Source organism: Stegostoma tigrinum, chromosome 18 (genome assembly GCF_030684315.1).
Source record: "Stegostoma tigrinum isolate sSteTig4 chromosome 18, sSteTig4.hap1, whole genome shotgun sequence".
Lineage (NCBI taxonomy): Eukaryota > Metazoa > Chordata > Chondrichthyes > Orectolobiformes > Stegostomatidae > Stegostoma > Stegostoma tigrinum.
Genome location: NC_081371.1, coordinates 51,327,645 through 51,471,823, shown reverse-complemented (window position 1 = coordinate 51,471,823; position 144,179 = coordinate 51,327,645). Strand labels below are relative to the sequence as shown.

General features: G+C 43.7%; 3 protein-coding genes across 7 annotated transcripts in view; all 3 read right to left on the bottom strand.

Moving 5' to 3' along the window:
- The window catches only part of chst11 (carbohydrate (chondroitin 4) sulfotransferase 11), a 189,757-nt gene extending 174,685 nt beyond the window's left edge, over positions 1 to 15,072 (bottom strand). For 2 of the 3 annotated variants that reach the window (XR_009446898.1, XM_048548293.2), the window contains exon 1: positions 14,818 to 15,072. Coding sequence is in view for 2 of the 3 variants with exons in the window: in XM_048548293.2 (XP_048404250.1) it covers positions 14,818 to 14,935 (118 nt within the window). In the remaining variant the exon portion in view is untranslated. The remainder of the gene's footprint in view (positions 1 to 14,817) is intronic. The other variant, XM_048548294.2, reaches the window with a different exon arrangement.
- Positions 15,073 to 51,207: 36,135 nt separating this feature from the next.
- On the bottom strand, positions 51,208 to 94,359 carry LOC125460762 (thioredoxin reductase 1, cytoplasmic-like). Of its 2 annotated transcripts, none has more exons than XM_048548643.2 (14): positions 94,246 to 94,359; positions 76,979 to 77,102; positions 72,653 to 72,725; positions 71,277 to 71,396; positions 69,280 to 69,422; positions 67,653 to 67,768; positions 64,939 to 65,164; positions 62,629 to 62,721; positions 62,295 to 62,371; positions 59,529 to 59,685; positions 58,008 to 58,115; positions 57,833 to 57,928; positions 56,711 to 56,845; positions 51,208 to 53,102 (listed from the first exon to the last, which is right to left on the bottom strand). In XM_048548643.2, the coding sequence occupies exons 2-14, from the start codon at positions 77,066 to 77,068 to the stop codon at positions 53,040 to 53,042; spliced, it is 1,497 nt and encodes a 498-aa protein (XP_048404600.1). In that variant the 5' UTR covers positions 77,069 to 77,102; positions 94,246 to 94,359; the 3' UTR covers positions 51,208 to 53,039. The 2 variants fall into 2 exon arrangements, with proteins under 2 accessions (XP_048404600.1, XP_048404599.1); XM_048548642.2 differs by lacking the exon at positions 94,246 to 94,359 and adding an exon at positions 80,279 to 80,526.
- An 11,524-nt stretch (positions 94,360 to 105,883) lies between these two features.
- Positions 105,884 to 135,441, bottom strand: LOC125461157 (nuclear transcription factor Y subunit beta-like). 2 transcript variants are annotated; one of them, XM_048549624.2, is made up of 7 exons: positions 135,301 to 135,441; positions 121,294 to 121,387; positions 119,824 to 119,957; positions 111,629 to 111,826; positions 110,784 to 110,868; positions 108,945 to 109,024; positions 105,884 to 106,418 (listed from the first exon to the last, which is right to left on the bottom strand). In XM_048549624.2, the coding sequence occupies exons 2-7, from the start codon at positions 121,385 to 121,387 to the stop codon at positions 106,386 to 106,388; spliced, it is 624 nt and encodes a 207-aa protein (XP_048405581.1). In that variant the 5' UTR covers positions 135,301 to 135,441; the 3' UTR covers positions 105,884 to 106,385. The 2 variants fall into 2 exon arrangements, with proteins under 2 accessions (XP_048405581.1, XP_048405582.1); XM_048549625.2 differs by lacking the exon at positions 135,301 to 135,441 and adding an exon at positions 134,168 to 134,485.
- Between the last annotated feature and the right edge of the window lie 8,738 nt (positions 135,442 to 144,179).

Sequence of the window (144,179 nt, the reverse complement as noted above, 5' to 3'; positions counted from 1 at the left end):
GGATGAGGGCGTCGCTGGCCAGGACAGCATTTACTGCCCATCCCTAATTGCCCAGAGGGTAGATAAGAGTCAACCACATTGCTGTGGGTCTGGAGTTACATGTCGACCAGACCAAGTAAGGATGGCAGTTTCATTCCCTAAAGGACATTAGTGAACCAGATGAGTTTTTCTGACAATCGACAACGGATTTATGGTCAGCATTAGAACGTTAACTCCAGATTTATATTGAATTCAAATTCCACCATCTGCCATGGCAGGATATAAAACCAAGTCCCCAGAACATTACCTGGGTCTCTGAATTAACAGTCTAGTGATGATACCACTAGGCCATGGCCTACCCCTCACTAAATGGCCCCCTGTGGTACCATTTCTATGGTACCGATGCGTGATCTACCTCATCTTCTCTTAAAACTTGTTCCATCCTCGATGATCACCTGGAGGACGGGTGCCTTGACCATTCAAAAGAAAAGCTCAAAAAGCTTGAAAAAGGTGGCAATTTCCAGAGATTGGGAATCCCAGTCTCCTAACTGTGATGCTCTTTGGGGATGTGAAAATGGCCAAGTTGAGTGTATACTTTTGGTAGTCCCCTCCGCTCTTGTGAGGATGTGTTTGCATGACAACAGCTTAGTTTTAACAAAAGCCCCACATCCAGTGACTGAGCAGAACAGTTTCCAAGAATAGATATTGCATCAGTCCCCACCAACGAAAACCCAGAACATGACCTCAAACACAAAGTGAACTCATTTAATGGCTCAGTCATGGGGGCCTGACTCATTGAAATGATTACTCGGTGGTTTGTAACCAAGAGGGTGGTGTGTTTATTGTAGAATTTGCTGTATCACTTTGATGAATCTGCATTTGTACTCTTGCCCAAGATGTTGGATAAGGCAGACATGACATGGGAACTCCGGGATTAACCATATGAGAAAGAAAATAAATGTAGCCTTCAGATACAAATGAAAACTCAAATGGAGGGGAGTGTAATTTTTGGAAGCTCGCTGCGGTGAATGTATACCCACTCCGATTTTCATTCAGTGTACGTAGAACAGATTTTGTTTCATGTTTTTTGCACCATATTTCAACTACAAAACAGAGCAGAATGTAGTTAGTTATAGATGAGAGCACACTTTCAGATGAGTGCTTCTCTCTCTCTCTCTCTTCGTCCTTGACCTCAGAGGTCTGCCCATGGAGATGGCCGTTCCAACCTGGACTGCTGATTAGCTCGGTAAACCCTGCGAAGTTCCTGAGAAATCTTTTGTCGCAACAAGATGACCTCTTGACCTGAGCGAGAAGGGAAAAGAGAATGCCAGCTGCCACTTCCAGTGATTTGTGCCTGTGATCCAGAGTTGGAGACAGGTCAAAGACTCCAACCAGCTTCCAGCAATTCAGTCAGAATTAAGCCCTATAATTTCCTCAATCTGCAGCCTCAGACGTGTTTCTTCAGAGATTCTCTACAATTTCCACTGGAAATCAAAGAGCTCTTGCTTCCTGATTCATCTGGTTAGTTTTAGCTCAATCACCGTTTAACATAAAACCAACATGTTCGTCTAAAAATGGCAACAGAATGTCAGCACCACTAAGGACTGCCTTTATTTCAGCATTGAGGGGAGGCCATTCGGCCTCTCTGAAGGAGTTCTCTGATTAGTTCAGTTCTCCTGTACATTCCCACACCCCCTCCCCAAAGCCCCGCAAATTTCTTCCCTTCAAGTGTTTTTCCACTTGTCTTTTGACAGTTATTATTGAACCTGCTTCCATCATCTTTTCAAAACAGCACATTCTACATCAGTACATCTCACTGTTAACAAAAAAACAACCACTCTTCAGTGGCTCGTTAGCTCAATGGTTAGCACTGCCGCCTCACAGTGCTAGAGACCTGGGTTCACTTCCAGCCTCAGGTGCCCATCTGTGTGGAGTTTGCACATTCTCCCCCTGTCTGTGTGGGTTTACTCCGGCTGCCCTGGTTTCCTCCCACAGTCCAAAGATGTGCAGGTTAGGGGGGATTGGCCATGGGAAATTGCCCATATTGTGTAGGCCAGGTAGATTAGCCACAGGGAAATACAGGATAATAAGGTAGTGGAGTGGATCTTCAGATGTCCTGTTAGGACTTCATGGGCTGAGTGGCCTGCTTTCATACTGTTAGGATTCTATGAAATGCCTTTTGAATACGTTGCCAAATACCTCAAGTTGGTATCTTCTGGTTATTCAACATGGTCCTCTCGCCCCTTACTCACGTTATTGCAACCTTTCATAATTTTTATTTGGTGCTCCACACTTCAGTTGCTCACCTTATACACAGTGAACAATCCAGAAATTGTCAGTTTTTCTCGTGCTGATAATCACTTAGCATAGCAAGAACTCCTTTTTTTTGTGCCTTATAGAGGGGGTTTGAATTCACCCCACCAGTCAGGGGACATGTAGCATCGGGTTCAACACTGATTTTACATCCACCCAACTCCTGATTTACGTCTCCATTTGTGCTGGGAGTTCCACCCAATCTCATGGGCTACCCACCCAGTGATTTAGACTAAAATTACTCCCAATTAAGTAAGATGTGAAAATGTTGTGTTTGTGCAGAAGATTATGTTTAATCCGTGGTCTGCACTACATTATGTAAACTCAGCCAATGCAGAAGTGGAAGGAATGCTAAAGCTGGGTTTAGTGCCTTTGGAGAGGAAATAAAGTGCTCCTGAGTGACCCACCGATCCAGGCTGGCAGTGTAAGCGTTACATAAGGCCTGGATATCTCGCCAGCGAATAATCTTCAATTTGTGGCCCCTCCCCACCCAAACCCAGCCCACTCTCCCCCCTGGGGCTTTGCTTTCAGAGGTGAGGAGATAAAATACCAGGGATGCTTGTCCCACTAGGTTTCTCCACAATGTGAGCCATCCCCCACAATATAGCAATTGCCAAAACTGGTAGTCCACCTTTCAATAAGTAAGTATTGGCCAATTGGGTTTGTGGCCAAGACTATTGACTGGTTAAAAACCCAAGCAACTGCGGATGCTGTAAACCAGGTGACCCTTCCACTGAGGAAGTTCTGAGGAAGGGTCACCGGACCCGAAACGTTAACTCTGTTTTCTCCTCCACAGACGCTGCCAGACCTGCTGAGCTTTTCCAGCAACTTCCTGACTTACAACAGCTGCAGTTCTTTTGGTTTTTATTTAGGAAATCGACCATTCTGACCCAATGCAACATACATGTTACTCCAGACTCACAACAATGTTTGTGGTGCTTTTCTATCCTCTGGCCAGGTAGGGGCAGGCAATAAATGTTGGTCCAGTCTGTGACACGTTAACATCCAATGAAAAAATTAACAAAACATTTATCCAGTGCCCCCTTTTAGTGCATCTACATTACTCTATTCTTATGCTACTGAGCTCCAAATTCTAACCAAAATAGAAACCGAAAGAACTGCGGACGCTGTAAATCAGAAACAAAAACCAAACACTGAGGAAGGATCACTGGATCCAAAACATTAACTCTGATTTCCCTCCACAGATGCTGCCAAACCTGCTGAGATTTACCAGCAACTTCTGCTTTTGTTTCCAAATTCTAACCATTCACTGCGTGAAGAGGTATATCTGGAGGAGTTTTATCAATACTGGCCTCATACTTACGCTCCCTTGTTTTTGAATTGTTCACAAGTGGCAACATCTCATTAGTACATCGAGTCCCTTCATAATTTTATGCCTCTATGTGGTTACCTCTCAGTTTTCTCTTTTCTGGAGTTATTCCATCATCTCAGAGTTTAGTTTGATCAATCCTGCTGATCCCTTGCTACATAACTTTATTTTCTTTTGGCTCACACTGTGTCTCTAATCGCTGCTTTGGGTGGGATGTCTGCCCACGAGTTCTATCTTGTTTTCCGTTCAGAGCACAGCACCAATTGCATACCTCAAGTTATTAAACTTTCTCCTTCCAGCGTGTGTAATTAGAACAAAAAAAAGCGTCTGGCATTTGTATAGTGCTTTTAATGGCCTCCAGGCACCCCACAGCACTTTACATTCACTAAAGGGTTTTTGAAGTGTAGTCACCATTGTAACGTAGGAAATGTGGCAGCCAATATGTACACAATTATCCCAACAAACAGCAATTCAATAAATGACTAGATCACCTGTCTAAAGTCTACTTTGAAGGATCAATGTTGGCTGGAACATTGGGGCACAAATCATCTCCCCGCCTTCAAAATGCTGCTAGGGATCTCAACATTATCAGAGACAGCAGAGAGCTGCAGGGTTTAACATCTCATCTAACAAGCCTCTCCATGAGCGCAGCTTTTCCACTTATACATATGCTGCTGTGTAAGTCCTTGAAGACAAGCATTGCAAGCACATATGTGCAGCAGGCAGTGAAAAAGACAAATGGTATGCTGGCCTTCATAGCCAGAGGATTCGTGAACAGGAGCACGGCTGTCTTGCTGCGGGGCCTTGGTGAGACCACATGGAGCGCACTGTGTACAGTTTTGGTCTCGTGGTTTGACTATGGAGGGAGCACAACAACAATTTACCAGACTGATTCCTGGGACGGCAGGACTGACACATGAAGAGAGACTTGATTGATTAGGACTATATTCATTGAAGTTTCGAAGGATGAGTGGGGGTTCTCACAGAAACCTATAAAATTCCAACAGGACTAGACAGGATAAAAATGCAGGAAGGATGTTCCTGATGGCCGGGAGTCTAGGGGTCACAAGTTAAGGGTGCAGGATAAAAAGAGAAATTGTTTCTGATTTACAGCATCTGCTGTTCTTTCGTTTTTTTATTAATGATGCAGAATTGGTCATTTTGGACTGAGATGAGGAGAAATGTCTTCATCCAGACAGCGGCGAGCCTGTAAAATTCTCTGCCACAGAATACAGTTGAGGCAAAAATATTAAATGTTTTCAAGGAGGCATTAGATATAGTTCTTAAGGCTAATGGGATCAAAGAGTACAGCAACAAAGTGGGGACAGGGTATTGAGTTGGATAACCAGTCTTGATCACATTGAGTGTTGGAGCAAGCTCAAAGGATCAAATGGCATGTTTCTATTTTCTACATTTCTTTTATTTTACAGCATCATTACCACACAGAACTGCCTGTCATCTCAGGAAACCAATCAGATTCAAGTGGTTGTAAAATGTTGTCCAATATTGCACCAAATTGTTAGATCTGTAGTCACTTCTCAACCTCATCCAGAGAGGCCTCATGATGTCATATGCACGGTACAAAACCAAACTACTATGTTACCCTCTGCTTCTTCAGTGATGGTGCATGCAGGTACAGCCAGCAAAAATAACGTCACCCTCATTTCAGCAGCATCACAGATCCCAGGACATTCCAAAAAACCATTTCCCTCCAACACCCAACACCCCCAATACTTAACAGCGCGCGGTGTTGTCACCAAGTCAGTTTTATACAGATAAAAAATAAACATAATTTTATACAGTACCATAGCAGCTTTGGTGTAGCTCATCTCATATTACTCTCCCTGTGAATCCGAAGGCCGTGGGTTCAAGCCTCACTCCAGGACTTGTAAATAAAAACCAGCGCTGACAAAGTAATACAGTGTCAGAGGATCACTGCACTATCAGAGCTTTTCAACTGTGTGTCAAACTGAGTTCTTTCCTGCCCTCACAGATGGACAATTAGGGGTGAGCAATAAACGGCTGTGGGATTCGCATCATCTGAAAGAATAGACAAAATTTCCAGGGCACCACTTTGAAGACAAGCAAACTGTGATGCCCTTTCCAATGCTATCGATCTTACAAGAGCAGATCAGCTTCTACTTATCACATTGCTGCGTGTGGGAGTTCTTTGTGTGCTGTGTTTCCTACGATACAATGTCGACTGTTGTACAATATGAAACATTGGTGGTCATGGAAGACGCCTACATAATTGTAAGAGTTTTTCCCTTTCAACATGACTTAGCTCATGGCACTTTCCTGTGCTGCTCAAGGTGAATGTGCTGATGCCAATATGAAATGCACCCTAATTATGACAGCGCAAACCAGGCTCTTTTCTCTACAAAAGTGAAGGCTGTGTGGTAATCAGATAAAGGTCTTTAAAGGTAAGTGGCTACTACATAAAGTGAAGCCCAATAAACATTTGAAGGAATTACACATCAAGGTTCATTGTGCCTGAACAAGCTCTCCAAATCAGCAAATCACTTAGCAGCATTCTCTGTAACACTGCATATTGTTCCGCTTCAGATAGAATCTAATTCTCTTCTGAATGTTTCAGTTAAACCTGCCTCCACCACACTCTTAAACAGAGCATTCCAGATCCTAACAATGCACTAAGTGAAAAAGCTTTCCCTAATATCAATAGAACATAGAACATAGAAAAGTACAGCACAGTACAGGCCCTTCGGCCCACGATGTTGTGCCGTGGAATAATGCTAATCCAAATATAAAATAACCTAAACATATCACTTTGGCTTCTTTTATCAATTATTTTTCATTTCTGCTCCCTTGCTTGTGATCACCCCTTCTGATGTGGAAATAGCTTCTCCCCGTCTCCCCTGCCCTGACCCCTCAGGATTCTAAACACCTCAATCAAATCTTCTCTGAGCCTTCTTTTCTCCGAGGAAAACAGTGTCCCAACCTGTTTTCTGAACTGAACTATCTACCCCCCGAACGGTTCTCATGAAAGACCTGAACTCCAGAGGTAAGATAAGAGAGACTGCCCCCAATATCAGGGTATCATTTGACTGAGGGTGGCATCAAGGAACCCTAGCCAAACTAGTGTCAACAAAAGTACCGATGGAAAATTCAACAGGTCAGAGCGAAAAGAATGATGGTCGTGATTGCTGGAGCTCAGTCATCTCAGCGTCAGAATGTCCTATTCCCGAACTAGGTTGAGCTGTTTCATCGATGGCCTTACCCTCGCTTCATAAGGTCAGAAGTGGGGATGTTCGTTGATGATTGCACAATGTTCAGCAACATTCACGACTCCTCGTACATTGAAGCAGACCATGCCTATATGCAGTAAGACCTGGGCAACATCCAATCTTGGGCTAATAAGTGGCAAGTAACATTTGCATCACATTAGAGAGGTGCTAAACTGGGGTGTGAAAGATCCCATGGTACCATTGAAAGAAAAGGTGGGACTTTATGATTAGCGTATTGAGTGACATTTTATCCTCAGCCAACCTCAATACTGATTATTTAATCATCATCATATTTGTGGACATGGGATCTTGCTGTGTGCAATTGCCCTAGCCTGTTTCCTAAATTGCAACAGCAAGTAAACTTCAAAACTATTTCACTGGCCGTAAAGTGTTTTGGGATGTGCAGAAGCGATGAATTGTTCTTTTAAAGGCAATGCTTTTTATTTTGCAATGGAGTGCACAGGCCAGTGGATACAGCCTGAACACAAATCATTTTGTATTCAGATGCCAAAGCGGCTCCAGAAAATGTGCAATGACCTCTACTGTAGGTCAGAGAGACAGAGAGCCATATCCCCACACATACCTGGAATGCAAAGAATTGAAGAGAAAACAGATTGCCTTATTGCAGATTGTGGGGGAGCATGCCACATATGTAGCTCACTGACTGCATCCTTTCCATTGTTTGTCCTGCTGTCTGGACACTGGCGGTGGAGCTAAATCTGTATTTCTGAGAACTGTTCAGCTCACAACACAATGAGAAATTCTGCCCTGGCGAGCTGTTTGAATTATTCCCTTTTTCCAGTAGCTCAGTGCTAGGACTCTGCAGACAAGTGTGAAGCAGCCGCATGTCTGTGATTAATGATCAAACGACCTGAAGGTGTTGGATTCATTGCTCAGCTCTCTCCTGGATTTCTAGAGATGCGAGCAATACTAACAAGAAACAAATATGTCGGTACCCAAGCCGTTTAAAAGGTTAACTCCTTCTGGTGCTGTTGTATAGTTAAAGCGCAGTAGATTTACGTTTGATTCCCGTTGTTGCTGTCCAGAAATCAAATGCCAGATTTTCAGAAACGACTTTGACTGCAACAACTTGATTTTCAAAAACTAATTTCATTATTAATGAGATAGTAGGAACTGCAGATGTTGGAGAATCTGGGATAACAAGGTGTGACCTATCTCCTCCCTAGCTCCCCACCTACACTCACCTTTACTGGCTCCATCCCCGCCTCTTTGACCTGTCTGTGTCCTCTCCACCTATCTTCTCCCCTATCCATCTTCTATCTGCCTTCCCCTCTCTCCCTATTTATTTCAGAATCCCCTTCCCCTCTCTCATTTCTGAAGAAGGGTCAAGGCCCGAAACGTCAGCCTCCCTGCTCCTCTGATGCTGCTTGGCCTGCTGTGTTCATCAATCTACACCTTGTTATCTTCATTATTAATGACACTGACCATCGTTTAGTTAATTCAAACCAGCTGGCTCTTGGACCTCAGTTTAATCTCCTGTTGCAAAGCTCAATTTCTAACACCTCATCAATATTAGATGCAAGAACAATACAAACTGAATGTGGCTTTGTTTTCTGTCTGCTTACACTCCTCGAGTTTCAGCAATATTCAAGCAGGTTGTTCCTACAATAACATTTACTGGGATTTAACTCCCCAGCACTGCCAGAGAGAAGACATTTCAATGATAACGTCCAGAAAGAAATGGGATACAAACTTCCAAAAGTCACAGTGTTACCAGGTAGGAACAGGAGGGTGAGCAGAACTGGATAAATCTACTTTCTAAAATTCTGGAACGTCAGGAAATTGCTGCACTGCTAATCCAAAGACCCAGACAATGTTCCTGGGACCCACCATGGCAGTTAGCGAACTTGGAAATCAATTTAAAAAAACTGGAATTAACGTGGCCAGGAAACCATTGTTGATTGTCAGGAAAAAACCCACTTAATTCACAAATGCCCTAAATGGAAGGAAACTGCTGTCTTTATCTATGTGTGACTCCAGACGCACAGCAATGTGGTTGACTCTTAACTGCCCAGAGAGATGCACTTGATACACAGAGAGATCTGGGTGTTCAGGTCCATTGTTCCCTGAAGGTGACAACGCAGGTGGATAGAGTGGTCAATAAGGCATACGGCATGCTTTCATTCATCGGACGGGGTATTGAGTACAAGAGTTGGCAGGTCATGTTACAGTTGTATAGGACTTTGGTTCGATCACATTTGGAATACTGCGTACAGTTCTGGTTGCCACATTACCAAAAAGATGTAGATGCTTTGGAGAGGGTGCAGAGGAGGTTCACCAGGATGTTGCCTAGTGTAGAGGGCATTAGCTATGAAGAGAAGTTGAGTAGATTAGGGTTATTTACATAAGAAAGATAGAGGTTGAGGGGGGCCCTCATTGAGGTCTACAATGTCATGAGAGATATAGACAGGGTGGATAGTAAGAAGCTTTTTCCCAGAGTGGGGGACTCTGGATGTGAGTTTGCTTGCTGAGCTGGAAGGTTAGTTTTCAGACATTTTGTCACCATTCTAGGTAACATCATCAGTGAGCCTCTGACGAAGCGCTGGTGTTATGTCCCGCTTTCTATTCATCTGTTTAGGTTTCCTTGGGTTGGTGATGTCATTTCCTGCATTGGTGATGTCATTTCCTGTTCTTTTTCTCAGGGAATGGTAGATGGGCTCCAAATCAATGTGTTTGTTGATGGAGTTCCGGTTGGAATGCCATGCTTCTAGGAATTCTCGTGCGTGTCTCTGTTTGGCTTGTCCTAGGATGGATGTGTTGTCCCAATCAAAGTGGTGTCCTTCCTTATCTGTATGTAAGGATACGAGTGATAGTGTTTCATGTCGTTTTGTGGCTAGTTGATGTTCATGTATCCTGGTGGCTAGCTTTCTGCCAGTTTGTCCAATGTAGTGTTTGTCACAGTTCTTGCAAGGTATTTTGTAGATGACATTTGTTTTGCTTGTTGTCTGTATAGGGTCTTTTAAGTTCATTAACTGCTGTTTTAGTGTGTTGGTGGGTTTGTGGGCTACCCTGATGCCAAGAGGTCCGAGTAGTCTGGCAGTCATTTCGGAAATGTCTTTGATGTAGGGGAGAGTGGTTATGGTTTCTGAGCCTGTTTTGTCTGTTTGTTTGGGTTTGTTGCTGAGAAATCGGCGGACTGTGTTCATAGGGTACCCATACAGATAAGGAAGGACACCACTTTGATTGGGACAACACTTCCATCCTAGGACAAGTCAAACAGAGACACGCACGAGAATTCCTAGGAGCATGGCATTCCAACCGGAACTCCATCAACAAACACATTGACTTGGAGCCAATCTACCATCCCGTGAGAAAAAGAACAGGAAATGACATCACCAACGCAGGAAATGACATCACCAACCCAAGGAAACCTAAACAGATAAATAGAAAGCGGGACATAACACCAGCGCTTCGTCGGAGGCTCACTGATGATGTTACCTAGAATGGTGACGAAATGTCTGAAAACTAACCTTCCAGCTCAGCGAGCAAACTCACATCCAGAACCTCAACCTGAGCTACAAATCTTCTCAAAACTTGCTAGTGGAGGACTCAATTAGTAAGGGTCAAGCTTTCAAGGTGAGAGGGGAATAGTTTAAGGGAGATATGTGTGGAAAGTTCTTTACACAGAGGGTGGTAGGTGCCTGGAATGCGTTGCCAGTGGAGGTGGTAGAGGCAGGCACGATTGTGTAATTTAAGATGTACCTAGACAGATACATGAATGGGCAGGGAGCAGTGGGATACAGATCCTTGGAAAATAGGTGATAGGTTTAGATAGAGGATCTGGATCAGCGCAGGCTTGGAGGGCCGAAGGGCCTGTTTCTGTGCTGTAAATTTCTTTGTTCTTTGTTCTTTGTTCTTTGCCCACTGGGCAATGAGTGATGGACACTAAATGCTGGCCTAGCCAGTGACGCCCCCATCCCATGAACAGATATAAAAAAAGTCAGTAGATATATATGATGGGCTGAATGGTCTCCTTCTATTGTGTGAAAAGGCCTTTCTTATATTGCAGCCTGAGAAGGAGCTTCACACACACACACACACACACACACACACACACACACACACACACACACACACACACACACACACACACACACACACACACAATCATACAGATCCTCTCTCACATATACCCTCTCTCTCTCTATGTGTGCGCTGGAAACTCCCATCTACAGCACATTTGTGGCAGAAAAGTGGGCAGTTGAACTGGTTCCAGTGGTGAAACTGTTCCAGTCCAGCCTTGGATTTCCCATAATATCATAATTAAGAAATGTCCCAACTTACCCTCTTCTGACCCATCGGAAAAGGTAAGATGACTAATTTCTGAAAGGGGAAACACTCAAACCATAATGGGAAGTTTTTCCATACAAATAACTCTCTCATTGTTCACCAATCAGGCTACATATTCAACATTCTTTATCAACACTAAATAGACCAATGTAAACAGCTTCCAGCAATAGCAGGATAAAAGTTAAACTAATAGTGTTGTACAGGATTACAAGTTCATTAAAGTTGATGCTTATGAAAACACACATGTTTCCATCTGCTCTCAAAACTATGAGGTCAGTCTGATTGCAATCCATGTACAGATCAGAAACCAACTAAGCAGAAACACAATTAGAATTTCTCTTGTCATGTAAGATCATATTGCAAGAGTGCACTTTTTAACAGACTGCTTATTACAACAAGTTTAACAAAATTGACACTTATGAAAACACAGCTTGTCCATATGTGTCTTTGGTAGAGCTTTACAGCTTTAAATTGAAGATCTCCCGAGCACAATGTAAACTTCAGCAGCTGCACATTTCTAGACAAGTAATTAAGATGGAAATTGTCACGGTACAGCCTCTTGACCTCCCTGTTACTCTCATTCTGCTCGCATGTGGATTAAACCCATCCCTCATTCCCATCGTGAGCGTTGACCCCAATGCAAAGGAAGCCCCTCTGCATCTCTACATCTTGTTCCACCTTTAAGACTGATCTCTTAAACAAGTATTTCTTTATTTCATTCAATGTCCATTTTCTCCCCTTGTCACTGGGTAACAGTTTAGGGTTTTTAAATTCCAGTATGATATGAATTCGGGGTATTACTCCTGCTCAGGAGCCTTGTTAATTCTGTAGCATCCGGTCCTCAAAGGATACACCCAGATGCAGAACTGAGGGAGTAATCCACTGGTGGAGGAGTAGTCTTTCAGAATGGACATTAAAGGAAACCCATCTGCAATCTCAGGTGGATTTATGGCATGATTTTGAGGAACAGTGGACAATGTCTTGCCCAGTGTCCCATCACCGAAAATTAATGAAAACAAACAATATGGTCACTGTCAGATCACTGCTTGTCTGAAAATGCCATATTCAAAGTACTGCAATTCCATGACAACATTTGGAAATATATTTTGTTGGCTGGATGGGAACTACCTGAGGTTGTGAAAGGTGCTACCAAAATGCAGCTCCTTCTTTAATTTTGTTCTACCTTTGAAAAGCATTAATTAAGCTGACTATTGCACCAGATCTGAGCAGTGCTGTTAGGTTTCTTAACATCTCAGTGCCTTTAATGTTTGAGTGGACCTCCAGCTCTCACCTCTCACACATAACTCCGCACAAACTAATTTTGACTGAATAAAGAGAGAAACAGAGTTAATACCTTGAGTATGAGGTGACTTCTTCAAAAGAGTTCCTTAGGTCTGAAGAAGAGTTATTTCAGATTCACAGGATTAACCCTGATTCCATCTCCACTGGGGCTGTCAGACCTACTGAGTTTCTCCAGCTCTTCTTGTTTTTATTTCAGAGCTCCGGCATCTGCAGTATTTTGCTTTTATCAGAAAATTATGGTCCTGAAATATGTCTCGGCACAAATTTATCACAATGAAATCCTTTAACATGGCTTGTAATTCAGGGAGGAACTGTGGTAGCTCTTATGATACTATGGTTTCAGCCTAAATTGAGCTATTATGGGAATCACCTAACCTCCTGTAAGAAAAGAAGAATTGCTTGTAATTATCTCTCCGTGTCATCACTCCCAAGTGTCTAACCCCTTTCGCATGGAACATGTCACCACAGATAATTAGCCACTGCTGAGGAATATGTAACGCCTGCAACTTCCATTCACTCCCATGTCAAAACCTAAAGGAGTCAAATCTTCTGTTCCCTGTTTAAATCCCGCTGTAGTCCTTATCTCATCTCTGTAACCTTGCTCACACTGCAGCCTCACAGCGCCAAGGACCCAGGTTCGATTCCACCCTCGGGTGACTGTTTGTGCACAGTTTGCACATTCTCCCTGTGTCTGTGTGGAGTTTGCTCCGGGTGCTCCGGTTTCCTCCCGCAGTCCAAAGATGTGCAGGTTAGGCAGGTTGGCCATGCCAAATTGCCCGTACTGTCCAGAAATGTGCAGGCTAGGTGGATTAGCCATGCGGAATGCAGGGGTACAGGCATGGGGTTCGGGTGTGGTTCTGGGTGGGATGGTCTTCAGAGAGGTTGGTGTGGATTTGATGGGCTGAACGGCCCGCTTTCATGCTGTAGGGATTCTATGTAAAGCTGTGACATCTCTCTATGCCCTCTTGCAAAATCCCACTCGCCAACCCTACCACAGTCAGGTGTGCCTTACTCATCTAGACCCTGAGCAGTAAAATCCAACCCCTCCACCTATCAGTCTCTCATCTCTCCTTGAAGACACACATTATAGCGACCTCTATACAGTTGATTAGGATTGGCCACCTCACTCGGTTGGCTATCAGTTTCAAAACATGTCCAAGGACACAAGGGGTTAAGACCAACGCTTTTAAACTAAAAGTTTCTTAAAATTTCTTGTTAATGGGAAAACAGAGTAAGTATAAAGTACCAGCTAACTACACTAAAAGTTTCTGTACATTTTGACAGTCTTGCTTTTTGCTTGGCTCATATAAAATCCACCCTGGTGTAAGACAAGGAAATCTCAGCAGCCTTACAAAGCCAGTTCTCCACATCTCCTTGTTAATGAATAGGCAGAACTCCCAATCACTCGTAGCCAGGTCTGTACAGGGTCCGAGAAAATGCCAGCTCTGGCAAGCAGTTGATGAACAGAAACTGTTAACGCTGCCTCTCTCTCCACAGACGCTGTCAGACCTACTTCAGCATTTCCAGCATTTTCTGCTCATAGATCAGACGGTAGGTATTTCGCAGTGACCCCAAACAAGCTTTTATTTTCTGTGCCCTATTGTAGGTGTCTTGTGGACGCTTCTCCTGCCTATTCTCAGACACTTCACTCATTTTCATAGGAGAAGAAGGGAACTCCACATTAAAATAAACTACTGCCTCTGGAGGAAATGAAACATTCATTCACCAAGGGGAAAAAGTGACTGGACTTCCAGCTAGACAGGCATTCTCTGAAAACTTTGGAAAACAGTTGACACACACAATTTTGTACAAAGAAACAGATTGCAGTGTTCTGGCTACATTCGCGACTGTATGAAAAGGTGTTGCTTTTATTTTTGGAAGAATTTACAACAGAGGGGACAATTATTGCCAGGCAGCCAACTCATCCTAAACGCCTATCGACTCAGACACAGAGTGACCTCTCTGTTAGTTAGAGATAAAAGCATTTCTACAGACAATCACCAAGAAGGGTCAATGCCTCTCAGGCGTGCTTGGTCTGCGATCACCTCCACTGTATTCACATTGTAAATCAGGAAGGGGTCTCAGGGCAAAGCTTTCTCCTTCCTTGTTAGAATACAGCCCACAGCACACTCCCCAAAACCCTCCACCACCTCAAGGGGATTTGCCTGGGAGAGAGGCATACCCACACTCTGCAAAAATACATTATCAGTGGAGAAACCCCTTTTGTTTCAGACAGACAAGACAGTAAAAGACATACAGATGATGGAAGTGGGGAAAGGACTGGGGCAACAGTAAAATATATATTTTTTTTAAAAATGGAGTAACAATATGACCTACCTGGATGCAACATACTTTGGAAATAAAACAGGACCAGGACAAATGAACCGAGACAAGTCACCAGCACCATGCGGCATTTCCTGCTCATCCTCAGGATATCCAGGAGACCCTGTTTCATGGCTGGGTAGTGTCCTGTGGATGGGGATGCTGATGCTGAACGTCCGCTGTTTCCCTGCCCGTTTCTCTCTCTCTCTCTCTCTCAGTCAGTCCAGAGGCAGCTGCAGACACCGGCAGCCCTTTACCATCCTCCCTTCCCCTCCCCTCCGCTACACAACCCAGCCCCGGGCAGTGCCAATCTCCTCAGCGCAGGGGCGGTCCCTCTGCCGGCTTCGCCGACAGTACAACACACAGCTCGGTCCTAGCGCTCACTGCTGAGCACTCCACAGCACTGGGGCATGGCCAAAGCTATTTGGCAGGGGCACGGGGAAACCTCACTTCTAAACCTTCCAATCTCAGCTTTTCAATTGCAAAAGTTTTAACTTTAGGGCGACTGCTCCCGTTCCTGTTTATTTTTTTGTTTGTTGTTGAAGTCTGTTCCCTCACTCAACATTAAATCAACACTCTCATTTTATTGTGGGAGCTTGCTACGGGGCTCGTTTCCTACATCACCTGCGCTTCGACAGGGACCCGATCAGCTTCGGGGACGCCTGGGCGTCGCGAAAGGCGCCACGTAAATGCAACAAATGGCTGGAAAAGCTCGGCAGGTCTGGCAGCATCTGTCGGGAGAAATCGGACTTAACGTCTGGGATCCGATGAACTGAGGAAGGGTCACCGGAGCCGAAACGTTAACTCTGATTTCTCCTCCACAGATGCTGCCGGACCTGCTGAGCTTTTCCAGCAACTTCTGTTTTCGTTCCTGATTTTACAAGCGTTCGGTTTTCGCATGAATGCAACTTTTTGACTTTTACTCGATGTTAGGCGCGAAGGCGCTGTTTCATTTTGGTCACCAATATTAGCAGGCACTTCCCAAATTAATTCCCCCACGTTAATATTGCACATTTGGTGCTGCCCTAGAGCGATGATCTGGGGGGACAGCAGTGTTGTTGTGCGCGGGTGGGAGGGGAGGGATGACTTTGTCATAGAGAACAAAAGTTCCAAATTTCAGAATTCTGTAGAAACAACAATTCCGTTAACAAAGTGTGAGGCTGGATGAACACAGCAGGTCAAGCAGCATCTCAGGAGCACAAAGGCTGACGTTTCAGGCCTAGACCCTTCATCAGAGAGGGGTCTAGGCCCGAAACGTCAGCTTTTGTGCTCCTGAGATGCTGCTTGACCTGCTGTGTTCATCCAGCTCCACACTATGTTATCTTGGATTCTCCAGCATCTGCAGTTCCCATTATCTCGAATTCCATTAACAAGCGAGACGTCGGAACAGACTCAACTGACATGACCTACTATCACTCGTATCCTTACATACAGATAAGGAAGGACACCACTTTGATTGGGACAACACCTCCATCCTAGGACAAGCCAAACAGAGACACGCACGAGAATTCCTAGAAGCATGGCATTCCAACCGGAACTCCATCAACAAACACATTGACTTGGAGCCAACCTACCGTCCCGTGAGAAAAAGAACAGGAAATGACATCACCAACCCAAGGAAACCTAACCAGATAAACAGAAAGCGGGACATAATACCAGCGCTTCGTCGGAGGCTCACTGATGATGTTACCTAGAATGGTGACGAAACATCTGAAAACTAACCTTCCAGCTCAGCGAGCAAACTCACATCCAGAACCTCAACCTGAGCTACAAATCTTCTCAAAACTCGCTAGACTCAACTGAGTGACGGTGCAAACAGTTATTCTTGACACCAATACCTTCAAAGTTCACCAGCCGCCTCCCCAACACTGACCCTCAGTAGCAGCACTGTGGACTATCTACAAGGTGCACTGCTCCAGAGCTCCTCAGACAGCACCTTCCCTACCCACGACTTGAACTAAATTGCCACCTGGAAAGGACAAAGAGGTCATGGGTTTGGAAAAGTGCTGCCTCCGGTGCCTTGTGCATTGGTGCTGGAAGCTTTGAAGTCTCCAGGTGATCGTATTTTCTGAGGTAAGGTTGGAGAGGCCTGCTTTATATCCGCTGGAGTTCAGAACAGCAAGAGGCAATGTGATTTGACAATCCTGAGGGGTCTTGAGAAGGTCAGTGTGGAAAGGATGTTGCCGCTTGTAAAGAATCTAAAACTAGGGGTAATGCTTGTTGAAAAGGTGGATAAATTCTTGACGGTCAAGGACGTGAAAGGTAATTGGGGGGAGGTGGGAATGAGGCGACACAAGATCAGCCATAATCTCATTTAACAGCACAGCAGCTTCACGGGGCCAAATAGCCTATTCTTACACTTCAAGCCATACTCAGCATCAGACATGGAAATGGATCACCATTTTGTCATGGTCACTGGGTCAAAATCCTGGGACGTCCTTGCTCAAAGTACTGAGGGTGTCCCTACAACATGTGGATCGCAGCGACTCAAGAAAACAGCTCACCAGTATCTTCTCAAGGGCATTACAGATAGACAATAACCATTGAACTAACGAGCGATGCCCACATTCCATAAAACAATGAACAACAATAAAATTCAAGTGCAATGTAGATAAGATATATATCAGAAAATAACATTTTTGGACTTTGCATGTGAATCATTCGAGATGTGCCATGTAGTGAGCCCAGCAGTGGGAGGAACAAGTCACTTTGGGAGTTGTGATTTCCGAAAGCTCTGCGCTTCTGTCACATCCTGTTATTTTTGTAGTGACTAATTGTTAGAGATTGACAGTTCTCATAAGTCACCAACCCTCTCTGATTATGTGCCCGCATGACAGAGGGGCTAACTGGAACCTTAGAACCATTTCCTCTTAAAATCTAGGGGTTCCTAAATTTACACTGCCACCTCATAATATTGCAGAATAGATTGGAAGTAGGACCACTACAGTATTGCCACAATCCAATCCATCCTTGTAGCTCATTTGGCACTAGCAACAGAGCCATAGCCTTCAGTGATTAACATTTAGGAATCTCAATTATACATGGGACGCCTCAGCAAAGACTACAAATTCTATCCTGGAGGCAGCTCTCCTATTGCAACACAGAACTCAATCTCCAGTGTCCAGTTCTGGTCACCCTGTTATAGGAAGGATATTATTAAACTGGAGAGGGTTCAGAAGAGATTTACCAGGATTTTGCTGGAAATTGAGGGTTTGACTTATAAAGAGAGGCTTGATAGACTGGGACTTTTAACACTGGAGCATTAGAGGTAGAGGGGTGACATTATGGAAGTTTATAAAATAGAGCACATAGATATTGAGGGTGAATGGCAGGTGCTTTTTCCCCAGGGTTGAGGATTTCAAGCCAAGGGTGTGGGATGGCGAGAGGAGGAAGGTTTAAAAAAGACATGACAGGCAGCATTTTTACACAGAGACTTGTTCATGTGTGGAAGGAACTTCCGGAGGATGTGGTGGTGGTGGGTACAATTACATCATTTAAAAGGCATCTGGATGGGTACATCAACAGGAAGGGTTTAGAGTGTTATGGGCCAAATGCTACTAGTTTAGCTTGGGATTATGGCCATCATGATCTGGTTAAATCAAAGGGTCTGTTTCCATGCTGTATGACTCTATGACCCTATGTGAACAGATTTTTAAAATGTGGCATTTACCAAAACTTTTAATCCATAATCTATCTCCTATCCCGTTCTATTGTCCATAAATTTCCTGTCTGCTTGTGTGTTTGGGTGAAGCAGCAAAGCAATTCCCCTGCATTTTGAATGTTGGTGTTAATAAATCCCATCACCTTAAAGGATTTTGCTGCAACTTTACGTCATAATTTGGGTTCTGAAAATCAGAATTTGAGGAACTCCCTTTGCTTATCTCAGGAAGGGATGGCAATTACACAGGGAAGGAGGAAAACAAATGATACCTCACTGTCGCAGACACAATAGGGGAAAAGCAATCCTGATTTAAACCCATTTCCATTCCCCTTTGGTCCAGGACAGGGATATGGCTGCACAGTTAATGAATATACTCAAGACAGAGATTAATAGAATTCTGGACTCTGACGGAACCGAAGGACAGAGGGATCAGGCTGGAAAGTGAAGTCGAGATTGAGAATCAGATCGGCCATGAACTTATTGAATGGGTCAAAGGAATGATGGTGCTGATCTTCCTGCAACTGTTGCTGCTCCTCCTGTAGAGGATTAGAAGTAGGCAGAGCTCCACAATCTTCTCACATGCTGCATTAAACATCTCATCTGAAAAATGCACCAGTAATGTGCAGCACTGCTTCAGTACCACACTGAAGCGTCAGCCTGCACCTTATATACTCAAGCTCTGGAAAGAACTTGAACGCATTACCTAGTAAATGGAAGAGCGCTACCAAATGAAATACAGCTACTACAAAGCTTTGGCTTAGGCACAGAAGAAGCTGTCCTATCTTATCAAATTCTACACCTCTTGGACATGTCAACTTCTCAATCAGGCAAACCCCACAGTCGTCTCACTTTGTTTAATCTGGCGAGTTCCTGGAAACCTGTGTTCTCACAATTAAAGACAAGATGCAGGGTTAAAGCTTCATCAGATTCACCTGTCCCTTGGCAGTTTTCTGCACTCTAACAAATGGGCTTAAAGTAAATGTTGGCATTAGCGAAGTCCAGTCAGTTTTCCAACATTGGTAATTTAAAATTCCTCCCATAGCTTTCCATCTCTGTATACCAATTGTAGAGGCATAGAGGTTTTGCACACAGAAAGAGGCCCTTCACCCATCATGTCCTTGCAAGTCACCAAATATCCATTTATTCTTGTGCTATTTTCCAGCAGTTGCCCTGTATGCTGTTATTTCAAGTGCTCATCTAAATAGTTCCTGAATGCCTAGAGGGTTCTTGCCTCTACCATCATGTCAAGCAGTGAGTTACAGATACCCACTACTCTCTAGGTGAAAAAAAAATTTCAAATCCCCTCTAAACCTACTGCACTATACCTTAAAACTCTACCACCTGGTTACTGACCCATTAAGTTTCTGCCTGTCTACCCTATCTATGCCCCTTGGAACTTTGTATACCTCATTCAGGGCCCCCTCAGCTTTCTGCATTGACTGGTTAAAAATTAGATTGCACTCATTCTCAAATCTACAGGGAATAGAGCAGAACATTTAACCATACTGGAGCAGATTATGCTCAGTATCCTGGGGCCCTTGCATCTGGCATCACTGAGACCCATTGTTATTTTTATCCATTTATTGAAAGTGAACATCACTAGCTCAGCCAGAATTAATTATCAATCTGTAACGGCCCTTGAGAATTTGGTGGCAAACTGCCTCCCTGAACAGCGACAGTGCACATAATGTCGGTACATCCACAGTGCTGTTGGGGAGTGAGTTCCAGGCTTTTGGCCTGACTACATTGAGAAAATTGTGATACATTTCCAAATCAGGATAGTGAGTGGCTAGGAGGGCAACTGTATCTGCTGGTGTTGCCTTTCTAGGTGATAGAAGCTATGGGTTTGGAAGATGCTGTTGAAGGAGCCTTGGTGAGTTGTCACTGTAAACCTTACAGACAGCAAACAATGCTGTTTCTGAAAGTCAGTGGTGCAGGGAGTGACTGTTCATGGATGCATTGCTTTGCTCTGCATTGTGCCAAGTTTCCTGAATGCTGTTGGAACTGCACCCATGCAGACAAGTGGGGGAGTATTCTATCGCACTCGTGAGTTGTGCCTTGTAGATGGTGGACAGGCTTTGAGGAGTCAGGAGGTGAGATGTCGACCTCAAAATTCACCTCCTAGCCTTTTGTAGCTATTGCATTGATATGGCTAGTCCAGTTCAGTTTCAGGTCAATTATAACCCGAGGATGTGATGGTGGAAGCTTCAGCAATGGTAATGCCACTCAGAACCAAGACCGTTAGATTCTTTCTCATTGAAGAAATGTCATTGCTTCCTACTTGGGAAGGCAAATTTGCCACATGCCAGCTCCAGCTTGAATATTATTCAAGTCTTGCCACATTTGAACTACTTCAATCCAAGGAAGAGTCAAGAATAGTGCTGAACATTGTGCAATCAAAAGTGAACATTTCCACTTCTGACATAGTGTTGAGCAGAAGGTCATTGATGTAGCAGCTGGAGATGTTTTGGCCTGGGGATTACTCTGAGGAGCTCTTGCAGTGGTGTCTGGGACTGAGATGAACGACCTCAAAGAAAACCGTTCATTCCTCATTCACATCCTGGTACACCTGACTCCAACCGATGGAGCGCTTCCCTCAATTCTTCATACTTCAAGTTCTACCAGGGGCCCTTGATGCCACACTCAGTCAAATGCTGCCTTAATATCGAGTGTGTGCAAACTTCAGATGAATGCGTGGCTAAAGAATTAGTGCAGGGGACAGGGATTCAGATTCCTGGATCATTGTGTTCTTTTCTGGGGCAGAGGTGATCTTTTCAAGAGGGACAGGTTGCATCTGAACTGGAGGGAGACCGCTATCCTGGGGAGCAGATTTCCTGTTGCTACAAGGGAAGGTTTAAACTAGATCGGCAGGAGAGAGGCAAGTGTGAGGCTGGAAGGAGATACAGTAATCAGAAATAACAAGTTTAAGAGCAAGGTCAGGCTGGAATAGGACAGGGTGCAAGGAATGCCTATTGGATTAAATTATATCTATTTCAATGCAAGAGAGCTGACAGGCATGGCTGATGAATTCAGGGCGTGGATAGCTACATGGGGCTGGGATATTGTAGTCATGACAGACACAGAGCTAAGGGAGGGACAGAACTGGCAGCCTAATGTTTAGGCAGGTCAGAGATGGAGGAAAGAGGGAAGGGGCGGTTGCATTTTTGATTGAGGTGAGTATCACAGCAGTATCAGAAAGGAAATAACTGAGGGATCAACCAATGAAGCTTTGTGGATGGAGTTAAGAAATAAGAAGGGCATAGTGACGTTATTGGGGTTTTACTGTACGTCTCCAAATAGTCAACAGGAATTAGAGGAACAATTATGCAGGGAAATTGCGGAGACTTGCAGGAGAAATAGGGTTGTCATAGTGGGGGGTTTTAATTTTCCTAACAGAAACTGGAACTGGGCTTAGATGGGGTGGAATTTGTTAAATGCGTTCAGGAAAGTTTCTTCAAGCAATATAAAGAGGGTCCGACTCGGGAAGGGGCAAAGCTCAACCTACTCTTGGGAAATAGAGCAGGACGGGTGACTGAGGTGTCAGTGGGGGAGCATATTATTTCAGCATAGTTATGGAGAAGGACAAAAGGGCCACAGGTTCAAGATCTAAAGTGGGGCAAGGAGAAGTTTGGTGGAATTGGACAGGAACTTGCAGGGGTTGTTTGGAGCAGTTTGTTTGCAGGCAAAGGAACCTCTGGCAAGCGGGAGGCTTAGAAAAGTGTTTGATAGCCAGAGTTCAAGATCTGTATGTTCCTGCGAGGGTGAAGGGCAAGGTTAGCAGGAGTAGGGAACCCTGGATGACAAGAGATATTTGTGCTTTGACCAGAGAAAAGGAGGCTTGGCTCAGGAACAGGCAGCTGGAATCAGGGTACTCACTGGAGGTATATAGGGGATACAGGAGTTTACTGAAGAAGGAAACCAGGAGGGAGAAAAAGGGGCACGCGATAGCTTTAACGGTGATTCCAAAGAGATTCTTTAAGTATGTTAAGGGAAAAAGAATAACTAGAGAGAGAATAGCACCAAAGTGGACATCTAAGTGTGGAACTACAGGAGATGGGCAAGGTCCTCAATGAATATTTCTGCTCTGTGTTTACCGTGGAGAAAGACATGAGGACTTGGGAACGAGGCATGTTAGTGGCGATATCACAGGGATATCATGGTAGAGGAGGTGTTGGAAGTATTAAAATGTATGAAGGCAGATAAATCTCCTTGTTCTGATCAAATATATCCAAGAATCCTGCAAGAGGCTAGAGAAGAAATTACAGGTGCTCTAGCTGATATATTTGCATAATCCCTAGCCACAAGTGAGGTCCCGGGAGACTGAAGGGGAGCAAATATTGTGCCCTTATTCAAAGAGGGCTGCAAGGAAAAGCCTAGGAATTATAGACCAATAAATTTAACATCTGCGGCAAGTAAGTTACATGGGAACATTCTGAGGAATAAGAAATACATGCATTTAGAAAGACAGGGTTTGATTAGGAGTAGTCACATGGTTTCATGCAGGGGAGATCATGCCTCACAAATTTATTAGAGTTTGATGAAGTGGCCAGGAAGGTTGATGAGGGCAAAGTGGTAGACGGACTCCATTTTGGGGATTACAATAAGGCCTTTGATAAGGTTCCACATGGTAGCTGCTCTAGAAGGTTCGATTGCAAGGAATCAGGGAGAACTGGATAATTGGCTTGATGGTAGGAAGCAGAGAGTAATAGTGGAAGGATGCTTGTCGGACTGGAGGCCTGTGACTAGTGGTGTGCCTCGGGGGTCGGTGCTGGGCCCACTGCTGTTTGTTATCCATATCAATGATTTGGATGACAAAGTACAGGCATGATTGGTAAGTTTGAGGATGACACTAAAATAGGCAGCATCATGGACAGTGAGGAAGGTTATCAAAAATTGTATCAGGATCTTATTCAGCTGGGGAAGTGGGCTGAGAAATGGCAAATGGAGTTTGATACAGATAAATGTGAGGTGTTGCAATTTGGAAAGTCAAATCAAGGCAGGGGCTTCATGGTGAATGGTAGGGCATTAAGGGGTGTAGTGGAACAGGGGGACCTTGGAGTTGAGGTGCACAGGTCCCTGAAAGTGAAGTCCCAAGTAGACAGGTCAGTGAAGAAGGCTTTTGGCACACTGACCTTCATCAGTCAGGGCACTGAATATAGAAGTTGGGAAGTTATGTTGCAGTTGTACAAGGCATTGGTGAGGCCGCACTTGGAGTATTGTGTTCAGCTTTGGTCACCTTGCTGTAGAAAGGATGTTATTGAACTGAAAAGAGTGCAGGAGAAATTTACGAGGATGTTGCCGGGAATCAAGGGAACTGAGTTATAGGGAGAGTTTGGATAAGCTAGGACATTTTTCTTCAGAGTGTTGGAAACTGAGGAGGGATCTTATAGAAGTGTATAAGATCGTGAGAGGCATGGTTAGGGTGAATGCACTCAGTCTTTTTCCCAGGGTTGGGGAATCAAGGACTAGAGGGTATCGGTTTAAGGTAAGAGGGGAAAGAATACATGGGAGCCTGAGGGGCAACTATTTTACATTGAGTATAAGGTGCATATTGAATGAGCTGCCAGCGGAAGTGGTTGAGGCGGGTACATTAACAACATTTAAAAGGTATTTGGATGAAAACAAGGTTTAGAAGGATATGGGCCAAGTGCAGGGAAATGGGGTTGGTGTGGATGGATATTTTGGTTGGCAATGGACCAGTTTGAGCCAAAGGGCCTGTCTCTGTGCTGTAGGACTCCATGGCTCTAAATGTGAGGAGATAGCTCCCTCTTCCGAAACAACTGGACTTAGGGACACAGTTTAAAAATAAAGGCTCTGCCATTTAAGATGGAGGTGATGATGCTTTTGTCCTCCTGGCTGATAATTTGTCTGTGAAATTCTCTTTCCCACACAGTAGTAGGGCCAGGATCGTTGAATATCTTTAACAAATAGATTTTTGACATGGAGGGAAGTCTAGGGCTAAGGAGGTTGGACGGGAAAGTGGGGTTGAGACCGCAGTCAGAACAGCATGAGTTAATGAGGGGCAGAGCTCGCTTGAAAGGCCGAATGGCCTACACTTCCTTTTCTACTTTCCTACACTTTCTGTGCACTATGAGTGCCTCTATATGTGAGTGCTGTGTGTGTGTGTGGCACACAGGTGCTGGGATGCGTAAATTATATGTAAATTGTTTGTCCGTCTGTGAATCTGCACATCTTATGTCTGCTATGTATGTGTCTGTCTGTATTGTATATGTTATTTGCATTGTGTACCTTAAATGTGTGTTTATACTGTGTGAGCAGCAATCGTTAAATGGTGCTAAACAGACCTACACATATGCACTGTCTGTTTCACCAGACCCCACCTGTCGCCTTTATATACTCATCAAATTGCATCTAAAGCATTGAAAAAAATTAGAAATGCCTCAAGCTCAAAAATTGCATGTCAGAATTGCATTAAAATTTAACTAGATTCCTTGTGTTTCAAATCCATGAAATATTAAATCTCCTGACTATCTGCTTCCCACCATTGCATTGACAGAAGATGATCTGGCCAAAACAGATGAACTAGTTATACAAACAAACTAATTTAAAAAGACCTAAGCAACTGCCTACTTTGTATTTTTTTTCATTCGCTGTCAAGCTATTGGTGTTGCCATTGTATCAAAATTAAATGATTTTATTTGGCAAAATCTGATTACAATTCTTGAGTTTAGATGGGCTTTCAAGGGCAGCTTGTTTACAATGGATAAATTGCCAGATTAGTTATATCATAGCAGACAAATGTAATGTTAGTTTTTGCTTTTAATAAGGGGCAGAGTACTGGTAGGGTTGTCAGTGTGGTGCTGGGGGAGGGGTAGCATTATCAGAAGTGTTGTCTATTAAATGAGACATTATATTGAGGCCCCCTCTGTAGGGTGTGATGTGTGTAAAAGATGGCATGGCATTGTTTGGCAGAAGACTAAGAGACTTCTCCCCAGGAGTGTTCTGGTCAATATTTACCCTGAAATCAGCATCACTGAAACAAATGAACTGGTCATTATCACATCCCTGCATGTGCAAGCTTGCTGAATGCACATTGGCTGCTGTATTAAGGTATCTACACTCGCAAAGCACTTCATTGTCTGTAAAGCACTTAAAAGCATCATGAAGATCACTATGTAAATGCAAGCCCTTGTTTTTGACGTAAGGAGCCATGGAATGATGACGATGTTGTAAATTTTTTTCAATATTAAATGAAACAATTAGTTTGCTTTTTAATTGCCAGATTAGCAATGCAGAGAGTGCGTGTCCATAATCCCAGCAGGACAGTTTGAGAAATCGAATTCTGTTTCAAAGCTCTGGAAATTAGCAAGAAAGCGTTATGTTGATAAATGTAGCTCTGGCAGACTGAAGCAAAAACACACCTGGTTCATTAATGTCCTTTAGGGAAGGCAACCTGCCTTCCTTACCCAGTGTGGCCTAGCTGTGACTCCAGTCCCAAACCAATGAGATTGATGATTTTTTTTACCCGACGAAATAGCCAGGCCCCAGTTGTGTCAAACCACTACAGGAGTGAGGGGACAGTTTGGGATGGACAACAAAGGCCAGTCATGCTAGTGATGCCCACATCTCACAAAGAATTAATTTTGAAAGTATATAACACATGGCACAGTAAGCTGTGAATGGGCACATTACAGGAACAGTGAGGGCGAGTAAATTCCACTTATATGATATAACCCCATCCTTTGGGTAGAATTGTTGGAGAAACAATAGTGTTGCATCCATTTCAGGTTACCTGCTGCCTCCTGTGCTATTCTGGCAAGCCAGCCGCAAGACTTCCCAATGACAGCGAAGACCCCAGAGAGGAAACACTTTCTGCTGAGAATCAATCACAGGCCAACAGTCCTTGCTCAGCAATGCCACCAAGAAGCAGTGGCCACTGCTGGTACTATACTCACCTCAGGCTTCGGAGAAAGAGCGACAAAGGCATCAGTGAGTAATGGTGGGGAAAGGGGATGTTGGGGCTCATGGTGGGGTGGAATGGCAAGGGTATGTTGGTGACACTCTCTTTCTACCTTTCCAAGGCTCCTTTGATTGCATTTAGAGAGTGTTTAAGCCAAGAGCCCCAAACCTAGTGAGCTGCAAACACACTAGGAATTTAATGTAATTTTGCCCACATTTCATGCTCTGTACCCACCATGTCCCCCCCTCCACCCCCCACATTGTTGGGCTAATACCAGCAGTGGCGAAATGAGCTCCTGAAAGGGCATTAACCACCTCAATTGCCCTCTTAATGGACTCCAATAAGAAAAGGGGCAAGAGGTAAGATTCTTGGTAGTGTGGATGAGCAGAGAGATATCAGTGTCCATGTGCATAGATCCCTGAAAGTAGCCACCCAGGTTGATAGGGTTGTTAAGAAGGCATACAGTGTGTCAGGTTTTATTGGTGGAGGGATTGAGTTTTGGAGCTATAAGGTCATGTTGCAGCTGTACAAACCTCTGGTGCGGCCACACTTGGAGTATTGTATACAGTTCTGGTCGCCGCATTATAGGAAGCATGTAGAAGCATTGGAATGGGTGCAGAGGAGAATTACCAGGATGTTGCCTGGTATGAAGGGAAGGTCTAATGTGGAAAGGCTGAGGGACTTGAGGCTGTTTTCATTAGGGAGAAGATGGTTAAGCGGCAACTTAATACAGACTTGCACGATGATGAGAGGATTTGATAGGGTGGACAGTGAGAGCCTTTTTTCTGGGATGGTGATGGCTGGCACGAGGGGACATACGTTTAAATTGAAGGGTGATAGATATAGGACAGATGCCAGAGATAGGTTCTCTACTCAGAGAGTAGTAAGGGCGTAGAATGCCCTGCCTGTGACAGGAGTAGACTCGCAACTTTAAGGACATTTAAGTGGTCATTGGATAAACTTATGGATGATAATGGAATAGTGTAGGTTAGATGGGCTTCAGATTGGTTTCACAGGTCGGCGCAACATCGAGGGCTAAAGCGCCTGTACTGAGCTGTAATGTTCTATGTTCTATGTTCTAAGATAGTCCATGATCTTTATGCCAAGATGAATATGGGTGGAGACAGGAGACCATTGGTTACCCCACCTACCACACTCCCACCTGATTATAGCATTCCCTCTTCAGCATCTCGACACTCCACACCAGCCATTAAACTACCATTAAACCCAGTATTTTGTTTGTCCATCTTCTCCCTTCCAAAAATAATCAGCAACCCATTTACAACAGAGACGAAGAAAAACTTTCTCAGTTTTTGGAACTTATTTCCTCAAAAGGCAGTGGAAGCAGACCTTTTATATATTTTTAAGGCCGAGGTAGATAGATTCTTAGTAAGCAGGTGGATGAAATGTTATGGGGGTAGGTGGGAGTGTGGAGTAATCTGATCATAATGGTGAGCAGTTTTGGTCTCCTTATTTGAGGGAGAATGTAAATGCATTGGAGGCAGGTTGGTTGAGGAAACTAGATTGATACCTGGAATAGAGCATATAGTCTCCTGAGAAGAGGTGAAACACCCCGGACTTGCTTTTTTACTGAATTTCAGAATAGCGAGGGGTGACTTGATTGACATGTATAAGATCCTGAATGGTCATGGCAAGATGGAGAGTAGGAAAGCTCTTTTCGTTGTGAGAAGTCCAGAAGCCAGGGCACTTTCAGGGCAGAGATGAGGAAAATTTATTTAATCTTAGAGGCTTGCAAGACTTTGGAACACTGAATCAGCAGGTGGTGAAGGCGAGATCATCGATTATGTTTAAGACACAGAAAGATAGATTCCTCTTAAGCTGGGGACTTAAGGGAAATGGTGACCAAATAGGAACATGAAATTCAAAATACGAACATATCAGCCATGATCTATTTGAAAGGCAGAGCAAATCCGAGGGGCTGAATGCCCTACTTACAGTCCTCGTTTCGTGTGCTTAAATGAAAAGCAAAGCAGATCTGAGGGACCGAATAGCATGATCTTCTCCTTAATTCATCGGAATGTTTGTCTATTCCCTCACCTCGCCTTGCCCTGAATTGGAGAGCCTGCCCCATTCATGTTTCAAACATTTTATAGTCGGAAAATGAGAAATTCTTATTTATCAGCAGCGGTTTACTCATTAATGTCAACTCACAGAGTTCATCGGTACAATGAATTCACTGGCTTATTATGTTTCGAAGTGACCATTAATTTAAAATATTATGGCCCAAAGGTTCGATATGGCCTGGCTCAGTAACTAGGGGGTAATATTCTCGGAACTGCTGTTAATGAGGTCTGTCACATCACTCTCTCCTCAATGTTTAGACCAGACAGTTCACATCCGCAGACATTCGTTCTTCACCCTCTAAGTTCCAAACCGGATTCACGGATGATTCACAGTAGGATCTGCACAACATTGCTGCTTTCACCTATTCTGAAGAGAAAGCGTTCCGAGCTCTGCAGTGGAGTACCTGGGATTTTCTTATTGACTCACAAGACGAGGGTCTGGCCAGTGTTTGTTGCCCATCCCTAGTTGCCCCTTGAGAAGATGGTGGGGGACTGCCTTCTCGGACCCCTGCTGTATGGACCCCTGTCCATATGCTGTGGGTAGACCCACAATGCCATTACCGAGGGAGTTCCAGGATTTTGACCCAGCGACACTGAAGGAACGGCATAATATTTCCACTTCAGGATAGTATTTGGCTTTGGGGGGAGCTTGTAGGTAATGGTGTTCCCATGTATCTGTTCCCTTCCCCTTCTAGATGGAAGTGGTCGTGGGTTTTGGAAGTTGATGTCTGTGGAGCTTTGGGGAATTTCTGCAGTGCATCTTATGGATGGTGCACACTGCAGCTACTGAGTATCAGTGATGGACAGGAATGGCCTACAAATTTCCCTGTAGTTTGCTAAAAGAAAGTACCGTTTCACCATTTAACAAATTCCATATTACCACCAAGTGGAGGAGCTATAGGTGAATGTATAACATCCACATTGTAAGGTTCCCATCCGCTATAAGGTCTGTAGGACTGGGGCTACAGGCTGGTGAAAGTCTATCGGGGGTGAGGGTGCTGGAATACACAGTAATAGAATCACATCGAGAACATGGTGAAAAATGTACAAGCTCACGATCACAGATCTGGTGGCACCAACCCTCTTAGGATCAGCACATCCACAAACAGAGAGAGAAGCTAATTCTCAATGAAGTGAGGAGCCAAACAAAGGAAGGGGCTCCCATGAAAAAGTATAGGAAACAGTACCAGGACTAGGCCATTCAACCTATCAAGCCTGTACTACTATTCAGCAACACCATGGCTGGTCATCTACCTTAGCACCATTTTCCTGGACTATCCTCATATATCTTCATATCTTTAATATCTAGGCAACAATTGACTGCTGTTTTAAACATGCTCAATGACCAAGCCCACACAGTTGTCAGGGATAAAGAATTGCCGAGATTTAGCATTTTCTGGGCAAACAAATCAATTTAAGTCTAAAACACCCTGTCCCCTATTCTGAGACTGTGTTTCTTGATTCTAGACCACCCAACTCCTCTATTTTGCACATTTCAAAGAGACCATCTCACATTCTTATAAACTACAGAGGGAGAGAGAGTGTGTCTGTGTGTGTGTGTGGCCTGTGTCTGTGTGCGCATACGTGTGTGTCTTTGTGAGTGTGTGTCTGTGCGCATATGTATGTGTCTTTGTGTGTGTGTGTTTGCACGCACGTGTGTGTGTGTGTTTGAGTTTGAGTATGTGTAGTCTGTGTGCGTGTGAGTCTGTGCAGGTGTGTTTATCTGTCTGTGCCTGTCTGCGTCTGTGTGCCTGTCTGTGTCTGTCTGTCTGTCTGTCTGTGTTTATATGTGTGTGTGTCTCTTTGTGTCTGTGTACATGTATGTGTGTTTGTGTGTGTGCGCTTATGCGTCTGTCTTTTTACTGTGTGCCAGCATGTGTATCTGTGTGCATCTGTCTGTACGTGTGTATGTATGTCTGTGTGTGTGTCTGTACGTGTGTGTGTGTGTGTGTCTGTACGTGTGTGTGTGTGTGTGTGTGTCTGTACATGTGTGTGTGTGTGTCTGTCTGTCTGTACGTGTGTGTCTGTGCGTGTGCGTCTGTGCATGTATGTCAATAAGACACTGCTACAGCCTTGTACTCTGATGCTATATTGACTGGATCACCCTACATCCTGATTTGCAGAGGGCACTCACTTCCAATGAGTTAGGCAGAGGTTGCTCGTGATGGGAAGAGATTCATATTGGAATATATAGTTTTATGAGGTGTCAGCAATTAGTCAGGAATAATATTTGCTTTCATCTGGTGACAGAGCTAAATGATTCATATGAGAATCTTTATTGAAAGTTTGGCCACACACTCCACCAGCTCATTGGAAATTATTTCAAAACCATGTACAAATATTGCAATGTTGAAGCTGCTCTTTTATTCTGTGAGTTACGCATTTATAAGAACAGGAGGAGGCCATTCAGCCCCTTGCAGCTGCTCTGGCATGCAAACTGTCCCTCAATTCACTTCCCAACCTTTTGCCCAGACACATTTCATACAGCAACCTGGAACTCATGCCCTTGAAGGGGTGGAAATGGAAACAATTAATTACTTCAAAAAGAAAAATTGAGGAAAATAAACCCAAAGAGCCATGGGGAAAGAGTGGGACTGTCTGGATTGGTCAATTGAAAGCTGCCACAGATGCGATGGGCTGATTGGCTTCTACTGCTGTAAATGGCTCATGACTTTGCACGTTTACCTAACACAGTCTCAATGTTGAACGTTTCAATTTTCCCTCAGGATCGGATGTGAATTTGCCTCCAGCGGGATACTTTACCCGAAGCAGCAATATTTATGTTATGTCCCACAGCATAAGACACTGGGTGTGTATATTGTGGAATTGAAGAATTCAACAGATATTTATTACCAGTTCACAGGCACCGAGGTGTCTGGGCCAACATTACGCTTCCAGATCACAACATCCTTAGTAGCTTCAAGTCATTCAAGTAATGTTGGAGCTAGGATCAGTGAGATATCTGTACCCTCAGGTTACGTGTTCTTAAATAATGATCATACTGTCAGCAAGTCTCTTAAGTGTATAATTACATCATCCCCACAATCATAACACATTATTTCAGCCTTTTGGAAGAGATTTTTTGTTCTGATTTTTTTTTAAGAAAGCCAATATTTCATAGAATTGTTGTGGAGAAGAATGAGGCCATTCAGTCCATTGTTCTTCTATCTGATATCTTGCCTTATCTGTGTCCTTGCAAATTTTCACTCCTATCCAAATAATCATCTGGAATGCCTCAATTGTAAATTCCATTTTCAACACCCACCATGGTGAGATTCAAACCCGAGTCTTCAGAACATTAGCCAGGTTCCTACCATTGCATTATTACCATAACATCACCAGTTACCTGTGCTTGCTACAGCCGTTAACAGAGCCAATCACAGTGCTATGGATCTGGAGTCACGCATAGGCCAGATCAGGTAGGAGCAGCAGAATTCCTTCCTTAAAGGGAATTAGTGAACCAGATGAGAATTTGCAATGACCATTGGTCACAGCTACCATTACTGATTTTACATTCTGGCTTATGAATTGAATTCAATCAATTAGTTGAAATGATTTCAAATTCCACAAGTTGCCATGTTAGGGTTTGAACCATGTCCCAGACCATTAGGCTTGGCCTCTATATTGCTAGTGCGGAGACATTACCATGCCAGCACCACATTCCCTAGTGACCACCACATTCCCTAGTTACCACCCCACCACACCACATTCCCTATTTACCACTACACTGCCTCCTTCCCTAGTTACCACCACACCACCATATTCCCTATTTACCACAACACCATCACATTCCCTACACTACACCACCTCGTTCCCTAGTTACAACTACACCACCTCCTTCCCTAGTTACCACTACACCACCACATTCCCTAGTTACCACCACACCACCTCCTTCCATAGTTACCACCACACCACCTCCTTCCCTAGTTACCACTACACCATCACATTTCCTAGTTACCACTACACTACCTCCTTCCCTAGTTACCACAACACTACCTCGTTCCCTAGTTACCACTACACCAGCACATTCCCTAGTTACCACTACACCACCACATTCCCTAGTTACCACCACACCACCTCCTTCCCTAGTTACCACTACACTACCTCGTTCCCTAGTTACCACCACACCAGCTCATTACCTAGTTACCATTACACCATCACATTCCCTAGTTACCACCACACCACCATATTCCCTATTTACCACAACACCATCACATTCCCTACACTACACCACCTCGTTCCCTAGTTACAACTACACCACCTCCTTCCCTAGTTACCACCACACCACCACATTCCCTAGTTACCACCACACCACCTCCTTCCCTAGTTACCACTACACCACCACATTCCCTAGTTACCACCACACCACCTCCTTCCCTAGTTACCACAACACTACCTCGTTCCCTAGTTACCACTACACTACCTCGTTCCCTAGTTACCACCACACCAGCTCATTACCTAGTTACCATTACACCATCACATTCCCTAGTTACCACCACACCAGCTCATTACCTAGTTACCATTACACCATCACATTCCCTAGTTACCACCACACCAGCTCATTCCCTATTTACCACAACACCATCACATTCCCTACACTACACCACCTCGTTCCCTAGTTACCACCACACCAGCTCATTACCTAGTTACCATTACACCATCACATTCCCTAGTTACCACCACACCAGCTCATTACCTAGTTACCATTACACCATCACATTCCCTAGTTACCACCACACCAGCTCATTCCCTTGCTACCACTGCACTACCTCCTTCTCTGATCATGCAGATTCCTCTCCTACTACACTTGATGATCTCACCAGTGACAGAAATGTTTTCAATCCTTTTAACATTTTAATGTCCTCAATCAGATCACCTCTCAACCTTTTATATTAATTGTATTATGTATAGATTTCTGGAAATTGTACACATCTTGAAATACAGCGGTGAAATGATCCAGAGAGATTTAATAAATTGAAAGAAGGGATTGCTCACTGGTCTGTAAACTGCAGGAAGAGCCCCATCTACTGAATACAGCCAGTACTGCAGCAAGCTACAAATGTATGAACAGTGGTGGTAGGAACTGCAGTTGCTGGAGAATCTGAGATAACAAGGCATGGAGCTGGAAGAACACAGCAGGCCAAGCAGCGTCAGAGGAGCGGGAAAGCTGACGCTCTGACCTAGACCCTTCTTCAGAAGCTTTCCTGCTCTTCTGACGCTGCTTGTCCTGCTGTGCTTATCCAGCTCCATGCCTTGTTATCTCAGATTCTCCAGCATCAGCAGTTCCTGCTTTCTCCAAAGAATATAGATCCTGTTCTCTGCTCATAGGATAGTTCCACCTTCACAGGAATCAGCCTGGTGAGCTCCTTTTATGACAGGTTGATCTTTCCTTAGGCAAGGGGAACTGAACAGTCCACAATATCTCAGTCTCATCAGTGTTCCTTATAATCAAAGCAAGACTTTTCGCTGTCCCAAACCTTCTTGAAATGAAGGCTGACATACCACTTGTCTTGTGAATTACTTGCTGTTTCTTTATCCTTTCAGTGATTTGAGAAAGGAAACCCAGGTCCCTTTGCAGCCACCATTTCCCGAACTTTCTTCATTTAAGAACTACTCAGCTCCTCCACTCCTCTTAGCAAAGTGGATAGCCTCGCACTTAGCCATATCGCATCCTCTCTGCAATACTCTTGTCCATTCACTCCGTCTGTTCAAGTATCTTTGAAGCGTCAGAAATCATATTCCCGCAAAGCTTTGTGTTATTTAGAAACATGGAAGGATTACAATTGATCCCTGAAATAACTCCACAGAGGTCAGAATCCCATCACCAAGTCACCCTTTATTTACACATGCATGACACTAACTCAGCTCCCTCAGAGCCAGCTCCCAGAGTGAGCAAACCCTCTGACTCTCCTGTTTATATCTGGCAGCCAGGGCTCCCTGATTGGCCCAGATTAACAGCCCCAATCAGGGAACTCATATTCTATCAGATCCACTTGGCTGACCTCATTCCAATCAGGACAGCCCCTAAATTTATATCATTGGCACATGCTACAAACAGAAACACTTCTAAAAAGTTTCTTTAGTGAGAAGCACAAGAGTCAAGAGGTTTTGTGGGTGAGGACTTCAGAGCTTGGAGCAGCTCGCCCAAACCTTTTTCTGGTGTGACCGCACCACCCCCACTTTTTATTGCCTCACACCCTGGGGTGGAGGTGCAGTGTTCAAACTCCTGAGTCTGGACAGCGCATTCAGCGCTTGATTGGGGGGAAGTAAAAGCTTAGTGCGGTGGGAAATCATTTAAACTGAAGGATTTGTTTCATCCACCCTTCCAAAGGTTTGTTTTTGCAGCAGCAATCAGACCTCGGAGTTCTGTCTTTCAGGCCATACCCACCTTTATCCAGAAGAAAAAACAAGGATTTAAAGGTCCCAAAGCTGTTAGGCACCACAGCAACTAATGCACTTAAAATCTGATCAGCTTGTGATTGCCAGGTAAGGAAATGTCCGTAGAACATTATAGCAAGGTGATGAATTGGTGGAATACTTTACAGCAGAGGATGGTTCAGGCTGAGTCACAAAGTAAACTTTTTTAGAAGTGTTTCTGTTTGTAGCATGTGCCAATGATATAAATTTAGGGGCTGTACTGATTGGAATGAGGTCAGCCAAGTGTATCGGATAGAATATGAGTTCCCTGATTGCGGCTGTTAATTTGGGCCAATCAGGGAGTCCTGGCTGCCAGATATAAACAGGAGAGTCAGAGGGTCTGTTCACTCTGGGAGCTGACTCTGAGGGAGCTGTGTCAGTGTCATGCATGTGTAAATAAAGGGTGACTTGGTGACGGGATTCTGACCTCTGTGGAGTTATTTCAGGGATCAATTGTAATCTTTCCATGTTTCTAAATTAAACCAAACCTGGTGGGGATATGAGATAGACAGATTTCTGATCAATCAGGGGATGAAGGGTTACAGGGCGGCTGGAATCAAGGATTATCAGATTGGCCACGATCTCATTGAATGGCAGAGCAGACTCGGTGGGCTGAATGGCTTACTTCTGCTACCATGAAACATGTTTCTTTGCAGTGAACTGCATGCTTTCACATGTAAGAAAAGCTCACATTGCCTTCAGGCATCAGCACCAGGCAAATCAACAGTTTTATTGGGGAGGTAGATGTAAACATGAAGTTATGTCTGCATCGTAAAATGAACCAGCCAATTCCACTTTTATTAGGCCTTTTGATGTAACAAAGCACTCAGAATCAAAGCCTCTTAATTGAGCTTATTAGAAAAGTATCTTTTTTTTAATTAGGCACTGCCTCCTTTTATAATACAACGACTAGTGGGTCAGCATTATCCTCCAGCAATAACAGAGACAACTGTTTGCAGAGACTTTAAAGCAAATACTCTGGTGAATTGGTTCAGTTAAAACAAAAGGGTTGTGACCTGGGGCATTGGCCGTAATGTCATCAGAGTCACTATTTTTATATAGTATTTGCAACGGACTAGAGAACTCACATGCTTTTCACGACACTAGGCTGTGGCCAGCTTGGTCTATTCGACATCACTTGCTGTTTTTTGCAGATGGCATTTGCTACAAATAGAAATGTTTGTCCACGGCAGCTCTCACGTTTCCCTAGCCAAGTATTTGCATAATGCATCTGCTGAGTTCAGCATCCTCAATTTGTGAATTCTTATCCTCGTTTTTCCAAATCACTCCACAGCCTTACCCTTCACCAATCTCCTCCAGCCTTAAAGTGCTCTGCTGACTCAGTGCTCCTACATCACCTCTCGCTTAACCCCAGTTTTAACCTGTCCATCACTGGTGGCCGCTCCCTTAGACTGCTAGGCCCCAGGTTCTGGAATTCTATTCATAAGCCTCTCCAACTCTCTACGTTCCTCCTTTTAAAACGCTCCTGAATTCCCACCTCCTGGAAATTTTTTCTTTCAATTCATTCTTGGGATGAGAGCAGCACTGGCTAGGCAGCATTTATTACCCATCCCTAAGGATGTGTTTTGAGCCACATTGTTGTGGGTCTGGAGCCAGACCAGGTAAAGGACAGCAGTTTCCTTCCCTAAAGGGCATTGGTGAACCAGATGGGTTTTTCCAACAATTGACAATGGGCTCATGGTACCATCATCAGATGACCTTAATCCAGAACTTTTTTAATTGAATTTAAATTCCATCCTCTGTCATGGTGGGATTTGAACCAAGGCCCCCAGAACATTATCTTTGCCTTTGGATTAATAGTTCAGTAGTAATACCATTGGGTATTGCCTCCCTTTATACAGCATTTGTAATGGACTAGAGAAATCACATGCCTTTCATTACAATGTGCCCTAATATCTTCTTCTGTGGGCAGGTGTTAGCTTCTGTTTGATAACACTCCTGTAAATTATCTTGGGATATCTTGCTATGTGAAAGGCTTTACACAAAGGTAGGTCAGACACAAAAAATCTGCAAATGCTGGAATGCAAGGTAGACAAACAGGAGGCTGGAAGAACACAGCAGGCCAGGCAGCATCTGGAGGAAAGGAACAGTTAATGTTTTGGGTATTACTCTTCTTCAGGACTGGATATGGGGATAGTGGGAGCTGCGGATAAAGGCAGGGGTGGTGTGGTAGCGGAATGGTAGTGATAAGTGGACACTGGTCGTAGGTAGGACCTAGTTGGTCGATGGAAGGGATGAATCCGGTTGGTGTCTGGAAGGGAGGGTCAGAGGGTGGAACGGAAAGGAGGAGGTGGGGCTGGAAGGGGAGGTGGGGGATGGGTTGGGAGGGTTATTGGAAATTAGTGAACTCAGTGTTGAGTCTTCCAGGCTGTATGGTGCCCAGATGGAAGATAAAGTGTTGTTCCTCAAATTAGTGTTCTGAACCACTGCAACACAGATGAGGCCAAGGATGGACATGTCAGAGAGGGAGGGTGTGGGGGTTGGAGAGTTGAAGTGGATATGACCATGAGGTTGGCTGTTACTGGCCAGGCAAAGATGCTCAGTGAAACAGTCATCTAGTCTACGTTTGGTCTCAGCGATATAGAGGAGACCACATCGGGAGAATCAGATGCAATAGACTAGGTTGGAGGAGATACAGGTGAAGCTCTGTCTCACTTGGAAGGACTGCATAGGGCTCTGGATGGGGGTGAGGGAGGTGGTGTATGGGGAGATGTTCCATCTTTTACTGTTACAAGGGAAGGTACCAGGCAGGTTGGAGTGGTTGGTGGGGAGTGTGGCACGAACTAAGGATTGGCATAGGGAATGGTCCTTGCAGAAGGCAGAGAGGGGTGGTGGGTGTGGAAGATGTTCTGGGAGGTGGGATCTAATTGGAAGCTGGAAGACTGATGGAGTGGAGCGGACCCACAAACAAAAATGGTCAGCCAATTTTCCTCACTCTGTGAAAGAGGAGAGTGGGTCGGGGTAGTCCAGGGAGACAATTTCAGAATGTGTGGGGTCACACACTGAGGGGCAAAGGAAGTGGAGATCACTCCGCAGGCAGAGATTTGAGTAATTTAGGGGAGCGAATCAAAGAGTCATAGTGTAATACGGCAGGAAAACAGCCCCTTCAGTCCCACCAGTCCATGCCAACTACCTTTCCCAAACTAAGCTGGTCCCATTTGCCTGTGTTTGGCCCATATCCCTCTAAGCCTTTCCTATTCATGTCCCTGTCCAAATGTCTTTTAAATGTTGTAATTGTACCTACACCCACCATTTCCTCTGGCAGTTCATTTCACATACAAACCACCCTCTGTGTGAAATAGATCGCCCTCAGGTCCCTTTTAAATCTTTGTCCTCTGACCATAAAGATATGCCCCACTCTGAGGAAAAGACAATGGCTATTCAGCTTATCTATGGCCCTCATGATTTTATAAACCTCTATAACGTCACCCCTCAACCTCCTACGCTCCGGGGAAAAAGCCCCAACCTATCCAACTTCTCCTCACTCCTGTTCCAGTAAAATCTTTGTAGATATTTTCTGCACCCTCTCCAAGTTACTAACATTTTTCTTATAGTGGGGTGACCAGAACTGAACGCAATACTCTGAAAGGGACCCCACCAACGTGACAACATCGGACAATAGGACGGGTGAATACCTATGGGTAAGATAAAAGGGAGGACACAAATTTTAAACTTGAGCCAAAATTGGGAGGAGACATGGCCCAACAAGGCTATTGGTGCAGAATGATCAGCCTGAGCTTTCCTCAAAAGACAATCCTCCCATTCCATGTTAAGTTAAAGAGAAACTATTTATATACCATTCCTTACTGTACAAAATACAGCCTTTTACAAGATGGAAAAGGGCTATTCAGTCCATCAGGTCAATGCTGGCTCTTGGTGGAGCAATCCCATTGTCTCTTTCTCCTCCATGGAAGGAGGGTATTGCTGGCTAGGCAGCGTTTATTACCCGTCAATTGACAATGCGCTCATGATCACAGGTATCATTAGACTCTTAGCTCCTGATTTTTATTGAATTTAAATTCCACCGTCTGCTGTGGAACCAGGGCCCCCAGAACATTATCTGAGTTTCTGGATTAACAGTCCAGCAACAATACCACTGGGCCATTACCTCCCATTAGCCTGTCCCTGTAGCCCTGCACATCTAGGCTCTTCAAGCACCCCTTTTCACATTCCCTTTCCAGAATATTGACCTTCTCATGAGTAGACAGCTGCTGGTCTTTATAACAGGAAAACACTTCTACTACATATTCACAGCCTGGACGTCTTCTGAAAATCATCACAAACATGAAGGGCTGAATAGCCTCTTTCCGTACTTCAGGCATTTTGTGTCTGTATGATATAAAGCTGCTTTAGCATTTGGGAAAGATTGACAGAAACATATGGATTTTAGGAACATTGTTCCCACTGATTAGGAAGCAGATTTGAAATTGATGACACTGAGGAATTGTAGCCCTCAGGTACAAAGTAATAATGAGTATGCTAATGTTTATTTAAGGTGCTATTGATTTTTGTACTCATGCTCTGAGAAACAGATTGAAGTAGCCCCATAAAATGCTGTTAATATTTGACATCAAATGCTGCTGCAGCTCAAAGGAGATTGGGAAATCAGTTAGCAGGGTGAGATGATTGATAGTTAATCAGTTTGTAAATCGTTCCTTACAGACTCCGCCAAAAACACACTATCCAATGAATATCAGCTAGTCTTCTCAACATGCAAAATCAAACAAAGAACTCCTGATACTGGAAATCTGCAACAAAACCAGAAATTGCTAGAGCAACTCAGCAGGTCTGGCAGGATTTGTGGACAGAAAGCAGAGTTGGCGTTTTGAGCCTGCTGACTCTTGTTGAGGCTCTGAAGAAGGGTCCTTGGACTCAAACCTGTTTTCACCCTGCTTTCTCTCTGCAGATGCTGCCAGACCTGCTGAGTTTCTCCAGCAATTTCACTTCTTGAAATATAATTAGGTTTAGGAATCCAAAACTCCCAGACCAAATATATGGAGAACAATTGACTCAAAACTAGGGAGCAAAGAAGTGAAAAGGAGCATTTATAAATGTGCACTAATGGATTTCTGGATTTGGAGTAAGCAGCTGCTAAGTTGCTGTATAAGCCACCAAAATATAAATCCTCTCATTCAGTTTCAAATGTGGAGATCCACATACCCGACCACCTGCATTTGTATAACACCCTAAGGTAGTAAAACATCCCAAAGTGTTTCACTTAACCAAAGAATGGGGGGTGGTGAGATTAGGAAGAGGCCATTCAGCTCATTAAGCCTGTTCTGCTGTACTATTCGATGAGATCAAAGCTCACCTCTATCTTAACCTGTCTTGGTTCTGCAACACTTGAATAAATCTATCCATTCCAGTTTTGAAATTTTAAATTGATCTCTAGCCTCTATGGCCTTCCAGCGGATAGTATCCCAGATTTAACTGCCCTTTATATGAAGAGATTTCTGCTATTAATCCTGAATGGCCAAGCTATCATTTTAAGATTACATTTTGTTTGATCTTGATGACTCAACAGTTTCCATCTGCATACCTGTGCCCTACCAAATATTCCAATTATTTTAAACACCTCAATTGAATCACTCTTTGAAATTGAAGTACATTCATATTCAGGAACTCGTTCTCTGCAAACAAAAGCAATATGTCCAAGCTGTGTGCTTTATCTGACTCGACACAATGGGAGCCTGATCCTACTTACTTTCTCTGTGGTAATTTCTTGGCCAATTAGAGAGTCAACTTGCCAACCAATCAGCAATGTTTTCGCCTGTGACGTAACTTGTTGTAATCACTTGAAATGTGGAGTTCTTGCATTTGACCTGATGTGTTCAGGGCATAACGCATCATCAAAATGTCTTTTGTTTTTGATAATACTCCTTAACCTCAAGGCATTTCAAGCTTAATCTGTGGAACCTGTCCTCACAATTTAACGTTTTTATTCCTGACAAAATGTAAGCACACACCACTGAATGCATACTCGTGTTAGTTCCATTTTCCTGATTACTGTTGCCAAACAAAGGTCTGAAATAATGGTCAAAGAGGTAGAAGTCCATATTATGGTGATTGTAATACAGTCAACCAGCTGGACCCACCTCCACCTCCGCACTTACTTCTTTAATCATGAGCCTAACCCTCCCTCTACTGACCCCTTCTCCCACCTCCAACACACCGCCTCCTCCTGGACACCACCCCAAGGCCTCCTACTCATCCTCGACCTCTTCATCTCCAACTTCTGTCGAGACATCAATTGCCTCAACCTCTCCATCCCTCTCACCCACTCCAACCTCTCCCCCACAGAATGTCCAGCCCTCCGCTCCCTCGTCTTCAACCCCAGCATCACTACAAAACCCACAGACAAGGGAGGCGCTGTTGTAGTACGGTGCACTGATCTCTACAGTGCTGAGGCCAGACGCCAGCTCTCTGACACCTCCTCTTACCGCGCCCCCCCTTGATCATGATCCCACACCCGATCACCAAACCATCATTTCCCAAACCGACCTCCCACCCACAGCCTCCAATCTCATCATCCATCTCAATCCCCTCCCTGAAATAACAACCAAAACAGAATCCCCCTCGTCCTCACGTACCACCCCACCAACATCCGGGTCCAACGCATCATCCTCTGACACTTCCTCCAACTGCAATCTGACCCCACCACCAAAGACAATTTTCCATTCCCACTCTTATTACCAGAGGGACCACTCTCTCTGTGACTCCCTTTTCCATTTCACACTCTCCTCCAGCCCCACCACACCCAGGACTTTTCCCTGCAACTGCACTGCCCACTTCTATCTCCTTTCCAAAATCCACAAACCTGACTGCCCTGGTCGACCCATTCTCTCCACCTGCTCCTGCCCCATCAAGCTTATCTCTACTGACCTCAACTCCATTTTCTCCCCCTAGGTCCAGCAACTCCCCACTTACATCCATGACAGCACCCGTGCCCTCCACCTCCTCCAAAACTTCTGATTCCCTGGTCCCCAACACCTCATTTTTACTATGGACGTCCAGTCCCTATACACCTGCATTCCTCATGCAGATGGCCTAAAGGGCCTCCACTTCTTCCTGTCCGACAGGCCCGACTAATCCCCCTCCACTGACACCATCATCTGCTTATCCGAACTCGTCCTCACCCTCAACAACTTCTCTTTCAATTCCTTCCACATCCTACAAAGGGGGTGGCCATGGGTACCCGCATGGGCCCAAGCTATGCCTGTCTCTTTGTAGGTTACCTGGAACATCCCTCTTCTGTAGCCCCAAACCCCACCTCTTCCTCCATTACATTGATGACTGTATTGGCGTGGCCTCATGCTCCCACGAGGAGCTCGAACAGTTCGTCCACTTCACCAACACCTTCCACCCCAACCTCAAGTTCACCTGGGCCATCTCCAAGACCTCTGTCTCCTTCCTGGACCTCTCTGTTTCTATCTCTGGCAACCACCTGGAAACCGCCACCGATTCTCACAGCTACCCAGAATACATCTCCTCCCACCCACCTTCCTGCAAAAATGCCATCCCCTATTCCCAATTCCTTCGCCTCCACCACATCTGCTCCCAGGATGAGGCATTCCACTCCCAAACATCTCAGATGTCCTCATTTTTCGAGGACTGCAACTTACCCCCTTCAGTGGGGGAGAATGCCCTCGACCGTGTCTCCGGCATTTCCCTCACACCCCCTCCCTGAAATAACAACCAAAACAGAATCCCCCTCGTCCTCACGTACCACCCCACCAACATCCGGATCCAACGCATCATCCTCTGACACTTCCTCCAACTGCAATCTGACCCCACCACCAAAGACAATTTTCCTTTCCCACTCTTATTACCAGAGGGACCACTCTCTCTGTGACTCCCTTTTCCATTTCACACTCTCCTCCAGCCCCACCACACCCAGGACTTTTCCCTGCAACTGCAGGGAAACCCCTACATCTCCCCCCTCACCCTCATCCCAGGCCCCAAGAAGACCTTCCACGTCAAGCAGATGTTCACCTGCACATTTGTTAATGTGGTATACTGCATCCACTGTTCCATATATGACCTACTCTACATTGTGGAAACCAAGTGGAGGCTTGGGGACCACTTTGTGGAACACCCACACTTGGTTCGCAGTAAACAACTGCACCACCCAGTCATGAACCATTTCAACTGCCCCTCCCATTCCTTAGATGACATGTCCATCCTGGGCCTCCTGCAGTGCCACAATGATGCCAGCCAAAGGTTGCAGGAACAGCATCTCATATTCCACTTGGGAACCCTGCAGCCTAAGGGTATCAATGTGGACTTCACAAGCTTCAAAATCTCCCCACCCCCAACCGCATCCCAAAACAAGCCCAGCTTGTCCCCGCCTCCATAACCTGTCCTTCCTCCCACGTACCCGCTCCTCCCACCTCAAGCCCCACCCCCATCTCCCACCTACTAGCCTCATCCCACCTCCTTGACCTGTCTGTCCTCCTGAAAATGACCTATCCCCTCCCTAACTCCCCACGCACACTCACCTTTACTGGCTCCACCCCAGCCTCTTTGACCTGTCTGTGTCCTCCCCACCTATCTTCTCCTCTCTCCATCTTTGATCCGCCTCCCCCTTTCTCCCTATTTATTTCAGAACCTGTTTCCCCTCCCCAATTTCTGAAGAAGAGTCTAGGCCCAAAACGTCAGCTTTCCTGCTCCTCTAATGCTGCTTGGCCTGCTGTGTTCATTTGGCTCTATACCATGTTATCTCAGATTCTCCAGCACCTGCAGTTGCTAATATCTCATAGTATCCTAGTTTCCTGATTGAGGCTATTAATCTGGTCCAATCAGGGAGTCCTGGCTGACTTAAAAAAGGTTAAGTGTCAGGGAGACTGACACTCTGGTGCCTGACTCTGTATGAGCTGGCACTATAGTCAAGGACTGTCCATATGTAAGTAAATGGTGGACAGGGTACTAGCCTCTGCAGAGTTATTTCACATCTGAACCTGTATGCTTAGAAAGGGGAGGGGTGTGATCATTACACAAATGTGTCAGAGGTCTTCGCAAAATTCATTGTCCTGTTATTTTATTATTCTTAACCTTGTTTCCTAATTTTTGTAATATCTTGCAATTTTAGAATCCTTTGAAATCTTTGTGCTCCTCCAATTTTGGTTCTTAATTGCCTCAATTTTAATTGTTCCACCATGGAAGCAATGTTGATAATTGTCAAGGCTAAACTTCTGAAACTCTCCATGCAAACCTCTCCCCCTCTCTTTCTTATTTTCAAGATGCTCCATAAAACTACCGCTTTGGTAGCTTTTGGATATCTACTTAATGCTCCAGCAATAAAGAATGGAACATTTTGCTGCATTAAAGGTCATTTGGTAGCACTGAGTTTCAGTATTGCTGAAAACACACACACACATTTTGTCAAAGCTGTTTCTTTTAAACTCATATCGAATCCCCACAGTGCGGAAACAGGCCATTCAGCCCAAAGAGTCCATACTGACATAGCGAAGAGCATTCCATGCAGGCCCATCCCCTTACCCCGTCCCTATAACCCTGCATTTCCTATTGATAACGCACCTACCATGCACATTCCTGAACACTATGAGTAATTTAGCATGGCCAATCCAACTAACTTGCACATCTTTGGGCTCATCACAAGGATACCAATATAAAGGTATTTATTTTTTAATCTAGATAAGAAAGGAATGTTGATTGTGCAGAAAGGGTAGAGTGCAAAATATTACGCTGAGAATCTATTTCCAATTGTCTTTTGGGCTCAAAATGTGGCACACTTGAGCATACTGAAAGCCACTCATCCACAGGGACCTTTTCTTTGCAAGCAGAAAGATCATGTACCTACATTGCACCAATTTTGACTTAAAATAAGTGGCAACACTTCTCTGCCTATGGTTCTTCTGTCCAATATTGTGACCAATCAGAGTCAACCTGCATTGTTTTAAATATAGACAAAGTTGGGCAATTAGCTGTCAGTCATTACCTAATGGGTGCATTTTCTATGGCAATACCATTACCAATCAGTATTCACTTGCCAGCTAATCAGTGTCCAAGCTCACACAGTATAGAAGTCTTGTTGCTTTTTACATTTGTATCCTCACAATGTCCCGATGAGTGCATTAAATGCAACTTGTTACTGTGTCAGCAATCACCCTAAGCTTCTATTTTACAGTAACTTATCCAATTGCAAAAGCAGGATTCCTCTGGTCAGTTTAGTTGCAATCAGAAACAGCATGATCAATGCTTTTCTACATTTACAGAACGATTTTCCCATCAGATTTCCTGTCAACCACAGATTTTATTCATTCATTGCAAGTCTCAAAATTACTATTTGTTATTTTACATTTCAGTTGGAGAAAAAGCACATGTTTTATTATGCTTCGTACAATACAGCAATTGTGACACCTTGTCAGAGGCCTTTCTCTCACGATTAATTTATGAGCTTTACTGTGTACCTGTTCATATTTTTTTGATCAAAAAATTAAATACGCTATTCACAGTGTTGTGTAGAGACATGAAGAAACCAATCCACTTATCAACTACAGCAGTAAAATGTGACCAGACTTGATTCATTCTAAAGAGATAATAAATTAGGAACAATACAAACATTCAGCTAATTTACATATATTAAGATAAACAGTTATCAAAGTAAATATTTTCAATACTTTCCAGAATAACCTTGTACTTTGTACTCATGCTCGAAGGCACATGTGCACACACTTACAGGATAATTCGTTCTGAAGCCTTGTGAAATAGGACAGTAGTCTTTTACTTAATATTGGATTCATTTACAGAATGAAACATTACAAAATCTCACAAGCCCCCACTTTTTTACACACACACACACACACACACACACACACACACACACACACACACACACACACATACATACACACACTTCCACATTCCTCAGGTCAATTTCTCGCCCAATCAGAGTCAAAATTTAAACAAAATTTGGCAGCTAATTGTCAGTCATCATCTAACTGATGCATTCTCAATGACAACCCCCTACCAATCATTGATAAGAGATAATGGGAACTGCAGATGCTGGAGATTCCAAGATAATAAAATGTGAGGCTGGATGAACACAGCAGGCCAAGCAGCATCTCAGGAGCACAAAAGCTGACGTTTCGGGCCTAGACCCTTCATCAGCCTACCAATCATTGTCCATTTGCAGCCAAACAGCACTCTGTTCTCAGAGTTGAAAACGCATGCTCACAAGTACATTTACACATCCACATGCACAAAATGCATACACAAAGACATGTACTGAACTGCACATATTCACAAACTGGCATACTGTCCCCCCTACATTCACAGATTCTCACCCATGCACAACATAGGAAAAAGATTCCACATGTTACACCTTGCATGCAGGCCACCCCATTGTTGAACAGGTGAGCTTTCAGGCAATTTTTGTGCCTGAGACATGCTGCCAGATCATTACCAATTTCTCCACAAGGAATTTAACGTTCACATTAGAGAGAAAGGAATCTTGTTGCACACTCTAGAGAAAAGGTTTGCTTTGGTGAGTTTTTGTAGACAAATCCACTCAGGTCTAGCTGTCCTCTTGTTGTTATAAGTGTCAAAGACTAGGTTGATCTGAGAGCTGTTGTCAGTGGTATTACATGTTTTGGAGTTGCTGGAGGGGTGAAATCCAGGCTTTCAACTGTGCGTAGAATTGATACAATAGGCATTGATTTCTGTTTTGGAAAATGTGGTCCATCAGGAAAACAAATCATTTATAATGATTTCCGGGCTTCCTCCCACAGTCCAAGGATGTGCAGGCTAGGTGGATTGGCCATGCTAAATTGCCCGTAGTGTTCAGGGGTGTGTGGGTTATAGGGGGATAAGTCTGGGTGGGATGCTTCAAGGGGCGGTGTGGACTTGTTGGGCCGAAGGGCCTGTTTCCACACTGTAGGGAATCTAATCTAATCTAAATTATCCTTGGAGATCTTAAACTTTCTAAATGAGTATGGATTTCTGTACTTGTACTCAACTAACATAAATATAACAGATTATGTGAACATTGATGCTACTGCCTTGTAGGGTTGCCTAGGAACAAGTTGAACTCTGGAACAAATGCAGACTATTAGTTAATTGAGAGTAATTGGGTAAGAATTTGACTGAGAGTATGTATATCAGGGGAACAAGTCATCAATGGGCCTGGAATCTTATCTGTCCATTGTTTCATGACTAAATTGGCTATGGTGGCCCCTATAATACATACATTGTATTTATTGTTCAAAGATAGGCCATTCAGTTCACTGGCCATAATGCTTACGCTGCATATGAGCCTCCAACGATCTATCCTCATACAACTCCACCAATGTAACCATCGATTCATAAGTTCATAAGACATAGGAGCAGAATTAAGCCATTCGACTCATCGAAGTCTACTCTGCCATTCGATCATGGCTGATAGGCTCCTCACCCCAATGTTCCTGCCTTCTCTCCATAACCCTTCAATCCATTACTAATTAAAAATCTGTCTAACTCCTCCTTAAATTTACTCACTGTCCCAGCATCTGCTGCACTTTGTGGTAACACATTCCTCATGCTTTATCTACTCCTTCCTCGCTAAAATACATTTGTATGTTTTGCCTCCTTCTGACAGTGTGCTTCACATTGCCTACACACTCTGCACAAAGAAGTTTCTTCCAAATTCCCTATTGGAATTATTAGTGACCATCATACATTCGTTTCCAAGTTCTAAACAGTAACATATTAGGAATGCTCCTGGACTAATTAATCCAGCGACCCTCTGAGATGAGTGGCTGAAAACCCTTTATAGAATCACAGAAGCCTTACAGTGTGGAAAGAGGTCATTTGGCCCATTGAGCCCACATTGACCCTCTGAAGAGCATCCCACATGGACCCCGACCTGGACTTGGGTTCGATTCCAGCCTTGGGTGACTGTCTGGGAGCATCTGCACATTCTCCCCCTGTCTGCATGGGTTTCCTCCCACAGTCCAAAGATATACAGGTTAGGTGGATTGCCTATGCTAAACTGCTGATAGAATAGAGATGTACAGACTAAGTGTATCGGCCATGGGGAAATGCGGGGTTATAGGGATGGGATTGGGGAAGCTGGGTAGAATCCTGTTGTTTGGAGGGTCTGTATGTACTTGACAGGCCAAATGGCCAGCTACAACACTGTAGGGATTCTGTGATTTTACTACATTCAGGGTGTTAACCTGCAAACGTTTAGTCAGTGGTTAACCAAAATCTCCTTAATGAAAAGTACTACTGCATTTGAAGAAGGTGGCTCTTTCATTTTAAATTGCACTGTTGTTTCAGGAAAGAAAACAGCCCATTGATCATCTGAAACCAAACACAATGCGACATTTAATTTGTACTCAATGTTCCTATCTTTGGACTTGCTTTGGGATTAAGGAGTTGAATATTTCCATTTGGCAAATTATTCTAGAATAAACGAGGACATCAAAAAACATGGCTAATTTTAACATTAATTTATTAAACGGATGCATGGTGTTTTCCATTCTAACGCATTTTAATTGAAGCTAATGCTATTATGATGCAAATAAGCAAATCAAGCTTTTCATTGCTTCAGAAAACTTTTGCATAAATTTTCATGTATTAATATTCATAACTAAAGCAGGAATTCTGTTCCAAATATCAACGGATGTTTATGAAATGTCTTTTATTAATGTTTACTATTCAATATTCATGCTAGCTGGAGTGGCATATTTTAACTTTCCTCTTAAAAAGTTGACACTTCTTTGGAATTGTTACACTTTTAGTTGTAATGCTGGATGTGAAATGCATTTCACTTTCAATACATTTGAACTTAGTTATATTGAAGGATTCAAGTGTTGAAATTCTGTAATAGTTAGCCCATTATCCATTTCTCAGCATACTCTATTAATAATATCGAACTTTAACACATTCAGATGCATAAACTGACTGGTGCTAGTACTGATGATCATTGTGCACGTGAAGAAGGGCCAGTCTCAGATCTAATTGTGTGCAGTAACAGACCCCTTTTGTCCATTGTGTCCACATCAGCACTTCAAAAGGAACATCTCACTTGGTGTCCTTCTCCTACCCATCCCCATGCAACAGTGCACACCGATACATTTTTGAATGCCTCAATTAAAACCTACCTCCACTACAAATCTCAAACACCACACAAGACACAACACGATGAGTTTGCGGTGGTGCATTAACAGGAACTTAGATCATACATCTCAGCAACTGGCAGACTGTTTCAAAAGACCATCCTCTATCTGCTGCATCCCATTGCCAAAAGGACAGTTTCCTCTACTGCAACCTGTCCTGCTCCATTATCCCTGATATGTCTAGCAGCCTGACCTCCCCCACAGCACCAGATGCTTGTTTACGTCTGTAACCGCACCTTTTACCTCCTCACTGTCCATGGCCCCTATTTGCAGATGACGTATCTATTTAACTTTTACTTCTTTCAACCCAGACTTCTCACACAGCAGTCTCTTCTACAATAGGGAAGGCTGAGCAGACTGGGTGAGTACTTTGCAGAATACCTCCACCCAGTCTGTAAGCATGACCCTGACCTTCCAGTTGCTTGGCACTAAAACACACTGCCCTACTCATTTGTCTTAGGTCTGGACCAGTGATCCAGTGATAACGCAGGCTGTATGAACAGCTCATTTTGCCTTTTAGGCACTCTTATGGACTTCAGGCCCTAACATTCCAATGATCTGCAGTCAATAAACTCACCAGCCTGTTTAGAGATTACCCCACCTTTCCAATCTGATGTAGTTTTGCTTCACTAACACTTACCTGGATCTATACTTCCTGTCTACAACTGCCACCACTCACTATCTTCTGTTCAAAGGACACAGAAGATATTGAAAGATCTTCAAACTTGAAAGTTTAAAAAAAAACACTGGGAGCTACCTCATTAGGTCTGGCATCAACTATCAAAAAGTGCTGCAGAGGTCCCCTAGCCCATACATTCCTAAGCCTCTAATCTCCTAGTTTGGAAGCCACCTTGAAGTTGTACAGAACTTCAGTAAGGCCTCTTCAGGAGTACCCTATCCAGTTCTAGTCAGCCAGTTACAGGAAGGATATTAAGCCAGAACAAGTTCAGAGGAGATTCACTGGGATGTTGCTGGATATGGCAGGTTCAAGTTTATGAAGGCTGGGACTTCTCCTTTCTCCCACTACCCCAAGCATTGGAGCATAGAGGTCTATAAAATGAAGGTAATCATGAGTTGGTGGTATGTGTCACTTCCCTAGAATGCGGAAATCAATTGACACCTACTTCTAAGCCCATTCTCCCTTCTTTGTAAAAAAAGGGAGAAGGTGGTTTGTGCAGAATAAACTTTGAGGAAGTGGAGTTTATAGTTACACAGTTATAATTGAGTGTAGGAGCAGGCAGATTAGTTCAGTCTGTGATTATGGTCAATATAGACAGGTTGGACCAAAAAACCTGTGCTGTATGACTAACAAGTTCCAATTCTAGTCACAGCAATGTCCCCCACTTTGGCTCATCCCATTACTTGTAGAAATGCCTACAGCTACTTTGGAGGCCTCAAATTCTGGAATTACATCCCAATACTGCTAGTTTCAGAGGGCATGCCAAAACCAAAAAACCTTTCAAAACAGCTAGCCAATGCAAATGTCAAATGCAGTAGCTAATACGTGCACAACAAAAAAGGTTCATCCAAGTAGCAACAGAGGGGAAGATTATGAATTACAATTCTTAGTGTACAGAAAGAGAGGCCATTTGGTCCACTGAGTCTACATTGACTTTTGAGAGGATCCCACTCCGATCTGTCCCCCACCCTATCCCTGTATTTCCCCATGGCCAATCCACCTAACCTGCACAAATGGAAGGAAACCTGAGCACCTAGAGGAAGCCCACACTACTACAGGGAAAAAAAAAATCTGTGTAGTTCGCAGATTTTCTAGAGGCTGGCATTGAATGCAGCCCCCAGTGCTTAGAGGCAACATTACTTTCAAGGTTCAGTTGGCACAGTCAAAAAGAATGCTATGACATTCTTGGTGTGAGATGTGGGATGATCATTGGGAGGAACGTCCCAGCTCGGTGAAGTGCATGTCTGATGGTGACTGCTTCACTACCACAAACACCTATGAAATTCAGGAAGATTATTTCACTGATGTATACACTGAGGACAGATGACCCCAGAAGCACCTTGTTCTCCAAGAACTGTTTGCTTCTGCTAGCTTCAAAGCAATCCAGCCAGGGGAAGTTGACAGGAACTCAGTGGCATGTGATGTGATTTGGCAAAAACCAAAAAAAGAGGGAAGAGGCAGCAAAAAAAACCAAACCAAAAACAACTTTGACAGACAGACAATTTCTCATTTCAGATTTTTAATATGCAAGACAGTTTTGTAACAATGCATTAGGGACATTTTAAACTGTATACATGGCAAGTTGCAGAAGTCACTTGCTGAAGATGATGCAAAGTAATTTAAGAATGATGCAATTTTGATTAAATATTGACAAAAAGGCAGCCACAAATACTTCTGACAATAATAGTGAACAATTCACTTATTTCTAATCACATGAAGTGTAGTAGCAAATATAGTATGAATCTGACAACATTCAAAGTGTGTAAAATCCTTGTAAGCTTGCAAATACTGCAGGCAGGCACTAAGTGAGGCCAGTGCTCCTCAAGCAAAAAAAGTGCCCTCCTCATTGTCTTCATGCAGACAACATGCATTGCAGATATGCACTCTGGGACTGGGTAATGGTGCTTGAAGCTATAAAAGATGTAGAGTGCAATAATTCAAAAAAGGACTGAAAGAGACAAGGCTTGAGTGCATGATTTAGATTCAATGATTGCAATAGCAGGATGTTCGACTGAACTAACTAGAATTTGCCATAATACACCTACAAAATCACCTACAAAATCATCATCTTCAATGTTAAAACCCAGGCTGCATTTGTACACACAAAAAAAGTGTTCCAGCACAGGGGGAAGATGCCTTTTGGCTGGAATGGCATCTCCTTAATGTCTGCTCCCAGGTTCCAAGTTCAAGGTTGAGCTCCAAGCCTGAGGTTACAAGTTCAAGTTTACACACTAGCAGCAGTGGTGGAGAAAAGTGGTTTAGCTTCAAATAGTAAAAAAAAAATTGTTCAAATTCAAAACCTGACTAGATCCTGAAGCAAAGAAAAATCTCACTTCATCTTACTTTGCTCCAGATTTACACCACAAGCTTAGTGAAAAAAACTGACAAATATTCCAAAAACACTCACATTAAGTGGTAGTTTACAAGACTAATTCACTGGAAGGAAAAACAAAGTTGGCTGGGCAGAAGACAGATTGTGATGAGTGCTAAATAGAAATGACAATGGACTGGTACATTAAAGAAATCTACTGTAAACAAACAGCACGTTGGAGTCCTCATCCTAGGTGCAACAGCAAATCTGATAGGAATGAATGATATTGCTGTGAATTAATGCCCAAAGTCTAAAGATGTTGGAGATGAAGTGACTGAACAATAAGACACCCCTTCAATAAAAACTTTTCACAATTTTCCTGCAATGTCTGAATAGACAAAGTGAGCTGACTATTCACCAGTTACTCAATACAAACTTCACTCCCATTAGACCAAATGCAAGAGATTAGAATCAGAATGAATATATTCAGCTTCAGTATTTAAAAAGTGTTTAAAAACAATTTCACTTAAAAAAGGGTGAAAAGACCGTGACATCTACAGCAGTATTATATAGAAAGAGGAAACACTGGTGTCCAGATAATGGAAAATACACTAAATTTTGCCTCTGCACCCACCTTTCTAGTTTCTAATTTTGGTCTATGAGAGTTCTCCAGTGATAGTGGAAGCCCTTGATATCAGAGTTTACTGAGAATTGCTAAACTGCTTGCAGTTTTTCCATCGCAGCCTTCCATTCGAAACTGGTTCCAGGCCAGGACTTCATGAAAGCATCAGGGTTGATGCTCCTACAGAGCAGCAGCTTATTTCAAAGGATTCTTAACCCCGCCATTGTACTAGTTGCCAAATGGACGTTCACATTGCCTCACCATTGCAGAGCCCTCTGCAGCAGCTGGAAAACAAGGAATGGAGTCTTCACCACGAAGATTGATGGGCTTACATGAACTGAGTGTTGCTCATGGAGACAAAACAATCCATTATGGCAAAGTGACAACAGCAGGGTTTAACCTCAGCAGCCAGACTGTTCAATGTTACCACCAGACTCCTTTGTGACTGATAGAGTGGTGAACACCTAAAAAAAAAATTCATTTTTAAAAAAGTTGGTCATGAATACTTATCCAAAGTAGATTAAACCAAGAATGGCTTATCTTGCAAAAACAAAACAAACAGTCAGAGGGCGAGGGCGATCGCGATCAAAACTTAGAGTCTGACTTTTTTTGACCTTTAACCTGCAGGGCAGCCACAAACTGATGTGCTTTTACATAGAAAGAAACAGTACCGATGGTTTTTAATGCTCCACAAGGAGATCTTCCTATGTACCTCCAGGACAGCATTGGCTTCACCACATGTGCATTTAAATAGCTTTCCCATTCATGTATTTAACAGTTGTCACCATGGCTGACTTGCCTTTCGTTTGCTTGTTGCACTAGTACAAGCAACTTGACACTGTCCAGAACAAAGCAGCCCCTTGAGTGGGCCCACATCCACTCCCTCCAGCCATCATCTACAAAGCACAAATTCAGCAAGGTTCCTTAGACTAACTTCCAAACCCACAGCCACTTCCATGCAGGAAGAAGAGCAGCAGGTACACTAGTGCAAGTTCTCTTCATACCACTCACTATCCTGACTTGGAAGCTTTTTGTTCCTGAATCAAAACTCCACATTCTGGTTTTAAGGATGGAGTTTATGTACATCCTACAGACTGCAGACTTAAGGAGGCAGCTCACTACCACCATTTCAAGGGCAATTAGAATGAACAATGAATGCTGGCCCACCTCAGCAAGTCCAGATGTCAATGACTTAAACTATCAGGCAGAGAACACTTAAGACTATTGGAGATAAAAGTGCTTATACCCTAACAATGTTGGTGGCAATGCACTCCATTCAAGATAGGACTGAAGTCACATGTAGGGCTTAATACCACCACTTAAAAGAAAACCTGAATCACTAACACCTAGATTTCAGGCTCATTTTCCAGGGACCAACGCAAAGACCAGAATTTCTAAAATACAACTTACAAACCAACATTGGTCGGTTGGGATATGGCCACAGGACAGATCATTCACTTTCCATGAGCATGTTTACCCTCTAAATGATCAAGGGCAGACCAAGCCTCTCCACTGCTAAATGCACATTGAAGACCAGGGTATACTGGCCTTTACACAGGCCAGTGGAGGCAGAATCACTGAACATGAAGAGATGGAGTCAGACTGACTAGGGTTAGGAAGCAAGGCAGGAAAAAGGGAAGTTAAAGCCACAATTGAAGCAGACTAGAGGGATCACATTCCCATCCGAGATGGAGGATCTCTGAAGGAGGAGGCTGTGATGATTTATTGTTGTCTCATGTACAGAAGTACAGTGAACAGTTGTTTTGTTAGCAGTATCATAGCAAACAAGGTCATACAGATCATATGAAAAAAAGGTGCTCAGGTGAGGCATGCAAGATGACTGCACAAAAGCAAGGTCAACATTAGATAGACCACTGAATGGACCTATCAGCAGGGAAACCTGTTGGGGCCTGTGTTCAAGCTTCTGTACCTTCTGCCTGACAGAAGGGGTCTTGGTTGGCCACCTTTCCATTCTGGACTGGTATGACCACTGCAATGCAAGAGGATAGCATGTTTTCAATGGTGCATCTGTAAACGTTGGTGAGGCTCCTTATGGTCACACTGAATTTCCTAAGCCTTGAGGAAAGAGGCATTGATGTGCCTTCTTGACAACTGCACCTATATGACCAATCTGTTGGCCTCCCATCAATCCTAGAAACTTGACCATCTCTACCTGAACTGGAGACATGGACAGGGGCATGTCCTCCTCCTTTCTTCCTGGAGGAAATGATCAGCTCTTTTGTTTTGCTGACAAAGGAGCTGGTATCATTGTACCATGACACTAAACACTACCTCTGGTTTTCTGAAGCACTGTTGGATATCTGACCTGTTTCCACTCAGCATGTCAGGCCAAGGATTGCTACAAGTGTTTCAGCTTCACCTTCTACACAGATGCACTAGGCTTAATTATGGAGGCTGGAGATATTTTGGAGCTGCCACCCCTTTCATCAGCCACCATTTGTGAAGGGACAGATCTGTAGAGCTGCATTCTGATTTGTTGGTTGATCAATAGTTTTTTTTTAAAAAAACACCCATCACTTCCGGCTTACATTTTTATAGCTTCATCAGTTTGACATTTCATTTTTAAATCATGTCTGGTGTTGCTCCTAACACATCCTCTGCGCTCTCCATAGAGCCAGATTGATTCTTTGGCTTGATGGTAATTATATCCTAAGCTCTAGTGTATAATCCTAATTTACTTAAAGTTTAATGATTAAACCATACCCTCAAGATTTATAGCATCTGTGAAACCAAAACAAAATGTCATTTTAAAAAGCAAGGCATACAGAAGTATATTTGTTTTGAGAACCAGATGAAATGAGCTTTTGAAGTTGCAGACTGAAAAAGAAAAACACTCAAAATGGATTCTTCAAAAGAAACTCCTTATAAAAGAAAAAATCCAAGAATTGATTTGATCCAAAGCAAAAAAACAAACAGAATTAAACATCAAAATGGATAATTAACCAGTACTTTAAGTTGTAGCAAGAGAAAAAGTTTAACACCTCAGCATTAAATCTGAATTTCAGGTCTTTGAGGCAAATTGTTAGTTGAATATTTATACTTTTCAAAACAGCATATGCAAATGTTGAAGCATTCATTTGTAATTCTCAAGTCAGTTCATCATGTCACAGCAGAAAGCTGCTGAACACTTACACATGTCATTATAATTCAGTTTTATTTGGTATGTGCACCTGACAAACAAGCAGTGCACCAAAAGCTTGAGATTTCAAATAAACCTGCTGGACTGTGACTTTGTCCACTCCAGTGGAACACAAGCAGCACCCTCGATAACAAGTGTATTACAGACAGAGCCACACTTAGTATTCAGGTTTTTCTTATCAATTTAAGCATTGCTGTTATTGACTGCTGTTTTTTCCACAAGTATGTTGTGGAACAAAAATGAAAAAAGTTTGTCAGAATATAAAATGTTATTGTTTACCAAAGTAGGTAGTAATACTAGAAGATCATTAGACATTTTACTTGTGAACTGCCTTCGCAGATTTACAGAATTAAAAAGTTTCAGAACAACAGCTGTTCAGCTCCTCCAGCTGACCCAGTTGTTTCGGTAGTCTAACTCACCCATCTCACCATCTGAACTGTACATCTCTCAATCTTATTATCAATCTCAGTCTTGAAAGCCCAAGTGTCATCCAGCTTTCAACACCTTCAAGTGTTATGGTTTAAGATTTCCATTCCCAAGCTTACTCCAAACAGCTATTAACTGATTTCTTGGTTCTCAAATCCTCCACCAGGAGGGATAGCAGTCCCACAGATCTACCCTGTTGAGTTCCTTTAGGATTCAAAGTCTACAGTAGGTGGCCACTAAACTGCCATTAATTCTCTTCTCAAAAGGCTTTGGCTCAACTATCTCCCCCTTTGGGCCAAAGTCAAATTATTTGATAGTTACTCCCATGAGGTATGGGATATTTGACTACATTCAGGGATACCCTGGAGAGCAAGTCATGGCTGTACCTCATTAGAAGGGAGCCAATATAAAAAAGTACACTAAAATATCCATTGAACAAGCAGCTCAAAAAACAAACAGCATTAGAGTTTATACTGTTGTGAATACCTCTGCACAGACTGGGTGAATTCCTATTGTACTGTCCAACTGTTCTTTGGTTATTCCACATTTTATTGCAGCTCCAAATCCCTGAGTGACTTCTCCAGCATTCGGACCCAATACATGGAAACCTATTACCCGATTCTGAAAAAAAAAAGCAACAGAGACTTAACATTTACTTACAGCCAGAGAAAATAGGTACCTTTCAAACCTGAACACTATTGTCCCAATATGATGGAAGAACAGTGAAAAACAGGCTATGAAAAAGGGATTAATAGGATAAGCAAGTGAACTAATTCAATGCATCTTTCAGAGGGTTAGAAAACAGGGTAAAGGGTCGATTTTGGCAGGAGGAATACAATAGCAAGATGTCATCTCAAAACAGGGAGGGAATGCAAAGCGTCAATTTGAGTGAAAATGAATTACGTTTATTGGGAGAGAAACAAAACAGGAAAAGTCAGTGTTACTGTGTCAGTTATACAGATACAAGCAAGAACACATACGCAGTACTGGTCTCCCTCTAAAAAGGGAAGACAAATGCTTTGGAAGCAGTTAAGCCAAAAAAAGTCAGCTAGACAAGTACTCAGAACGTAGAGTTAGCACTGAGGAAATATTGGACTGGTTAGGACTGTGCAAATTAATTGAGAAGAAAAACAGGAAAGTCCTCATGATCAGGACAACAGGAGATTCTGTGTGGTAGGACAGTCCACAACCAGGAGATACTCACTTAAGGCCAGATAAATGGTGCAGAGTGGCTGTTTGGAACACTTGCTCAAAAAGACACTGGATGCAGAATCTTTGCATTTCAAAAAAGGTACAGCAAGATCAATTCTTTGTCAGGAGTGTATAGTGGAGGTTTCAACCATGAGGCAAGTTTGAAGGGCTGACTTGGCCCAGTTCTAATTTGCTCCTTCTGCCCCCTTTAATAGGCAAGACAGGCAACATGTCTACTTTGTGCTTCTCACTAGCAAAGACAAACTTGAGGCCAGACTATAGGTGTCACAGGCCACTGTAGAAACTGGAGCACACAAACCTAGGCTGGTGCTCAGTACAGCTTCTTTACAAAAAAAGGTTAAGCCGCTAAAATAGCTTTCAGCCAAAAACATCCAGTTTAGCAATGGAGGTACATACATTGTCTTGTTTGTTGCAGATAATCTTGGCATAACATTTGTTGTTATCCCTGCTTGGGACAGTCCACTCTAGAGGCCAAAAATAACTGTGATAGACCTGTAAGTAGAAATAAGGTTGGGCTGTCAGTTTCTGGGAGCAACAACAGGCAGCATTTTCCACTGAATTAGTGACTTACATCCAAATTCTCTCTCCCATGTATTTCTATAGCTTTCTCCTCTGCAAGGCCACAGGCTCCATATTCCAAGGGAGTGAAGACAGTGGTGGGTACATTCACATAGTCACACTATTGATTTGAGAAAAAAACCACACAACTAAGTCAACACAATTGAAACAGTTTGACTCAAAGCAAAGCATTCTTGTTTGGGATCATTCTCATTGCATTTTTATGGGGATCTCAAAAGAGATTCTTGGCAGAATGAACTTGTTCTTTTGTGGAGTTTGTGCCCAAGATGTTAAATTAAACAAAAACATACCAAACCATGTAATTGAAAACAAAACAGCATCTTACAAGTTGGAGAAGTTTAGGTACAGACTCAACCTTGCCCTAGATGGTTAACACTTCAGTTATAATGAAGTGAACTATCCAGGCAGATTTACACTGCCTTGTTTGGGATTCAGTCCCTTTCAGAGCCAACAATGGAGTTGATTCAGTGTGGAACTGTTTTACTAATACTGGGAGACCATACACTGCAATTCTCTAGTCTTCTGTTAATACATTTGGTGATTTAAAATACGCTAAAATTGAAGTGCAAGATTCACTTGAGATCATGGAATTGAATTAAACTGAGGTCAACAGCTTTTAAAAAAAATTTAAGAAGTTCTTCACATTCATCTGTAAACTCCAGTATGTTGGCTAGAAACTTTTGTCAAGCACTTAGGAATTCTTAGATGAAAAACTTATTTTAATTCTTGGATGTAGCAGTTGTTGGCATGAATAGTTATTCCTGATCCCCAATCTCCTGCAACATAAAAGGGTTGAGAGAGGAATGGTCTATGGTGCAGGTACAGAAAAATGCAACTACAAGAGTCATGCTTTGATCCAACTCAAGCAAGTTGCTGGGGCATTTCAGAGCCCTAAAATCTTGACTCATGCTGGACACAGTTGCAGATTTCTTCTTCCCAAATAGCTTTTAAACACATGCAGTTTACTAGTGGTCATAAAACCATGCCAGGTTCATGAACCTGGCTTAAAGTGATTACAGATTTTGGGCCCATTTCTGAAGGTTTCCAGGCCCTTAGTTTACTGAACTTATAACAAACTAATGTCACTAATCCTTTAAGTACCCCTAAACAAGTGCTCTGAAATAAAAGAAAATTAGCTTTTTCATGAACCTCGAGAAATAGTTTAAGAGCATATGAGAAGTCAGCCATTCACTCCATTGAGTCTGCTGTGCCATTCAATGTGATCTTGGCTGATTGGAAATTCTAGATCTTAATTTAGAAACCTGTATTTAACTGTAAAAATAAGTACAGTCAGCAACCCAGCCCTGACAGCCCACTGCATGGACAAATTCTGCTATTCAGCCATGGAATGGGCATCAGACAGAATAAAATTAGCATTCACCTAATTGCTGGGCAATTAAACAGAAAGTTGATTGGGAAGTCTACAGTTTGGTGATGGGCACATTGACGTCACTACACTCAAAAACATTAAGCAACTTTCACAAAAGCAGGCAATTAGAGCCTTAGTCAGTACCTTGACAGTGGACCCTCCGTACAGCCTGTTGGCCAGTAAGCGGCCAGCCTGAATAGCCACTGGTGTGAGCTGCAACTTCCCTTCCAGAAGGTCACCAATGGCATAAACATGGGGCACATTTGTTTGTTCATATTCATCAACAGGAATCTTACCAGTCCTAAAAGAAAGACAAGAAGTTCAGTTCTGATGTTATAGTGAAACAAAAAACACTCCCTCACTGACCTGAGCAAATTCCAGTATTGAAGTTTTAGCGTTGCTTTAGCAATCAAAGTCTCATGTTATCAGCACTGCCTTAGCCAGTACGAGATGTTGGAGGGATAGTTTACAGATGGCTACGTGACCACGCTTACTGCATTAGTATTTGCTGAATAGCAGTTACTGTGTCAATCTCTACTTTGAGAGCTCAGTTCAAACAATTCAGATTTGAAAAAAACAACACACTCTCAGAAAAGAACAAGTTACAATGGGATAGGAGGCTAGGCTGTGAACCAAAGATGCAGAACTACTCAGCAAGCTCCCACAAAGAGCAAGGAGATAGGCCATCCCCTTTACAAACCCTATTTTAAAAAGGGCTAATCATAATCTGTGTCGGTTTAGACAGAAACACAGACTGTGATGAGCATCTAAGAGAAAGTAGCTTGGAAATAAGTTAGCGTTGAGTGTTCACTAAGACTAAACGTGCATGTTTCATGGCTGCCAGACTTCAGGTATTATTGAAGATAGTCCAATACAATTAAATAACGAGGGGGTCGTGATTGAGGGATCAAGGTTCTTCAGGACACTGGGGTTAAACTCACCATGCCACCCCACCCCATAAAAAGCAGTGACATTTTCATTCACAGGAGGTCAAATGAGACTTGAACCCACAATGTTTCAACTCAAAAAAAGGACAATGCTCCCAACTACAGCCACAGCTGGTCCAATGAAAAGAAAACAGGTAGATTTACACCTCCTCCCACCCTCCTGCAAAAATTCCATCCCCTATTCCCAAATCCTCCACCGCATCTGCTCCCACGACAAGACATTCCAGTCCCACACATCCCAGATGTCCCAATTCTTCAAGGACCGCAACTTTCCCCCCCACAGTGGTCAAGAACACCCTCGACCGCGTCTCCCGTATTCCCCGCAACACATCCCTCACACCCCGCCCCCACCACAACTGCCCAAAGAGGATCCCCCTCGTTCTCACACCACCCCACCAACCTCCGGATACAACACATCATCCTCCGACACTTCCGCCATCTACAATCCGACCCCACCACCCAAGACATTTTTCCATCCCCACCTCTGTCTGCTTTCCGGAAAAACCACTCTCTCCGTGACTCCCTTGACTCCACACTGCCCTCCACCCCCACCACATCCGGCACCTTCCCCTGCAACCGCAGGAAATGCTACACTTGCCCCCACACCTCCCCCCTATCCCAGGCCCAAGATGACATTCCACATTAAGCAGAGGTTCACCTGCACATCTGCCAATGTGGTATACTGCATCCACTGTACCTGGTGTGGTTTCCCCAATGTAGAGGAAGCCAAGCGGAGGCTTGGAGACCGCTTTGCAGAACACCTCCGCTCAGTTCACAAACTACTGCACCTCCCAATCGCAAACCATTTCCACTCCACCTCCCATTCTTTAGATGACATGTCCATCATGGGCCTCCTGCAGTGCCACAATGATGCCGCCTGAAGGTTGCAGGAACAGCAACTCATATTCCGCCTGGGAACCCTGCAGCCTAATGGTATCAATGTGGACTTCACCAGTTTCAAAACCTCCCCTTCCCCAACTGCATCCCTAAACCAGCCCAGTTTGTCCCCTCCCCCCACTGCACCACACAACCAGCCCAGCTCTTCCCCCCCCCCCCCACCCACCCACTGCATCCCAAAACCAGTCCAACCTGTCTCCGCCTCCCTAACCTGTTCTTCCTCTCAACCATCCCTTCCTCCTACCCCAAGCTGCAACCCCATCTACCTACTAACCTCATCCCACCTCCTTGACCTGTCCGTCTTCCCTGGACTGACCTATCCCCTCCCTACCTATACTCTCTCCACCTATCTTCTTTTCTCTCCATCTTCGGTCCGCCTCCCCTACTCTCCCTATTTATTCCAGAACCCTCACCCCATTCCCCTCTCTGATGAAGGGTCTAGGCCCAAAACGTCAGCTTTTGTGCTCCTGAGATGCTGCTTGGCCTGCTGTGTTCATCCAGCCTCACATTTTCATCTTAACTTGGATGCCAAGTTTGGAGAAGACAGATGATGTTGGGCAACAATGGTTCTTCCAGGCAGGAAAAAAAAATTTAATTCCATTGGAGCTCCAAAGGGAAAACACTAGACAGGTCTAGGTGGTGGAAAAAAGGTCACTGGACTTGAAATGTTAAACAGTTTCTCTCGACAAATGCTGCCAGACTTGTTGGAGTTCCACTTGTGATATCAAGATCAAATTTTAAAAACAGTTCTATTTTACCTTAAAAAGACAAGCTTAAAATTATAAACAGGGGACAGGTGACAGTGAAGCTTTGTTGGAAAAGTTGAGTGAATACTCAAATCCAATTCCTCCCCATTTTTACTTCAGTAAAAGGTCTGGAGACTTTCAGGCCACCTAGTGGTCAGGACCCTGCAAAAAGGAGGGTCAGGTTTACATAGTAAACCTGAATGGAACAAGAGACTACACAGTCTTGTGAGCATTTGTGGAAGTGTTCTTTTGTGCAAAAGTCATTCTCCACAGAAGACTGAAACTGTAGTTACCAGGATTAAAAGACAGTGTTAGCTTACTTTTCATTGACCTTTACTCCAACTTTATCCAAGCCAATGTTTTCAGTGCTGGCGTCCCTCCCAATTGCCAGTAATACCTGAAAAAGAGAAAACAGCACACGTTTCACTAAAATAAAAAAATTGCTTGCCTTCGATTTTTTTTTAAAAAGTAAAAGACAGACATCTTGTCATTTAGATGGTAGCTCATCTGGAGAAGAAACAGCAGTCTTGAGCAACCAGGTCAAATAGCCTGACCTACACCTTTTGACCTACTTCCACTTCTTAAATCCAGGCAAAGCACAATGCAAGCTTCTATTGACATTCAGTCCACACAGTTTCATCTTTTATCACTTACTGTGTTATACTCCTGCACCATATCCTCTGTGCCATCTGTTGATTGAGCTGTTACTTTCAATCTCCCAGGAGTTCCAGCTTCAATTTGCTCTATCTAATAAACAGGGGAGGACAGAAGTAACATGCATTAGAACAAAAACAGTTACATCCTGCTATTTTAGTGAATTTCGTTTTTGGCATGAATCACTTGAAGCGTTAATGGCAGGGGTTGCAAAAATTAAGTGCCACAAAAAACAAACCACAAGTTTGGCACTGAAGCAGGCCATTCAGCCCATTATCTACACAAACTCTTCCAAAGCAAGGTTACCTAGTGCTCATCTCTTGCTCACCCCACCACACTACACTTGCAAATTTGGATAGAAACCATCACCTAATCCTTAGGGGCCTCCACTGAACTGGTCACTACCACATTTCCAATTAGTGTATTCTAGACCTTAACTGAAAGTCTCTTGCTTCCTTTGCAAGTTACTTTAAATCTACACATTTCCTCTACAAACAGGAGCAGCTTTACCCCTTTTTCTTCCATGTGGCACATTTTTTGAAAGCCTCCAACTGATCTCTTCAGCCTTTTTCACTTCAATGGGTTAAAGTATGATCAGGGAGAGAGCCTGTTTATGTAGCATCCAGAGGTGAAACCCAAAAATCCATTTTAAAAAGGTAGCTTGACAACCAATCAGCATGCAAATTCCCACAACCAACATAGTAACCAGAGCCACTTAGTTTTGTGGCGGAATAAAATATTGACAAGTAAAATTAAGGAAAACACCCATCCCCCAACAAACAAGGCTCCAACTTAAACATCCATACAGCACTCACCACATGGAACAAGATGAGATTCTGGTCCAACTTGCCCATGCTGACCATTTTCCCCCCCCAAACTGAACTAGTCCCATTTGCCTGTATGTGGCCCAAATCCCCTTAAACCTTTCCTATTCACATATACATCCAAGTGTCTTTTAAGTGTTGTGATGGTATCTGCATCCACCACTTTGAGGTAGTTTATTCCTCGTACACGCCACTGTGGAAAGAAGTTGCCCCTCAGATCCCTTTTAAATCTCTGCTCATCTTAAAGTTATGCCCCTTTCTGATTTCCCCACCCTTTGGAAGAGGGATTGCTGTTCCCCTTATGATTTTTGTAAGCCTCTGAAGAGGCTCAACCTCCTAAACTCCAGGGAAGAAGTCCCAGCCTACCTTAACAGCAAACCTTCCAGTGACATCTAAGTCCTTTCTACACCCTCTCCAATGTAATATCCTTCCTACAGTAGGACCAAAACTGGAGACAGAGGCTTCACCATCGTCCTGTACAGCTACAACACGACTTTCCATCTCCTATAATCAATGGATGAGCAATGAAGGAAGTGTGCCAAACATCACTATCACCCTGTCTGTCTACCTTGACTATGGTGTCATAGGAATTATGTACCTGAACCCCTAGGTCTCTGTTCAACAACACTTCCTAGGACCTGACCATTAACTGTACAAATCCTGTCCTTGCACATCTTACCAGGATGCAACATTGCACTTAGCCAATTAAAGTTCATCTGCCTCAATTGATCAAGATCACTTTGAAATCTCATACCTCTTCACTGTCCACCATACCACCAGCTAAGTCATCCACCAACATACCAGCCATGCCTCCAATATTCCTATCCAAGTTGCTTAAGTGACAAACAAACAAGTCAGCATTGTTGGTCACAGGCCTCCAGTCCAAAAAAAAAACTCCATCACCCTGTCTACCATCAAGAATCTGATCAATAACCATTTGTGACGACTCACTGTATTCAAGTCTCTGCACAGAATTTTGAACTTGAGGCCATGACAGCACAGCTACTCTTTCAGAGAAGTAGTAGCATGTGACAGATAGATTTTAACCACTTAATATACAACAGGAATCCAGTCAGTTGGGATGTTTTGCAACTTGTGCATTTCTGGATTATAAATCCAGCACCACAATTAAAGACATAAGAGATACTGTGGTATCTGTGGATGAAGGATAATATCAATCTTCTCTCCCTGACTAAGAAAGAACTTGGTTTCTCAGTGCAAGAACCACCAGTTTCAAGGCTCTTGCCTTGAATGTAATTCAAGTGTGTTATGGAATCTATTGGAGGCTTTAAGGCTGTCCACTTTAAGATCAGAGCTACTTTCCTGATTTCCCCACCATACTTGTTATCTGCTACAGTGTCCACCCAACCTCCAACATTAGCCCTTAAAAGATTAATTCATACACAACATAAGTGGTAATATCATTCTTCAACATGCCCCAACTCCATCTAACACACCCCTAGCTAAAAGTGGTTACAAAGCTTACCTTAGTTGGTACAAACTGCCGAATGATTTTGACTCCGTGCGTCTCCATGTAGTCTCCAACCAGGTTTGCCATTTGCTGATCAAATCCCCGTAGCAGGATGGAGCGAACCATCACAGTCACATCCAGCCCGAGGCCTGCAAGAAATCCTGCACACTCCAGTGCGACATAGGATGCTCCAACCACCAAGGTCTTCCCAGGACAGTAAGGCAGTGAGAAGAGATCATCACTAGAATGGGCAATGAGGGGGAAAAAAATCCACTTTTACACAGGGCTCTTCACCAGAGATGGGGACAACAGCAGTGGTTAACACTCCTGTCTCAGCACTAGAAGGGTTCGATTCCAGGCTCTGTGCAAACTTGAGACAGTTGCCATTCTCCCTGTGTCTGCGTGAGTTTCCTCCCCACAGCGTAGAGATGTGGAACCCAAGGGGATTGGCCATGCGAACTTACCTAGTGTCCAAGTTAGGGGGATTAGCCATGGGAAATGTAGGGTGGCGATGGTCTAGGTGGGATGTTATTCAGAGGGTTGATATGGACCCAGTGGGCCAAGTGGCCTGCTTCCACACTGTAGGGATTCTATGATTTTTAAAAGGTGTCGCACAGCCAAATGAAAACAAAAACTCAGCCAGTTCCCACTAACAGTGGCTGGGAATAAAAACCAGACAAGATAATCTGTGTGGCAATGCTAATGACAGAATTATGCAGTCACCAAGGACAGGTCTCCTACCTGCATTCAGCATTCCCTCCTATTCGTCCAAATGCTGGACGGTTACCTAGATTAGATTAGATTCCCTACAGTGTGGAAACAGGCCCTTCAGCCCAACAAGTCCACACCACCCCTCGAAGCATCCCACCCAGACCCATCCCCCTAAAACTGACACACCCCTGAACACTGCGAGCAATTTAGCATGGCCAATCCACCCAGCCTGCACATCTTTGGACTGTGGGAGGAAACCAGAGCACCCAGAGGAAACCCATGCAGACATGAGGAGAATGTGCAAACTCCTCACAGACAGTCGCACAAGGCTGGAATTGAACCCGGGTCCCTGGCGCTGAGAGGCTGTTGTGCTAACCACTGAGCCACCTATTGCTCTGAATACTGGAGCATGGAAAGACAGCTTGTGTAGTTATGCCTAGCCATTCAAAATTTAACATTGTTCACCTTCAGCAAAGAAACAGCAGTAATTTTACAACTTCTGAACCTACTTCAAACAGACTTTTGTAACAGCTATAATTACTGTACACCATTACTAGTGCTCTAGTGGATACACCTCCCATTGAACTAAATCTACAAATTCAGGAACCATATTGAACTCTGAAGTATACCCAACTCCCATGAAGTGGGAACATACATGTCTTCACCAAAGAGAGTACCTTTCGGTTTACAATTCCCTACTGTTCCAATATCACCTTAGCACACAGGGATTTTTAAAAACCAGACTGCAACCAGATGGCTAGTGTGCTGTGATGTTTTTAAAACGATGGCGAGACATTTTACCTAATGCCACCCACAATGGTCTTGCTCTGACTGGGCCAGAAGGCCACCTCCATAGAGTTTGGTGTTGAGATGGAGTGGCAGCAGGATGACAGCACACAGGGATGCCCCAGTGATCAATGTCCCCTATCATACCCCAGTAAAATCTAACATTTGAATTGATTGAGCATTTACTGAAAATGTCAGTGCATCTTGGGATTATCAGTTTCATTGAAGTATGCCTACAAGCTGAGAAGCACTGCTCAAGTATAACCGTTCACTGGAACATTAAATGTTTCTTCAGCTCAAATGTGGAATTTAAGTGGACAGCATGCTTTCAGCCAAGAGCTCATTGGTGAGGGGCAAAGTGGTTTGTTTAAAAAGGGTTCTGTTGGAATGCGTGCATGCAGCTGGTAAGGCCTACATTTATTACCATTCTGAAGAGTTAAGGTGACAGCAAAGCAGCTTGCTGAATGGAACCATGTAGACCCAAAGGGTCTGGAGTCACATGGAAACCAGACCAGGAAAAGATAGCAGCTCTGCCTCCGCTGGGTTCATAAGTGATAATCTGACTCATTTCACAGTAACTAGATCAGAACAGTACAACACAGGAGGCCCTTTGTCTCACCAGTCTTGTGCTTACATGATGCCTTTGTGAACTAAAAAGGCTTTTAACTCTATGTAGTCCATATCAAGCTATTCCTTGCCCACTCAGAGGCAGGAAGGATGCCTCTTAAAATGTCACTGTTGGATCTACCCCCACCACAACCTCTGGCAACAAACTCTGGGCACTTCCCACCCTCAAAAAACCTGCCTCATCTTTAGAGAGCTCCATTTTTAAACCACTCTACAGCCCTTACAAATGGTCATTTCGACCCTATAGGCACTAAGTTTGGAATTCAGCTGCTGTGGTAAGATTTCGAATCCTGCATCCAGAATAGTCTAGGCCCAAATGTGACCGAGACCTGAAAGTGGTCACAACCCCTGAGAAAAAAGGGTGGGTAAGGAGGTGGAGAAGGTGAGGTGGGGGTGTGAGAATGGAGGAGGGAACACCAATGTGGCTGGGGGCTGGTAAGCTCCATAAGCTGTCATTGGTGGCCCAAAGTTAGCCACCCAACCAGTGACTTTGGGCATCATACTTAAATGACCCTGCTCCTGCGAAACAAAAGCTGTTTTTCCTTCCTGCCACACTATGTATTTACATACAAATATACAAAGTTTACAGCTTGTCAGTACAGTACCTTGTGATACAGTACTCCTTATCACCAGGCACTGCCAGATAACGAGGTCTCTCTCCAGTGGCTACAATGAATGTTTCTGCAGTGTAAAAGGTTTCTTTGCCCTTTTTGTTTGTTGCCTAAAAAAGGCCCAAAAGATTCAGTTATAAGAAGTTTACAGCAAGCACAAGTGGACAAGGTTAAAAGCAAGATCCAATTAAAGTGAGACTCTACTTCTGCAATTTAGAAGGAGAAGACAATTTCATTGAAGGATTTTCTTTTTAAAATTTAAAGGGAGATGAGAGAGAGTGAGTGCAAATTTATTTCTGCTGGCTCAGACCTTTGGAGAACCAGTCTCAGTCTGAAGCAGGTCTTGTAGGAAAATTAGGAAACCCTCTCATTTTGGACTCTGGTACAAATGGTTCCTGATTTGAAACCTTAGGTTAGAGTAACAAGCTGTTTAAAAAGGCAGGAAGAAATGGGGCAAGGGCAAGTTATAACAAAGCCAAGGGTCAACCAGGATCTCAAAGGCAGAACAGGTTTCTTGCAGATTTGCAGCATTCCAACCGTTTCCTTTAACTGGAAAACATCCCCTAATAATGCTCAAGCGGTCTAAAATTTTCCTTGAACCAGACTAATCTAATAGTAAAATGCAACAGGACCACATTGCACTCTAAAACTTCACTGTATTTAGAGTTGTGTGACTGATGCTCACTGAGAATTGATGGGTCAGCAAACTGGAAGGGGAGAAGCTCACAATTTTACAGGGACTGATACAAAATTGATATATTTTTGATCAGTTCAGTGCTGTTGGTAGTTGAAGGGCTCAGAATGAGGTGTGGAAATACTTGTGGAATTCCCAGAAAAGTGTTGTTAAGGGCAGGTGGGACCAGGAAGGAGTAACAGACAGGAGGCACAAACCAGTAACAAAGCAAGTGATTTCTCAGTAGCTGAGAGCTCTAACCTCCCAGCCACTTTGGGAGACACACCACAGGGTTCATCGTTTAGATCTGGCCAGTCTCACTACACCTTAATATATCAGTCTGATAAAGATTGGAGGCAAGTCGGTCAGACAGAAACCAAAATCAATGCCAAGACAGTGACTAACACTTAGAAGCGCTGTTGGCATGCAGGAACACAACCTCCAAAAATCACGATCATGAATTGGAACAATCACTGGGTCAAATACTGAAGCTATCCCCAACAACACTGCGTACCACACCACATGGTGGAAAGGCTCAGGATAACTCAGCACCTTCATGCTGATTTGGGCAATATCAGCATCTAAATGCTGATATGGAGCCATTAATGGAGAGAGGAAAACCAAACAATTGTGTGGAGCGTGCAACAAGGACCAGTGTTGGAATTTCCAAAGGGTGAGACTACTTCCAGTGCTGTTAGATGCAGCGGTCCAGGGTTTGGCCAAATAACAAATGAAGAGAATGGCAATGGGCATCCAAGTCAAGATGGGAGGCTTGGAGACAATGGCACTCTTGCCCACTTGAGGGTGGAAGTGCTGCCAGGAACCCTGGATGGTTTGTTGTAGGTGAGGAATATGGAGACCTCTTGCTTTAAGAAAAAGCCTCAAGTTGATTTCACTAGTACAACCCTAGAAATAATTTGGTGCATTTACAATCCATGGAGCTGGTACCTTAATCTTGTGAGGTCCAATAAATTCTCCATAACCATTCACATAGGTAACACCATTGTCTCTTAAAGAAACTCTGTAGCCCCAATTCAAGGAGCCTATGTAATTATTAATAGCATCTTTCATGGTTGTCCAGTTATGATGAACTGTTGAGAAAACAAATGCATGTTATTTTTTTTAAAAAGTAGAATCTTTGAACATTGAAATCTTTATATCCAAGAAGGGGACAAAAGGGTGGCAGGTCATTTTGCTGCTTCAATAATTATATTCAAATGTAACAAAGTACAAGTTTAGCAAGGTAGAGGTGGGTTGCAACAGATCAGAGAATTGGAGAGAGATTTGGAGTACTCCCAATTTTTCCAAACAATTTCAGACACCATTATCCTTTGCATACAAAGGATATCAGTCTCAAGTTAACAAATATACTGTTAAAGACCATTGTGTAACTTGTCATCTTAGTCAGAACACTGAACAAAAACCTTTAGAAGAAGTGTAGCAGTGGGAGTTCAGACACTTATGCCATTTGTCGTAAAAAGTGTTAGTTTGGAGGGCTGGTATTGGTAGGTTAAAATCCTGTGAACATGTAAAGTGGTATTGTAGGGGTTGGTTACTTTGAAGCATTTTAACAAGCCATGTTAAGATACTGGCTGCAGCAATGATTGAACCCAGAGAGTGTATATCAGGAAACAAAGCACCTATGGGAACGTGAAATAGAAGATGATTTGTAATAAAATTAGTTTACAAATATATAGTGTAAACATTGAACGCCATTGGAATGTTTTGGGTTAATTCAGAGGCCATTTTACTTTGGAAAAAAGATGAGGGCAATTGGGAGGAGACTTGAGCAAGGGCAGTAAATAGTGTTGTTCCTTAGAAAGCAGCATAGAACAGTAGGAAAAAAGTTTAGTCTCTGCTTCTAAACCACAAGTGTTTCATTAAAAAATTCTGTAGGTTAAAAAGATCAAGTCCAAGCTCTATTGAATTATTTTAATCTCAAACACCATTCACAGGAAAGATTGGAGAACCAGCTGCCCCGAATGTAAAGATTTGATTGGCGTAATCTATTTACATTTGAATCACTAGATTGGTAGTATTGGGAAATAGATTGAACTTGTCTTGTCGGGTGTTAGGATTTTTCAAAACAAGTTCTAGCCAGAAAGTTTGTTTATTGCACAAGGCAAGAATGGCTGTTAAAGAAGTTCTGAAGCCTTGTATGACTACATTCTTATCAATGGCCACGTTAACCAAAAATCTAACAATTCTAAATCAAGCTGGATTTTTACTCTGGGATCTGACTTGATTAGAGCAATCCACTAGGAACATTAGAAAGTTGTGTTATTGCACTTGTTTAAACTTTACTCCAACAGCTAGTTTAAAGCACATCCAAATTGCAGATTGTAGACCCACCAGGTACACTGTACAGCTAAGTGCTGCCGATACTCTGCAACTCATTCAAAGCAGCTAGTATTCTGCAACCCTCCAGCTAGTACCTAGTTGTTTGGAGGGGGTGTTTAAGCACCAGCCCATTCAGACAGCTGCAGGACAAGGGTGACTGCCAATTCTGCAGGACAAAACTGGGAACATGCAGGAGGCCAAAATCTGAGGAGAGCACACCTTAAAAAAGGGAACAGGCCAGAGGTAGGGAGAAGAGTGAAGTCCTAGGAGGATTTAAAAGCAAGGATGACTTTAAAAATGGACATCAAGTCTGACAATGTAGTTGTAGACAGGCAACTAGTGGGTTGACTGGCAAGTGGGATTTAGGATCACAGCTTTAGAGTTTGAGGAGTTTTGGTTATAGAAATGTGGAAGAAGGGTGGTCTGCTCAAAGAGTGTTGGAATACCAGAGGAACTGGGGCTTTGAACAAAAGGTGAGCAGGCTGGAAATGGAGGGTGTGAAAATGCCAGTGAGTGATCTTGGATACACAAAAAACAAGTTTAAAATAAAAGAGAGCGTACTAAAGTAATCTTTGGATTCTCAGACAAGTCTTATTTGAACAGACCTTTCTCATCAAATGTCCAACCAAATTTCCTGGCATCCTCTAGGTTCTGGTGTAGAATTGCAGCTTGATGCATCAGCTTCTTTGGGATACAACCCACATTGACACATGTTCCCCCAAGACCTGATTGCGGAGAAGAACGTCAAAAACCAGATTTCAGACTTTCCATAATGTTTTAAAATTACAGAAAATATCAACTGCTGTTAAGATTAAGGAATATTTAAGCTGATCCAACCTCACCAGATGAAAGCCTATTATTAGTGAATAAAACGATATAGTTTAGATTCATGTCATTGACTAGGATTTTTTTGAAAACCCACCAGCAACTAGAATCATGTAGTAATGCCTGCCATATTGCTATCATTCAGCAGCATTGACTTAATCAGTCTTTCCAGGTCAATGCTGGCTCTTTGAAAGATGTTCATAGAACCCCAATGTGTGGAATCAGCCCATTCAACCCATCAAGTCCACGCTGACCCTCCAAAAAGCATTCTACCCTATCCTACATTTCCCATGGCTAACCCACCTGGTCTGCACATCTTTGGACTATGCAAGGAAACCAATGCAGACATGGGGAGAACATGGAGTTTGCAGTCAGAGGATGGCATCAGGGGTAGCAGTGCTAACTACTGAGCCAGCCTAATTAGTCCTACTAATCTTTTGCCAGAGCCCTGCAATTTCTTCCTTTGGTCAACATTCACTGCCATTTGGAAAAGGGAACTGTTGAATTCTGCCCTGTCAGGCAGAACATTCCAGGTATTAACAGTAGGCTCCACAAAATCTCCACCTCCCACACAGTAATTCTTTTGCCAACATTAAAAAGACTGCAAGCTCAGTTGCTAGTGGCAAGCATCTCTTCCTCTAACACTGCCTCTAAAGGACAGAGGGCAGTGAGGAGTCGGACTATTAGCCAATTTATCGCACACACACGCAAAACATGTTCTGATGGAGACAATGTCTCTGATCAAGTGGAATAGAGTTCCTTGGGAAGGTGGTGGAAAGCATTACAATAGATTCAAATGTTAATTAGGTGTAGATTTCTTCCAGGAAGACAGACCTTGGTGATACAGCTGTTTAAAAAGAGAATCTACAGTGTAGAAAGCTTGGAGTCATTTGTAATCAGAGGGAGTTGTTGACCCATCTCTATTACTGACTGCAACTCATCCTACTGCTGCATAATTCCAATCAACACATGAAACAGTTGATGTCCCAGCACAGTCTACAGCAAAACTGGACGGTGCACTGTCTTTCATCATTTACTGGGAGGTAAGTATAGTGACCAAAGCATTTAAGTGATTCTGGCCAAATTCCTGGAAATCTATTTAACAAATAGTGAAAAATTAATGATTTTAACAATAGAAAAACCATAAAACGTTTACCCCATGTTGTCCCGCGAGGGGTTGGTTTAACATAATCCAAGACCAGGACTTTCTTCCCATACTTGGCAGCTTCCTGAGGAAGGGAGAGCACACTGAACATGTAGCCATTTGGCAAAGAAAAATTCTTTGAAAAGACAGCTTTTACACAGGACATAAGAGCTGGAGGCCCTTCAGACATGCTCCAATCTTCACCACATCACCCCATCCATAGCCCTCTGGCTAACAGAATTCCAATATTCACAACCCTTAGAATGAAGGGGTAACACTACCTGTCTTAAATAGTTAATTTTTTACTCATATCTTGCATGTGGATAAATACCCAGCATCCATTCTGCTAAGCTCAAGAAGTCGGGTTTTAATTTGTGTGCCTCATCTTGTCAAAAAAAAGGCAAGATAAAGCAACATTAATTCCTACAGTGTTGTCCCCTGACAGTTCAATTAATGAGCTTTTGTTGCTGAGCCTCTAGGGCCAAATGCAATCAAATTAATTTTAGGATATGAAGTCAATGTGGACAAGTTAGACTGTTTCCACAGATGTACATCTGATGTAGTGGCCTTTCCTTGGGAGAAAAAGGACAAAACTAGAAGTTCTCTAGGCATAGCCTCAGGCCAAGTACAAATAGCAAGTTTGAGCCAAATAGCAGTTGATAAAAACCTAATTCAGGCTTTAGCAAATCTCATGCAACACATCACTGCTGCATAGCTTGGATCAATACTGAAGTGGTTGATGTCCTCACATTAGGATCACAACAGTTCACAAATTTTACACGCCTCCATTGTAGTCATGCAAACACTGCCTTCATCCTTCTCCAGAGGAAGGCACTGTCTTTGCTTCCAATTGTATATTCCCAGACATTTTCAAAAAAAGTGTCTTTTAATACCTTGGTGCTTTCTTTTATGTAACTCTACTTGTTACAATCCCAAAGCATTTTAGTCAATTAACCAGGTGTAACTTAAAAATATGCCCAAATCTTACAGTACAGAGTCTGCCATTTGGCTCTCTGACCAATAGACAGCCCCTCTGAAAATGTAGCACTATCAGCCTAGATTTGAATTCAGCTTCTCTGGAATTGGACAAGCACCCACAAATGTGGGGTGTCTCAGGTAAATATGTAGCCCCAAGTCACCAAATACTTGCAACCCACTAAACTGCTTTCAGAGGCATGTTCACATTTCAGACTTCCATTAGCTTCCAGGTGCTACATTATTTGTTTTAGCAACTGTGAAAGAGCCCAGCAAATAAAGAGGGGAGATGGTGGTGCAACGGTAGTGTCACTGAACCAGTCATCTGGAGACTGATTCAAATACCATCATGACACTGCTCGGAAACTAAAGTTCAATTTCTAAATCTAGATTTGAAAGCTAGTCTCAGTCGTCATGAGATATCAGCTGCCATCAAAACACCCTTTATTAAAAGAGGAATATCTTCCATCATTGCCTAATCTAGACTCCTTGACGCTTTAGACTAACAGCAGTGAGCACAACTCAAAGAGGCCTCCGACTCACAATCGGTTCAAGGATTCTATTTAAGATGTAGACAGCACTTGTTACCAACCCCAATGACTTAAGATGGGGTTGAAAATACAGGACAATGAATCTTAAAGGATTAACTTTTGGAACTATTTTGGTGGGGGGGGCGGAAGCCAGTTAAAATAACTGGCACAAAGTCAAGGACCAGAGATTAATTTTTCCTTTTACAAATTAAATAGTTATGATCTAGAATGCAGGCTCAATTTTTCTTCTTTTTTGAAAACTGCCAAAGAGACAAATATACCAGAGAGAACACTAGTAGGGACATAGGATAACACCAGGACTAATTGGCCAGCTGTTTTTGAGAGCTAGTCCAGACAAGTGGATCAAATGGCCTCCTGCTATACTTAAGCTTAGTGCAGATCCTGGATCCGAAACTGAATTTTTTTGCAGTTGGTGTAGGATAGGAGTGATTCCATGCATCGCTGGGTGACGCTACTGCATAATGTGAATTCCACACCAGGGTACGGAGCTAGTTTCAGCAGGACTGCAAGGCCATGCCATTAGCAAACAATAGCTGCATCACATGTACAGAACGTTAAAACAAAACCTGCTGGATGTTGACAAAGCTTTGCTCTCGGGACTGAATGAGGGCAGCAAGTCCAAGAAAGAGTAGGTAATTCAGAACCGAAAGAAACAGGTTCACCCAGAGACTGGTGAGTTTATGGAATCCTCTGCTACCAAGCAGTTGAGGCCAAAACACTATGAAGCCATAGTTCTTGGAGTTAAAGGGATTAAAAAGGGAATAGGGAGAAAACAAGAACAGAATACCGAACTTTAAGTTCAGCCACGGATCATGCTGACCGGCAGAGCAGATTGGTCTATTCCTGCTCCTATTTTCTCTGCTCTGACCTCTTCAGGGTGTTGGCTTCATGCTACATTCTGCTTGTAGCCAGTGTCATTGCCCAGGCACCTTGTTGAGAAACAAAACAAGCAGGAATCCTGAAGTCGAAGGCCCATGGTTGGGAGACTTCAAAACACATTGGAAAGATGATGGAGCAGTGGAATTTGGGTGTTAATGAGGAGCAGAACCAACAACCGTGCAATTACATCCTATTAAAAGCTTGTAAAATCCTACTCTCAAGAAATCAAGGGACATCACAGGAGGGTTAACACAACATGCCACAAGGCACATGTAGGCATCACTGCAGGTGCCCAAACAGGTTGTTCAATGAGCTAGCTTTTAAATAGCACGCATTAGAGGCAGCAAGAAACTCCAGTCTGAAGCCATCCTAGGAAATGACAGCATGGCTAATGTTGGAGCAGTTAAAAATTCAGGGATATGCAAGAATTAGGTCAGCACAAATTTCAGAGGCCCGAGGGGTTAGGGTGACTACAGAGATAGAAAGGAGCAGGGTCATGAGGGATTTAATAAGAATTGTTATAAAACTACAAGTCAATGTGGGGCATGGCAGTATGATGGGAAAAAAAAAAATCAACGTTTGGACACAAGAGATAACAAGGTGTAGAGCTGGATGAACACGGCAAGCCAAGCAGCATCAGAGGAACAGAAAAGCTGACGTTTTGGGCCTAGACACTTCCTCTGAAGAATTTTTTAAAGAGGGATGAATTGGAAGTAAAAACACTTGCCTTGGTGCAAAACAAAACCCAGTATTACAGTGGTGGAAATTGAATTTTTAAAGTGCAAATTAAGTTATTCAAAAATATGGCTCCATGTGTCTTAAGAGGAGTTAGAAGGCATGGAAAGCAGTGATTTGCATGTTTGGCAAAGCTAGCAGGTCTGGTTAAATTTTAACTGGCCTCAAATTGTTGAGGCTTTCCAACCTTGCTTAGGTGTGAATCCTAGCATCCCTACAAAGATGATAGAGGCCATTCACCTCATCAAGTCTGCACTGACTCGCCAAAGAGCATTCCACCTCCACTACCACCATAACCCTGCATTTACCTAGTGGACTCACTTGGCCTGTACATTATGACCATGCTAAGTTGCCCAATCTATCCATCCTGTAGACCTTTGGTCTGTGGCAGGAAACCAGTGCACCCACAAGAAACCCATGCAGACATTGGGAGAATGGCACTTGCACATAGTCAGCTGAAGGTAGGATCAAACCCAGGTCCCTGGCACTGAGGCAGTGCTAACCACTAAGCTAGTGTACCACTTGGGGAATTTGAGATTAAGTCCTCCATGTGAGGAAGCTTTTTTGATCTGAAAAAGTATAAAAAGATTAATTTTAGAAAGCAAATCAATTAGCTTGGAATTTTGTGGGATATGTTGCAGGGCAAGTTACTTTTTTGTTGATCTGTGCATTTCCTTTAGATACAGGCATGTTTCTGCCTGGAGGTCAAACAGCTGACAGACAGGCAGAGTGAAAATTGCAGCTGTAGACCACTTTAGGACATTAAAGTCTTGCATCAGCTGAAGGTGTCCACACATGTGGTGAAGGGGATGTGTCACTGAATCCCATGAAAGGGCTCCTAATCAATTTCTTACTGCAGAATAGCAGGAAAACATCAGGGAAATTAAAGTGAATTCTGTCCCCCACCCCCAACATTTCATGGGATGTGGGCATCTCTGGTTAGGCCCCCCACCATTTTCTGCTTGCCCAGTTAAGCATCAACCCACCTCATCTGACTCCAGAGTCACATGCAGGCCATACCAGTTAAAGATGCAAGTTCTTTCCTCTTCTCCATGCCTCTTTCTCCGTGCGCACCCCCGCCACCCCCAAATTGGAAGTTAGTGAACTAGATGAGTCAGATGTCTCACCTGCTAACAAATCTCCATACAAAAACAAACAGTGGGCGGAGCAATGGTCATCACCATGACTCAGGCCATACCTTTGACGCTGAAAGCCCTCCAGAACCTCCTCCAATGACAATCAGATCATAGTCGTAGGGTTCCCCCGTTTCACTGGATTGATTCATCATCAACAGCTTTGAAGTGCACCTTTGTCAACTTTAGCTGAAGGGGGAAATAAAAAAGAAAAATGTTAACCTTTTCTTTTCCTCATGATCAGTTCCCTATGCTTACTCCATTTTACAAACGATTGATATTGACATGGTCAAAAGAATGCATTTGCTGTACAAGAACAATTGTTTCTTCCTGTCAAATAGACTTCTGCCAAATTAATCTATTGATATTTAACTCGAGTTAAATTGGCTCCACTCAGGTGGAGAGATCCTGAAAAAAGTGATAGAAATGTTTTAAGCAGCTCAAACATCAATCACAATGTAAGAGGAAATCTGAATAGGCTAGGGTGCAAGGGTTTGCAAAACAAGATAAGACAATAAGAAACAGTCCCTGTTTCTGCAAACAAAGCACCAAGTTGAAAACCACAATATAGTGTTGGTCCGTTTGGCGGAGGGGGGCAGGTAGGAGTTAAAAATTTAACCCTCTAAAAGCACCTTTTGGCCACTGGCTCAATAGTAGTAATTCAGGTAGATCTTTTATGAGTTTCACAAACTAACAAACAATGTAGTTGTATCTGATCCAATACAGAAACTGGATGGACACTTCCACACTGTCATTTGAGACCATTAACATTCCATTTCATCATCAAGGATTATATTTCACAATTGGAATTCTTGCATAAACCATGACTAAGACTGAACAATTCAACTGTCATATAGAGACTAGGAAGAACTGGGAAGTCAGAAGGCAATGTGTACTTCTTAAAGTTAAAATCTGAACAGTGAATTTAAGTGAAGAAGTGAAATCAGAAAGTAATCTAACCAACTGGCAAGGTACTTAGACAGTAATATTTTAAGTAGAAGACTCCTTTGTTCTAAAGGTGCTACCAATTCCACTCCAAAAAACCTAGTTCTGGGGAACAGAAGGGAATGTGGATATTTCCAAGTGTGGACCCATTCAGTGGTCAACCTCAGTGCTTTGATACAAATTCAAATATAGTTTTCTGTACGAGCATGAAGTACCCTTGTTTTTACAACTGTTGAGAAGTGTTAGAATTCCAATGTTTTGTTTGCTTCCTTTCCTCTCTACACAAGAGGTTTCGATCTGATTTAGAACATTTGTACTTATGAATAAAGTATATTCAAAATGAACACTTGCAGGCTCAGAGTACAGTTTTGGGGATGTTTAGACATTAAAAATCAGTAAACTACTTATCTTCATATCAAAATAGCATCCTCGATTATGCCAAAAGGGTCACTTTGATAAGGACTTTGCTAGTATTCAGTAACCAGGGAGAGTTTTAATACTCACCCACTCATTCAATAAAATTAAAGCAGTGAGGTGGGTGAAGGATACAAAACATGCTGATCAAAGTCCTGTCTTGTCTATGTAAACTTAAAAATTAGATGTGCACTCTGATTAACAGTAGGTGGGCTAACAATGGGCTTGGGTCTAGCAATTTTACATTGTCCAAATTTAACTCCATTTACATTTCAGTCAAATCAATCAGGACACAACATTCAACACTGCACCCTGTTCACTGATAGCCAAACAGGTTAAAGTAGCCCATTGGTTGAGTGATTGGCAGAGGGGCTAATGATGTTTTTTTAAAAATAAAAAAAACAAAGTCACTGGAAAAGTTCAGCAGGTCTGGCAGCATCTGTGGAGGAGAAAACAGTGTTTCAGGTCCAGTGACCCTTCCTCAAGGCTGGGAAAACATCAGTTTACATGCAGAAAAGTAGAGAGTGGGTGGGGTAGGGAGTAAACGATAGGATAGAGCCCAAAGAGAGAGGACAGTTGGACAGACAAAAAAAAAGTTGCTCATGATCAGGCTGGGAGGGTGAATAGTTGTTAATGGGGACTGTTAGTGACAAAGAACAGTGGGGGTGTAGTGGCAGGCTGTGATAACAAGGCCTGGCGTGTGGGGTAGGGAGCTGGGACATGGGAGAGTTTAGACCCTAAAATTATTGAACTCAATATTGAGTCCAGAGGGCTGCAGGGTCCCCAAGCAGAAAGTGAGGTGTCGTTCCTCCAGCTTGCACTGAGCGTCACCAGAACACTGTAGCAAGCTGGAGACTGTTTTAAAAAAAAATTGTTAGGATCTGGACTGCATTGTCTGATTTTATAAAAGCAAAACTCAAGTCAAGCTTAAGGGAATGGATAGTCACTTAGGGTGGGGCAAAGTGCCAAGGTCATAAAGAACAAGAGGAAGACAGACTGAAGTGCTGCTAAAAAAAGGGCTCGTTCAGGCACAACAGGCCGAGTGTCCTCGTTGTCTGCGGCAATCGTTTTCTCAATCTACCTTCTCCAAAACATCCCCGCTAATTGGCCAGCTTGGATTTAAATAAAGTCGAAATTCAAGCCTACTCCCTTCTCACCACATGCCTGGCAAAGGCAATTTTTGCTATGTCACTGTCGAGAAGGAAGAAGTGCAGGTTAATTTCAGTGTAGCACATACAAAGCAACTCTCTTCCCCCACCCAGTTGTACAGCCCTTCACGTAACCTGATCCTCAAGTTTCAACCCTGCCCTTGGGAAAGGTACAAATGAGAGGAGACCAAATACCCCCCTCTGAAGCTACTTTAAAAAAAACAAGAAAAGTTAGTTCTGACCAGATTTACTGCTTGTCTGAAGGAAAACGGAACAAGGAGGACGCTTCAGACTGCTCGCCCCAGTGAGGAAGCTCCCTCCCTCACACTCTCTCTCTTTCTTGCGGCGAGCAGTCTGCCTGGACAAATCCAGCAATAAAACGCGTTCCAAACATAGACCTGATCAAATCAGAGAGATAGCCGGCATTTTGCGCGCTAGAGGGAAGAACGGGTTAATTCTGGCAGTGAGTAAAATGTGAAATCTCCATATTGCTACACGATTCCCCTTAACAGCACATCGCCCGCGGAAACAGCGTTGAAACACACACGACTCAAAACCTTGTACATCTCCTAGATCACACGCTGTTTTAACCGGTTCTAAAAACATAACCCATTAAGAGAGAGTCCAAAACAACAAAATGTGAGGCTGGATGAACACAGCAGGCCAATGTGTTCATCCAGCCTCATATTTTGAGGTCTTGGATTCTCCAGCATCGGCAATTCCCATTATCTCTGATACCATTAAGAGAGAGTACTGGCTTTTCTAAACAAAAAAAAATGTTTGTTTTTAACTTCCCGGAAATAATGAAATCTGTGTACATTCACTCTGTACTACCAAGTTGAAAGCGTGACTCCCTACCTTTCTGCCAAACACATCGGGTACAATCTGCTTGTTCTAACCTGTGTCAAGTCAGACAGTACACCCCTCACCACACTGTTCCTCTCACTGACGCAACGAGCAGCAGCAAGCGCCTATAACCTTTTACATCCTCACCAGGGGAGGAGTCTCTACCGCCCTAATCACTGACACTCCAGCCTCTCCGCTTGCTCATTTCCCCCGGGAACGGAATCACATTGGTCGTTCTCAGACGAGCACCTCGTTGCTGGGTTGGCTGGAGAGGATAAACTGACGTTCCCAGAAAAAAAACCCTAAGTTCGCGTGATTCAGCAGAATTCATCAGTCACACAATCTTCGGGGCTGTTGCCAAATCTTCACTGACCTCGTTTGAATACTGTGTGTCAGACCACATGTGAGATACCCCGCCTTCAGAGCGATTGAGGTTCTACCTGTGACAAGAACTTGCATGAAAAGCTCCTTTGTGGGACCAGCTGTCTTTCTCTCTCTTTGGGCTCTATCCTGTCGTTTACTCCCTACTTTATGCATATAAATTGACGTTTTCCCAGCCACCATCAGTTCTGAGGAAGGGTTGCCGGACCTGAAACGTTAACTGTGTTTTTCTCCTCCACAGATGCTGCCAGACCTGCTGAGCGTTTCCAGCAACTTTGTTATTGTGCAAGAAAAGCTCGGCAGGTCAGGCAGCATCTGTGGAGAGGAATCAAAGTTAATTGTTTCAGGACAACCTGACCCCTCCTCAGAACTGATGGTAGCCAGGTGCTACCAATCCCTGGTGTTGCAAAGGATGTCACAGATGACCAGAGGGTGTCCAGAAAGTGTAAATCCTGGATGGACTTTTCCAGGGGCTGTATCACTGGTGGAGTATCTGCTGTCAGGAAGCGACTCATTGATCCACATTTGGCCTCCCGGTCAGTGTTCCTACTTGTGATTATACGCTTAGGATGAGAGCCCATCGCTGAATTCAACCTGAAGCTATGTGCGGCATGGCCTTGTCCTCTTTGAGTAGCCTTCACAGGGGCTTGTGGTCTGTTACTGTTACAAATTCCCATCCATGAAGGTATTTGTGGAACTTTCTCACACCAAATATAACACCAAACCTTCCTTCTGTACCTGGGCACATTTGCCTCTACATTAGCCAATGTCCGACAGGCATAAGCTATTGGGCATTCCTCTCCATTGGGCCATCTGTGAGGCAACACTATTCCGATGTCGTACGAGGAGGCGTCACATTGTCAGCGCCAGATCTCCCTTTAAATCGTAGTGTACCAATGGCCTACACAGTGATAGCTGCTTCTTCATTTCCCTAAACACTATGTATTGGCTACAAGACCATTTCCAGAGAGGCGCCTTTTTCAACAGCAAATGTAGGGGTGTCAGCATGGACGCCAGGTTATGTATGAACTTCACATAATAATACACCAGCCCAAGGAAAGACTTAAGCTCCGGCACAAATGTGGGAGCCGGGGCACCTTTGATCACCCTCGTTTTACCTTCCAACAGGTGTAACCTGGTCATGTCAACTCTGTAACCCAAGTAGGTCATTTGGGGAGTCCAGAATGCTCATTTTTCCCCTCTAAGGCCTGTACCTGCCTTGGAAAAAACATCTAAGGACTACGTCCAAGTCCTGTAAGTGCTCTTTGGTTGTCTTCCCTGATATGGGGGTACCAGCGTTGGGCAGGGTGGACAAGGTCAAAATCATATGACACCAGGTCATAGTCCAACAGATTTATTAAAAAACACTAGCTTTCGGAGTGTTGCTCCTTCCTCAGGTATAGTGAGAGAGGAGGTACGGAGACACAGTGTAGAGGCAGGGTTCAGTCAGTTGGTATGCTGGCTACAGATTGAAAGAGAAGAAATCATAACTCATCGTAGAATCTGCAAACACTCAGGATTGTCTAGTCTAGAAAACTGCTTACTAACACTGAACTCACTTCAGATGACACCAACCAGCAAAGTTTCGAAGAAGGTACCACTGAGTGGAAAAAAAAGGAACGAGCAGTACGATACAACTGGAATCATGTGTGTAACAAAAACAGAAGTTGTAAAAGATCAAAGAATCATACAACTGATGCAAATGTATTGAATAAACCTAACGTAGCTGGCTGACTCCCTCCTGTTAAATTTGTAATCGGTTAGAAAGGAGATGCAGGTTTCAATTGATTAAAATGCATATCCCAGAATTTCTTTCAAGTCACTGCCCCAAGATAGCTAAAGGTTTTATTAGAGTACACAAGAGGTGACATCTCATTGCATTTTAGATATGAGACCTTGTTTAGAATCTGTCTGTGTCAGACTGGTTTTATTTCCAAAGCAGGAATTTATAAAATGCCCCATTGGCTAACTGTGTCTACAAATTGTGTGCTGCTTTTTGAACGAAATAGAATGTATCTGCAAATACGATTCTGCAAATGCAATTCACCCTATAGATTCACCCCCTCTAGCCTGTTTCCTGGCCAACATCTCTTTTTCTGGCTTGCTACAGTGTTCTAGCGAAGTTCAGCACAAGCTGGAAGAACAACACCTCATTTTCCACCTGGGGACCCTGCAGCCCTCCGCACTCAATATTAAGTTCAATAATTTTAGAACATGAACTCTTCCGCATCCTAACCCCCTACCCAACACACCAGGCCTTGTTATCACATAGCCTGCCATTACTAATTACCTATTGTTAGTCACTAACAGTCTCCATTAACAACTATTCACCCTCCCAGCCAGATCACTATCAACTCCTTTGTCTGTAAAACTGTTCTTCTCGCTCTTTGAGTCGATCCCCACCTATCATTTACTCCTATCCTCTCCCCTCACCCTATCTACTGCATATAAACCAACATTTTCCCAGCTACCATCAGTTCTGAGGAAGGGTCACTGGACACAAAATGTTAACTCTGATTTCTCTTCATGGGTGCTGCCAGACCTGCTGAGCTTTTCAAGCAACTTCTGTTTTTGTTACACGTGATCCCACTTGGATCGTACTACTCATTCTTTTTTTCACTCAGTGGTATCTTCTCACAAACTTTGCTGGTTTGTGTCATCTGAAGTGAATTCAGTGATGGTAAGCAGTTCTCCAGACTTGACAATCCTGAGTATTTGCAGATTCTACGAAGAGTTGTGAATTCTTCTCTTTCAATCTGTAGCCAGCACACCAACTGACTGAACCTTGCCTCTACTCTGGGATTCCAAGATGTCGGTCTCCTGCCTTCACCCCAAGAAGCCACCTAACCTTTCCAATTTCACTGTGCGCCTGACATAACCCACCCTCAAACCATGAAACCCTGCCCTAACTTCCCTGGGTTGTAGAATGCCTTCTCACTGTGAAGCCCCTTCTCACCTTCCTTTTGGGTTTCTTCCTGTAGTACTACCTGCATTCACCAGGGGTGATGGAGCAGTTAACCAGTCAGATTGGCTGGCAGCTTCTGAGGGTGAGTATTCCCAGGTACAAATAGGACCAAGTGGCTTGGGCATTGTTGCTGAGCCTATTGGTGAATTTAGGATGCAGACCTTCACTCTCCGAGATCCTACATTGTTCTGGCCTGCTTCACCCAAACCCTTTCTTAGATTAGATGAAATTTAATGCAGCCTTCAATATTAACCCCTTCAGAACCATTACTTTGTAGTGTAACTGTCAAGATGCTTCCCTGCGGTCCATAATAGGGAAAATCCAGACAGACGTACTCCTGAGCTATCTGCTTCCTGTAGTTGAGGAAATCCACCCAGAGATGTAGTGTGGTCTTAGGCCTTCCAGAGGCACCTCCTCCTTGACATGATTTTTGTTGTCAGATAATTCCTAGAAAAGACAGGGAGAACAACATTGGGCATTGTCAACCTAGCCATTTAAACGTTGGACTCAATCGATTGTCAATGACAGGTGACCTTATAGAGATTTATAAAATAATGAGGGGTGTGGATAGGGTGAATTGCCAAGCTTTTTTCTTTCCCAGGGTAGGGGAGCCCAAACCTAGAGGGGGCATAGGGTTCAGGTGCGGGGGAAAGATTTAAAATAGACCTGAGGGGAAACCTTTTCACACAGTGGGTGGTGTGTGTATGGAACAACCTGCTTGGGGAAGTGGTGGAGACTGGTACAATAACAACATTAATGGTATTTGGATGGCTGTATGAATAGGAAGAGTTTAGAGGGAAGTGGGCCAAATGATGACAAATGAGACCAGATCAGTTTAGGGTATATGGTCGGCATTGATGATTTGTCCCAAAGGGTCTGTTTCTGTGCTGTACCACTCTATGACTCTATGACATTGGATGTTGTTCTGCCATAAGTGGATGTCAGAGCTATATCCTTACAATCCTGGAACCATTGCATCATTATATAACTGTAAATGCCTTCAAAGCCCGTATTGGAGCCAGGCAGGGCTACATGGTAGCCCCCATATTGTTTACAATCAGAGAGGATTACAATCAAGTAGATAGTGTTCTGACCCAGGTTGGAGGAACGCTCTAACTTTCTCTAGTCATGTTACTCCACTTGTTACGACATCAATGTTTCAACATTTTACACAATGGATGAGAGTTTGCTCGCTGAGCTGGACGGTTAGTTTTCAGACGTTTCGTCACCATTCTAGGTAACATCATCAGTGAGCCTCTGACGAAGCGCTGGTGTTATGTCCTGCTTTCTATTTATCTGGTTAGGTTTCCTTGGGTTGGTGATGTCATTTCCTGCATTGCTGATGTCATTTCCTGTTCTTTTTCTCAGGGGATGGTAGATTGGCTCCAAATCAATGTGTTTGTTGATGGAGTTCCGGTTGGAATGCCATGCTTCTAGGAATTCTCGTGCATGTCTCTGTTTGGCTTGTCCTAGGATGGGTGTGTTGTCCCAATCAAAGTGGTGTCCTTCCTTATCTGTATGTAAGGATACGAGTGATAGTGGGTCATGTCGTTTTGTGGCTTGTTGATGTTCATGTATCCTGGTGGCTAGCTTTCTGCCAGTTTGTCCAATGTAGTGTTTGTCACAGTTCTTGCAAGGTATTTTGTAGATGACGTTCGTTTTATTTGTTGTCTGTATAGGGTCTTTTAAGATTCAAGACCATCAATAATACCCTTTACTGGCATAACATTCACAAAAGAGGAGGAAAATAACAACAAACTGCCATTCCTAGATGTCACAGTAGAGCGAACAGTCAATGGGGAACTTCAAACCAGCGTCTACAGGAAAACAACACATACGGACCAAATACTGAACTACAGGAGCAACCATCCCAACACCCACAAACGAAGCTGCATTAGAACATTATTCCAACGAGCCACCACACACTGCAGCACAGAGGAACTACGCAGAGCAGAGGAAAATCACCTATACAGCGTATTCAAAAAGAATGGGTACCCTATGAACACAGTCCGCCGATTTCTCAGCAATAAACCCAAAGAAACAGACAAAACGGGCTCAGAAACCATAACCACTCTCCCCTACATCAAAGACATTTCCGAAATGACTGCCAGGCTACTCGGACCCCTTGGCATCAGGATATCCCACAAACCCACCAACACACTAAAACAGAAGCTAATGAACTTAAAAGACCCATTTGTATATCCAGATTAATCTTCAAAAATATTAATAATGAAGCATCTTCACAACATTAGGTACTTTCAAAATGTGCCTGCGGAGACATAAAGATCAATATGTGCAGCCATTGACCCTAGCATTTATACACACAATTTTTATTGATCCTAGATCCCCAGAACATTACCTAGATCTGTGGACTAACAAACCAGTAATAATACAACTAGGCCATCACCTCCCCTAATGGCTCAGTATCGACTTCCATCAGATTGGGCCTCTGTCAATCAAGGGGTCACTCTCACATGTTAAAGCAGCTCAATAAATGTATAACAAGAGTCAAAGAAATGGCTTAGCACCTGAATACATATTTTGATTCTGTCTTTACAAAAGAGGACACACATCAGATGCAAGAAATGTTAGAGGATGCAAGATTTAGTGAGGGGGAAGAATTGAGGGAGATCAATATTAGTGAAGAAGTCTTGCTGGGAAAACTGATGGGATTGAAGGTGGATAAATCCCCAGGGCCTGATAACCTACATCCCAGAGCACTTAAGGAAGTGGGTCTAGAAATTGTGGATGCATTGGTGGTCATCTTCCAGGATTCTATAGACTCTGGATCAATCCCTGCTGAATGGAGGGTAGCTGATATTCAAAAAGGAAGGTAGAGAGAAAACAGGGAATTGTAGACCAGTGAGTCTAACATTGGTAGTGGGGAAAATTCTTAAACCCAATATTAAGTACTGAATAGCGGAGCATTTAGAAAGCAGTTTGAGGATCAGACAGAGACAGCATGGATTAATGTAGGAAAAATTATGCTTGGCAAATCTGTTGGAATTCTATGAAGGTGTAATGGGTAGAGTTGACAAGGGAGAACCAGTCGATGTGGTATATTTGGGCTTTAAGAAAGGGTTTGACACAGCCCCGCATAAGAGATTGTTGTGCAAGATTAAAACGCAAGGAACTGAGGGGAAGTGTACTGAGATGGATAGGAAACGAGCTAGCAAAGAGAAAACAAAGAGTAGAAATTAATGGGTCCTTTTCTTGGCAGGCAGTAACTGGTGGGGTGCCACAGGGATTGGTGCTGGGACCTAGCTATTCACAATATACATTAATGATTTGGATGAGGCAACAGAATGCAACATCTCAAAGTTTGCAGATGGTACTAATTTGGGTGGGATGGTGAACTGTGATGAGGATGCAGAGATCCTTCAGTATGATCTGGACAGAGTTGCATGAGTGGGTGAATTAATGGCAGATGCAGTATAATTTGTATAAATGCGAGGTTATTCACTTTGGGAACAAAAACAAGAACGTAGATTAGTACTTGAATGGCTATAAATTGGGAAAGGGGGTGTGTAGTGGAACCTGGGTGTCCTTGTGCACCAGTCGCTGAGGGAAAGCATGGAGGTGCAGCAGGCGGTAAAGAAGGCAAATGGCCTTCATTGTGAGAGGTTTCAAGTACAGGATCAGGGGTATGTTGTTGCAGTTATACAGGTCCTTGGTGAGGCCACACACCTAGAATATTGTGTGCAGTTTTGGTCTCCTTTTCAGAGGAAGGGTGCTCTTGCTCTCGAGGGAGTTCAGCAAAGGTTTACCAGGCTGATTCCGGGATGGCAGAACTGACATATGAGGAGAGATTGATTATATTGGATAACAAAGTGTGGAGCTGGATGAACACAGCAGGCCAAACAGCATCTCAGGAGCACAAAAGCTGATGTTTCAGGCCTAGACCCTTCATCAGAGAGGAGGATGGGGAGAGGGAACTGGAATAAATAGGGAGAGAGGGGGAGGCGGACCGAAGATGGATAGAGGAGAAGATAGGTGGAGAGGAGAGTATAGGTGAGGAGGTGGGGAGGGGATAGGTCAGTCCAGGGAGGACGAACAGGTCAAGGAGGCGGGATGAGGCTGGTAGGTGGGAAATGGAGGTGCGGCTTGTGGTGGGATGAGGGGGTAGGTGAGATGAAGAACAAGTTAGGGAGGTGGGGACGAGCTGGCTGGTTTTGGGGTGCAGTGGGGGAGGGGGAGATTTTGAAGCTTGTGAAGTCCACATTGATACCATTGGGCTGCAGGGTTCCCAAGCGGAATATGAGTTGCTGTTCCTGCAACCTTCGGGTGGCATCATTGTGGCACTACAGGAGGCCCATGATGGACATGTCATCTAAGGAATGGGAGGGGGAGTTGAAATGGTTCGTGACTGGGAGGTGCAGTTGTTTATTGCGAATCGAGCGGAGATGTTCTGCAAAGCGGTCCCCAAGCCTCCGCTTGGTTTTCCCAATGTAGTGGAAGCCACACCGGGTACAGTGGATACAGTATACCACATTGGCAGATGTGCAGGTGAACATCTGCTTAATATGGAAAGTCATCTTGGGGCCTGGGATGGGGATGAGGGAGGAGGTGTGGGGGCAAGTGTAGCACTTCCTGCAGTTGCAGGGGAAGGTGCCGGGTGTGGTGGGGTTGGATGGGAGTGTGGAGCGAACAAGAAAGTCATGGAGAGAGTGGTCTCTTTGGAAGGCTACAAGGGTGGGGATGGAAAAATGTCCTGGGTGGTGGGGTTGGATTGTAGATGGCGGAAGTGTCGGAGGATGATGCGTTGTATCCGGAGGTTGGTGGGGTGGTGTGTGGGAATGAGGGGAATCCTCTTTGGGTGGTTGTGGTGGGGGCGGGGTGTGAGGGATGTGTTGCAGGAAATGCGGGAGACACGGTCAAGGGCATGCTCGACCACTGCGGGGGGGAAGTTGCAGTCCTTGAAGAACGTGGACATCTGGGATGTGCGGGAGTGGAATGCCTCATCCTGGGAGCAGATGCGGCTGAGGCGAAGGAATTGGGAATAGGGGATGGCATTTTTGCAAGTGGGTGGGTGGGGGGAGGTGTATTCTAGGTAGCTGTGGGAGTCGGTGGGCTTGAAATGGATATTGGTTTCTAGGTGGTTGCCTGAGATGGAGACAGCGAGGTCCAGGATGGTGAGGGATGTGTTGGAGATGGCCCAGGTGAACTTGAGGTTGGGGTGGAAGATGTTGGTGAAGTGTATGAACTGCTCCGGCTCCTCTTGGGAGCAAGAGGTGGCGCCGTTACAGTTATCAAAGTAACGGAGGAAGAGGTGGAGTTTGGGGCCTGTGTAGGTGCGGAAGACGGACTGTTCCACGTAACCTACAAAGAGGCAGGCATAGCTGGGGCCCATGCGGGTGCCCATGGTCACCCACTTTGTCTGTAGGAAGTGGGAGGAATCGAAAGAGAAGTTGTTGAGGGTGAGGACGAGTTCGGCTAGGTGGATGAGGGTGTTGGTGGAGGGGGACTGGTCGGGCCTGCGGGACAGGAAGAAGCGGAGGGCCTTAAGGCCATCTGCATGAGGAATGCAGGTGTTTAGGGACTGGATGTCCATGGTGAAAATGAGGTGTTGGGGTCCAGGGAATTGGAAGTTCTGGAGGAGGTGGAGTGCGTGGGTGGTGTCACGGACGTAGGTGGGGAGTTCCTGGGCCAAGGGGGAGAAAATGGAGTCCAGATAGGTGGAGATGAGTTCGGTGGGTCAGGAGCAGGCGGAGACAATAGGTCGGCCAGGGCAGGCAGGTTTGTGGATTTTGGGAAGGAGATAGAAACGGGCCGTGCGGGGTTGAGGAACAATGAAGTTGGAGGCTGTGGGTGGGAGGTCCCCTGAGCTGATGAGGTCATGGATGGTGTTGGAGATGATGGTTTGGTCCTCAGGGGTGGGGTCATGATCAAGGGGGCGGTAGGAGGAGGTTGGGGTCCGCCTCCCCCTCTCTCCCTATTTATTCCAGAACCCTCTCCCCATCCCCCTTTTCTGATGAAGGGTGTAGGCCCAAAACGTCAGCTTTTCTGCTCCTGAGATGCTACTTGGCCTGCTGTGCTCATCCAGCTACACACTTTGTTATCTTGGATTCTCCAGCATCTGCAGTTCCCATTATCTCTTGACAATGTTGGGATTGTTTTTGCTGGAGTTCAGACAAATGAGGGGAGGAATCTCATAGAAACTTATAAAATTCTAACAGGACTAGACAGGGTAGATGCAGGGAGGATGTTCCTGATGGTGGGTGTGTCTAGAACCAGGGATCAAAGTATGAGGATTCAGAGTAGACCATTTAGGACGGAGATGAGGAGACATTTCTTCACCCAAAGAGTGGTGAGCCTGTAGAATTCATTACCACAGGAAGTAGTTGATGCCAAAACATTGAATGTACCCAAGAGGTGACTAGATATAGCACTTGGGGTGAATGGGATCAAAGGTTATGGGGAGAAAGCAGGATTAGGCTATGAATTGGACAGTCATGATTGTGATCAATGGTGGAGCTGGCTCGAAGGGCTGAATGGTCTCTTTCAGCTCCTAACTTCTATGTTTCAATGTTATTGCAATTCTCTGTAAAATCTACCAATCCTAAAATTTGGTGCTTGTAGTCACATATCTTCCAACTGGAGAAAGGGCTTGGTTTTGAGCTTGTACAAGATACTTGTTAGACTTCAGCTGAAGTATTGTGTACAGTTGTGGATGCCACATTATTGGAAAGATGTGACTGCATTGGAGAGGGTACAGGAGTGATTGACAAGAATAATTCCAAGAATGAGAAACATCAGTGATGAGGAGAGGTGGAAGAGTTTGGAACTGATCTCTTTTGGGAGAAGAAGACAATCTGTTTGAGGTTGTCAAAATCATGAGCATCTGGAAGAGGAGAAAGGAAGAAATTCTTTCTGCTCATAAAACAAATAAGAAAGAGAGGGCAAAGATTTAAAATGGTATGCAAACAAAGCAAGATTGATATAAGAGAAAGGTTTTTACACAGCGAGCTATTAGGGGATGAAATGCACTGCTTGGAAATGTAAGGGAGGCAGTTTCAATTGAGGATTCAAGAGGCAATTGGGTGATGTTTTGAATAGTAATGGTGTTCAGGATATAGGGAAAAGGTACAAAATTCACACTCAGTAATAGAGCCAGACTAGGTAATAGAATTGATGCAGGTATCATGGGCTGAATGGCCTCCTTCTGCATTGTAATAATGCAGTGATTCTGTGAAATGCATTCCTCTCTCTTTCTGCAGTTCACAGCAGTGGCTGAGATCCAGGTCATTGGAAACTACCTTCCTAATCCAACACCCACAACCAGTTCCGCCTTGCTACCTCTCTACCTCTCCCTTTAAACACTACTTCTTCTGCTGTAATGCTTGCCACCTTCCCCAGATAACTTCCGGCTCTGGTTGAGGAATGATGCTTGAGGTGTTATATTTTTAAGCAGCATGATTGGCGGAAGGACTTTGTTACTACTGAGAGCTCGAGGCAGCAGAGCCAACCAGTGCATCCTGAAAGGCTGCTTTGTTTCATTGTTGAATAGCTGTACATGTAGCTTTGTGTGTGAGCTCTTTAACTGCATAAAAATATGTACATTCCAGTGATTCTGCAAGTTCCTCTTTAAGCCATTCACTGTCTTGACTTGAAAATATATCACTGTTTGTCCAGTGTTGCTGGGTCAAAGCCCTGGAATTCCTTCCCTAAGTGTACTGTAGGTCTGGCTACAGCACATGAACTGCAGCGTTTCATGAAGGCAGCTCATTACCACCTTCTCAAGGGGCAACTATGGATGGACAATAAATACTGGGGCCAGCCAGCGATGCCCATGTCCTACAAGTGATTTTAAAAAATGCCCCGTCAGGTACCTTGAGACTTTTTCACTACTGCTGGATGACCCTACACATTCACACTTTGCAGTCTTGAGTTCTGTGTCCTCAGCCATCTCATTCATCCATCACATTGAGTTCACTCACTTACAGACTTCCATTCAAGCAAAGCATTGATATTCAAATTCTCATCCTTGCTTACAAATGCCCCCATTGCCTTAATCTCCTCCAACTCTCACAAAACTCTCTAAATTACCTAAGCAAACCCATTCCTGGAAACATGAGTACCCTTAATTTTATTTGCTCCACTATTGGTTGCTGTGTATTTTACTGCATTTTTGCTGGACTCCTAAGCTCGGAATTCTCTCCCTAAATCTCTCCAGCTCTCCTTTATCCTTTAAAACCACTTTGACCAAACTTTTGGTGGCTTGGTGACTTAGCGGTTAGCACTGCCGCCTCTCAGCGCCAGGGACCTGGATTCGATTCCAGCCTCGGGCGACTCCGTGTGGAGTTTATACGTTCTCCCTGTGTCTGCGTGGGTTTCCTTCGGGTGCTCCAGTTTCCTCCCACAGTCCAAAGATGTGCAGGCTAAGTGGATTGGCCTGTATTGTCTGACTTTACCTATCTGCTCGTGCATTCATGTCAAACCTTGTTTGATAACCATCCTGTGATCAGCTTTGGAATGGAAAGAGAGAGGGAGTGTGGAAGGAGGAAGCCAAGGGCTTTTAAAGGGTCTACAAATGTAAGTAGTTGTTCAATATGCACAAAGTGCGCAATGACATCAAACACTGGGCAGATGTTCTATTGCAGGCACAAATCTTTTGATAGATTAACTGTCAGCTTCTTTCCCGTTCTTAACTGTGGCTGCACCCAAAGTTCAAATGCATTAGAAGCTACACCCAGGAGCTTTAGGCTGACTGCCAGAATCATGATGACAGTGCAAAAATTTACACTGACTTCCAGCAAATAAACTCTATCCGTTCTGCATAAGGGAAGACTGAGACTGTTCAGCTCTGAATCAGCCCAGAGTATTGAGCAAAAAAATCCTCACTCACTCAGGTGTAGGCTGTGTCTCAGTTCGATGATTCCTGAATTTTAAGGTTCAGGGTTTATGCCCTGATCACTGCGTGAGTGTACAGCCAAGGCTGATACTCCAGTGCAATGCTTCACTGTCAGAAGTGCTGATTTGATGACTGAGGTGTTAAATGGAGGTCCCAGCTCCCTCTGCGAGTGGATGGAAGGGACCCCAAGGCAGTATTCTGAAGAAGAGCAGAAGGACTATTCCTGGAGTTCTGGCCAACATCAATCCCTCAACCAACATCACGTCAACAACTTATTTGGGATTAATCTCATGGCTTGTGGGAGTTTGCTGTGTGACCATATGCAGCTGCTGTAATGCTTTCTGAGGTGCCCAGTGGCCATCAAAGGTGCTATATAAACGCAAGTCTTTACCAGTCCCACAATCAAATAATCAAATATTGATAAGGGGGGCAAGAAGAGCTCGGTGGGCAGAAGGCTTTGGTGCATCCTGTCTGCTGCATACTCAAGGAAACTTTGCCATTTACGGACAGCTCAGTGGTTAGCACCGCTGCCTCACTGCGCCAGGGACCCGCGTTCGATACCAGCCTCAGGCGACTGCCCATGTGAGTTTGCACATTCTCCTTGAACCTCCAGGCGCTCGGGTTTCCTCCCACAGTCCAAAGATGTGCAGGTTAGGTGAACTGGCCATGCTAAATCGAAATGCGGGGTTATGGGGATAAGGTCAGTCTGGGTGGAATGCAATTTGAAGGGCCAGTGCAGACTCAATGGGCTGAGCGGCCTCTTTCTGCACTGTGGGGATCTATGACTCTATACCTGCTCTGGCTTAGGTTTGTCTCTAGGCCCACATATAAGGCAAATATTCAGCCTTGACAAGGTCTATATGCCCATCCCTTGGTGTGTATGCCACCTGCCACTGATATACCACATCTAGACTGAAAGCAGTAACAGAAGTTTCCTGGCACCGTCCTCGAGGAGGACCTCCTGCCTCCTAGAAAAACTGTGCAGCCCTGAAGTAAACAGCAACTAGCATTTATCAGGCGGCTTTTGTTAGGCAGGGTTATTCACAGGATAACAGGGAGGGGTAGGAAGGTGACATTCGGAACGTAGAACAAAATTCAGTTCCGAATCACATAAGGATATCGTAGCTTCCTAAAAAAGATGGATTTCAAGGAACATTTTATGCAGAAGAAAGAAGTAGGAGTACCGAGAGGTTTTGGAGGGGGGCCAAGTCACTAATGCTCACATCCTACAGACACACAAAATAAATCTATCAACCTCAAATCTCCAGTTGCTCTGTCATACCCATCACCCTTGAAGGTGAGTGAGTTCCAGACTCCACTTTAATGTGGAAAAGACCTTTTTGAGTTTCCATTTAAACATGGCCTGGCTCTTATTTTATCGTTGTGCCTCTAGGAAACAATTTCTTCATATCAGTTCTCTCAAATCTCTTAATTATTTTGCACTTAGTACCTTTGCATGTACACTGTCACAACAGAATCATTAAATGTAACTGCAAAGTGACAGTTCTGATTAAATTTTCTGTTCATGAGCCTGAAACAGGAAGTAATGTTTACCTGTACCATAGCCATCAGGCCCAATATAAACTCTATATTCTTCCAGGTCTAAACAGGCACTTGTATATCACTACTGGAGAGGCCAGAGGTTAGACTCAGCTTTCCTGCTGATGTGTACATGGACAAAAATGACTAAATCACAGACTTCCTATCCTGACCAGCTACCGTTTTTCTACTACACTTACAGAAAGGTAACTGAACTGTATCGAAAGACGCCTTGAAACTTACCAGTTCGGTCCAGCTCCAAAAGGCCCATTTAAAGAATGGAACAGCTCCTTGATCTGCATCAGAGCAAAAGGAGTGTTCCCGCATAGCTTTCAGCAGATTTGGAAAGTTTACAAGATTAACCACAAGTATAGAGTGGCGTCAGTGTTCTCTGGTGCTGATATGTAACAAGGATATCAATAGGTTGAAGGACACCTAAAGGATATGGCAGCCTTAGTCACTTCAAATTGAAGCAACTCGTGTGAGAATAATGGTAAGGCACTTACATGTTGTATATTTCTTGAATTAAAGTTAAAACAGGCATCGGGTCACACCCTTTGTACCTCCTGAGAGCACGTTGCCAAGTTTTCTTCCAATTTGCTTCTCACATAAAGAAAGCAACTCACTGAGAACAAACAACAGGCGAAAAGGGGAGAAAATAAGTTTGCAGCATTGCTTGGGGGGAGATAGACAGAGAGAATTTGGCAGTGGAACTGGGGACAATTTGTGATTTTAAAATTCAATTGAATGGGCACCTGAGAGGCAAAAATTCAAGACAGCTTGGAAAAAGACAGAAATTGGATTAAAAACCGAACAAACTGCGGATGCTGCAAATCAGGAACAAAAACAGGAATTGCTGGAAAAGCTCTGCAGGTCTGGCAGTATCTGTGAGGAAAAATCAGAGTCAACGTTTTGGGTCCAGTGACCCTTCCTCAGAACTTGGCTTGCAGAAATTGGATTGACATATGGTTCTGTGGTCTCAGAGGGCTGAAAGGCCTCCTTTTCTGTCATGAAAGAGCCAAGGATTTTGTCTTAAAATTCTCTCTTTTTAGTTGCACTTTTTCCTTTATTGTAGAAAGACTATTATTCTGAATTTTTTATCTCTTTATTTTTCCAATTTATGACAATGATTTTGAAGGTCTATAATGCTGGACATTTTATTTCTTTATTTTCTAATGTTTTTTCCCCTAACAATTTGTACTGAAGAATCTGTACATAGGTAAAATGGTGCCAGAAGAGGCAACTTGTAAATTTTTCACTGTACTCATGTGAGTACATGTGACAATAAACCCAATTCAATTACTAACTCAATGATCCCGATTATCAGGTGGAGCTTCTTTGGCTTCAATTGTACTCCTTTATGAGTTTTCTTCAGCCTTCCGCACATTCTTTCTGTCGCTGTTGATAGATCTGAAGGAAGTTTGCCAAATCCCCAGGATTTACCAGGAGTCCACAGGAATTAGGTCAATCAGGAGAACACTGATGCAACCAAATCCGCCTGAGAAATCACAACACAGGAGCATTAAAAAGTTTACATATTTTAAAATTGTGTCTTTGAATAATTCTGTTTGTAATTCTAGCTGATGGTAATACTGGACAGATCCCAAGTCAAAGTAGATTTCTATAGAATTCCTGCAGTGTGGAATCAGGCCATTCAGCCCAAAAACTTCACACCGACACTCAAAAGAGCATCCAACCTGTCCCACTTACCCTTTCCCTGTGAATCTACATGTCCCATGGCTAACACACCCAATCTACACATCATGCCCTGAATATTATAGGCAATTTAGCACGGCCAATCCACCTAAGTTGCACATCTTTGGGCTGTGGGAGGAAACCAGAGCACCCACAGGAAACCCACACAGACACAGGAAGGATGTGCAAACTGCACACAGACAGTTCCCAAGGGTGGAGTTGAACCTGTGTCCCTGGCTCTGTGAGACAGCAATGCGAACCCCTGAGCCACTGTGCCACTCGATGGATCCTAAATTCTAATTCTCACAATTTGGTTTCCATGGTGAACAATCTCTGAGAATATTCACAAGACGTCCAATGTGCATTTAAGAAGAGATACGGAGATAACAATATTATATACATAAGGCAAATTGGAAAGAAGTTGTCGTAAGTGGCGCAAGATTCAGTCCATTTCCCAGCAATTATCTCTACAGATACTCAGACACAGTGTAGTATTAGTACGATCATCATTTTAAAATTTCTTCCTCAACTGACAAAGTCGCATGCATTGTTTTCTGTGAATTTCCGCACATTCACCAGAGGCGATTTTCCCCATCTGTGTCTCTATCTGAGACACACAAACAGGGGCTAACTCCTGATGTTTCCTTATTGAACTCTTAAAACAAAATTCAGGGCTTTTTCCAACCTCATCTGCTAAAACAAATAAAACTTCTATCCAAGATACAAGGTGTACAGCTGGATGAACACAGCGGCTTCAGAGGGGCAGGAAGGCTGACATTTTGGGTCTGGACTCTTCTTCAGAAATGGGGGAGGGGAGGAAGGGGATTCTATCCAGTTCTGTTTTGTGGGAAAGGAACAGGCAAGGTGAGGACACTGAGATAGTTAGTCAGCATCACTGACAGAAACAGGTGAAGTGAGGACCCTGAGACAGGCCGTGTGCATCACTGACAGGAACAGGCGAGGTGAGGACCCTGAGACAGGCTGTGTGCATCACTGACAGGAACAGGCGAGGTGAGGACCCTGAGACAGGCTGTGTGCATCAATGACAGGAACAGGCGAGGTGAGCACCCTGAGACAGGCTGTGTGCAGCACTGACAGGAACAGGTGAGGTGACGACCCTGAGACCCTGTTTTACATGTTAAGGGTTTAGCACGTATAACTTTTCAGATTGCTTGATGATTAAATTTTTTATTGAAAGTTACTGTTTGAACTCTTCCTTTGGGGCAAGAGGAGTTGTGGTTTTATGGATGCCCTGTTGGATTAAAGTGGGAGAGTGACATGATTGGAATGCCATGAGATGACTGCTTGTCGAGCAGCTGCTGTTAAGGATTGTGTTTTAACCCCAGTAATTCTGAAAAGCATAAATTTCTAGCACAGAGAGGGGAGGAAGTTTTAGACACAGGTGAAGGAGCTGATTTGTCAGTAATGGCAGAGAATTTAAAACCCAAGTAACTGCAGACACTAGAAATCCGAAACAAAAACAGAAATTGCTCGACAAACTCAATAGATAGAACATAGAACATAGAACATTACCGCACATGACAGGCCCTTCAGCCCTCGATGTTGTGCTGACCTGTCATACCGATCTCAAGCCCATCTCACCTACACTATTCCATGTACGTCCTTATGCTTATCCAATGACGACTTAAATGTACCTAAAGTTGGCGAATCTACTACCATTGCAGGCAAAGCGTTCCATTCCCTTATTACTCTCTGAGTAAAGAAACCACCTCTGACATCTGTCCTGTATCTTTCACCCCTCAATTTAAAGCTATGCCCCCTCGTGCTCGCCGTCACCATCCTAGGAAAAAGGCTCTCCCTATCCACTCTATCTAACCCTCTGATTATTTTATATGTTTCTATTAAGTTACCTCTCAACCTTCTTCTCTCCAATGAAAACAGCCTCAAGTCCCTTAGCCTTTCCTCATAAGACCTTCCCTCCATACCAGGCAACATCCTAGTAAATCTCCTCTGCACCCTTTCCAAAGCTTCCACATCCTTCTTATAATGCGGTGACCAGAACTGTACATAATACTCCAAGTGCGGCCACACCAGAGTTTTGTACAGCTGCAGCATAACCTCTTGGTTCCGGAACTCGATCCCTCTATTAATAAAAGCTAAAACACTGTAAGCCTTCTTAACAGCCCTGTCAACCTGGGTGGCAACTGTCAAGGATCTGTGTACATGGACACCGAGATCTCTCTGCTCATCTACACTGCTAAGAATCTTACCATTAGCCCTGTACTTTGCCTTCCGGTTACTCCTACCAAAATGCATCACCTCACACTTGTCTGCATTAAACTCCATGTGCCACCTCTCAGCCCAGCTCTGCAGCTTATCTATGTCTCTCTGCAACCTACAGCATCCTTCGTCACTATCCACAACTCCACCGACCTTAGTGTCGTCTGCAAATTTACTAACCCATCCTTCTACACCCTCATCCAGATCATTTATAAAAATGACAAACAGCAGTGGCCCCAACACCGACCCTTGTGGTACACCACTAGTAACTGGTCTCCAGAATGAACATTTCCCATCAACTACCAACCTCTGTCTTCTTTCAGCAAGCCAATTTCTGATCCAAACTGCTATATCTCCCGCAATTCCATTCCTCCGCATTTTGTACAATAGCCTATTGTGGGGAACCTTATCGAACGCCTTGCTGAAATCCATATAAACCACATCAACTGGTTTACTCTCATCTACCTGTTTGGTCACCTTCTCAAAGAACTCAATAAGGTTTGTGAGGCACGACCTTCCCTTCACAAAACCGTGCTGACTATCCCTAATCAATTTATTCTTTTCTAGATGATTATAAATCCTATCCCTTATAACCTTTTCCAACACTTTACCAACAACTGAGGAAGGCTCACTGGCCTATAATTACCAGGGTTGTCTCTACTCCCCTTCTTGAACAGGGGAACCACATTTGCTATCCTCCAGTCATCTGGCACTTTTCCTGTAGACAATGACGAGTTAAAGATCAATGCCAAAGGCTCGGCAATCTCCTCCCTGGCTTCCCAGAGGATCCGAGGATAAATCCCATCCGGCCCAGGAGACTTATCTATCTTCACCTTCTGAAGGATTTATATTACCTCTTCCTTGTGAACCTCCATCCCACCTAGTCTAGTAGCCTGTATCTCAGTATTCTCCTCGACAACATTGTCGTTTTCTAGAGTGAATACTGTTGAAAAATATTTATTTAGCGCTTCCTCTATCTCATCTGACTCCACACACAACTTACCACTACTATCCTTGATTGGGCCTAATCTTACTTTTGTCATTCTTTTATTCCTTAAATACCTATAGAAAGCCTTAGGGTTTACTCTGATCCTATCCGCCAACAACTTCTCATGTCTCCTGCTGGCTCTTCTGAGCTCTCTCTTTAGGTCTTTCCTGGCTACCTCGTAGACCTCAAGTGCCCTAACTGAGCCTTCACATCTCATCCTAACATAAGCCTTCTTCTTCCTCTTGACCAGAGATTCCACCTCCTTCGTAAACCATGGCTCCCGCGCTCTACAGCTTCCTCCCTGCCTGACAGGTACATACTTATCTAGGACACACAGGAGCTTTTCCTTGAATAAACTCCACATTTGTAATGTGCCCATCCCCTGCAGTTTCCTTCCCCATCCTATGCTCCCTAAATCTTGCCTAATCTCATCGTAGTTGCCTTTCCCCCAGCTCTAACTCTTGCCCAGTGGTATACACCTATCCCTTTCCATCACTAAAGTAAACATAACAGAATTGTGATCGCTATCACCAAAGTGCTCACCTACTTCCAAATCTAACACCTGGCCAGGCTCACTACCCAGTACCAAATCTAATGTGGCTTTGCCCCTTGTTGGCCTGCCTACATACTGTGTCAGGAAGCCCTCCTGCACACACTGTACAAAAACTGACCCATCTATAGTACTCGAACTATAGTGTTCCCAGATCTGGCAACATCTGAGGAGAGAGAAAAACAGGGAACATTTCAAATCTGAAATGATCCTTTTCCCTCTGAGACCTGGTGGGACTTTCTGTTTTGTTTTTTAATTTCAGATTTCCGTCAGCTGTAGTATATGGTTTTTATAAAAGGCAGAGTGCTTTGTGTTTGAGTCCCAGGCTGGGGTTTTCTGGCCCCAGGATAACCCAATCACTAGTGCAGAGGGTGTTTTGGTGCTAGTTCCCAGCTTGTGAAAGTGGAGAATGTTATTAGCTGATAAGCCACTCACCATTCCACAGATGATGGTTGATGTGAGTATGTTATGACCCACTCGGACAGTGTACTGAGTGTCCTGTAGATTGAGTCCCCCTATTCCTGATGCTGTAGCAATACTTCAAGTGTTTTTCGAGGTATGCCCAATCAATTTACCTCATTTTCAGACCAAGGTTGAGAAAAAGCATAGATCTCTTTTGTGTACTAAACAAAAATTGTTAGTCGGTAATTAGACTATAGCTACAGGTAAGAAGATAGAAACCATTGGCTTATAATGCTACTGACAAGATCTCTAATCCCCTTATAACCTACCCCTACACACATGCACTCTGTCTCTCTCTCCCACACATACATAACTACAGTGATCTTTGGTTCCTATTTTCAATGTTGAGATGCTCCTTCTTCAGCTAGCCAGGCCTTTGGTGTTCAGTTGCCTTTCTCTAGAAGCTTCCAGCATTTTGTAAAAAGTTTAGAGTGGCTGATTCACTTAGAAAATATTTCTGATTTATCAACTCAAAAGTCAGGGCTCACAGCAACTGCTTCAGGAAAAGTAGCTGTTTATTCCCCAAATTTGTTCTAAGTGTTTTACTGCAGCGAACGTGTAGTTTCCGCTGAAGAGAACAATACATCCTTCTGTGTCTTTGCTCTCTCTCTGTCTCTGTAACTTGTTTCCTGTTCCAAACTGCTCAGTTAGCTGGAAATCAAATAGCTTCACTTGTAAACAAATCCTGATTGTCTGTAGGAACTGACAGCCACAAAAACAGAGTTCACAATAAGCATCAAATTCCTTGCTGTAAAATTATGCAGCCATCCTGGTAAAATTGTTCAAATGAACAGTTCTTTCTCATTGTAGTCTACAGTTTATAAGGGTACAAAAATAGAAAGACCCAGCCCTCACAAGTGGAGGTGGAAAGGGATAATCAACCAACGTTGTGGCAATTCCATGCGGTATAGGGAATGTCAAGGTAGAGGAGTGGTAACTCCAGTGTGAACTGCCCCTTCAGTATGTATATTAATTGTTTTGTGACATACCTGAATAAAATAACTACAGGCAGTTTTAATGCAGGACATGTCTGGATTATTCTGGACGTAGGCTATAATTTTTCACTTTAAGTCATTCCCCTCACTTTGGCCTAGGCTCTTGTGGCTGTGTTTCTGCAGCCGATGCTGTATATTATACACATTGCATCATGCAGAGATGATAGTAGTTTCAGGAATTTTATTTAGAAATGTTCTAAATTGTCTACTTAATGCCTTGGTTTAAAAACAAAACAGTATTTTTAAAAATGTGCTGCAATGCTATCATCAAGAAAAAAATAAACTCCTGAACCAGAGTGATACAGTGAGTTCATAACTGTCCTCTGAAATTATATCGCAATATCAAGCTGCTACAAGAGAATCACCATTTGGGCTGTAGTCATAGAGACATAGACATGTACAGCACGGTCCAACTTGTCCATGCCAACCACATATCCTCGATTAATCTAGTCCCATTTGCCAACATTTGGTCCATATCCCTCTAAACCCTTCCTATTCATATACCTATCCAGATGCCTTTTAAATATTGTAATTTTACAAGCCTCCACCAACCACTCAGGCAGCTCATTCCATACACACACCACCCTTTGTGTGAAAACATTGGCCCTTAGGTCACTTTAATATCTTTTCACTCTCGCCTTAAACTTACGCCCTCTAGTTTTGAATTCCCCTTACCCTGGGGAAAAGACCTTGGCTATTCACCCTATCTATGCCCTTCTTGATTTTATAAACCTCTATAAGGTGACCTCTCAGCCTCCAACATTCCAGGGACAGTAACCTTAGCCTATTCAGCCTCTCCTTATAGCTCAAACCCTGGCAACATCCTTGTAAATCTTTTCTGCACCCTTTGAAGTTTCACAACATCTTTCCAACTGCAGGGAGACCAGAATTGAAGTGTTTTAAACAATGTACTCTTTAACACCTTCTCAAAAGGCTACTGGCTATGGTCAATAAATACCAATCTGACCAGCAATGCCCATGAAGTATAAAAAGGAATGATTCAGAATGGACAAGAGCTCAATGTTAAATAAACTCTTAAATATACATCTGCATGTCTTGGGGAAGGGATCAATGCATGCTCAGGACTGTAGGGGGTGCTAAAATTGAACACAAAGAATACTAGAGCCCAGAAATATCTGAGGCTGAAAGTTGTGTGCTGTTGGCAATTTAACAATTTCTCTCACTAGCTCGTGTGTAGGTGTGCCTGGTAAGAAGACTATTGTTCTGAGTGGGATTCTAGGTTGACATACCTTGGGGTGTCCACAGAAGCTGGGGTGGGGGTGGGTGTTGGTGTTTGAGCTATCTGACTTCATTCTGATCTAGCCGGTGTTAGTGATATCTCCTGCATGTTTAAATTATCCTGTTCCCTAACTGTCGTGTGGGATTCTGATGCCACCTGTTGGTATGTGGCTGTATCCGCACGTAGTGCTTGTGCATTCACAGTGCGGTCAGTTCTGATCAGAACCACTGTCATTCATCCTTTGTCCGCTGGTAGGATTGTGATGTTTCTATCTTTCTTCAGTCCTTCTAGGGCCTTTCTCTCCACTGTGCACATCACACTGTAACACCCCAGAGAATGGAAGAGGGACACCTGCAGAAAGTGTGAAGCTGGATGAACACAGCCGGCCAAGCAGCATCTCGGGAGCCTGCTGTGTTCATCCAGCTTCACACTTTGTTATCTTGGATTCTCCAGCATCTGCAGTTCCCATTATCACTGATCATCTGCAGAAAGTGTTGACTAACAGTAGATACGCAAAAATTTTCATCTGCTGATGCCTACAAAACAACAGTCAGAGGACTTGGTACAGTAGAAGACACTATTAATTTTACCCTATGTCAAAAATATATTGTAAATGACACTCAGACTACATAGACTGCATAGGATCAGGACTGCACTGTGGAGGCAATGTCCTGGTGGTATTAACACTGGACTGTTAACCCAGAGACCTAGATAAGATTCTGAGGATCTGGGTTCAAACCCCACCATGGCAGATGGTGGGATTTGAATTCAATAAATATCTGGAATTAAGAATCTAATGACAACTGTGAATCCATTGTCAATTGTCAGGAAAAACCCATCTGGTTCACTAATGTCCCTTAGGGAAGGAAACTGCCATCCTTACCTGGTCTGCCCTACACGTGACTCCAGACTCTCAGCAATGTAATTGAATCTTAACTGCCCTCTGGACAATTGGTGATGGGCAATAAATGTTGGCCTAGCCAGTGGTGCCCTCATCCCGTGAATGAATAAAGGGAAAAAAAACATCAACACTGTCAAATGCTATCAAAGACTAAAGAACCCACACTGACAGTAAGCAGGACTAATGTGATATACAGAATCCCATGCAGTCACCGCAATAAGCATTACATTGGACAAACAGCGAGGAAACGGACGACCAGGATACATGGACACCAGCTGGCAGTAAAAAGACAAGACCAATATTCACTTGTCTCGATAAATACAAAGGCCAGCAGTTAGACAGGGGCAAAGTGAGTATACTGGGACAAGCGAACAGCAGACATTGCAAGGGAATTTCTGGAGGCCTGGTTCTCAGCACAGGACTCCATTAACACACTTGTAGAAATAGACACTGTATACAGACCACTGCTGAAAAACAGAGCCGGTGTAAGATAGTTCTGCAAGGGAAAACAACCTCTCACGTCCATTCCGTCAAATGCCCTACCTTATATGGTCCAGTAAGATCTCTCCTTTTTCTAAACTCCAGGCCTAACCTTCTCAAACTCAAGAAAATTCCTCCTTATCTGAATTCAATCCATTAGACCTCCTCCAGACTGCCTCTTAGGCCAGTATATCCCTCTTTGTATAAAGGGGACCAGAACTGTTCACAGTATTACAAGTGTGGTCTGATTGGTGCCTTGCATAGCTTTTGCAAAATCTTATTTTGATATTCATTTCCTTTTAAATAAAAGCCAACAGTTCATTTGCCTTCCCTATTATCCACTGAACTCTGATGTTGGTTTTGTGATTTACTTTAGTACATTCAAACCCTTCGCTGCTGTAGATTCTTGCAGAATTTCACCATTTAAATAACATGCAACTCCACTCTGCTTTCAGCCAAAGGCAAAAACCTCATTTGCCAGAATTAAAAATCCACCTGTTAAATTTTTGCTCACTCATTTAACTGATTTGTAACTCTCAGACATTTTGCAAATATGAGGTCGTAGACTTGCTCGCTGAGCTGGTGTGTTTGATTGCAAATGTTTCGTCACCCTGCTACGTAACATCGTCAGTGTGAAGCGTTAGTGCTCTGTCCCACTTGTTATTTATTTGCCTCAGTTTGCTGGGGTGGTTGGCATTACTTCCGGTCCTGTTTTTCAGTAGTTTGTACATCAGGTCTAGTTCAATGTGCCTGTTAACAGAGTTATGGTTAGAATGCCAGGTCTCCAGGAATTCCCTGGCATGTCTATGTCTGGCCTTTGCTACTATGGCTGCATCGTCCCAGTCGAATTTACGTCCTTCTTTGCCCGTGTATATTGCAACCAGTGAGAATTGGCTGTGTCTCTTGATGGCTAATGTGTGCTCGTGTATTCCTATTGTCTGTTTTCTTCCAGTTTAGCCTATGTGAAGTTTCTCTCAGTCCTTGCACTGTATTTTGTATATTACACTAGCTTTGATGGTTGTGGGCATGTGATCCTTTAAGTTTGTCGGTAGCTGTTGCTTTTTGGGTATCCCATTATTCAAATAAGCCACAACACACTGCAGCAACCTGGAACTGTGCAAAGCAGAACAGGAGTCCTTATACGGATGCTTCAAAAGAAATGAATACCAGTAAAGCACATCCGCCATTACCTCCGAGACAGACCACAAACAGGAAGACACAGCATGGCCAGACACCGTCACCCTACCGTATGTCAGGGACATATCAGAGATGACCACAAGACTGCTCAGACCCTTAAGTATCAGGGTAACCCACAAGCCAACAACCTCCCTGCGACAGAGATAACACCGTGTGGAGCTGGAGATACACAGCAGGCCAGGCAGCATTCTGAGGAAGGGTCCTGACTTGAAATGCAAACTTCCATGATCCTCTGATTCTGCCTGGGCTGCAGTGTACCTCCAGCTCCACACTGTTATCAACCACTCTGCGACAGCTACTGACAAACGTAAAAGATCCCATACTCAAATATAATACTCATAACCAAAGAAACTAACGTAATACAGAAAATACCACATATGGTCTGAGAGAAACATTACATAGGCCAAACTAGAAGAAAACTGACAATAAATAGTACACAAACATCCATTAGCCACCCAAGAGACATGACAAATTCTCACCGATCTCAACACACACAGACAAAGGTCATGAATTCAACTGAGACAACACATCCATAATAGCACAAGCCAAAAGAGACATGCCAGGGAATTCGTAGAGGCCTGGAGTTCCAGTATACAAACCACTGAAAAAACCAGAAGTCATACCGACCACCTCACCAAACACAAAAATGTATTAATCTCAAAAAAAAAAGCCCCCACAGTTCGCTGGATTACAGAATTCATTTTAGTCAAAGTTTTCTTCTTTTTAAAAAAAAGAAACATTTCACATTTCTTTTCATCTGCATTTCATAGTCCATGTTTTTGCTAAATTGCGTTCATATTCTACTCTTCCTTAACAGTTTCTTGGTCCTTTGTTGTTGTCTAAAAGCTTCCCAATTACCATTTCAGTCCATTTTATAAAGGCTATTTAATGATATATAATCCATAACTTGTTTCACCAGCCACAACTTATGTTTTGAATTTTTGCACTCAGAACGAATCTGCAAATGCAGTATTGCAAACCGACACTAGATAGCAAGCTTTAATTGGAAGGGAAGGTGTGAGCAATTCACATCAAATTGTGCTGAGCAAACTAATTACATAGCATGATCTCCAACTTGCGAATTGTTAATGAATGGTGCAGTGGGAGAGAAACACCAGCTTCTGTACTCTCAAAAACAATTTATTATACACCTGTTTTATTAAAAGGGTACATCTAGTGAAATTACTTATCTGAATTACAAAAGGAGCAACATGATTCAATATGAAAATAAGATACTGCCCAGTAAGTTCTGACAGTAATAAATCAGACACACAGCAGCCAAAGACATCAGCTTCCTGCATGTATCCACACAAAACCCAACAACTCTTGTACAAAACAAAAGTACTTTGTAACTGTGATACATTATAAAGGTTCAGTTTTTTAAAACTGGTAAATAAGAAATGATCTTTCAGGTGGGGTCAGAAACTGGATTTCTTGGTCACACCCCAGGAACCTGTCAAAGCATCTACAACTATTCAGAAGAATATAATACAAGAGCAGCTAGAGATCATCCTCTTCAGGTCAATCAGCCATTCAACTGCTCTCATCCTTGCCGATTCTTTTATCTTTCTTTCAGCCAATTATCTTGTTATTGTGGGGAAATCGATATGTTTCTAAGTCATCAGTGGTTGCCATCAGGAGAACTGTATGGGCTGTACACCTGAAATCTGCCAGAACCAAAGTGAAGGAGTCAGTTCAGAATAAGTACACAGAATTTCAAACAGCTCATTTTTAAAATGAAAACTCTTAAAAAAGAACAATGGTAAAACTGAACTGAATTGAAACAGAGTACACGTAAAGCAAACAGTGCCCAGAAAGCTGAAATCTATATATAAAACGTGGAGAAACACAGTGGGTCAGACAATAACTTACACTTATATAGGTGCCTTTAACCTAACGAAACACCCCAAGGTGCCTCAACAATATTTGATGATGAGTCACTTAAGACACAATTAGTGGAGACAAAGTGTTTTGTCAAGGTGTAGGCTGAAATAATTTAAAGAGAGATGCAGAAATCACAGCGTTGTGGGGGTCGGTGGTAGTTAATGACATGAATGGTGCAGCAATCAAAATCAGTGATGCTCATGTGGTCGAGATTAGGGGAGCAACGGTATCTCAGCAGATAGAGACCCCACAGGAAACCACCCCCCCTCCCCCCGAGATGAGGGGCAAGATCCTGGATGGATTTGAAAACAATGCTGAGGATTTTCAAACTGCCTCACTGACAGCCAACACAGATCAGCACACACAGGACTGACGTGTAAATGTGAAAACTTCCTTTAGATTCCTCCATGAAAGAAACATTGACCTGTCTTTTGTCTCTACACTCCATATTCTCACCTTTTCAAACACAATCTGTTGTGGAAGAGACACCGATTTCTAGTAACAATGATCATGAAAAATCAGATTTTGAAAAAAAACTGAACCGAGTACGTCCTGAATTTCTTCAAAATCATGATGAGGACAAAAGGGAGAAATTTAATTTTAACTAACATCCAATAAGATCACAACTCATCTGTACCTCTGTTCCATTAATCTGCCCCAGCATCATATCCCTCAATTAATCCCCAAACTCAACATCGAACCGCGACTTTGACTGGGACAACACCAAGATCCTGGGACAGGCTGGGCAGACACAAGCACAAGAATGCCTAGAAGCATGGCACTATACGAAGCAGGCTATTAATAAACACATTAAACTCGGCCCCATATACATTCCACTACGGAGGAAACCCGGAGGTAAGGCAATCCATCGCAACGGACCCCAGAGTTTAAAAGCCAGGTGGGAAAACACACCGACGCTTCATCAGAGGCTGCACTGATGATGTTACCAAGCACGGTAACGAAACGTCTGCGGAACAACAAACCAGCTCGGCGAGCCAACCAACCTCAACACCCACAACTACTCCAAAAATCAACATCTTTTAAATATAAGGTTTAATTATAAAGTTGTTACTGCTTTCCAAGAAAACTTCATGCTTCGAGACACTGCCCCTGAAGATCCAGACTCTCCCCTGTTCAGGGATATTACACTAAAGCAACTCACCACCACCACCTATCCTGCAAAGTCAGAGAGAACAGCACAGACCAGGCCCTGAGCCTGCAACTTTCACTGTCTGTATAGCTTTCGATCAAACCACAAATTGCACTTACTGCCCACCCTGCCCAATTAGCTAGTGGGTGCATATAAATCTCACAAACTATTTTTTAAATTGTAATCACACCAATAACTCTACACAGAAAATAGAAATAGGAGTAAGACATTCAGCTCTACAAAACCTGTCATTCAATTCAACTCAGTCCCCTGTTCCTGCTCTCCCGTATCCTTTGATTCCTTTAGCTCTAAAAACGATATCTATCATCTCCTTGAAAACATTCTCAATGTTTTGGCTTCAACCACTTTCTGTGGCAAAGAACGCCCAGGTTCACCACTCTCCGGATGAAGAAATTTCTCCTCATTTCAGTCCTAAATGACCTACCCTGTATCCTTAACTATTACCCCTCATTTTGGAATTTCAACCTTCATGCGTTGCGTAGTTTGCTATCAAACAACAAACTACACTTAATTTAAAATTTACATTTATCTACTTCAGAAAGTAGAGGGTGGTTCAATGGGTAGCACTTTCACTTCAGAATCAGAAGATTGTGGGTTCAAGTCCCAAAGCAGAGGCCTCTGCACATTATCTAGGCTGGCATGCCCAGTGCAGTACTGTCAGATAGGTTTCCTTTAACAGGCATGTTAATGTGAGGACGTCACACTAAATCGACGAGCAGTAGACTGCTCTCTAGAGTCCTGGCCAAACTCCATCACTCAACCAACTTCATTAAAAACATCAACTGGTCACTAACACCTTGCTGTGTGTAAACAGGCTGCAGCATTTTTCACAAGTGTCACTTTATTTCAAGAGTATATCATTGCTTGTAAATCTTTTTGCAACGTCAAACTGGTGAAAGGCGCTACAGAAATTCAAGTCCTCGCTAGGGAAAGAGAAGGGGAGTGGGACTGACTGGTCACTATTTCAGAGAGCCAGTACAGATACAATGGGCCGGATGGCTCCCTTTTGTACTGGATGATTCCACGATGCAATTCCTGCCACTAAAGAGAATAAATCCCACCGATAAGAAATGAGGAACGATGTCATAAACTAGAAAGAACCATTTACTGCTGTGGTAAAGTAAGTGCCAGCACTCACCTGTTGATAAGATGTGGTATAAACCATGACATTTTGTGGAGGGCCATCTGTAGTGATTAATCCTGTTGTCAACTGATTAGCTGTTGGATGGCAATAAGAAATGTATGAAAAATTCTGAAAAGCACAGCTGATTTTTTTAAGCAGCAAACTGAAATTAATATTGTGCATTAAACAAAATCGCTTACTAAAGATCAAGCAATTCTCTCCCTGCATTTATATTCTGAAGCTCTTTCAATTAGAGGCTACATGACTGAAACCCAGCAGGTGTTTTAGAAACATTTAGGAAACATAAATTTAAATAAAATTTTCTAAAACTAAAACAAAGATGTAAGATAACATATTCTAGGAAACTATAAAACAAAAGATGCAAATCAAATTTTCTCAGAAACTATAATCTCAAGAGAGACACTTTGTGATATTTTTAATGTTTAGTGGAACATGAGCATCAGGTCAGAAACATCATTTCACATGAGGTTTACAGCAAAGAAACTGGTCATTTGCCCCAGGTAATCTATGCCAGTCATTTAGCTCGTGCATGAACCATATCCCACCATATTTCACCACCATCTCATACTTAAAATCAACTAAGGTTTGGAAATCAGGAATCAAAAGTATGGTATTTTCAGTAGCATGGTTCAACAACAGTACTTCACTAATTTCACATCCCCCTTTCGTTGATTTAAAATTTAATGGGCGAGGAAGGTACAAGGATAGAATGTAGTTCTTCAGGGGGAGGAGATGGAAGGGTAATCTGAAGGAGCTGTTTGGAATGAAGGTTCTGGACAGTGGAAATATGGAAAAAATGTTGGAACCGTTGCTGGAAGGATCAAGAACCAGAGGCCACAGATTTGAGAGAGACAGGTAAAAGGAAAAGGAGCGTGCTTTATAAGCAGCTCGTGGTTAGCTCTGGGATGCACTGCTTGAGCCTGCAGATGTGGCAATTCAACCATGGCTTTCTAAAGGACATGGCAATAATTACCTAGTGGGAGAGAAAAATGGAGGTGATGGGGAAAAGTGAAAGACTGGGACTGAATGAGTTGCTCTTGCAAAAAGCCAGTTCAGTCATGATGGGCTGAAGGGCCAATTTCTGTGTTGAAACCATTTTATGATTAAGTAAAACAAGAGATGGTGCTGTAAAAAGCAAAAATAAATCCAGAGCCTGTTTACCTCCCAATTTTCCAACAGTTTAAAGCCAATCACTATCCTCATTACTGTACATCAGTAATGGAAACATTCCCAGTTAAGTCGAGCTATCATTGCTTCAAGGAATGTTAAGGAAGAACTACATGTGGGAGTCCTGATCCTCAGATCCAACACGGTCTGCATCTGCAGAAAATCTCCACTAAGAAGAATACAGCTTTCAAAAACAATTTAGGAGAAATAATCGTTTCCCTCACCAGATGAATGCACAATCTTGTCAAACCTGCCCTCATGCTCCAGGACTATCCGTTGTGCCTTCATTTGTCTGGGTCCCACTCTCTGCAAACCCCTCAACCTCTCCAACACTGCTTCTCAAAATCTGCATTGTTTACAGCAAAGCTTTGTGTTCCCCTTCAAATGCTCAACTCTTTTTGATTCAGGCTTAGCCTTTCATCACACATCTGCAAAAAACTTCCGTTAAAGCTACTGTATAATGCAAGTTGAATGACAGCAGCACACTGTAGATAAATGGGTGAGAGAGAAAGGCTGTGACAGTACTTTGTCATTAAGGCGGTCTTCTGAAGTAACCACTCTTTGTTTGAAGAAATAATTTATTCCAGTTCCTTCTTGTTCCAAAAGCTCGTCTAGAATAAAGTTTGTTTTAATAAAAAGAACTCAGTGGTCAAACGTAGCACTTACAGAAAGTTTCTTCTGTGAGCTCCTCGCCAAGACCATCTGTGCCTCCACCTGTTGATGTGTTTAATCCTTTCTCCCCCTTCATTGCCTGCACAATTCAATGCAGTTTTAATTTTTATTTAAATGAAAAAACGCGATTGCAAAAAAAGGGTTTACATATTAAAACATATGCTAGCAAGGGTTTCGTATTTTCTTCACAACAACTTGTATTTATATAGCATCTTTAGTATGGTTAAATTGTCACAGGAGTGATACCCAACAACATTCAACACTGATCTAGGTAAACCGGGATTAAGACAGGTGACCCCAAAGCTTGGTCACAGAATTCCCATTTTCATGGTCTCCTTGAAGGAGAAGGGAAAAGCAGAGATTTAAGTGGCAAAATCTGGAACACTAAGACCCAGACAGCTGAAGGCATGGCTGCCAATGGCGGAACAATTATAAATGGGCAACGCACAAGTGGCCCAGATTGGAGAAGTGCCGAGATCCGAGAGGAGAGAGACCACGACTGAAAATGAGGATAGGAATCTAAAGAATTTTCAGACATGTTAAGTTGGTAATGTGCCACAGTGATGAACCGAAGGACCACGGGGCCATGTTTAAGCTTCTCCACACAGCTCTTCACTTCAGAGTTGATCACAACAGTTTAGAACAAGCAGCTCACCGCTGCGGTGCTAAAATTAGAAGGAACGATATTTTTCTATGGTAGGCTGCTGGCAAAAACATTCCAAAAAGGTGTGGCAGCCTGCTTTCCCAGAAATCAAATACAGAGGAGCTTGTTATTTAGCAGCAGACAATAGCCACCGCCACTTAAATACTTTTTTTTGTAAAAGTGAAAACAGTATCACCTCTCTGAATTTTTGCAGGTAAAGTTTTAATGGTTCCACGTAACTATCGAAGCCCAATGTGGACATGGCAAAAAGGATGTCTTCACCGTTGATGGTTTTGCGTTTCTCTTGATGACATCGCTCACTAGCCTCAGACGTTATAAAGCTGATAAACTCACTCACGCACTCTTGAACGCATTCTTTAGCATCTTTAGCAATCTAATGAAAGACAACTGTTAGAAATATTGAGAGACAGAGACACTGCAACTTCACATCATGGTTTTATAGAATGTCATCTAAATGTACTGTCCAGTCAAGCACAGGAAGCGATCACCTCAAGCGCAACTTGACAGGAAGTTTTGAACTAGACTGAAGGATGTGCAAACAAAAAAGAACAGCAGTGCTTTCTTTGGAATGAATGACGATTGCAAGTATAATTTACAGAATAACTTAAGCCCAAAGAATATTCTTTTCGGTTTCAGAGCAAACAACTTGTGCTCGTGTTCGAAACATAATTCAGCGTCATGGGATTGTTGGAGATGTCAAATTGAGACTCTACGCCCTATTCAAGCAAACCTACCACAGAAGTTTTCATAGACAGAATTCTCCTGGCATCTTGGCCTACAGTTAGTCCTTTATTTAGAGGATTGGAAATCAACAATCCGCTCATTCATTTGATTTAGTTCGATTTATCATTGGCACATGTACCAAGACACAGTGAAAAGTATTGTATGGCATGCTATTCCAGCAAATTATATCTGACACAAGTACATCAGGGGAAGAGAACAGAATGCAGTTTTTCGTGGGATCTTGCTGTGTACAAATGATCTCCTGAGGTTTGCCTACAGTAATAGCGACTGTATTTCAAAACCGCTGAATTGCATCTGGATCACTCTGTTGTCACATAAATGTAATGATAAAATCCCAGTCAGGAAAGTTATCCAATGACAGCACAGGTGCCTGCAAGGGAGAATTGTTACTTCAACTCACCAACAAACTAGCCTCAAGATTAAATGAACTTACTAGCTTCTAGTATTGTTACAGACAAAGATCCCACATCAGTCTAACTAGCACAACTAATTATTGCACAGTTCATGTATCGTCAACAGGTGCCCCTTCAAAGTGACTGGGATGATTGTTTTTGAATGTAAAAATATATGAAAAAATGAAACTGACCCATTATAGGACAGAGTCTATGGAATTTCCAAAACAATATCATTTGTTTCACTGACTGTGTACTTCATTTTGTAACTACTGGGGTTTATGTTACACTTTTAACATCGAAAATGTCCCATAGTGCTTCACAAATCAGAAGGAAATCAAACTCCAAATCAGGAAGGAAGAGGTTAGGATGGATAACGGGAAGCTTGTTGGAAATTTTTGAGAAGGGGATGTTTAGATGGTCTGGGTGAATAATGTTGCCAGTGGATCCAAAGAAAGGGAATTCATGGAATGTTTGCAGGATGGCTTTTTGGAACAGCTTGTGATGGAGCCCACAAGGGAGCAGGCTATTCTGGACTTAGTGCTATGTAATGAGCCTGACTTTATAAAAGACCTTAAAGTAAGGGAACACTTAGGAGGCAAGCGATCATAATATGATAGAGTTCAGTCTGCAGTTTGAAAGAGAGAAGGCAAAATCGGATGTAATGGTGTTACAGTTAAATAAAGGTAATTACAGGAGCATGAGAGAGGAATTGATGAAAATCGACTGGAAGCAGAGCCGAGCGGGGAAGACAGTAGAGCAACAATGGCAGGAGTTTCTGGGTGTAATTGGGATGAACCTCTGTACTGTGTCCTCAAAGAAAAGAAAGATTATCCGGGGTGGGATTAGACAGCCACGGCTGACAAAGGAAGTCAGGAAATATATCAAAGAAAAACAGACAGCCTATAAAGATAACAAAGTGTGAAGCTGGATGAACACAGCAGGCCAAGTAGCATCTCAGGAGCACAAAAGCTGACGTTTCGGGCCTAGACCCTTCTTCAGAGAGGGGGGGATGGGGAGAGGGAACTGGAATAAATAGGGAGAGGCGGACCGATGATGGAGAGAAAAGAAGATAGGTAGAGAGGAGAGCATAGGTGAGGTGGTAGGGAGGGGATAGGTCAGTCCAGGGAAGACGGACAGGTCAAGGAGGCGGGATGAGGTGGTAGGTAGGAAATGGAGGTGCAGCTTGAGGTGGGAGGAAGGGATGGGTGAGAGGAAGAACAGGTTAGGGAAGCAGAGACAGGCTGGGCTGGTTTTGTGATGCAGTGGGGGGCGGGGAAAGAACTGGGCTGGTTTTGGGATGCAGTGGGGGAAGGGGAGATTTTGAAGCTTGTGAAGTCCATGTTGATACTATTGGGCTGCAGGGTTCCCAAGCGGAATATGAGTTGCTGTTCCTGCAACCTTCGGGTGGCATCATTGTGGCACTGCAGGAGGCGAAACATTTCAACTCCATCTCCCATCCCTCAGACGACATGTCCATCATGGGCCTTCTGCAGTGCCACAATGGTATCAATTTGGACTTCACAAGCTTCAAAACCTCCGCTTCCCCCACTGCATCCCAAAACCAGCCTAGCCTGTCTCTGCTTCCCTAACCTGTTCTTCCTCTCATCCATCCCTTCCTCCCACCTCAAGCCGCACCTCCATTTCCTACCTACCACCTCATCCCGTCTCCTTGACCTGTCCGTCTTCCCTGGACTGACCTATCCCCTCTCTACCTATCTTCTTTTCTCTCCATCTTCGGTCTGCCTCCCCCTCTCTCCCTATTTATTCCAGTTCCCTCTCCCCATCCCCCTCTCTGATGAAGGGTCTAGGCCCGAAACGTCAGCTTTTGCACTCCTGAGATGCTGCTTGGCCTGCTGTGTTCATCCAGCTCCACACTTTGTTATCTTGGATTCTCCAGCATCTGCAGTTCCCATTATCACTGAGACAGCCTATAAAGTGGCCAAGAGCACGGGGAAATCAGAAGATTGGGAAGGCTACAAAAACAAACAGAGGATAACAAAGAGAGCAATAAGGAAGGAGAGGATCAAATATGAAGGTAGGCTAGCTAGTAATGTTAGAAACGATAGTAAAAGCTTCTTTCAATACATAAAAAACAAACGAGAGGCAAAAGTAGATATTGGGCTGCTCCAAATTGATGCTGGAAGGCTAGTGATGGGAGATCAGGAAATAGCTGAAGAACTTTGCGTCAGTCTTCACAGTGGAAAACTTGAGTAGTATGCCAACAATTAGGGAGAGCCGGGGGCAGAGTTGAGTACGGTAGGCATTACAAAAGAGAAAGTGCTAGAAAAGCTAAAAGGTCTAAAAATTGATAAATCTCCTGGCCCCGATGGGCTATATCCTAGAGTTCTGAGGGAGGTGGCTGAGGAAATAGCAGAGGCTTTGGTTGTGATCTTTCAAAAGTCACTGGAGTTAGGGAAAGTCCCAGATGATTGGAAAATTGCTGTTGTAACCCCCTTGTTTAAGAAAGGATCAAGGCAAAAGATGGAAAATTATAGGCCAATTAGCCTAACCTCGGTAGTTGGTAAAATTCTTGAATCTATTGTCAAGGATGAGATTTCTAAATTCTTGGAAGTGCAGGGTCAGATTAGAACAAGTCAGCATGGATTTAGTAAGGGGAGGTCGTGCCTGACAAACCTGTTAGAATTCTTTGAAGAGGTAACAAGTGTGTTAGACCAGGGAAACCCAGTAGATGTTATCTATCTAAACTTCCAAAAGGCCTTTGATACGGTGCCTCACGGGAGGCTGCTGAGCAAGGTGAGGGCCCATGATGTTCGAGATGAGCTACTGGCTTGGATTGAGGACGGCTGTTTGACAGAAGGCAGAGAGTTGGGATAAAAGGCTCTTTTTTGGAATGGCAACCAGTGACGAGGGGTGTCCCGCAGGGTTCAGTGTTGGCGCCGCAGCTGTTCACCTTATATATTAATGATCTGGATGAAGGGATTGAGGGCATTCTGGTGAAGTTTGCCGATGATACGAAGATAGGTGGACAGGCAGGTGGTACTGAGGAGGTGGGGAAGCTGCAGAAAGATTTAGACAGTTTAGAAGAGTGGTCCAGGAAATGGCGGCTGGAATTCAATGTGAGTAAATGTGAGGTTTTGCACTTTGGAAAAAAAGAATACAGGCATGGACTATTTTCTAAATGGTGAGAAAATTCGTAAAGCAGAAGTACAAAGGGATCTTGGAGTGTTGGTCCAGGATTCTCTAAAGGTTAACTTGCAGGTAGAGTCCATAATTAAGAAAGTGAATGTAATGTTGTTTATCTCAAGAGGGTTGGTATATAAAAGGAGCGATGTGCTTCTGAGGCTTTATAAAGCTCTAGTTAGGCCCCATTTAGAATACTGTGTCCAATTTTGGGCCCCACACTTCAGGAAGGACATACTAGCCCTGGAGCCTGTCCAGCGGAGGTTCACACAGATGATCAATGGAATGGCAGGTTTAATGTATGATGAACGGCTAAGGATCCTGGGATTGTACTCATTAGAGTTTAGAAGTTTGAAGGGAGATCTAATAGAAACTTACAAGATAATGCATGGTTTAGAAGGGGTGGACGCTAGGAAGTTGTTTCCATTAGGCGGGGAGATTAGGACCCGTGGGCACAGCCTTAAAATTAGAGGGAGTAAATTTAAAATGGAAATAAGATGACATTTCTTCAGCCAGAGAGCGGTGGGCTTGTGGAATTCATTGCCACAGAGTGCATTGGAGGCCGGGATGTTGGATGCCTTCGAGGCAGAGATCGATAAATTCTTGATCTCACAAGGAATCAAGGGCTACGGGGAGAGTGCAGGGAAGTGGAGGTGAAATGCCCATCAGCCATGATTTAAATGGCAGAGTGGACTTGACGGGCCGAATAGCCTTACTTCCACTCCTACGTCTTATGTTCGTTAAGGAAGGAACACCAGAGCACGTGTTTTGAACACTGAAGGAACTGCTACCAACAACTGGGACAAAGGCAGGAGAAGGAGATGCAGTTATAGGCTAGAATTAAAGGAATGGACAGTTTTAGGTAATGGTTACGCATGAGATGGCAGTGGCAGGAGAGACCAAGTGGAGTCTGAACGTGACAACAAGGAGGACCTGAAAGAAGTTAGGTGGTGAGCAATGAACATAGTGTAGGGAAATGTTTGTACAATGAGACTCATGTTGAAATTAAGTGGGTTGAAGGAAAAACAAAAGGATAAATTATTATTTAAATTGGAAACAGATTTAAAAAGTATATCAGTGCAGAGGGATCTGGATGTTTTGATGCACGAATCACAGAAAATGGGTATGCAGGTACAACATATTATAAGAAAGGCAAACTGAATCCTGGCATTTATTGCAAAAGAATTGCATTATAGAAGTAAACGAGTGTCATTACAATTATATAAGACATTGATGAAGGTACATCTGGAATATTGTTCGGTCTCCTCACTTGAAGGATGTGGTGACACTGGAGACAGTTCAGAGGTGGTTGTCCAGGTCGATTCCAGGAATGAAAGGGCTGTTGTGCGAGGAGCAGTTCAATAGCTTGGGCCTGGACTCACTGGAGTTCAGGAGAATGAGGGGAATCTGACTGAGATATGAAATGCTAAAGGGGATTAATCAAAGTTGACACTGAACGGATGTACCCCCTTGTGGGGCTGCCTTGAACACGAAGTCACAGATAGAGTGAGAAGAGGTATATTTGTAACTAAGATGGGGAGAAACAACTTGAATCAATGGAACTCACTACCCCAGACAGAATCAAAGTCAATAGACTGAGGAAGTAATTGATATGTTTGTGATGAAAAACAAGATAAAGGGTTTTAGGGAGCAGGTGGGTAATTGGATTTGAAACCAGGATACAATCAGCCGTGGCCATACTAGATGATGGAGCAGGTTCAAAGGGCTGAACTGCCTGCTCCTGCTCCTAATTACGTTCCTATATAATGTGAAGCAAACGATGTAGGGAAGCTCTATTTCATTGAGAATCTGTGGGCCGAAGAAATTCAAGGGTGAATGGGATATCACAGTTACAATGTCCGAGATAGTCAGTGGAAATTGGGAAAGGGAAGGATTCACTAGCACAAAATTTGGAATGAATGACAGACTTCGGTCTTTAGGGCATTGAGCTTAAGGTATGTGTGATCTTTCCAAGATGTTGAATAAATCTGGTTTCACAAGGATAATTTGGGGCAGGGTGAGGGAGCAGAAACAGGACAATTGCTGGAGGTCTTCAACATCCATGTGAAAATTGGCTTTCAAAAAATGCCAGTGAGCAGTAGGTAGATGTCCATAAGACCACAGATATAGGTGCAGCATTAGGCCATTTGGCCCAGAGTCAGCTTCGCCAGATCTGATAATTTATCTCCCTAAAACCACGGACCCCCTTACTAATCAAGAATCTGTCTTAAATATACTCAATGACTTCTGAAGCAATGAGTGCCATAGATTAACCATCCTCTAGCTAAAGCAATTCCTCCTCATCGCAGCTCTAAAGGGTCCTAGTCTCTCCTCCTAACAGAAACATCTTCATATCCAATCTATCCAGACCACACAGCGTTCTGTACGTTTCAAACAGATTCCTTCCCCTCATTCTTCTCAACCGAATACAGTCCCCAACTTTTCAATCACTCCTCATAATAATCCCTTCAACCTCAGGATCATTCTTGTAAACCTCCTCTGGACCCCCTACAAGGTCAGCATATCATCCTTGGGTTTTGGGACTCAAAACTACTCAGTATTCCAAATGGACCTGACCACAGCCTTATATGGCCTTGGAAGTACATCTCTGTTCTTGTATTCTAATCCTCACAACCGTCCTATCCATTGACAAAGCCACGCTGATTCAGCCCTATTTTGCCATGTACTTCCAAGTATTCCACAATGTCATCCTTAACAGTGGACTCTAAAATCTTACCAATAGCTAAGGTCAGACTAACTCGCCAAGAGTTTCCCATCTTCTGCATTCCATCCTGAACAGGGAGGTTACTTTAGTCATTTGCGAGTCCTTTGGTACCTTCCCTGACTCCAACGATTCCTGAAAATAAACACCAATGCCACCAGAACCTCCTAAGCTATCTCCTTCAGAACGTTGGGTTGTAGTCCACCTGGACCAGGTGATATATCCACGTTTAAAACTTTCAACTTCCTCATCAACTTCTCAGTGATGGCCACTACACTTACCTCTGCCCCTGACTCTCGGAGTTCTGGGATGCTGGTGTGAAGACCGAAGCAAAGTACCTAGTCAGTTTCTCCAACATTTCTTTGATCCCCATTACTACTTCTCCAGCCTCACTTTCCAGCAGTCCAAAATCCATTCTTGCCTCTCTCATGTTTATATATTTTTGAAAAAAAACTTAATCTTCTTTTACTCTAGAGATAATGGGAACTGCAGATGCTGGAGATTCCAAGATAATAAAATGTGAGGCTGGATGAACACAGCAGGCCAAGCAGCATCTCATTGTGCTCCTGAGATGCTGCTTGGCCTGCTGTGTTCATCCAGCCTCACATTTTAATCTTCTTTTACTCTAGCCAGCTTACTCTCATAATTCATCTTCTCCCTCTGCTGGTTTTTAAAAGGTTTCCCAACTCTCTGGCTTCCCACTCATCTTCACCACATTCTATGTTTTTTCTTTGATGCAATGCCGTCCCTGACTCATGACAGATGAGAAAGGAAGGAGCGTGCTTGAGATAGATCCACAGAAACCTGAAAGTAACTGCTTTTATTCCCTGTATGAAAATCGCTTCTGAAAAATTTGCATTTACATTCAACTGCTTTTACTCTCAGCATATATCAAATGCTCTCTAATGGGATTTACTGAGAAGTGACAAAGGGCATTAACTTATTTTTGAAAATTACCATTGAAACAAGAATTAACTTGTTGGTTGCTTCAGAATTGTCCCAGAAGTACTTTGCATATAATCTGCTCCATTAGAAATATTCTGGTTGAAATCTCACTCATCAAAACTTTAATCGTCAGCATTTTTACTTATCTCAAAATGATCCTGAGACATGCCAGTTATGACCTTCCACAGTATTGTTCACAGCAAGATTGAGGATACAATGTTTTACTCTAATTGAAGTATTCCGCTACACAGTAAAAAGCATTAACTGGACCATTTTTGCTATTTTCATTGTAGTTAATGTTAATCCTCAGTCTATTTAGGTTTACAACCATTTCACTTTGACCCAAACAAGGAAATAAGTAAGATGTTTACAGGAAGGGCTTGCTAAAGAATTTTAACATCAAGCAATAATGTTATGCACTACCTTTCCCGTTGCAGGTACAGCTGATTTCATTATCCGAGCGACATTGGCAATCGGAAGATAGATGTCCTGTTCCCTATAGGACTCTTTGGAGCCATTTGTGTCATCATGGTCACCAAGCCCCTCATCAGCATCTCCTGCAACAGAAGATTATTACAGAATTACCCAAAAACAAAACGGGTACCAGAAGGTTCGCTGGAAACTGAGTCAAAAAGCCCATTGTGTCCTTAAATAAGCTGTCCAATTAGCTCCACTCCACTGCTGTTTCCTATTATTCTGAAATATCTTCTGTCTCTTTCATAACCTGCTCCATTTTGAAAGATCCTGTTGAAACTACTAGCACTTGTCTTACAGCTGGAGCAAATGTTACTGCGTCAAAAATTCTCACATCCCCTCTGGTTCTCTTGCCAATTATTTTAAATCGGATGTCAGTGGCCTGACTTGTCAACAGGGACACAGTTTTTTTCCCCCCAAGCTACTCGAACAAATCCTTAAGTGTGATCACCCCATTTAAATAAGAGAGAGGACCAGAAATTAGGCCATTTGGCCCATCGAGTCTGCTCAACCATTCAATCATGGCTGATAAGTTCCTCAATCCCATTCTGCTGCTTTCTTCCCGTAACCCTTGATCTCTCCCCTTAAACTTCTCTGTTCAAAGGAGACAATCCCAATTTCTTTAATTGTTGCACAAAACCAGTGTGCATTCTTCCTTGGTAATAATTCAAGTGAATCTCCTCTGCAGCCTCTCTAAGACCTCAATATTCCTTCCACACATTTGATTGGTGCACAAGAATTCCGAACTTGTAACTCTTTGACTGAATGAAGTCTTCCAAAACTAATGTTACTTAGAGCTTACTACATTCATTGGACAGGGAAGTTTCAATCACAGTCTTTTTGCTGGGCACTTAAAAAAATCTTAACCATCTGTGATTAAATCACTGGGCACATGGTAATTTCCTCCTCAAAATGTTCAGTCAGTCTAGCTCTTGAATCTGCATTTAACATGCAGTTCATAAACATTCGGTCTCTCATAGATATATAAACAATACGCGCCCCACAGTAAACTAACCTCGACATTATATTTTGCACAACTTTAAACAGAAGCCATTTCCTGTGCACTGGCCGCACTGTGATGGCATCTGCGTAACTAACAGTTACAGATCCCCAATCTTCACCTTAATCTGCACACTCTTGCCGTTGAGTCAGCAGATTGTGGGGTCACGTCCCACTCCAGTGAATCAAGCTTCGAGGCTAACACTGAGGAGTGGGGAGGTGAAAGGGCACGTGCTATAACTTGTGATTGCGTGGGAAGTTGCACTGTGGGAGGTGGAGGTAGAGGGTGAGGAAATGAAAGACGCAACGGAGGAGTGAACCAGGGTGTCACAGCGGGAACGGTCCCCGCGGAATACTGATGCTACAAGATCAATTCTAGGGAGAAGAACATATGGAAGTGTTTCTAACACCAACCCATACCTTCATGAGACTGTAACACATAGTGACTTCCACTAATGTAGTCACCCGCAATTCCTAACTGTGAAGCATCTGTCGTGGAACTGTCACCATCCATCTGAAAAATTGAGAACTGCGAGTCAGAAACAGTTAAACTAAGCTGTTTTTGAGGTCAATTCATAAAATAAATTCAGGCTTTTGCATGAAAACGAATAGCTGATCTGGTTTATTTGTGCAATAGCATTGTATCCGTGTACCACTTATTTATACAACACAGCTCACCGTTATAATCCAGAATAATACAAAATGTGGACCATTAATGACAATTAGAGTCAAGTGGAATAAGTTTGTTAATAGAAAGACTTGTATTTATGTAGCATTTTCCACAATATCTGTAGATCTACGAAGCAATTTTGAAGTGCAGTTACTGTCATAAAGTAATTGTTACGATTATCAATTTGCACACAGCAAATTCCCACAATCAAAGTGATTACAACCAGATCATCCATTTTTATGGCCTTGTCTGGTGAAATGTGAACTAGGTCAGTGGAGATAACACTTCTGATAGCCCTAATTCAAATACGTAAATATACTTAAAATATCCTTTTGCCTGCAAATCTAAGCATAAGATACAAATCAGGAAACAAATTGACATGTTGTCATGTCATTCTACCAGGTGTTTTAACTTTATGGCTTTGCAGTATGATTTGTACAGCTCAACTAGTGTTCAAAATATGAGCGTGTTTAAAAAAATGACTCAAAAGTACAATAGATACTTTATAAAAGCAATATACTGCCAGATCTGTTCAGCTGTCAAAGTGTTTTGTGTTTGTTGTAGATATTTCATTGTGGAGTTTATAATGAAAGTTTACCGAATCAAGAGCATTCAACTTGCTTTAACTGAATCTACACTCTCTGCATGCTTTAGACAGGAGGAACAGAGGTTATTACACAACAATAAACAGGTATGCAAAGCAGGACAGAAAGCACTAACCGACTCAGGAAAACTGATCAGACAAATATTGATATAAACAAAGGATTTGGAAACAAATTGTTATATACAGGGTTGTGAACGCTAACGGTTTAAACAATGAGTAGATCTAGAGATTCTGAAGAAGGGTCAGACTGTAAACATTAACTCTGCTCTTATCTCATAGATGCTGCCAGACCTGCTGAGTTTTGCCAGTAATTTCTGATTTTGTTTCATTACTCCAGCATCCGCAGTTCTTTACTTTACAGACTGCTTCAGAGTTGTGGCAGTGATAGAAAACTGATCGGAAGTGGTTGCAGAACACACTAAGGTGCACTAGAATGCCTGAGATAAGATACAGTAGCAGAAGGTCAAAATACAAACTATTGATAGACAGTCAACAGGACTGTCCATTTGACAAAAGTGACTCAAGTCTTTGAAATAACCAGTTGTGGCAAATTGCTGTACAATTTCATGCTGATCTTATATCTGAGAGCAAACTACATAGATAAATTGGAAGGAAAGCACTTGTGTTTACCTGTTTCATCATATCTGAAACAACTCAAAGCACTTTACAATCAATAAACAAGTGTTTAAATTGCAGTTACTTATATTGGCTGCCACTAGCAAATAGCAGGGGCCCAGAAACAGAAAATGAGTTGATGGATCAATTGATCTGTTAATGATGGTTTTGGTTGAAGGTGACTATTGACCACAATACTTGCATAGAACATAGAACATTACAGCACAGTACAGGCCCTTCGGTCCTCGATGTTGTGCCAACCTGTCATACCGATCTTAAGCCCATCTAACCTACACTATTCCATGTGCGTCCATATGCTTGTCCAATGACGAATTAAATGTACCTAAAGTTGGCGAATCCACTACCGTTGCACTTTACATAGTTATATGGGATTGAGTACATTCCTTGACAAAAACGTAAACCCGGCCTTGATTTAATATTTCATCTCAAACATGACACCTCTGATAATGCAACACTTCCCCCAGGTCTATGATGAAATGTCAGACCAGGTTATGAGTGATGGTCAAATTCTTTTTCACAAAAAAAAGACAAAAGAAAATGCATGGCATCTAGTGTTCTAAGTGCTGAATCCAGACTTTTAAAATATATTTTTTACACAGATAAATTTCAAAGTGCCCTGCCCTGCTTGGAACAGCTTACGAATAAAGCTAGAAAATTAGGAAGATTCACAAAAGTCGAATAATATGCACGTTAAACATCAAAATCTGCATCAACTAAACTGTATTGAACTCAATACTGGGATTTTCTTCCGTGCCTGCCATCAGGTGAATAAGTTCACTTGCTTGGAAATTGCTTGTGAAGCTTTGTATTGGATCCAGCACAAACTATCCCTATTAATTTGATTAGAAACTAAGTATAAAAATCTATTCTTAAAAGCTGAGTCATTACAAAATTTGTAGCCATTCACTGTGAACTTCACAGCTGTTGACAAGTAGGAAGGACATCACTGGAAGTAGCCCATTTATCCCTGAGCCTGCTCACCCATTTAACTCGATCATTGGTCTCATCTCAGCCTCAAACTCACTTTCCTGCACTCTCCACAACCTGTTAACATTACTCATTAGAAGCTGCATATCACGTATTTCCAAATAGCAAGCATCATCGATGGCTGTAAAACTGTTTTCTAACCTACACAGGATTCAAGGGGCTCTTCAGTGTAGTCAGCATTTTTATGTCTGGACCAGAAGGTACAGTGTGAAGACCCACATGCCCTAGAAGGATTTCAAAATGTTTGAATAAACAATTTTTTTAAAGACCTACTCAGGTTTTGTTTTTAAATTCATTAACAGGATGAGGGTGTCACTGGCCAGGCAGCATTTACTGCCCATCCCTAATTGCCCAGAGAACTGTTCAGAGTCAACCACATTGCTGTGGGTCTGGATTCACACGTAGGCCAGACCAGGTAAGGATGGCAGCTTCCTTCCCTGAAGGACATTAGTGAACCAGATGGGTTTTTCCAACAATCGACAATGGATTCATGGTCTTTATCAGAGTCTTAATTCCAGATATTTTGTTGCATTCAAATTCCACCATCTGCTATGGCAGAACTCGAACCCAGGTCCCCAGAGCATTATCTGGGTCGCTGGATTAACAGCCCAGCAATAACAGCACTAACATATCGCCTCCCCAAGATGATGGATTTCATGGTAGGAATGATGATGACATCATCAGCATTCATTTATATTACTTCCCCGAAGCCAACAACAGGCTTCTAAAGTCCAGCACCGCAGAATGGCATGAAAATCCACAAGTTCCAGTTAGTGATTCTACTCTTCTCCATAGGCTCTGTGGACATTCCTCTCTGGACTGTAATCAAAGGTACCTTAGTGAACAAGTAAGAGTTTCAATTACTTTGTGTCCTTGTAAAATTCCTTGAAACATTGTATCTTGTTGAATGAGGGGCACCCCGTATTTAGAAACAGCATAGGGAGTACGTGCTAGTCTACTACAGTTTACAGTCATAGAAGGAACAAAATCATGCCTTGAGACACACCAACTTGCAGAGGCTTGAAAGGTTTATATTGAAAAAAAAATCAAAGGCTAAGGTGGGCTGGGGGCGGGGGGAACCTGAGAACCTTCAGCCAGTTCTTTTACAAATACTTTAGACTGAAGTCAATATTTTACATGGTGAACATTGATGCCTGGGGAGAATGGCAGATAAGGGACAGGCTATTTAAGACTGCGAGAAGGAGTGTGGTGAACCTGTGGAATTTTCTGGCCCAGAACACAGCTGAGGATCAGTTGCGTTGTGTGTTCAAGACAGAGGTGAGCAGATTTTTACATATTAACAACATAGGGATAGCGAAGTAGATGGGACATGATCCCACTTGAGTGCAGGAACAGGCTCAAGGGGCTTAATTGTGTCATCTGCTCCTATTTCTTATGCTCCAATTGCTCGGCAGGATGCCGAATATCTTTACCGTATTACAAAATGTTGGCACCGCATGTGATTTCTCATTCTTTTCTATTATTATAAAAACATTGTTAAAAAGGCAAATTTTAAGTTCATATACCTTAGTTTTACCTAACCCCACGCAGGTGTCCGAAGAATATTTCATGATTTTTAATATTTAAACAAAGAGTAGGCTTCATTTTTCCTGCTTGCAGCCTGTGAAAATACTCCAATTTGATCATTTTATACCGGCTTCGAGGTGATGTTTGGAAAGGCAAGATTTATGCTTTAGAGATTGCTAGGTCTTTGTCGGCAGATTTTGACATCAGCAGACAGCACTGTGGTTTTGTCAATTCCAAGAAGAGTCATATTGGACTCATAACTAACTGCTTCTCTCTCCATAGATTCTGCCAGATCTGCTGAGTTTCTCCACCACCTTCTGTTTCTCTTCCAATCTCCAGGATTTACAGTGGAGTTTTTATTTTAATTGGTGCTTTACCACTGATCGCACACGCAGTCAATGCCATGAGTTTTGTAGACTGATATCCAAGTGTCAGACTTTCTTTTTACAATTACCCCTTATTTCTACTATGCCAAAGCACTAAAATCTTTTTCCTCCGTCTTCCAACTACAAATTTAAACCGCTCCAACCTTTTTCCTCTTTAGATGCCTTTTTCCACTGATTGCTGTGAACTGGAGTGAATTAAACTGTACAGGTAAACTAGAAGACCATCTGTTTAGGGCTCAGGCTGTTTGTAAAGTGGGTGCCATATCTGACCCAGAGAGGATCTTTCTGCCACATAATCCAGCCACCACCATCCCTGATACGTCATAGCAACACAGGAGCAAAACCATTCAACCCCGTGAGCCTGTTCTGAACGACTGATCATCTCCCTCAACATTGTTTTCCTGAGCTATACCCAAATTCTTTCTCGTCATTAGCATCCATAAACCTTCCAGCCTCCGTCAATGGTTGAATCACTACAACATGTGGAGTCCAGAATTTCAAACACTGACTACCCATCTTCATTTTAATTATAAATGGCTGGGGTCTTACTCTGAAGCTGTGACCCCCACTGCTCCTCACTGCTGCATGCTGCCAACTGCCATCCACCAGACAGCGTCCCCCTCCAAAAAAAAATCAAGTTGGGGGACGTCCTTTCTGCAATCCACCCAGCCGAGCCTTAAGAATTTTGTAATTTTCAGTAAAACACCTCTCACTCTTCTGAATTCTACAACATTACATACCCAGTCTTCTACATTTCTCCTCAATTCAATCCTGCCATCCCAGGAATTAGTCTGGCGAGTCTCCACTACAATCTCTGTGGAGAGCATCTCATTCCTTGCGTAAAAAACCAAACTACACACAATACTGCTGATGCAGTCTCTACAAGGTTGTCGACAATTGAAGACACCTAAACGAAACCTCCTTGAGATAAAGCCCAATATATCATTTGCTTGACTGTTTGCTGCATGTTAGTCTTCCATGACAGATGAACAAGAACACCTAGCTGCTTGTGGACATTAACACTTCTCAATCTCTCACTTTTGGGCCATACATTGCACCTCCACACCTTCCATCAAAGTAAGCAATCTTACTTTGTTCACATCGTCTTCCATCTGTCATATTCTAGTCCACTGACTCAGCCTGTCCGTGCTTCAGCTCATCCGGTACTGCAACTCTCAGTGCATTACCTGCCTCTGGGCTCGGCTATTTCAAGATGCTATGAAAACTTGACATCATTCGAAAGTCGGCTGTTTGTGTCCAAGCCTGCAAAATCCATTAACCTTCACTGTCAATGACCTACACTGTCGCCCAGTTTAACCATGCTTCGATATTAAAATAAATCCTTCCACAGCCTCAGGCTTAATTCCTTAATCTTCTCCCCTGCTAATTAATAAACCCTAGCCCCTCAACCCAGAACAGGTGGGTGGCCGTTCCCTCATTCTGGTTTTGTGAGGAAATCAATTTTAAATGCTCCTGTATTGGAGGCTGTGCCTTCAGCTGTCAAGGTCCTAATAACTGGAACTTGTCCAATTCTAGCCCATAAAAACTCCTCTAACAGAGATAAGGGCTTTATGAAAAGATCATTATGACAGTTGCACGTAGGATGGCACATGGAGCTTGAAAAGACAGTCAGTTTAAATAGATTCTGAAGGAGGAAAACATAAATCATAAAAATAGCAACAAATGATCCCCAGTGGCATTACAGTTAAGAAAATTGTGCATTCTTGCAATAACTGACAACATAGATATAAAGGAAGCTCAACTTTGTTAATGAGCATCCGGTTAAGATAAATGCCATTTTGTCAGATTCACATTAAGCAAATTAATCTTTAATTTAGAAAATAACTCTCAGACAACACAAGTCATTATTTGCATAGTGCAGTAGGCACACTATGATAAACAGCAGAAGCTTCAGAAGTGCCTCTTTGGCAGGAGTGTCTCAAACAATACAATTGCAAGACTCCTGTGCTCTTCTAAAACTGTCAGAGAAGCTGCTACAAAATCCAGGCACTCTCCTCCAGCTGTGTTCGCATCGCTACTCATCTACAACTATCAAAAGAAAGCAGGTGCATCCGATCCATTTCTCTGCAACAACTTACAACACAGAAACAGATCACTCTGCCCAAATTACTCATAGCAGCTCATGCTTTACATTAACCTTCACCCACCCCACTTCAGCTCACCCCAAATATGGACCCTTCCATTTCTTCCTCCTTTATTCGCATCTACACTGGTCACCTCCAACATCCCACATCTTCTCCAACTCTCCAGGGTAAAAAGGTTTTCCTGCATTTCCTGTTTGATTTATAAGTGCCAGTCTTATATTTATGTCAAATGGTCACAAGCTATAGAACAATTCTAACTCAGTTTGATGAAGTATTACTCTCAGAAGCCTTATGACAAAGGAAGCCAGTTGGCCAGTGTATCTGTACCAGCTCCTCAAATCGTTACCTAGAACCTATCTCCCGTTTTCCCCCATATACTTTCACATTATTTTTATCCAAATAATCATCCAATTCCCTACAGAATGCCTCAATTGAACGTGCCTTGACCACACTTTCAGCAGTGAATTCCAGACTCAAATAGTCACTGCATCGAAAAAGGTTTTTGTTTAAAAATCACTCACTTCCCAGAAGTGGACTTAATACTGAGAATTCAGAAGGTGTTTGATGAGGAACCACACATGAGGCTACTTAAGAGTCCATGGTGTTGGAGGTGATATATTGACATGGATAGAGGACCGACCGACCACCAGAAAGCAGATTTCGAATAAGGGGGACATTTTCAGGATAACAACCTGTAAATAATCCCGTAGGGATTAGTGATGGGGCAACAATTATTTACAATATATATTAATGCCTTAGATGAGGAAAGTGAATGCACCATCACAAATGGCACAAAAGCAGGTGGGAAGGCAAGTAGTGAGGTTGACTCAGTCTGCAGAGGGATGTAGACAAGTTAAGCCAGCAACAAAGACTTGCCAGGATGGGGAAATGAAAGATTATGCATTTTGGCAGAAGAATACAGAAGTTGAGTATTATTTAAATAGAGAAAGACTACCAAAATCTACAGCAGGGGTTTAGGAATCCTTGTGCATAAATCACAAATGTCTAACATTCAACTTCAGCAGGTAATAATGAAGGCAAACAGGGTATTGATCTTTATTTCCAAATACAACATAAAAATTGGGAGGTCTCACTAAAACTAGTTTTAACTAGATGAGAGAAACCCGTAAGTTCTTTAGTTAGTAAGAACTGCTAGTTTGATTACTACTTTGAGCTTGAAGGTAAACAGGAAAAAATATTTACAGACTACACACTAAATGGCCAGGAGGTCTACAAATAAATTAAGTAAATGAAATAGAGCTACAAGGCCAGGCAATGTGTTTTACTTGCAAGAATTGGGAGCTGGTTCATCACATTATGGTTCAGAGTGATCACACATGTAGCAGTATTGGTTGCTCAAGGAGCTCCGGCTCAGGGTTGATGAGCTAGCATCTAAACTTTAGACACTATGACACATCAACGAAGGGTGAGGAGTTACCTGGATACTGTTTCAGGAGACAGTCCCAAAGGCTGTGTTGCCTGCCTAGTGCCCAAGTTCAGGATCTCTCATCTGGGCAACCGAGAGTGTGGAAGGGGCAAGATCCAGTTGTCATGGCCCGCGTAGGTACCAAGACAGGTTGGAGGAGGAAAGAGATTAGTGAGGGGATGTGAGCAGCTAGGGGCTAAACTGAACAAGCAGAGCCAAAGATGATAATGTCCAGATTACTACCTGAGCCACAAACTAATTGGCACAGGGATAATAGATTAAAGAGGGAAACAGATTTGAACTCAAGACATTGGCACCAATACTGGGGAAGGTGGGAACTGTTCCGATGGGACAAGCGCCACCTGAATCGTGTTGGGACCAAAGTCCTCACAAATTGCCTAACAAGGGCTTTGAACTAAATAGTAGGGAGGTTTGGTACAGTTGCGTCGAAAAGTGGGTTGACTGTCACCAGAAAATAAAAGTCTCAGAGTGTGAGAAGGTCATATTGTACCAAGAAACTTCAAAAGCAGAGGGAAACTCAATAATAGAACAACTGTGAAGGCTTTGTATCTTACTCGACAATCTAATGGGGCTAATGGCAGACAAGTCCCCTGGCCCTGATGGCTTACATCCTAGGATCTTAAAATATGTAGGTACTGAGATAGAAAATGCATTAGTTGCAATTTTCCAAAATTTAATTAGTTGATTCAGAAGTAATACCAGACGAGTGGAAAATTGCTAACATGACACTCCTATTCAAAAAGGCAGACAGGTAAAAAGCATGTAACCACAGGCTCATTAGGCTAACATCTTTAGTTGGAAAGCTATTGGAATCAATTATTAAAGAAGCAGTTGCAGAACATTTAGAAAACCACAATCTAATCAAGTAGAGTTAAGATGGCTTCATGAAAGGGAAATCATGTCTGACTAATTTATTTATGTCCTCATTTTTCAAGGACCACAATTTCCCCTCCAGTGGTCAAAAATGCCATTGACCGCATGTCTCTCATTTCCCATAACTCATCCCTCACAGCTCCTCCCCGCAATAACAACAAAGACAGAATTCTCCTCATCCTCACGTACCCCTGCCCCCCCACCGGATTCAACGCATCATCCTCCGACACTTCCGCCACCTGCGATCTGACCCCACTACCAAGTTCACTTTTCCCTCCCCACCCTTACCGGCCTTCCAGAGGGACCGCTCTCTCCATGACTCCCTCATCCGCTCCACACTCCCCGCCAGCCCCACCACCCCCGGCACCTTGCCTTGCAATTGCAGGAAATGCGACACCTGCCCCTACACCTCCCACTTCACCCCAATACCAGGCACCATGAAAACATTCTACAGTAAACAGATGTTCACCTGCAACATCTGCTAATGTGGTGTACTGTATCCACTGTTCCCGTTGTGGCCCCCTCTGCATCAGGGAAACCAAGCGGAGGCTTGGAGACCACTTTGTGGAACACCTATGCTTGGTTCATGACAAATGGCTGCACCTCCCAGTTGTGAACCACTTCAACTCCCCCTCTCACTCCTTAGATGAGATGTCCATCCTGGGCTTCCTTCAGTGCCACAACGATGGCACTCAATGGGTGCAGAAACAGCATCTCCTATTTCACTTGGGAACCCTGCAGCCCAATAATCTCAATGTGGACTTCACAAGCTTCAAAATCTCCCCAGCCCCGACCTCATCCCAAAACCAGCCCAGTTCGTCCCCACCTCCTTGACCTGTCCGTCTTCTCTCCAACCTATATGCTCCTCCTCTCTCACTGACCAACCCCCATCCCAGGTCCCTACCTACACTCACCTGTACTGGCTTCATCCCCACCTCCTTGACCTGTCTGTCTTCTCTCCACCTATCTGCTCCTCTGCCCACCTTCCCCTCCCTCATTTCTGAAGAAGGGTCCAGACCCAAAAGGTCAGCCTTCCTGCTCCTCTGATGCTGCTTGGCCTGCTGTATTCATCCAGCTCTACACCTTGTTATCTCAGACTCCAGCATCAGCAGTTCCTACTGTCTGAGTAATTGATTAGTTTTTTTTTGAGAAGTCTCAACTAGAGTGGATAGAGGAGAATTACATGTTATACTTGGACTTCTAGTAGGGGTTCAACAAGAGGTTAGGTTTATGATTCCATTAACAGAGAAAAGCTGCTCACAGCAGCCAAGGAACAGGAGGGTACTTGTGCATGAAACAAAGCTAGCACACGGGTGCAGCAGATAATCAGGAAGACTAGTGGAATGTCAGAGTATAAAACTAGGGAAGTCTTACTGCAACTAGACAAGGTGCTGGTGAGACTACATCTGAAGTACTGTGAGCAGTTCTGGTCCCTTTGTTCAAGGAGAGACAACATTTCATCAGAGGCAGTTCAGAGAAGGTTCACCAGAAGGTTCACCAATCCCTGGTATGGAGGGATTGTCTTATGAGCAAAGGTTAAGCAGGTTGTGAATCGACCCACTGGAGTTTTGAAGGCTGAGTGTTGATCTCATTTAATACATTGGATTCATAAGGGCTTTTCAGGGTAAATGTGGAGAGGATGCTTCCCCTCATAGAAGAGTCCAGGGCCAGAGGGCGTCATAGTGTCAGAATAAAGGGGCACCAATTTAACATTGAAATTAGGAGGAAGTTCTTCATTCAGCGGGTTGAGTGTCTTTGCTACAGAGAGCTGTGGGCTTTCGTCCTTGTGTTTGTGTTTAAGGCTAAGATAATGAATGGTGGTGTTGGCTCGAAGGGCCGAATGGCCTACTCCAGCACCTATTGTCTGTAAGATAGATTCTAGATCAGTCAGGGAATCAAGGATAATGGGGGGAAAGCAGCAGGGAAGTGGACATGAGGAATGGTGGATCAGCCATGATCCCATTGAATAGCACAGCAGACTCAACAGGCCAAATGTTCCTGTTCCTTTGACTTATGCTCTTAAACTGACCTCTCTAATTGCCGGGCTTATTTTTAAACCCTTTCTTGAACAAGGCTGTAACGTTTGCAATGCTCCAGTCATGTGGTACCTCCCCTGTCCAGGGCAGACAAAGATTAAGGTCAGTGTCCTAACGTTTTCCATGCACTTCCTTCAAAATCCTTGGATCCATCTCATCTGGTCTGATGTCTGATCAGCTTTAAGTACCAACAGTCCACACTTCGACCTGGTCAAGTTTGAACACTTCCTACTCTGTCACCACGTCTGGGTAGCATCCTCCTATTTGGTAAAGACAGATGCAAAGTATTCATTCAATACCTCAGCCATGTTCCCTGCTTCCAAATGTAAGTCTCCGTTTTGGTCCCTAATCTTTCTTTAGCCAATCTTCTGCTATTTACATGCCTACAGATGAATTGTGATAAGTGTGGAGCTAGAGGAGCACAGCAGGCCAAGCAGCAGAGGAGAAGGAAAGTTGACATTTTGGGTCAGGGTCCTTCTATGTTGGCCGTTAGTCTCTTCTCTTAATTCCTCTTTGCTTCTATTTTTTAAAAATCCCCCTGCTGATTCTTTAGTATGCCTCTTGGCACTCAATTGAATAGGAAGTTGCTGTTGTTGTTGGAGCTATCTTTTGGCTGAGCGAGGAAAGATGCTAAAGCTCCAATCGGTCTATTCAATGGAAGGGGCACTGGAGGCGAGACAGAGCTAAAGACAGCAAGAGATCGATCTCCCACAATCCCAATCAACATTTTCTCCTCAACGATCTTTGCCACAAACAACAGTTAGCCACCATAATCACATTACTAAAAAAGAATGACTTCTGAGGAAGGGTCACCGGACCTGAAACATTAATTCTTTCTTTTCCTTTCACAGATGTTGCCAGATCTGCTGGGCTTTTCTAGCAACTTTGTTTTTGTTAAACATTGACATTATTGCTGGCTGTAAGACATTGTGTGAAGGAGTACTAAAACCAGCTTACGAAGACGAGAATATGTCAATAGTCATTTATACTCTTTGGGACACTGGGAGGATGGAAAAATCTACTAGCAAAATTTAAATTCCTATTTGTGCTTTTGTCACCTAGCCTACAACATAACACAAATGAAAATTTACAAGTGACCACAAGATCAGTTTCTCTATACATCTGCAACCAAATGCTAGCTGAGTTTTCAGACACATGCACACCACATTCTGTATTTTCCTCAAAACACAGCCTTCCGCTGTACTGAACAAGCTCAGTGATAGTGCTCTCACCTGTTAAAAGCTGCGGCAGAGTCTTGAGCACATTATCTAAGCTGACAAGGGGTTGTGGTACTATAGGACTGTTGGAGACGACTTGTTTCAGAGAATACATTAAAGTAAGACGCCCATCTGTACTTTGGAAGCATCCAAAACATCCCAAGGCCACTTTGAGAAACAGAGGAATTCTCCCTGGTGACCCAGCAAGTATTTACCCCTAAACTAGCATCAGAGAAACACGCTTTTGGAATCCAGAGTGCAAATTGGTTTCTCCATCTGTAGTTTTTCTGGTTATACCCATGCCCACACTCCAAAAGCCAGTCATTGTCTGTAAGGCACGTTGTATGTTTGCAGTAATTGAATAGGCAATATTTTTGACACTTGAATTAAATCGCTTACTGCTGTTACGACAAGTTATTCAATCAGAATATAAACATCCAGGAATTTCCAAGCACAAACACAAAACTGGCAGAATAACAGGTAAAAGTAACCCAATAAGAAAATGCAGCACAAATAAAATATTAACTAGTTCAATTGTCTTCATACAGTCATTTCCATTAACTAAGTAGTTAAAAGCAAAATACTCTGGATGCTGAAAGCCTGAAGTAAAAACATTTAGGTGCTGGAGAAAGTTAACAGGTATGGCAGCATCAGTGGAGAGAAGAACAAGAATTAATGTTGAGACCAATATAACTCTAACAGTGGCAAAGTAGTCACTGGATTTGAAACATTAACATTATTTCTCTGCAGATGCTACCAGACCCGAATTTCTCAAGCACTTTACATATTAAATAATTGCTCAATACCTCTGTTCACAATGAGACCTACTTCCACCAGCTGCTCAGCTTGAAATTTAAGTCACTTGTAAACACTCTTTCCTGGTCAGCGGTAACATTATAACCACCGTGCTATTGACAAGAAATAGTACGCAAAATATTGGCAAGAAAAACATGTGGGGGTGGAAGGGCGAGCATCGGGGGAAAGAGTCTGGTGGTGGGGTGGGGTGGGAAGGGTGTGTGGAGGTAGGGAAGGGCCTGGGCAAGGGGCTGTGGGCAGCCTGATGGCAGAGGGTAGGAATGTGGGTGAGGGGGCAGGAGACAGTGGGAGGGCTGGCAGAGTCGGGGGATAGGGGGAAGACTGCAGTGGGGTGAAAGGGGGAGACTGTTTGGGAGGTGGGGGGTAGGGGGAGACTTGTGCAGGTAATGTGAAAGGGACAGACTGTGCAGGGGGTGGGGGTAGGGGGAGACTGTGTGCAGGGGGTGGGACACTGTGTGGGGGGTAGGGGTAGGGGCAGGGGCACAGGGGGGGGATGAATGGGGAAGACTGTGTGCAGGGGGGTGAAGACTATGTGGGGAGTGGGGGGGGGGAGAGATTTTTTGGGGGTGGGGGAGACTGTGTGGGGGGGATGGGGACAGGGGGAGACTGTGCGGGCAGGGCAGGGGGTGAAAGGGGGAGACTGTGTGCGGGGGGTGGGGACAGGGGGAGACTGTGCGGGCAGGGCAGGGGGAGACTGTGTGCGGGGGGTGGGGACAGGGGGAGACTGTGCGGGCAGGGCAGGGGTGAAAGGAGGAGACTGTGCGGGGGTGGGGTGAAAGGGGAGATGGTTGAGGTGAGGGTCTGTACTGCCCGGCCACCCCCGTGTCCCACAGCAGTGACACCCACCCCCCGGGGGGGGGGGGGGGGAGGAGGAGGAGGAGGAAGGGGGTGCTGTGAAGGTGATGTTTCACGAACAAAGGCCCCATGAACGGGGGGGGGGGGGGGGGACAGGCTGCAGCCCCGCGGGCGGAGCAGGTTCTAAAGGCGGCGGCGGCGGGGAAGGCCGAGGCCTCGGGCTCAGAGTGCACCTCCAGGCCGACAAGCTGCAGGCGGCTCGGAGCCGGGTTAGCGGGCGGGGAGCTACAGCAATCGGTAGCGATCATTGGCCGAGCCGGGGACAAACCTTATTGAAGCGCTGCCGGAGCCCTGGTTGGTTAGTTGGAGAGGCGGCTGTGGTTGGACAAAATGGCTGCGAAGGAGCCAGTCCCAGCGCGGAGCTGCACTTCCAGGATCCACCGCTCCTCCCGCCGCCACCGCTACCCCGGCCATTCCGGCTCCACCCCACCACCCAACCCCTTCCCCCGCCCCACCCACCAACCTCCTCACCGCGGAGCTCCGCCTCCAGGACACTCACTGCCTTCGGCCACTTCGGAGTCTCACCTCGGAGCTCCGCTTCCAGGACCCTCACTGTCTTCCGCACCATCGGACCCTCAACGCGGAGCTCCGCCCCTAGGACACTCACTGCCTTTACCTCCCCTATCCCCCCACACGCCCCCTCCCATCAGATCCTCAGCGCGGAGTTCTGCCTCCAGGCCTTCCATTCCTTTACTCCCGTAAGACCCTCACCGCGGAGCCCCGTCTCTATGGCACCCTCCTCCCCCAACGCCTCCATCGTCCCAGCTCGGAGCTATAGATTTGTCGTCATTGCCCCAGCTCGGAGCTGTAGACTCCCAGCTTCATTTTACATTATCCTCTGTGCCCCCCATCTTGGACCTTCAGTCATGGCCCACCCTCTGTGTCCCCAGCTCGGAGATTCAATCATGGCCCACTGTCTGTGTCCCCAGCTCGGAGATTCAGTCATGGCCCACCCTCTGCGTCCCCAGCTCAGAGATTCAGTCTTGGACCATCCTCTGCATCCCCATGTCCCCAGCTTGGAGCTTCAGTCTTGGACCATCCTCTGTGTCACCAGCTCGGAGATTCAATCTTGGATCACCCTCTATGTCCCCAGCATGGAGATTCAATCATGGCCCACCGTCTGTGTCCCCAGCTCGGAGATTCAGTCTTGGACCATCCTCTGTGTCCCCATGGCCCCAGCTCGGAGCTTCAGTCTTGGACCATCCTCTGTGTCCCCATGGCCCAGCTTGGAGCTTCAGTCTTGGATCACCCTCTACGTCCCCAGCTCGGAGCTTCGGTTTTGGAACACCCTCTGTGTCCCCAGCTCAGAGCTTCAATCATGGCCCACCGTCCGTGTCCCCAGCTTGGAGGTTCAGTCTTGGACCATCCTCTGCGTCCCCGCATCCCCATGTCCCCAGCTTGGAGCTTCAGTCTTGAACCATCCTCTGTGTGCCCATATCCTCAGCTCAGAGCTTCAGTCATGGCCCACCCTCTGTGTCCCCAGCTCAGAGATTCAGTCTTGGATTACTCTCTGTGTCCCCAGCTCGGAGGTTCAGTCTTGGACCATCCTCTGTGTCCCCATGTCCCCGGCTGGAAGCTTCAGTCTTGGACCATCCTCTGTGTCCCCATGTCTCCAGTTTGGAGATTCAGTCTTGCACCACCCTGTGTGTCCTCAGCTCGGATCTTCAGTCTTGAACCACCCTTGTGTCCCCAGATCGGACCTTCAGTCATGGCCCACCCTCTGTGTCCCCAACTCAGAGATTCGGTCTTGGAACATCCTCTGCGTCCCCATGTCCCCAACTTGGAGCTTCAGTTTTGGACCATCCTCTGTGACCCCATATCCCCAGCTTGGAGATTCAGTCTTGGACCGTTCTCTGTGTCCCCATGTCTCCAGCTCGGACACTCAGTCTTGCACCATCCTATGTGTCCCCAGCTCGGAGCTTCAGTCATGGACCACTCTCTGTATCCCCAGCTCAGTGATTCAGTCTTGGATTACCCTCTGTGTCCCCAGCTCGGAGCTTCTGTCTTGGACCATCCTGTGTCCCCATGTCCCCAGCTCGGAGATTCTGTCTTGGACCACCCTCTGTGTCCCCATGTCCCCAGCTTGGAGCTTCAGTCTTGGACCTTACTCTGCATACCCTTGTCCCCAACTTGGAGTTTCGGTCTTGGGCCACCCTCTGTGTCCCCATGTCCCCAGCTTGGAGCTTCAGTCTTGGACCTTACTCTGCGTACCCTTGTCCCCAACTTGGAGTTTCGGTCTTGGGCCACCCTCTGTGTCCCCATGTCCCCAGCTTTGAGCTTCAGTCTTGGACCATCCTCTGCGTCCCCTTGTCCCCAACTTGGAGCTTCAGTCTTGGGCAGCGTCTGTGCCCCATGTTGCAGTTTTCAGCTAAGACTACTGCCTACAATTTTCCAAACACTGTTTAGTTGCTCAGGCTGAAACCCCCCCTCCTCCCCATTTTCAAGCTCCCATTGGCCAATTTAGGAATTTCATGCAGACCAGGTTGGTCAATTCAGTGCTGTACTGAGGGAGTGCAGTCCAGTTGGAAAGATTGTTTTTCAGATACAGTGTTAAGCTGAATCTCTATCTGCTCTCTTCTGTGGACATAAAAATGCCACGGTCTATTTGAAAAGTAGAAGAGCTGGCTAGTAGAAGTCCTGGCTAGTATCTTGCCTCAACTAGTATCACTATACAAATTAAGAGCTGGAATAATTCATCCCACAGGGTCATGTTTCAAAACCTCTTGGTTTTCCAACCTCCAACAGGTAAGGCCTATCCAACATTTCCCCAACAAACAACCTGTTCAATTCAGGGGTTCTTTAAAACCGTACCCGTCCTTAAATAAGGAGACCAATACAGTACGCAGTGCCCCAGAATTGGTCTCAATAATCACTGGTATAACTGTAGCGTAATCACTTGTGTATATATTTCCCCTCACAATAAACAATAACTGGGCTGAGAAGTGGCAGTTGGAGTTTAACCCTGAAAAGTGTGAGGTGATTCATTTTGGAAGGTCAAACTTGAAAGCAGAATACAGGGTTAATGGAAAGATTCTTGGCAGTGTGGAGGAGCAGAGGGATCTTGGGGTTCATGTCCACAGTTCCTTAAAAGCTGCCACCCAGGTGGATAGAGTTGTTAAGACAGTGTATGGTGTGTTGGCCTTCATTTAGAGGGATTGAATTCAAGAATGTGAAGTTATGCTCCAGTTATACAAAAGCCTGGTTCAGCCACTGGAGTCTTGTGTCCCATTCTGGTCGCCTCATTACAAGAAAGATGTGGAAGCATTGGAAAAGGTGCAGAGGAGATTTACCAGTATGTTGCCTGGAATGGAGGGAAGGTCTTACGAGGAAAGGTTGAGAGAGCTAGGGCTTTTCTCTTTAGAACAACAAAGGATGAGAGGTGACTTGATAGAGGTGTACAAAATGATCAGAGGTATAGATAGAGTGAACAGACAGAGACTTTTTCCTAGGATGGAGGTAGCTATTACGAGGGGCATAGTGTTAAAGTGAGTGAAGGTAAATATAGGAGAGATGTCAGAGGTAGGTTCTTTTCTCAGAGAGTGGTAGGGGTGTGGAATGCATTGCCAAAGTGGGTAGTGGAGTTGGCCTCATTGGGGGCATTTAAGCGGCTATTGGGTAGGCATATGGATGATTGTATAAGGTAAGGGTGGAGCTTAGATAAACCTTAGAATTAGGGTAAAAGTTCGGCACAACATCGTGGGCCAAAGGGCCTGTATGGTGCTGTACTGTTTTATGTTCTAAACCTTCTGTTAGCTTTCTTCCTTACTTGCTGTACCATTATATTAACATTTTGTGACCTATGCCTTGGGATACCCAGATTTCTCTCTGCATCTCAGAGCTCTACAATTTCTGACCATTTAGGTAATAAACTTTTTTGTTCTTCCTGCCAAGATGAATAATTTCACATTTTCCCAAATTACACTTCCATTTTCCAGACCTTCACCACACATTTAACCTACCTCATTCCTTTGTAGCCTCCTTACGTCCTCTTCATAACTTGCCTTCCTGTTTAGAGACAATACAGTGTGGAGCTAGAGGAACACAGCAGGCCAGGCAGCATCAGAGGAGCAGGAAAGTTGACATTTTGGGTTGGGACCCTTCATTTCTGACTCCAGCATCTGCAGCTCTTGCTATCTCTCGCTTTTCTATTTAACTTTGTATCTAAAACAAATAGAGTCATAGAGCATGAAAGCAGACCCTTTGGTCAAACTAGTCTACACTGACCATGTTCCCAAAGTAACCTTGCCCACCTGTCAGCACTTGGCCCAAATCCCTCCAAACCTTTCCGATTCAGTACTTAACCAAATGTCTTTTAAACATTATAACTATACCTGCAACGCTTCCTCTGGCAGCTCATTCCACACACTGACCACTCACTGTGTTAAAAACAAAGTCGCTCTAATGTCCTTTTTAAATCTTTCTCCTCTCACCTTAAAAATGTGCCCCCTCTTTGAAAACTCCCCACCTTAGGGTAAATTCCCTTGCCATTCATCTTATCTATGCCCCTTATGATTTTATGAACTTCTATGAGGTCAATCCTCAACCTCCTACAATCCAACCTATTTTTATAACTCAGACCCTCTATTCCAAGCAACATCTTGGTTCCTCTTTTCTGAACCATCTCCAGTTTAATGCTTTCCTTCCTATAACAGGACAACCAGGTGGTCTAGTGGTTAGGATTCGGCACTTTCACTGCCACAGTCCGGGTTCATTTCCTGGTCAGGGAATGCAAGTTCTGCTCTACTGTTTGGGGCGACGCGGTGGCTCAGTGGTTAGCACTGCTGCCTCACATCACCAGGGACCCGGGTTTGATTCCACCTTCGGACGACTGTCTGCGTGGAGTTTGCACATTCTCCCCGTGTCTGCGCAGGTTTCCTCCAGGTGCTCCAGTTTCCTTCCACAGTCCGAAGATGTGCAGTCTTCTTCAATATGCCAAAAGCTAAAAGAAAAATTCTGGCTCTGCGGGAACTTGACACCACTCATTCAGGTTGCGTCTATTGTTCCAACTTTTCTTTTGAAAAACCAAAGGCTGCTGAGATGCTGCTTGGCCTGCTGTGTTCATTTCAGCTTCACACTTTGTTATCTTGGATTCTCCAGCATCTGCAGTTCCCATTATTTCTGGCTCAGTGATGCCTGCCTCTTTGTGGAGACGTGGAACAGTACCTTTTCCATTGTTACACTGGCATCATCCCTTGCCTCTTCCTCCGCGACATCGATGACTGTATTAACGCTGCCTTGTGCTCCCACTGGGAGTTCAAAGTTACTAACACCTTTCACCCCAACCTCAAATTCACCTGGACCATCTCTGATACCTCCCTCCCTTCCTGAACCTCTCTGTCTCCATCTCTGATAACCATCTCAGCACCAATGTCTACTTCAAACCCACTGATTCGCATCAGCTGCCTGAACTATAAGGTTTTAGAGTAGATTTGTAGCTTGGGTTGTGGATGTTGAGGTTGGTTGGCTCACCGAGCTGGTTCATTGTTCTGCAGACGTTTCATTACTGTGCTGGGTAACATCCTCAGTGCAACCTCCGATGAAGCATCGGTGTGTTTTCCCACTTGGTTTTTAAACTATGGGGTCCATTGAGCCAGATTACCTCACTTCCGGTTTTCCTGTGCAAAGGAGTTTATATGGGGGGTTGAGTTCTATGTGTTTATTGATGGCTTTCTTCGTGGAGTGCCAGGCTTCTCTGCTTTGCTTATCTCAGGATCTTGGTGTTGTCCCAGCAGAATTGTGGTTCTCCTTATCCAGGTGGATAGACATGAGTGAGTACTACACCTGCCTCTACACCATCCCTCCCATCTCCATCCAAGGCCCAAAACAAACTTACCATTCCCAACAGGGGTTCACCTGTACATTCTCCAAACCTAGTCTACTGTATCCATTGCTCCCAACATCCTAAGCTAATGGTAAGATTCTTAGTAGTGTAGATGAACAGAGATATCTCGGTGTCCGTGTACACAGATCATTGAAAGTTGCCACCCAGGTTGACAGGGCTGTTAAGAAGGCATACAGTGTTTTAGCTTTTATTAATAGAGGGATCGAGTTCCAGAACCAAGAGGTTATGCTGCAGCTGTACAAATCTCTGGTGCGGCCGCACTTGGAGTATTGTGTACAGTTCTGGTCACCGCATTATGAGGAGGATGTGGAAGCTTTGGAAAGGGTGCAGAGGAGATTTACTAGGATGTTGCCTGGTATGGAGGGAAGGTCTTACGAGGAAAGGCTGAGGGACTTGAGGCTGTTTTCATTAGAGAGAAGAAGGTTGAGAGGTGACTTAATTGAAACATATAAAATAATCAGAGGGTTAGATAGGGTGGATAGGGAGAGCCTTTTTCCTAGGATGGTGACGGCGAGCACAAGGGGGCATAGCTTTAAATTGAGGGGTGAAAGATATAGGACAGATGTCAGAGGTAGTTTCTTTACTCAGAGAGTAGTAAGGGAATGGAACGCTTTGCCTGCAACGGTAGTAGATTTGCCAACTTAAGACATTGGATGAGCATATGGACATACATAGAAGAGTGTAGGTTAGATGTACTTCAGATTGGTATGATAGGTCGGCACAACCGAGAGCCAAAGGGCCTGTACTGTGCTGTAATGTTCTAAGTTCTATGTAACATAGTTTCTACTACATCGGTGAGTCCGAGCTTAGACTCAGGGACCATTTTGTGGAGCATCTGTGCTCTGTACATGACAAACAACACCACCACCTTCAGGTTGCTAACCATTTTAACTCCCCCTACCACTCCCTTGATGACATGTCCATCCTGGGCCTCCTCCAGTGTCACAGTGACATCACATGCAAACTGGAGGAGCAACACTTCACGTTTCGCCTCAGGAGCCTACAGCCCAATGGTTTGAACATAGAATTCACCAGCTTTAAAATATCCCCACCCCACGTCCAACCGTCCCTCTCAGCCCCACCTCCTTGATGTGTCCATCCTCCTCCACACCGATCTACTCGAGCTCTCCCACTGACCAATCCCCACCATCTCTACCTGTATCCACCTATCGCCATCCCACTACCTTCCCCCAGCCCGACCTTTCCTCCCTCCGATTATTTCCTACCTCCCTTCCCCCTCCCCAGTTCTGAGTCAGGGTCCCAACCCAAAATGTTGACTTTTCTGCTCCTCTGATGCTACCTGGCCTGCTGCGTTCCTCCAGTTCCACACTGTGCTGACTCTGACTCCAGCATCTGCAGTTCTTGCTATCCCTAAGGCCTCACAAGCTGTTTATTGGCTTTTCAACCAGACAGCTCGACGCCTCTATCTTAAAACCTCTCTTTAAAAAAAGAACAGAATAACCTCTTAAAACCTTAGCATCATCAAAAGAAGCAGACAAAGGGATTGCTATTGATAAGCTGGGAGAGAGAGAGAGAGAAATGCAGAAGTGCTAGCTGAAGGTGTGCAGGGCTGGGAGACTAAGAAGGTGGGAAGCTGTGGAAGAGCTGAGTTCTGTGCCAGACCTGGAAAAACAGCCTGACATTAGGGGTGGGGTCACGATCCTGGGGAGACAGGCGGAAATTTTGGGGAGTTGGCTCTCAGGCTCTGCTAGGTAGAAGTCAGACAACAACTGCAGGACTCTGATCAGCAGCTTTGATAACAAGCTGAGGATTGGACTTGAAGGAACAAAGTGAAGCAGGTTCAGGAGGAGACAGGGTAGAGCCAAGCAGAGAAATGCAGGTGGCTGATGTCATGCCAGATTTCCAGCTTCTGCAGTATTTTATTTTTATACTTTGACAGAAGAGTTCACAGAAATAATGTACCTATGTTTATTTGAACAAGACCAATACACTTCAAATATCACTTTTTAACCTTTTCTAGTTTGTATTTTCATAAAATGATAGATGACTGTCTTTAAGCGCCATTCCTCACAATGCCACAAATGGAGAGTTTTGCCAATTTGAAATAAAAGCCAAATACTGCAGATGCTTTAAATCTGAAACACACACAGACAATGCTGGAGAAATTCAGCAGCATCTGCAGACAGAGTTAACGTTTTGAGTCTGGTGTGACACTCCTTCAGAACTCTCAGCCATTCAGTAATTTGCTGATTTTCGGTGGTTCGGATCACCCTCAGATCCCTGGTTCTAGACACTGGACTTATTTAGGGAATATGAAATGAAGAAAGCACTAGATAGAGCTACAGGGCAAAAGGATCTCTGCGTTTATTTAAATAAAAAATGTAAGTATAGTACAAGAAATACAGGTAAAAGCAATAAAACAGTGAAATTAACATTATCAATTACAGAGGACAACAATTAAATACACTATTAAATTAAACACAGATTAAACACTATTAGAAGCTAAACAGCAGTGTTGATCACAGAAACTTTGATCAGGCATCCTATGCTTTGGGTGTCATGCACTGTTACCACTCTCCTTCCCTTCCCTGCAAGTTAGGTTGGAAACTTTGGGGTCTCAGGAGTTTAAGCTCACCAGTGGGGACATCGTGATTTTGAAATACAGCTGGCTGTCAAGGTTCTTGCTGTTGATTTTCTTGATGTCTGTAAGCTGCTGTTTGGATTGCGCTTGGTTAGCGTCCCCTCTCTCAGATGTCCTTTGTTGCAATGATGCCCTTAGTTTGGCTTCCCGATACAGCTTCTTTGTTTGGCCTTTGTGGTTTTTGGTTCCGAAGCTGCTTGTTGGGGCTGGAAGCCTGAGGGGAAGCTGTTTCTGCAGGAGCTGGTTGTAAAAGGCTCTTTCCTGGGTGAGATAATGTCAATCTTTTTATGATCTCAAATGTGGCCTTGAATAGGGTCTAGCACCTCACTGGAAAAACCAAAAGAACTGTGGATGCTGTAAGTCAGAAACAAAAACAGAAATTGCTGGAAAAGCTCAGCAGATCTGGCAGCATCTGTGGGCAGAAGTTACAGTTAATGTTTTGGGTCCAGTGACTTTTCCTCGGAGGCATATCTATCCTGAGATAAGGGGCCCACAATTTCTCAAAATATTCCAAATGTGGGCTGACCAGAACCTCATGCACACTTACTAGTACATCTTTGCTCTTGTACTCTAGCTGTCTTGAAAAGAATGCTAACATTGCATTTGTCATCCTAACAACCAACTGAACCTGCATGTTAACCTTAAATGAATCTGGAATAGGACTCCCACATTTATGTACTTTAGGTTTGACACCTTTCACCAT

Coding starts and splice junctions, on each gene's coding strand:
- LOC125460762 (XM_048548643.2), bottom strand. CDS start 77,068: ATGATGAATCAATCCAGTGAAACGGGGGAACCCTACGACTATGATCTG. Junction 67,769..69,279: donor TTGGACCTCACAAGATTAAG/GTACCAGCTCCA, acceptor GGCCTTTTTTAG/GCAACAAACAAAAAGGGCAA. Junction 62,372..62,628: donor TGGTGCAGGAGTATAACACA/GTAAGTGATAAA, acceptor TCTCTTTTTCAG/GTATTACTGGCAATTGGGAG.
- LOC125461157 (XM_048549624.2), bottom strand. CDS start 121,387: ATGGATGGTGACAGTTCCACGACAGATGCTTCACAGTTAGGAATTGCG. Junction 111,827..119,823: donor CTGTACCTGCAACGGGAAAG/GTAGTGCATAAC, acceptor GTCTTTCATTAG/ATTGCTAAAGATGCTAAAGA. Junction 106,419..108,944: donor ATACCACATCTTATCAACAG/GTGAGTGCTGGC, acceptor TGGTTCTGGCAG/ATTTCAGGTGTACAGCCCAT.